At 39.6% G+C, this 144,179-nt stretch overlaps 2 protein-coding genes across 3 annotated transcripts in view; both read right to left on the bottom strand.

Moving 5' to 3' along the window:
* Positions 1-45,104: 45,104 nt before the first annotated feature.
* SLAIN1 (SLAIN motif family member 1) lies at positions 45,105-105,395 on the bottom strand. Of its 2 annotated transcripts, XM_060129043.1 has the most exons (8): positions 104,616-105,395; positions 90,722-90,861; positions 67,396-67,545; positions 66,011-66,160; positions 63,031-63,372; positions 58,466-58,621; positions 47,285-47,567; positions 45,105-45,996 (listed from the first exon to the last, which is right to left on the bottom strand). In XM_060129043.1, the coding sequence occupies exons 1-8, from the start codon at positions 105,221-105,223 to the stop codon at positions 45,921-45,923; spliced, it is 1,905 nt and encodes a 634-aa protein (XP_059985026.1). In that variant the 5' UTR covers positions 105,224-105,395; the 3' UTR covers positions 45,105-45,920. The 2 variants fall into 2 exon arrangements, with proteins under 2 accessions (XP_059985026.1, XP_059985027.1); XM_060129044.1 differs by lacking the exon at positions 67,396-67,545.
* A 21,973-nt stretch (positions 105,396-127,368) lies between these two features.
* Positions 127,369-144,179, bottom strand: part of SCEL (sciellin) — a 126,979-nt gene continuing 110,168 nt past the window's right edge. The window contains exons 22-27 of the mRNA XM_060129148.1: positions 142,297-142,389; positions 141,505-141,576; positions 139,626-139,700; positions 135,584-135,692; positions 133,229-133,331; positions 127,369-127,718 (exon numbers count right to left, since the gene is read on the bottom strand). Of these exons, the coding sequence (XP_059985131.1) occupies positions 127,699-127,718; positions 133,229-133,331; positions 135,584-135,692; positions 139,626-139,700; positions 141,505-141,576; positions 142,297-142,389 (472 nt within the window). The 3' untranslated portion in view covers positions 127,369-127,698. The remainder of the gene's footprint in view (positions 127,719-133,228; positions 133,332-135,583; positions 135,693-139,625; positions 139,701-141,504; positions 141,577-142,296; positions 142,390-144,179) is intronic.

Here is a 144,179-nt window from a genome sequence, read left to right as displayed (position 1 = left end):
TAGCAATCTGTGAGCATCCTTAATGACTAGGTAATGGCTGCTGGGTCAGCCCACCACCATGGAACATCACGTAGCAATCGGGCATCAGTGCTAAGTTTTGCTGAATTGGCTCAGCAAGGCAAGTGGACATTCCCCTATTGGGGGACCAGGGACCCTGACGAGAGCCTGTGAGGCCCGGAGTGGCGCTGCGAGCCACGATCTCCACAGAGCATAGGAGTCACAGCTGGAGGGAATTATTAATCTCCCATCACTGTCGGTTGGAGGGTTCAGACTTCTCACCGACGCTTCTGACCTGAAAGGGGTTGAAAACTCTATTAGGAGCTCAACAGGAAGAACTGGGCTTACAGGCAAGATGCTTAATCACTTGAGAAATAGCTCAGTTGTGAGTGATTTATCTCATAAATGACTTTGTTCTGTTACCCGTTGATTTCAAATATTTGAAGCTCGGATTTTACTGCTTGGGAAGACTGCAGACAAAATCCTTATGTTCTTACTTGCAAAGCACGCTCAGGCTTCAAAATGGGCTGTCAGAGAAAGGCAACAAGCACGGATCTGCATGGAATGTGCTAGAGAGGCCAGCCTAGCTCTGAGGCTAAGAATGGCCAGCAGCCCAAAGCACAGTGTCTGAGTTCAAGTGGAGATGTGGTTGTGATCCAGGCTCTTTAATTGCTGAGAGGTCTGAGCCTGTGAGTTAAGTAGGGCACTGGTTCAGATCCCCATGTGGCAGAATCAGGATCCTGGAGAGCTTTGAGTGAGGAAGTGGGAAAACCATTTTTTTTTTTTTAAATTTTGCAGTACGCGGGCCTCTCACTGTCGTGGCCTCTCCCGTTGCGGAGCACAGGCTCCGGACGCGCAGGCTCAGCGGCCATGGCTCACGGGCCCAGCCGCTCCGCGGCATGCAGGATCCCCCCAGACCGGGGCACGAACGCGCGTCCCCCCCACCGGTAGGCGGACCCTCAACCACTGCGCCACCAGGGAAGCCCAGGGGAAAACCATTTTTGCAGGTATAAGGACAGGTAGGGGTTAAAACGTAGTTGCAACCCTAACTCAGTAGATCATGGTTGGGGCTTTATCCCAATGGGACCGTAGAGAGCAAAGCTGAGCCCCAGGCAGAGCAAATCCTAGAACTGCTCCAGAAACAGCCTGCTCGTGGGGTTGAGGCCAAGTTGGTCAACATTGACCAAGTGCCAAGCAATACTGAGCTGACAGCTGAAAATTTGCAGCTTCTGCAGCTGAGGAAGGTGAGCGGATGTATGCCAGGGAGCCCACCGGCAGGTAGATTAATGCTGGCTTTTATAGAAATTATCCATTTTTTGTTCATTATTGTACATGTCCCTGTGTCAACACTTTTGCCTGTTCATCGTATCCTATTTTGCACAGAACAGGTTGATAAGATGCAGGGTTTTAGGTCAGGAGATATCGAGTACTAACTAAAAAGTTGACTTATGATCATTGAGATGAAACATTAGATTTTATCCACTTCTGTTAGGCTCTACTAAGCTTCTAGGCAGAACCGTGATGAAAAATCAATTTACGTTTGAGGGCAAAGCTTTTGCTTCAAACCTCCTATTGTCTACTTCTACTTCATGGTATAAGTCTGGGGACAGCAAATGTTTTCTGTAAAAGGCCACCTGGGAAACATTTTAGGCTTTGTGGGCCGTGTGGTCTCTGTCACAGCTACTTGACTCAGCTACAGACAATATGTAAACAAGTGAGCATGGCTGTGATCCACTAAAACTTTATTTACAAAATCAGGTGATGGGTTGGATTTGGTCCACGAGCTGTAATTTCCAACCACTGGTCTATATCATCACTCACCAAACATTTCTGATCACACATCTTATGTATATATACAAACACACACACACACACATATACATACATACATGTATTATATATGTAAAAACAATGTACATAATACAGTATTTATAACATGTACACAAAGTAGTAATTTTTAAAAGCTGAGATGAAAATGTAAATGAAAGTTCTAATATTTTCTTCCCATACTTGCAATTGATCAGCCTGGGTACCCGCTGCGGGGCACGCACCACACTGTCCTCTCTGTAAACACAACGAGAGCATGTGAGTGAGTGAACGTGTGCGTTGTTTTGTGCACGTGGATGCCCTCATTTGCGTTACGATCCATTTCATGGTCCAAACAGTGAATAGTAAGTAGAATAAACGTGGCTTTGAAGTCAAGTACAAACCTAGATTCAAATTCCACCTCTCCCATTTACTAGATGTGACCATGGGGAAATAAATCTCTCTAAGCTTAGTTTTCTCCTCTAAAAAGATTAACATAATAATATACAATTACGTGTTTGACAAGTGGATTTAAAATTCATTTTCAAGCGTTCAGTGAAGTTCCTAGAACACAGTAAGAGCTCAAAAACTGAATCTCTTTCTCTTCCCTTTCCTCCAAAATCGAAAGTCAAGTCTAGCTGACATGTCACGTCTGTAGCCATGAGCAGCAGTAGAGTTTTCCCATTTTCCTCCTCCAAATCATCTCTCTTCTTCCTTCCCATCGAGACCCAACCTGCTACCTGACTCCACCCCTTTGAGTAGACACCATGCAGCCATGCTTCCACTAGAAGGGCTCTGGGATTCCACTCTTTACTTCTGCCTCCTTAGCCCCACAGAGATCATTCCCTACATCATAATTTGCTACCTACCATCAACAAAGAGATTGGCTGATGTCTTTAATTTCTCTGCATTCTTTAGAATCATTTTTCTTGGTGAGGCAGCTGGACCTGGAGTGTAATCCACATCCATTTGACAACCACTCACCAGCCTAAAGAAGCTATCAAACTTTCATTATAATGTCCAGGGTTTTTTCTTAATCCTTTGGAAGCAATCAAACCATTTGCTGTGAATCAAAAGATAGTTAGCAGAAATTAAGATGTTAATGGCAGAAAGATCTCCCCAGAGTAACAAACACACACTGTGCTGGTCCTCTCTGGCTGTCTGCTTTAATAGCTAACCTGTGATATAAATAATCAACTCTGATGGGGCTTTGCTAAGCATGCCTCCTTGCCTTTTCTTGCCTAGAGAGAGTGACAAACTTGGACCCAATGAGCACATATGCCTCATTTTCCTGAATCACCTTGATGCAACTCTCACTACATCTTTCATGCAGAGAATTTTCAAAATGCTGGTTTATAGATAGAAACCATGAAAACCCTCAGAAACTGTAAGGCAGGCACTGAGAGAAAATATGCTATGGCTCTGTCACAGTCAGAAGTATTGAATGCAAGTTCCTTTCAATAAAATCCAACAGAGAAACACACAGTCATTGTTCTGGACGTTTATCAATCCAGTAATGAGATGAGCCAAATGCAATCCAGACCAACTTATCTCAGCAGGATTTCCCAGGTCATCTTTCTTAGAACAAAGCCCTTCTGGTTCCATATTGAACAGGACAAGCCCGCTGTGATTAGGCAGAGTGGCGCTGGTAATGTGATCTGAATCAGATTCCCAGGACCCCAGCGGGGCGACATAAGGGAATCCGTGTGAACCTGCTTTGAGCTGTTCAGGAAGACAACCGAAAGTTCTGTTATTGATATTTTGAGCTGCCTTTGTGTCCCTAGCACTTGGCTGGATATGCTGGATTGGTACAGGAAGATCAAAGATTATCCTTCCCTTCAAAGAGTCCCCATTTGGGAGAAAATAAAAACCTCCTGGCCGCTGAAGATGAGTTTTGGTTTGCATTTCCACTCCCTCTTGAAGCCTCCCCTTTCCCCCAGTGATTTCACAGAGGCACAGCATCACCTAGGCACAATTTAATGAAATGGAGTTTCTGTCTGAAAAGGCTGAGAATGGATAAACTGAGTCTTTTAACAATAATTCTTCTCTGAGGCTTACTTTTTACATGCTTACATTCATGGGTCTCCTTAATTTTATGTTTGTATTTCAAAATCACCAAAAGGAACAAAATATAATACGATAGACATCTGTGTATCTAGCCCCCCAATTTAATACTTTTTAACATTTTGCCATTTTGGCTTCAGAATTTTATTTTTAAAAAATATGACATTTATAGTTTTAGCTACAATCCCAATCCCCCATCTCCTTCCCCTCCTAGACCCTGGAACATCAATCAGTATCCTGAATTAGGGATTTATCCTTCCTCGTAAGTATTTTCAAGTTTTGTTATGAACATATACAAATGATACAGTTTATCACTTTGTTTCAAATTAATTTACATAAATGCTATTATTTTGCATAAATCCTTTGCCACTTCCTTTCTTTATTCAAAATCATGTTTTCATTCTATGTCAATCATATTTCAATATAGCTGAAAAGATACTACATTTTCAAGATTTTTCCATGCTGTTCTATATACTGTAGGCCATTCAGTTTAACCACCACAGAGCCCTCCACTGTCCCATGGTTTTTTGTAACCCACATTCCTATTGATGCTCATCTAGATTATTTCCTATCTTTCATTATTATAAAAAATACCTCAGTGAGTGTTCTTATACTTGGATCTTTTTAATACATAAGCCTTACTTTTTAGTTATTTTAATGCCTCCTTTTAGGTATAGTTATGAAAAGGAAAATAATAAAGGAACTAAACTTAAAGGAGACATGCTCAACTCACCCCTCTCCCTAATGTTTTCATATACGTAGGTAACAACCAACCTTCTGTGCCTTCCCAAACACTTAGTCTGAATCAAGAAATGCTAAGTTTGCTGACAGCAACTGAAGTATCATCTGTGATAGCAGCAAAGCAACCAAGCATTTATTTATTAACTTTCTGAGGGTTGTTATTTTCTAAGGGTTTGCTTTTCCATAACCAAAGAGATAAGATCTGCATTCAGAGAAACTCTTCAATTTCCAGAATATGGCTCGTTTCTGGGGTTTAATAATAAGAGAGTTTTTTCCAAGGTATCTTCAAACTGTGGTTTAAAACGTTTGATTCTGGAATTCCCTAGCTATGGAAACATCCACCATTCTATGTTCCTCACATGACTGTCCTGACTGCTCTCCTTCAAACAAATGCCTACTTCCGTTTCAAGCACTAAAAAGACGGTCTTACCACTGGGGTTGCTCGGACACTCTGGGCCACAGCAACCCTATTGGCCGAGCTCACTTCTGGGAAAGAGGAGAAAATGAGCTCAGAGTGGCTGGGCTGTTCCTGGAAACTGGTCCCTGAGCCTCTGAGGGGCTGAGTGTTGGTGTCACCTTTTTAGGTTCTAGGAGCTGGGAGAGTGTGTGTGACAAGAGGGATGCGATGCTAAAGAATTACAGTGAGGTGTTGTTGTTGTTGTTGTTGTTTTTGAGGGATTTGGAGTTTTATAATGAGGTTTTTAAAGAGTAAGAAAAGGAGCCTGCATTCTGGAGTAAAACCAGAATCAGAAATGCATAGCTCCAGCAGACTTGTGGTTTTGGGGATTTTCCACCAGGCAGTGTGTTACTCCCCCTCTGCTCCGGAACATCAGGTTCCTCCTCTCCATATGCCGCTCGGGGTCCAGGTCAAGCACCCACAATGCAGAGTGTGGTGCTCTTCCAGTGTTGCCCTTCTCGGGGGGCACTTCCTCCCATCCCCCAAGCAGCCAGCAGGCCTCCTGTGCTGCCTGGTGTTTGGGCAACTGGAAAAAAGGCCCCCAAGCTGAAGGCCTGATGCCTGTCCCTCCCAGAACCAAAGCAGCCAGCTGCATGTGCAACCAGTACCCCCAGACCTCTTCAGAATCTTGATGTGTCCACCATTAGCTCAACTTTCCCACCCCCACAGCTTCTTGACCTCACCTCATCGTACCTTGGACGTTGCTTCCCTCCAAACACATCTAATCCCCCAGACCCCTGCCATACTGGCCCTTTCTACCTACAGGATCTTTTCTACCAACAGCCTGTCAAGTACCTTGTCTATCAACTCAAAGTCAACAAGAGCATCAGCAGTTATTTTTGACTTTGTTCGTACAAAAAGTTTTCTTGTGCACCTACTAGGTGCCTGGCACCACCACAGGTCTAGGAAGAGGGCACAGCCTTGGTCTTGGGGGCTACTGTCTGTTGAGAGAGACCAAGAAGTCAACAGGCACCTATGATGCCAGCGGATCAGGGGCTGTGAGACACACCAGCCACAGGCCACCCTTCCCAGCAGTGCTTTCAGTTGACTCCTGAATCAGGACATGGAGACAAGGAGAGGGCTGTAGGAACATGAGTTTCAGCAGAGCAGCAACAGAGGCAGAGGCTCAAAGGCAAGAGAAAGCAGGGCAAGTGCAAAAACTCTCCACATGACACACTGGTAAGAAGAAGAGAGATGAAATCCACAAAGGTAGTTGCACTCGATGCCCTTCAGGCCCTTTAAAAATGTGGAAACACGATCTGGTTAACCCAACCTCTCCCAAAATAGAATCATCTGAAACAAATACACACTAAGGGTCAGTGTTATCACCTGTGACAATGTAAGCCTAAGTGAAACAAAAGGCAGGGATTTGTTCCATACTTAGCTACGATGTTGGGGGCCTCCTGCCTATTTCCTAGTGATTGAGTCACAGGGTAATGTCAAATCAGACCACAATATTAAGGTGAGATCGTAGTGGGTCCAAAGTAGAGGCAAGAGAAATAGTATGTTTCCTTCAATGTTCAACATTACATTTAAGTCTAAAAGGCCTAACCGTCTAAGAACGTTTATTAGATGTGCTGACTCATCTCCAGGCGGGACTCCTCTCTCACACTAGTTAAGAGTGTACTATTGGTCCACACAAGTGATGCAACAAGATCCACTGCTTAGCACAGGTAGCAAGCCAGGTGGTGGAGGTCAAGTTCAGCGTGGAAACTAAGAAAGGGACTTTACAAAGAATCTGAGTCGGCATCAAAAGTTTATTAGTCCATTTCCTCAGGGCCCCATGGTAATTGGGTTTTACATGGACCACCTGTGCAAGAACATGGGCCAGAGACAGGACAAAAAAGAAAAAGTATGGAAAAAGAAAATGGAGTAAGAGAAACGCAAGGGGAAAGAGAATTCAACGGATTCTTTTGGATCAGACCAAAATAAATAAATAAATTGTAGCTCTTTTGGTTTCGACAGGACTGATTCTCAATAGCCAAGCATAAACCACTTTTTGCTTACACTAGTACACTATAAATAATTCACTTAGAATTCCTATTCACTAGAAAACTGAGCACATTTAAGTTAAGCCTAAAATATGCCTAGAACAGATGCTGCCCTCCTGTGGACTGAGGTGGTATTGCTAATTGTCTTGTAATAATTTTTAGTAAACTTTTGAAGATTACGCATTTGTTGACCCATCTATAATTTAGTCTATAGTAACTTACAGTATTCAGAAATAATTATTTTTTGTAAATATATTTGAGTGTTTCTTTCTATAAATAAAAATGTTTCCAGATTACTAATTAAAATAAAATATGTCCCTTAACACTGTTTTTCCAATCATGCATCATGAAACCAATTTTTGCAATTCATTTTGTGAGTCATGATAAACGTTTTTAAAAGTTATGAAATGGAACAGAAAAGAATAAGTAGAAAATATTAGAAACGGTTGCATAGATCCTAAGCAAGACCAGTGCACACTAAGAAACGGTCATTGTGAGTGCAAGTGGTGCAAGACTCAACTGAATGAACAATGGGACATGCATATCTTAGCTAGGGGAGGTCTTTTGATCTTTTCTTCATTAGTGTCTCACTAGATTTTCTGACCTGCGATAGTTAATTTGGCCGTCAACGTCATGGACCAACGTGGAAGACAGAATTCTAAGGTGGCTCTCAAGATTACCGCCCCCTAGTGTACAAACTCTGTATATCTCCCGCTTGAGTGCATTTTCAGCAGGTGCCTAAAATGGAGAATCACTCCTCTGATTAGACTACTAACCTGTTGACATTTAAGCTGATCAAAAGAGAGGTTATCCAGGTGGACCAAGCCTAATCAAGTCAGCCCTTAACAGGACCCGGGCTTCCCCTTAAAAGGACGTGGGCCTCTCCTGAAAGGCTGCTTTGAGGCAGAAGAAGGGAGCCCGGCAGCAAGGTAGGACCTTTAGGAGCTGAGGCCGACGCCAGGCTGACGGCCACCCGAACAGGGCCTTCGGTGCCCCAACTACAAGGACCTGAATTCAGCACGAATGAGCGTGGAAGAAGACCCCGAGCTTCAGAAAGCAAGAGCAGCCCATGAGACGCCTTGATTTCAGCCTTGAGAAGCACTGAGCAGAGAACCCAGTTCAGCTGAACCTGGACTTCAGATCTACACAAACCGTAAGATAATAATCTTGTGCTGTTCCAAGTCACTAAGTTTATGAAAATTTATTATGCAGTAATAGAAAAATAATACAGTTAATGTTCCACAATTTAATTTTATACTTAACAATTAATCGTGAAGCAAAATACAGCATAGCTTCCTCCTCTGCAAAAATGTCGGGCCTTTCCACGGAGTCTGGGTTATGAACTTGCAATATTACTTCAGGGTGCTTATCGCGTCTTGTGAGTTCTTAACAGTCATGACTGTGTCATTACAATAGTCTAGCTGTCCTTCAAATTGATAAATTATTAGAAGGTAAAAAGGATTACATGCAAAATACAGAAAGATGATCAGTTTCAGGTTTAACTCCTGGATCTGAAAGTATGAATTGTGTATTGTAAGATAAATATTGACTCTAATCAGTAAACTTTGACGTTATCTGCATCTCATTCTAAAAAGAAAAAAGTGCAGGGTTTTATAATATTATCTCAAATTTGTTTGATTAATTGTGCAACGAAAATAATAAGCCAGGCGGTATAATCTTTCAAACAGTGTTAAAAACAAAAGCTGAGGGCTTCCCGGGTGGCGCAGTGGTTGAGAGTCCGCCTGCCGATGCAGGGGACACGGGATCATTTCCCTGTCCGGGAAGATCCCGCATGCCTCGGAGCGCCTGGGGCCGTGACCATGGCCGCTGAGCCTGCGCGTCCGGAGCCTCTGCTCCGCAGCGGGAGAGGCCACAACAGTGAGAGGCCCACGTACCGCAAAAATAAACAAACAAACAAAGAAAAAAAAGCTGACACACTTCAAAATTAATAAGACATCTGGAAACACAAAATGTGAATTTATTTATGTCCCTTGAATATAGTTTAAAAAAAATGAACTATGGGAACTGTTTCTTAGCCATTCTATGACTATTAATTAGCCTCATATTTGTTGTACTTAGAAGTATATCATGTAGCAAAGGAAGAGATAGCAGATAGCAAAATAAAATTCTTCCTTTTAACCTTTTGACCACTTTCTCTTATTTCTCTCACCGTACACCTCCCCCTTCCCATTTCTGGCAACCACCAATCTCTTCTTTATCTAAGAGCTTGATTGTTTTTATATTCCACGTATAAGAGACAGCATACATTATTTCTCTTTCTTTCTCTGACGTATTTCACTTAACATAATACCTTCGAGGTTTACCCATAATATACCATTATGTGTGTGTGTGTGTGTGTGAGTGTGTGTGTGTATCACATTTTTTTGTCTATTCATACATCCATGGGCACTTAAGTTGTTTCCATATCTTGGCTATTGTAAATAATGACGCAATAAACATGGGGATGCATATAACTTTTTGAATTATTGTTTTCATTTTCTTAGGATAAATATCGAGAAGTGGAATTGCTGGATCATATGGTAGTTCTATTTTTAATTTTGGGGGGAACCTCCATACTGTTTCCCATATTGTCTGCACCAATTTACGTTCCCAGCAAGAGTGCACGAGGATTCCCTTTTCTCCCCACTCTCACCAACGCTTGCTATTTCTTGTCTTTTTGCTAATAGCCATTCTAACACGTGTGAGATATCTCATTGTGGCTGTGATTTGCATTTCCCTGATGATTAGTGATGTTGAGCCTGTTTTCATGTAACTGTTGCCCATCGCTGTGTCTTCTACGGAAAATGTCTATTCAGATCTTCTGCACACTTTTAAATCGGTTTGGATTTTTGCTCTTGGGTTGTATGAGCTCTTCATATATTTTGAATATTAACCCATTTATCAGAGAGACGGTTTGTAAACATTTTCTCCCAATCAGTAGGTTGCCTTTCTACTGATGGTTTCCTTTGATATGCAGAAGTCTTTCAGTTTGATGTAGTCCCACTGATTTACTTTTGTTTATTTTGTTTATTTATTTATTTATTTTTGCGGTATGCGGGCCTCTCACTGTTATGGCCTCTCCCGTTGCGGAGCACAGGCTCCGGACGCGCAGGCTCAGCAGCCATGGCTCACGGGCCCAGCCACTCCACGGTATGTGGGATCCTCCCGGACCAGGGCACGAACCTGTGTCCCCTGCATAGGCAGGCGGACTCTCAACCACTGCGCCACCAGGGAAGCCCCTTCACCACCAGGGAAGCCCCTACTTCTGTTTTTGTTACTTTTACTTTTGTTTTCAGATTCAAAAAAATCATTACCAAGACTGATGTCAAGGAGCTTACTTCTGGGAGTTTTATGATTTCAGATCTTATGATCAGCTCTTTAATCCATTTTAAGTTAATTTTTGTGTTTGGGTAGGACAGTGATCCAGTTTCATTCTTTGGTATGTGGCTTTCTCTTATTGAAGAGACTGACCTTTTCCCATTGTATATTCTTAGCTCCTTGTGGTAATATATGTGGGTTTATTTTTGAGCTTTCTGTTCTGTACCATTGATCTCTGTACTGTTTTTATGCCACTATCATAGAGTTTTACTTACTATAGGTTTGTAATAGAGTTTGAAATCAGGGGATGTGATGCCTCTAGCTTTGCTCTTCTTTCTCAAGATTTCTTTGGCTCTTCAGGGTTTTTTGTGGTTCCATACAAATTTTGGGATTGTTTGTTCCATTTACGTAATAAAAGCCGTTGTAATTTTGATAGAGATTGCATTGAATCTATAGATTGCTTCGGGTTGTATGGACATTTTAACAACATTAATTCTTCCAATCCATGAGCACAGAATATATTTCCATTCCTTTGTGTCAGCTTCAGTTTTTTTCTTTAATGTCTTGTAGTTTCAGTGTGCAGATGATGTCACCTCCTTGGTTAATTTTATTCCTAGGTAATTTATTCTTTTTGATGCAATTATAAATGGAATTATTTAAATTTCTCTTTCTGACAGTTCATTATTAGTGTATAGAAATGCAACAGGTTTTTAAGTATTGATTTTGTATCCTACAACAAATTCATTTATTAGTTGTAACAGTTTTAGATGGTGTGTTAAGGGTTTTTTATGTGTAATATCATGTCATCTGGAAATAGTGACAGTTCTACTTCTTCCTTTCCCAATTTGAATGCCTTTATTTCTTTTTCTTGCCTAACTGCCATGGCTAGGACTTCCAATACTGTGTTGAATAAAAGTGTTGAGAGTGGGCATCCTTGTCTTGTTCTTGATCTTAGAGGAAAAGCTTTTCGCTTTTCACCATCAAGTGTGATGTTAGCTCTGGGCTTGTCATATTGATATATGGCCCTTATTATGTTGAGGTATGTTTCCTCTATTGCTGCTTTGTTGAAAGTTTTTGTCATAAATGGATGTTGAATTTTGTCCAATATTTTCTCTGCATCTATTGGGGTGATAATATGATTTTTACCCTTCATTTTGTTAATGTGGTGTATGACATTGATTTGCAGATGTTGAACCAGTCCTGCATCATTGGAATAAATTCCACTTCACCTTGATATATGATAAATTTAAATGTATTGTTGAATTCACCTAGCTAATTTTTTCCCAGTTTTAGTGAGAAATAGTTGACATACATTATTTAAGGCACACAGCATGATGGTTTGATTTACCTGTATTGTGACATGATTACCACATTAGGTTCAGCTACCATCCATCATCTCAAATAGATACAATAAAAAAGAAAAAAATTTCTCCTTGTGATAAAACTCTAAGATTTACTCTTTTAGTATATGTATCATATGTCAGTGTCACCTGTAGTCATCATGTTGTACATTACATCCCTAGTACATATTTACCTTAAAACTGGAAGTTTGTAACTTCTGACCAACTTCCTTCAATTTCCCCTCCCCGCCACCCTTCACCTCCAGTAACCACAAGTTTGATCTATTTTCCTATGAGTTTGGTGTTTTGGGTTTTTTTAATTCCACACAGTAAGATCATACAATATTTACCTTTCTCTATCTGACTTCTTTAGTTTGTATAATGTTTTCACTGAGATTCATCCATGTTGTCACAAATGTTGATGTGTTCTCAATTTTATGGCTGAATAATGTATATATATCTCACAACTTCTTTATCCATTCATCTATCTATGGACACTCAGGTTGTTTCCATGTATTGGGTGTTGTAAATAATGCTGCTATGAACATGGGGATGCAGATATCTTTTCAAATTACTGTTTTTGTTTCCTTTGGATATGTTCCCAGAAATGGAATTACTGGATCATATGGGAGTTCTATTTATAATTTTTTTAAGGATCCTCCATAGTGTTTTTGGTAGTAGCTGTACCGATTTACAATCCCACCAGCGCACAAGGGTTACTTTTTCTTCATATTCATGCCTGCATTTGTTGCCACTTATGGAGGCCATTCTAACAGGTATGAGATGGTATCTCATTATGGTTTTCATTTGCATTTCCCTAATGACTAGTGATGTTGAGATTCTTTTCATATACCTGTTTGCCTTTCATATATCTTCTTTGGAGAAATGTCTATTAGGTTCTTTACTCAGCTTTTAATTGGGTTATTTGATTTTTTTCTTTTTTTGCTATTAATTTGTATAGGTTCTTTATATTTTTGATATTAACTCATCAGATATGTGGTTTGCAAATATTTTCACTCATTCTGTAGGGTGTTTTTTCACTTTATTGATGGTTTCTTTGGCTACACAGAAGCTTCTTAGTTTGATGTAGTCCCAATTGTTTATTTTTGATATTGTTGCTTGTGCTTTAGGTGTCCTATCCAAAAAATCATTACCATGATCCATGTCAAGGTGCTTTATTTTTATATTTTCTTCTAGGAATTTCATGATTTCATGTGTGACATTTAAGTCTTTAATCCATTTTGAGTTTATTTTTGTGAATAGTGTGAGATATGCATCCAGTTTCATTCTTTTACATGTGAATATCCAATTATCCCAGCACCAGTTTTTGAAGAGACTGTTTTCTTTACTGAGTTTTCTTTGTTCCCTTGTCAAATATTAGTTGACCGTATATGCTTGGGTTTATTTCTGGGCTCTCCTTGCATTCCATTGGTCTATTTGTCTGTTTTAATGCCAGTACTATAATGTTTTGATGACTATATAACTAGGTATATGGATAGCTTGAAATCAAGATACGAGATGAATTTGCTTTGTTCTTCTTTCTTAAGGTAATTTTGGTCATCAGGATCTTTTGTGATTCCATATAAATTTTATGGGTTTTTATTCTCCTCCTGTAAAAAAAAAATGCCATTGGGGTCTTGATAAGAGTTGCATTGAGTCTATAGATTGTTTTCATAATACTGACATTTTAACAATATCAATTCTTCCAATCCATGAGCATAGGATATATTTCCATTATTTGTGTCTGCTTTGATTTCTTTCATCAATGTCCTGTAGTTTTCAGAGTAGAGATCTGTCACCTACTTAGGGAAGTTTATGTCTAAGTATTGTTTTTGGTGCTATGTAAGTGGGATCAATTTCCTTATTTTTTTCTAGAAAATTTGTTATTAGTGTATAGAAACATTACTGATTTTTGCGTATTAATTTTGTATCCTGAAACTTTATCTCTTGGTGAGACCTAAAAGTATTTTGGTTTAATCTTTAGAATTTTCTATGTATAAAAGTATATTATCTGCAAATAGAGACAACTTCACATCTTCCTTTTCAATTCTCATGACTTTTATTTCTTTTTTGCCTGATTGCCCTGGCTAGGACTTCCAGTAGTATGTTGAATAGGAGTGGAGAGGGTGGGTGCTCTTGTTCTTCATTTTTAGAGGAAAAGCTTTCAAACTTTCACCATTTTGAGTATGATGTTAGCTGTGAGTTTGTCATATATATTGTTTATTATGTTGAGATATGTTCCTTCTATTCCTAATTTGTTGAGTTTTTATAATGAATAAATATCAATTTTTCTCATGCTTTTTCTGTCTACTGAGATGATCATATGATTCTTTCATTCTATTATTATGCCATATCACATTCATTGATTTGTGTATATTGAACTATCCTTGCATTCCAGGGATAAATCCCACTTGGCTGTAGTGAGTGATCTTTTCAATGTGCTATTGAATTTGGTTTGCTAATATTTTATTGAAATTTTTATATCCATATTCATCAGGGACATTGTCCTGTAGTTTTCTTTCCTAGTAGTGTCCTTTTCTGGTTTTTCAAGGTAATGCTGCCCTTGTAAAATAAGTTTGAGAGTGTTTTCTCCTCTTCAGTATTTTGGAAGAGTTTGAAAAGGAGTGTTAATTCTTTTTTAAATGTTTGATGAAATTCACCAGTGAAGCCATCTGGTCCTAGGATTTTCTTTGAATCAGTAATCAAAAATCTCCCAATAATCTCCTTGCTAGCAATTGGCCTCTACAGATTTTCTACTCCTTCGTGATTCAGTCTTGGTAAGTTGTATGTGTCAGAATATTTCCATTTCTTCTAGGTTGTCCAGTTTGTTGGTATATAGTTCTTAATAGTAGTCTCTTATGATCCTTTGAATTTCTGTGGTATCCATTGTAATGTCTCCCTTTTCATTTGTAATTTTGTTGATTTTGGTCCTTTCTCTTTTTTTCCTTGGTTAGTCTATCTAAGGCTTTGTCAATTTTCTTTATCTTTTGAAAGAACCAACTCTTAGTTTGGTTAATCTCTTCTATTGTTTTTCTGTTCTCTAGTTCATTAATTTCTGTTCTGATCTTTATAATTTCATTCCTTCTGCTAACTTTGGACTCAGTTTGTTTGTTTTCTCCCTAGTTCCTTAAGGCCTAGAGGTAGGTCAATTTTTGGGAATCATTCTTGCTACTTAATGTAGGCATTTATTACTATGAACTTCCCTCTTAGAACCACTTTTCTTGCATCCCATAAGTTCTGGTAAGTTTTCATTTTCATTTGTATCAAGAAAATTTTACTTTAATTTCTTCTTTGATCCACTGGTGGTTCAGTAGAGTACTTAGTTTCCCTGTGTTTATGAATTTTCCAGTTTTCTGCTTATCGTTGATTTCTAGTTTCATTGTGATCAGAAAAGATTTTTGGTATGATTTCAATATTCTTGACTTAAGACTTGTTTTGTGACCTAACATTTGGTTGTGTGGCCTAACATATGGTCTATCCTAGAAAATGTTCCATGTGTGCTTGAGAAGAATGTGTATTCCACTATTGTTTGATACATTGTTCTGCATGTGTCTGTTCGATTCGTTTGGTCTATACTGTTGTTCCAATCCACTTTCCTTATTCTCCGTTTGGATGATCTGTCCATTGAGAGTGTGGTTAAAGTACCCAACTATTACTATATTACTGTTAATTTCTCCTCTTAGCTCTATTAGTGTTTCCTTTATATACTTAGATGTTCAATGCATAAATATTTACAATTATTATATCTTCTTGATGTATTGACCACTTTATCATTATATAAAAACCTTCTTTGTCTCTTTTTGCCATGTTTAGTTTAAAGTCTATTTTGTATCATGTAAGTATAGCTATCCATGCTTTTTTTTTTTTTGGTTACCATTTGCTTGAAATGATTTTTCCATCCCTTCACTCTCAGTCTATGTGTGTGTTTGAGGCTAAAGTGAGTCTCCTGTAGGCAGCCTATTGTTTTTTTTTAATTGAAGTATAATTGATTTACAGTATGTGTTAGTTTCAGGTGTAAGAAAAGTGAATCACTTGTATGTATGTATTATTTCAGATTATTCCATTATAGGTTATTACAAGATATTGAATATAGTTCCCTATGTTATCTGGTAAATCCTTTTGCTTATCTATTTTATATATAGTAGTTTGTATCTGTTAATCTCATACTCCTAATTTATCCCCCACTCTTTCTTTCCCCTTTGGTAACCATAGGTTTTTTTTCTATGTCTGTGAGTGTTTCTGTTTTGTATATAGATTCATTTGTATTATTTTTTGGATTCCACATATAAATGATATCATATAATATTTGTCTTTCTCTGCCTGACTTACTTCACTTAGGGTATGATATTATCTAGGTCTATCCATATTGATGCAAATGGAATATTTCATTCTTTTTTATGGCTGAGTAATAATCTGGTGTGTGTGTGTGTGTGTGTGTGTGTGTGTATACTGCATCTTCTTAAACTAATCATCTGTTAATGGGCACTTGGTTTGTTTCCATGTCTTGGTTATTATAAATGGTGCTGCTATGAACACTGGGGTCCATGTATCTTTTTGGATTAGAGTTTTCATCTTTTTCATCCAGAAAAAGGTGAAAACTCTGGGAGTGGGATTGCTGGATCATATAGTAACTCTATTTTTCGTTTTTTAAGGAACCTCCATACTGTTCTCCATAGTGACTGCACCGATTTACTTCCCCACCAATAGTGTAGGAGGGTTCCCTTTTCTCCACACCCTCTCTGGAATTTATTACTTATAGACTTTTTGATGATAGCCATTCTGACTAGTGTGAGGTGATATCTCATTGTGTTTTGCATTTCTCTAATGATTAGTGATGTGAAACATCTTTCCATGTGCCTGTTGGCCATCTGTATGTCTTCTTTGGAGAAATGTCCATTTAGGTCTTCTGCCCATTTTTTGATTGGGTTGTTGTTGTTGTTGTTTTTTGATATTGAGTGGTATGAGCTGTTTATATTTTGGGTATTAACCCCTTGTCAGTTGCATTGTTTGCAAATATTTTCTCCTATTCTGTAGGTTGTCTTTGTTTTATTTGTGGTTTCCTTTGCTGTGCAAAAGCTTTTAAGTTTGATTAGGTCCCACTTATTTTTGCTTTAATTCTTTTGCCTTGGGAGGCAGATCTAAGAAAATATTGATATGATTTATGTCTAAGAATGTTTTGCCTATGTTCTCTTCTAGTAGTTTTGTGGTGTCATGTCTTATATTTAGGTCTTTGAATCATTTTGAGTTTATTTTTGTATATGGTGTGAGGGAGTATTCTGATTTCATGGATTTACATGTAGCTGTCCAACTTTCCCAACACCACTTGGTAAAAATATATTTTTTCCATATATATTCTTGCCTCCTTTGTCAAATATTAATTTACCATAGGTATGTGGGTTTATTTCTGGGCTCTGTTCTGTTCCATTGATCTATATGTATGTTTTTGTGTCATAACACTGTTTTGATTACAGTAGCTTTGTGGCTCTGTTCTTTTTCCTCAAGATTGCTTCAGCAATTCTGGGTCTTTTGTGGTTCCTTATAACTTTTAGGATTATTTGTTCCAGTTCTGTGAAAAATGTCATGGGTATTTTGATAGGGATTACATTAAATCTGTAGATTGCCTTGTGTAATATAGCCATTTTAACAGTATTAGCTCTTCCAAAACAAGAACATGGGATATCTTTCCATTTCTTTGTATCATCTTCAAGTTCCTTTTTCTGTGTTTTATAGTTTTCAGTGTATAAGCCTTTCACCTTCTTGGTTAAGTTTATTCCTAGGTATACTATTTTCTGACACAATTCTAAATGGGATTTTTAAAATTTTCTCATTCTGATATTTTATTGTTAATGTAAAGAAATGCAACAGATTTCTGTATATTAATCTGGTATCCTGCTACCTTGCTGAATTCATTTATTCTAATAGTTTTTGTGTGGAGTCTTTAGGGTTCTCTATATAGAGTATCATGTCATGTGCAAATAATGACAATTTTAACTCTTCCTTCCAATTAAGATACTTTTTTTTTTCTTGTCTAACTTATATGGCTAGGATTTCCAGTACTACACTGAATAGAACTGGTGAGAGTAGGTATACTTGTCTTGTTCCTGAATTTAGCAGGAAGGCTTTCAGCTTTTCACTGTTGAGTATTATGTTGGCTATGGATTTGTCATAAATAGCTTCTATTATGTTGAGTTATGTTCCCTTCATAAGTGGGTAGTTATACCCACTTTATGAGAGTGGGTATAAAGTTATACCCACTTTAATGAAAGTTTTTGTCATGAGTGAATGTTGAATTTTGCATCTGAGATGATCATATGGTTTTGTCTTTTCTTTTGTTAATGTGCTGTATCACATTGATTTATTTGCCTATGTTGAAACATCCTTGCGACCCCTGTGAATCCAACTTGATCATGGTGTATGATCCCTTTTATGTATCGTTGGATTTGGTTGGCTAATATTTTGTTGAGGGTTTTTGCATCTATATTTATCAAAGATATTGGCCTGTAATTTTCTTTCTTTATAGTGTCTTTCACTGGTTTTGGTAACAAGATGGTGGTGACTCTATAGAATGAATTTGGGAGTGTTCCCTCGACTTCAATCTCTTTGTATGCTTGTTAGAATCCCCCAGTAAAGCCCTCTGGCTCTGGACTTCTGTTTTCAGAGAGTTTTTTTAAATTACACATTCTATTTCATTTCTAGGGATCAGTCTATTCAAACTATCTATTCCTTCTTGACTCAATTTTGGAAGGCTGTATGTTTCTAGAAACTTGTCCATTTCTTCTAGGTTGTCCAGTTTGGAATATATCCTTTTGTAGTATTTTCTTATGATTTTTTGTATTTCTGTGGTATCGGTTATTTCTCCTCTTTCATTTCTTACTTTATTTAGATCCTCTCACTTTTCTTCTTGGTGAGCCTGGCTGGAGGTTTGTCGATTTTGTTTATCCTTTCAAAAATCCAGCTCTTGGTTTTATTGATCTTTTCTATTGTTTTCTTAATCTCTATTTTATTTCTTTCCCCTCTGATCTTTATTAATTTCTTCCTTCTGCTCACATTAGATTTTGTTTGTTCTCCCTTTTCTAGTTCTTATAGGTGGTAGGTTAGGTTGTTTATTTGAACTTTTTCTTGTTCCTTGAGGAAGGCCTGTGTTGTTATGTACTTACCTCTTAGAACTGCTTTTGCTGCATCCCATAAATTTTTGTAAGGATGTGACTTCACTGTCGTTTGCCTCAAGGTATTTTCTGATTCCCTCTTTGATTTCATCATTGACCAACTGGTTTTTTAGTAGCATGTTGTTTAGTCTCCATGTATTTGGTGGGTTTTTTTTCTCATTTTCTTTCTGTTGTTGATTTACAGTTTCATACTACTATGGTCAGAAAAGATGTTTGAAATGATTTCTATCCTCTTAAATTTGTTACTTGTTTTGTGTCCTAGTGTGTGCAATCCTACAGAATGTTCTATGTGCACTTGAAAAGAATGTGTATTCTGTCTTTTTGAATGTAGCGTCCTGTAGATATCAACTATGTCCAACAGTTCTGTTGTGTCATTTAGGCTCTCTGGTGCCTTATTGATCTTCTTTGTGGAAGAGCTGTCCATTGATGTCAGAGGGGTATTAAAGTCTTCTACTATAATTGTATTCCTGTCAATTTCTCCCTTTATGTCTGTTAGAATGTTTTATATATTTAGATGCCCCTATATTGGGTTCATATATGTTAACGAGTGTAGTATTCTTATAATGATCACTTTATCATTATATAGTGTCCTTCTTTGTCTTTCTTTATGGACTTTGTTTTAAAGTCCATTTTGTCTGATATGAGTATTGCTACCCCTGTTTTCTTATAGTTTCCATTTGCATGAAATATCTTTTTCCATCCCTCACTTTCAATCTATGTGTCTTTCAGCCTAAAGTGAGTCTTTTGTAGGCAGCATATTGTAGGTTCTTGTTTTATTATCCAATCTGCCACTCTAAATGCCCCAAACAAAACATAAAGTCCATTGACATTTAAAGTTATTATAGATAAGTATGCATTTATTGCCATCTTAAACTTTGTTCTCCAGTTGATTTTGTAGTTCTTCCTTGTTCATTTCTTCTTTTTGGTTTTCCTTTTGTAGTTTGATGGTTTTCTTTTATATTTCGCTTGAGTTCCTTTTTTGTAGTTTTTGCAGATCTATTTTTTGTTTTGTTTTGTGGTTACACTGGTTTTCAAGTATGTTAACCCATGACTATATCTACTTGCTTTAGACAGTTCGTCAAACAAGTTCAAACACATTCTAAAATATCTACATTATTTTTTACTCCCCCTCCCATATTCTGTGATTTTGATGTCTTATTTTACATCTTCATGTTTATCTTTTTGCTACTACTTGTAGTCATAATCACTTTTACAAAATATTTTGATTTTTTATTCTATGTACTGGCTTATTTAAGTGATCTTCAGTCCTTTTATATATTTGCCTTTTCTACTGTGATTTTTCCCTTTACTATAGATTTTTATTTCTTTTCTACTGAAGAAATATTGAAAGGTCTTCTCTAGGTGAGGTTTAGTATTGCTGTATTCTTTTAGTTTTTGCTTGTCTGAGAAATTCTTTAACTTTCTTTCTATTCTAAATGACAACATTGCTGGGTAGAATATCTGAGGTTGCAGGTTTTTCCCTTTTAGGACTTTGAATATATTATGCCACTCCACTCCAGCCTACAGAGTTCCTGTAGAGAAAATCAGCTGACTTGCCTTATGGGTGTTCCCTTGTAACTGACTCTTTATTTTTCTTTTGCTGCCTTTGGAATCCTCTGTTTACCTTTAATTTTTGCCATTTTAATTATGATACATCTTAGTGAGGGTCTGTTTCAGTTCATCTTGTTTGGGACCCTCTGTGCTTCCTGTACCTGATATCTGTTTTCTTCTTTTGGTTTGGGAAGTATTCAGCCATAATTTCTTCAAATATATTTTCAATCCCCTTCTCTCTTTCTTTTTATGGAACCCTATTATGCACAGGTCAACACACTTTATTTTAGCCCACAGATCTTGTATGTTGTGTTCATTTTTTAAAATTTGTCTTTCTGTCTGCTATTCTCATTGGGTGATTTCCATATTCTATCTTCCAGATCACTTATTCACTTTTCTACATAGTCTGCTATTCATTGCTGTTAGATTGGTTTTTATCTTGGCAATTGAGTTGTCTAATTTTGATTAGTTCCTTTTTATAGTTTATCGTTCCTTGTTATAGTGATATGCATTTCTATCAATAATCTTTCTTAATTCCTTAAGCATTTTTATTAACCTCCTTTTGAACTCATGGTCTAGTACACTAGAGAGGTCTGTTTCATTCTTTCTTCTTTCAGGGGATTTCTCTTATTCTTTTAATTGGTAGTGGTTCCTCTGCTTTTTCATTTTACTTAGATTTCTCTGTCTCTATGAATTTAGGAAAAATGGTTGTCTACTGTGGTCTTGAAGGGCTGTTTTTATGTGAGAGGCTTCCTTGTATACTGTGTAAGTCCAATATTTTTGGTGTGAGGGCTGTTTTTGGTATGGATGCCTGCCATGTCTTCCCTCAGAGTGTGCTGGCCATTTTCCCCTGATGGTTGTGTGGTTGGTGCTGTAGTGTCCAGAAACTGCACTGGTTGTTAGGTGGGGCCTCCTCTTTGTTCTATGGCTGTCACAGCCTTGTCAGGGGTTGGGTCTGCTCCCCAGTTGCTGGAGTAGAAACCCTGAGGGTCAGGCTTAATAAGACTCAATTGCCCTTAGGTGTGTGCTCCGTCCCCAAGGAGGTGAGCACTGAAGCAAGTGAGGCCCATGTGGTCATGGTGAACATATGTGCCACCTGTGCAGGTGTCTGCAGTTTTGCCCAGAAGCAGCCCAAGGTTGTGTTCCTTCCCCTTGTGTTTGTCCCAGACCTAGTTCTAGGCTGGTGGTTGGGGTCCTGGTGTTGTGGCTGCAGGAATCGAGGTGGTTGTGCTGCTGCCACCTGGGACCTGGGCTGCCTCTATGGTAAGCCTCTCCCGGGACCTGTCTGCCCCATATCCAGCTCCAAGCTGTGGTGTAATGTGAGCAGTACTGGAGCGCTCCCACTGGGAAAGGAACCACTGTGTACTCCTCCCCAGGGGCTGTCCACCAGGGACGTGTGATTCTGTGATGGCACCTGCCACCAAGAGTGTGTGCTAACAAAGTATGCCACTGTCAGACCCTCCCACACTGTGGGAGGGCTGTTAATGGGCTCAGACATCAGCCCTGTGCCCTGCTGTGTGCATGCCGACAACGGGGCTCCATCAGTGGACCCGTGCCCTGCCCTGTGCTATGCTGGTAATAGGGCTTCAATGGTGAACCTGTGCCCCATACCATGCGAGCTAACAATGGCAGCCTGGACCACACTCCAGGCTCTCCAGGCTGTCTCTGCACACCTTGAGTGCGTCCTCTCCCAGAGTCCCTCTGCCTGAGTTAGCACCTAGCTGCTACACATACTAGCAGCCCCATCCAGCACATGTTTTGGGCTGGAAAGTATGGCAAGGGGGCAGCCATCAGCACTGGTTTCACTCTGTCCTGATTCTTTTTTTTCTTCTTGCTTCTCTGACTGGGTAATTTCTAATGCCCTATCCTCCATACTGCTAATTATTTCTTCTGCATATTGAATCTACTTTTGAAGCTCTCTATTGAGTCTTCAGTTATTGTATTCAACTCTAAGATTTCTGTTTGCTTTTTTTTTATGCTTGCTATTTTCTTGTCAAACTTTTCATTTTGTTCATGCATTGTGTTTTTTTTTATTGTTCACTAAACTTAGGAGGATTATTCTGAATTCTTTGTATAAAACTTTATAGATCTCCATTTTGTTAGGGTGAGTTATGAGAGCTTTATTAGTTTCTTTTAGTGTTGTCATATTTACCTGATTTTTTTGTGATCCTTGATTTCTTACACTGGTATCTGTACTTGAGTAATTGGTCTCCTCTTCTATACTTTACAGGTTTGCTTTGGTAGAGACAGATTTTCACCAGTCAGCTCAGTTTGGGTTTCTGGATATGTCTGTTGGTAATGTCTTTGGGCAAGTTGCACCTGATATTATGGTCTATTTTTGAGCAAGGCATATGTTCAAGCTCTGAGGATGGAGCTTGGGGGTGTACCTCTGGCTGACTACAGTGAGATAGGACTTCGACCTTGGTTTCCTACCCAAGGGAGGCTGTAGGATGGCCTCTGCAGTTGCCCAGATTCTCTGGGTAGGCTTACTAAGTGCTTGGGAATGGATACCATATTCAGTCATAGATGGGACTGTCTATAAATTAACTTCCCTGCCCTGGAAAGGCAGCACCGCCAACCCAGCACCCATACAGCTCATTGTCTGAGGACTTGAGTCAGGCCAGAGTGTACACAGAATTCCCTGATCACCAGATTTGCTCTGCAGATGGGAGAAATCATAGGCTATGCTCTCTATTCAAGTACCACTAAACAAAGCGCTATTAAATGGGCTAAACAGCTTCACATGTGCTTTGGTTAGGTTCCCTAGTTAGACAGGCTGAAGGCTGTATTCAGTGATATGAGTGTGGCTACAAAATCGATTTCCCTGCCTGGGTGCATGGGGAGAAGCAGTTCTAAAGCTGGTAAAGATCTTTGTTTGTTGTCTTAATTCAAGCCAACCTGCACCCAAAGTTCCCTGGCCAAACAGGGCCACGGGCTTTACTTTGCAGACTATTGGCTCTGCCTGTCCTTCTGTAGGCTCCAGTACCACTGGGTCCCACAGCTTCCAGAAGTTGTCACCAGCCCTTCTGGTCAGATGGGGCTGGAAGATACTCTCCATAGTGAGTGGAGCTTTGTCTCAGCTGTCTTGCCAGGACAGGAAGGGGAGGGGCAGCTCCAGGCTATGCTCAGTTTCCCAAACATACTCTCCTATTGGGAAGAGTCAGGAGCTGCCCTCAGTCTTGGCTGTAAATTAATCCCCCTGCCTGTGTGTAGCATGGAAACCCTCCACACTCCATACTGGCTTTGCTCTGGGCGCAGTCAGCTCTGCTCACCCACCTCTTGGTAGGAGCACCATTGTGCCACACAGCTTCCAGAAGTTGTTGTCAGCCCTTCTGGGGCCAGAAGACAGTCTCTACAGCAGATTGGGCTGTGAATCCATTCCTTGCACAGGAATGGGCAAACCTGACTCTAGGGCCAGCAAAAGTCTTCATTTGAGTATACAAATCAGGCAGATCTGCACCCCACCAAGCTCTGTGATCAGAGTGCATCCCTGACTTGGTTCTACTGGTAAGCAAAGCCACTGGTTGTGATTATGACTTCGGCACTGCCGGTATGAACTTGGTCTGCCAAGATTCATATGCTGGTTGTTGAAAGTCCCTCCCCCCTCTCTACTAAAGTCAGTTTCCCAGTGGTCCTACAGATTCCCCTGCAGTCCCTTTGGAGTGAGATGAGAGTAGTAGCTCCCACAAATAGACCCCAGTGCTGATGGGGCCCATTGTCAGGAATGACTTATTTCACCATCTTGGTGAGGTTTGTGAATATTTCATTGAGGATTTTGGCATCTATATTCACCAGGGATGTTGACCTGTAATTTTATTTTCCTGTGGCATCCTTGTTTGGTTTTGGTATTAGGGTAATGCTGGCCTCGTGAATTTGGAAGAGTACCCTCCTCTTCTATTTTTTGGAAGAGTTAAGAAGGATTAACCTTAATTCTTCTTTGAATGTTAGGTAGAATTCACCAGTGAAGCCATCTGGTCCTGGACTTTTGTTTGAGGGGTTTTTGATTCTGATTTGACCTCCCTACCCATAATTTGTCTGTTCAGATTTTCTATTTCTTCTATTTCAGGCTTGGTATATTGTGTATTTCTAGAAAATTTTCTGTTTCTTCTAAGTTGTCAAATTTGTTGGCATATAATCGTTCATAGTAGTCTCTTATGATCCTTTGTATTTCTGTGGTGTAAGTTGTAATACTACTCTTTCATTCCTTATTTGTTTGAATCTTTCCTTTTTTTTCATGGTAAATCTAGCTAAAGGTTCATCAATTTTGTTTATTTTTTCAAAGAGCCAGCTCTTAGTTTCATTGATCTTTACTATTGCCTTGTTAGTCTTTATTATTTGTTTATTTATTTATTTATGGCTGCACTGGGTCTTCGTTACTGTACGCAGGCTTTCTCTAGTTGCGGTGAGCAGGGGTTACTCTTGGTGGCTGTGCGCGGGCTTCTCATTGCAGTGGCGTCTCTTTTTGCAGAGCACAGGCTCTAGGCTCACGGGCTTCAGTAGTTGTGGCACACGGGATCAGTAGTTGTGGCTCGCAGGCTCTAGAGTGCAGACTCAGTAGTTGTGGCACACGGGCTTAGTTGCTTTGCGGCATGTGGGATCTTCCCAGACCAGGACTCAAACTTGTGTCCCCTGCATTGGCCAGCAGATTCTTAACCACTGTGCCGCCAGGAATGTCCTGTCTTGTTAGTCTTTATTTCACTTATTTCTGCTCTAATCTTTGTTACTTCCTTCCTTTTAATAACTTTGGGTTTCGTTTATTCTTTTAGTTCCTTAAGGTGTAAAGTTAGGATGTTTATTTGAGACTTTCTTGTTTCTTGAGGTAATCACTCATCACTATGAACTTCCCTGTTAGAAATGCTTTAGTTGCATTGCATACATCTTGATATTTCATATTTTTATTTTCATTTGTTTCAAAGTATTCTTTTTATAGCTTTTTTTTTTTTCTGGGGCCACACTGTGTGGCATGCAGGATCTTAGTTCCCCAACCAGAGATCAAACCCATTCCCCTGCAGTGGAAGCTCAGAGCCTTAACCACTGGACAACCAGGGAAGCCCCTTCAAAGTATTCTTTTATTTCTGTTCAGTTTCTAAAATGTGTCCATCTCAATGTACCTTCTTATCTTTTTATTTTTTATTGAGGTATAGTTGATTTACAATATTAAATTAGTTTCAGGTGTACAACATAGTGATTCAAAATTTGTATAGATTATACTACAAAGTTATTATAAAATACTGGCTATATTCCCTGTGCTCTACAATAGGTCCTTGTAGTTTATTTATTTTATACATAGTAGTTTGTACCTGGTATACCCTTACCGCTATACACCCCTTCCCTATCCCTAGTTTGTTTATATTTGAGTCTGTTTTGTTTTGTTATATTCATTTGTTTGTTTAATTTTTTAGATTCCACATACCAGTGACTGAGTTATTCCACTAAGCATAATACCCTCCAGGTCCATCAATGTTAATGGAAATAGCAAAATTTCATGCTTTCTGATGGCTGAGTCATATTCCATTGTGTACATATATTGGGTTGTCCAAAAAGTTCATTTGGGTTTTTCTGTAAGAGCATACAGAAAAACCCAAATGAACTTTGTGGACAGCCCAATATATATATGACTTTACTCATCTGTTGATGGCTGCTTAGGTTGCTTCCATATCTTAGCTATTGTAAATAATGCTACTATAAACATTGGAGTACATGTATCTTCTTCTTTTTTTTTTTTTTTTTGCGGTACACAGGCCTCCCACTGTTGTGGCCTCTCCCGTTGCAGAGCACAGGCTCTGGACGCGCAGGTTCAGTGGCCATGGCTCACGGGCCCAGCCGCCCTGCGGCATGTGGGATCTTCCCAGACCAGGGCACGAACCCGCATCCCCTGCATCGGCAGGCGGACTCTCAACCACTGCACCACCAGGGAAGCCCCCATGTATCTTTTTGAATTAGTTATTTCATTTTCTTCAGAGATATGCACAGGAATGGAATTGCTGAATCATAAAATAGTTTTATTTATACTTTTTGAGGAACCTCCACACTATTTTCCATAATGGCTGCACTAATTTACATTCCCACCAACAATGTACAAGGGTTCCCTTTTCTCCACATCCTTGCAAACATTTGTTATTTGTGGTATTTTTGACGACAGCCATTCTGACAGGTGTGAGGCAATATCTCATTTTGGTTTTGATTTGCGTTTCTCTGATTAATGTTGAGCATCTTTTCATGTGCCTGTTGGCCATCTGTATGTCTTTCTTGGGAAAATATCTATTCAGGTCTTCTGCCCATTTTTTTAATCGTTTTTTTATATTGACTTATTTGAGCTGTTTATATACTTTGGATATTAACCTCTTATTGGTCATATCACTTGCAAATATTTTCTCCCATTCCATAGGTTATCTTCTGGTTTGTTGAAGGTTTCCTTTGTTGTGAAAAAGCTTTTAACTTTAATTAGGTCAAATTTGTTTACTTTTAATTTCGTTTCTTTTGCCTTAGGAGACAGATCCAGAAAAATATTGCTACAATTTATGTCAAGGAGTGTTCTGCCTAGGTTTCCTTCTAGGAGTTTTGTGGTTTCAGCTCTTACATTTAGGTCTTTAATCCATCTAGAATGTGTTTTGTATTTGGTGTGAGAAAATGTTCTAACTTCATTCTTTTACATGTAGCTGTCTAGTTTTCCCAGAACCATTTATTGACAAGACTGGCTTTTCCCCATTGTATATCCTTGCCTCCTTTGTCATAGAGTAATTGGCCGTAAGTGTGTGAGTTTATTTCTGGGATCTCTATTCCATTCCATTGATTTCTGTGTCTGTTTTTGTGCCACTACCATACTCTTTTGATTGCTGTAGCTTTGTAGTATAGTCTGAAATCAGGCAGCATGATACTTCCAGTTCTGTTCTTTCTTAAGATTGTTTTGGCAATTTGGGGTCTTTTGTGTCTCCATACAAATTTTAACATTATTTGTTCTAGTTCTTTGAAAAATACCATTGCTATTTTGAGAGAGATTGCACTGAATCTGTAGATTGCCTTGGGTATTATGGTCATTTTAACTATGTTAATTCTTCTAATCCATGAACATTGTATATCTTTCCATCTGTATGTGTCATCATCAATTTCTTTCATCAGTGTCTTATAGTTTTCCAAGTACAGGTCTTTCACATCCTTAGATTTATTCCTAGGTATTTTATTCTTTATGATGTGATTGTAAATGAGATTGTTTCCTTAATTTCTCTTTCTGATAGTTCATTATTAGTGTATAGAAATGTAATAGATTTCTGTATATTAATTTTGTATCCTGCAGTCTTACCTAACTCACTGAGGAGCTCTAGTAGCTTTTTGGTGGTGTCTTTAAGATTTTCTATGTATAGCATTGTGTCATATGCAGGCAGTTTTACTTCTTCCTTTCCAATATAGATTCCTTTTATTTCCTTTTCTTGTCTGATTGCTGTGGCTAGGACTTCCAATAATATGTTGCATAAAAGTAGCAAGAGTAGGCATTCTTGTCTTTTTCCTGATCTTAGAGAAAATGCTTTTAGTTTTTTACCACTGAGAATAATGTTAGCTGTGGGCTTATCATATATGGTATTTATTATATTGAGGTATGTTTCCTCTATACCCACTTTGTGGAAAGTTTTTATCATAAATGGATATTGAATTTCATCACAAACTTCTTCTTCTATTGAGAAGATCATATGATTTTTATTCAGTTTGTTAATGTGGTGTATCATATTGATTGATTTATGAATATTGAACTATCCTTGCATCCCTAAGTAAATCTCACTTGATCATGGTGTATGATCCTTTTTAATATATTCATTGAATTCTGTTTGTTAATATTTTGTTGAGGAGTTTTGCGTCTATATTCATCAGATATATTAGCCTGTAACTAACTTTATTTATTTATTTATTTTGTAGTGTCTTTGTCTGATTTTGGTATCAGGGTAATGGTGGACTTGTAGAATAAACTTGGGAGTAGTCCCTCCTCTTCAGTTTTTATAATAGTTTGAGAAAGATAAGTATTAGCTATTCTTTGGTAGAAGTCCCCTGTGAAGCCATTAGGTCCTAGACTTTGTTTGCTGAGAGTTTATTACTAATTCAATTTCACTGCTAGTGATTGGTCTTTTCAGATGGTGAATTTCTTCCTGGTTCAGTCTCAGAAGATTGTTTCTAGAAATTTGTTCATTTTTTCCTATGTTGTCCAATTTGTTGGCATATAACTCTCCATATTATCCTCTTCTGATTTTTTTTGGGGGGGGTATCTCTGTGATATTGGTTGTTATTTCTTCTCTTTCATTTCTTATTTTGTTTATTTGGGTCCTCTCTTTTCCTTCATGAGCCTGGCTAAACGCACATCACTTTTGTTTATCTTTTCAAACGCACGTCAATTTTATTTATCTTTTCAAAAAACAGCTCTTGATTTCATTGATTTTTTTCTATTGTGCTTTTTTTCTCTATTTTATTTACTTCCTCTCTGATCATTATTATTTCCTTCCTTCTGCTGATTCTTCTTTTTCTAATTACTAGATGGTAAGTTAGGTTGTTTGAGATTTTTCTTGTTTCTTGAGGTAAGCCTGTCTCACTGTTTACCTCCCTCTTAGAACTGGTTTTCCTGCATCCCATAAATTTTGGAAAGGTTTTTTTTTTTTCTTCTTTTTCTTGAGGTATTTTCTGATTTTCATTCTGATTTCTTCATTGATGCAATGGTTTTTTAGTAACATGTTGTTTATTCTCCACTTGTGTCTTTGCAATTTTTCTTCCTGTAATTCTAGTTTCATATCATTGTGGTTGGGGAAAAATGCATGATATAATTTCTGTCCTCTTAAATTTGTTGAGACTTGTTGTGTCTAGCATTTGATCTACCCTGGAGTACATTCCATGTGGACTTGAAAATAATGTGTATTCTTCTGTCTTTGGATGGAATGTCCTGTAGATATTAAGTCCAAATGGTCTAATGTGTTATTTAAGACTACTGTTTCCTTATTGATTTTCTCTCTGGATGATCTGTCCATTGATTAAGTGGGGTGTTAAAGTCCCTTAGTAATATTGTATTATTGTAAATTTCTCTCTTTATGTCGGATAGTATTTGCTTTGGATATTTAGGTGCTCTTGTATTAGGTGCATATATGTCAATGAGTGTTATATCCTCTTCTTGTATTGAAACATTTATCATTGTATAATACCCTCCTTTGTCTTTTGTTGTAGATCTTGTCTGTTTTGTCTGGTGTAAGTATTCCTACCTCAGCTTTCTTGTCATTTCCATTTGAATGAAATATCTTTTTCCATCTTCTCACTGTCAGTCTGTGTATCTTTAGCTCTAAAGGGAGTTTCTTGTAACCAACACATAGATGGATCTTTTTTTAAATCCAGTCAGCCACCATATATCTTTTTTTTTTGCTTTTTTTTTAATATAGTTGATCTAGTTGATTTACAATGTTGTGTTAGTTTCAGGTACCCAGCAAAGTGAATCAGTTGACCCCATAACTTTTGATTAGAGAATTTAGTCTATTGACTTTTCAACTAGTTTTTGGTAGGTATGTACTTATTGCCATTGTGTTACTTTTCTGGTAGTTTTTGTAGTTCTTTTGGTTTTTTTCTTCTTTATTTAGCTTCTTCCCTTATGGTTTGATGATTTTCTTTAGTGGTATGCTTGTGTTCCTTTCTCTCTAGTTTTTGTGTATCTATTATAGGTTTTTGATTTGTGGTTACCATGGGTTCATATATGTTGACCTATGTCTATTTGTTTTAAACTGACAGTCACTTAAGTTCAAACACTTTCTCCGTTTTTTATGCCCCTCCCTCATGTGTTGTGTTTTTGATGTCATATTTTACATCTTCATGTTTATCCCTTCACTGTTTATTGTAGTTATAATTGATTTTACAATTTTTTTCTTTCAGTCTTCATACTAGTTTACTTAAGTGGTTTATCTACAGCCTTTACTATACATCTGCCTTTACTAGTGGTCTTTTTCCTTCCCTATACTTACTTCTGTTGTGGCCTTTTCTTTTCTACTTAAAGAAGCTCCTTTAACATTTATTTTAGGGTAGTTTAGTATTGAACTCTTTTAGTTTGGGGTTGCCTGAGAAGTTCTTTATCTCTCCTTGAATTCTAAATGATATTCTTTCTGGGTAGAGTATCCTAGGTTGCAGGCTCTTCCCTTTCAGAAGTTTAAATATATTGTGCCACTCTCTTCTGGCCTACAGAGTTTCTTCAGAGAAATCAGCTGATAGCTTTATGGAGATTCCCTTGTATGTGATTCTTTGTTTTTTTCTTAATGCCTGTTTCTTAATCTTTAACTTTTGCCATTTTAATTATGATATGTTTTGGTGTGGGTCTGTTTTGCTTCATCTTATTTGGGACTCTCTGTGCTGCCTGGAACTGGATATGTTTCCTTCTTCAGATTTAGGAAGTTTTCAGCCATAACTTCATCAAATACATTTTTGCTTCTTTTCTTTCTCTCTTCTCCTTCTGAGACCCCTATAATGAGAATGTTGGTACACTTTGATGTTGCCTTAGAGGTCCATAAACTGTTCTCATTTTTTAAATTTCTTTTTTCTCTTTGCTGTTCTGATTGGGTGATTTCCATTATTCTGTCTTCCAGATCACTTTGGCCTTCTTCTGTATCACCTAGTCTGCTGTTAATTCCTTCTAGTGTGTTTTTTTAATTTCAGTTATTGTATTCTTCATTCTGGTTACTTATATTTTCTAGATCCTTGTTAAAATTCTCACTGTGTTCATGTATTCTTTTCTGTAATTCAATTAGCATTCTTGGTAGTAATGCTTTGAACTCTTTTTCTGGTAAATTATCTATTTCTGTTTATTAGTTGTATTTTTCAGGTGTTTTCCCTTGTTCTTTCATTTGAAATAAATCCCTCTGTCTTCTCATTTTGCTTAACTTTTTGTCTCCTTTCTCTGACTCATGAAGGGGTGTCCTTGTGTGGGACCATTCCTATTTAGTCTGCATGTGCCCAGTGGCTTCGGTGTGAGCTGGACCTTCTCCTCTGCTCAGTGACCAACAATGCCCTACTGGGGGGCAGTGTTTGGTTTGAACTTGCTGGAACAGAAGCCCTGAGTGTTGGGGCCAATCTGGCTCTGTGCCCTTTATGTGTGTGGTCTGTCCCCTCCTAGCATTGGCACCTTTCCCTCAGAGGAGAGCAGTGCTGGAGCAGAGGGGCAGCAGTAGGTGCTTAGTATGGGTTGAGGTATGGGCTGTGGTGGTCCTGGCACCAGAGTCCCAGACTTCTCTTGCACCCTTGCCTTCTTGGGTGCTAGCAATGGCTGCCATTGCTCTGTTCAAATGCTGTTCTGGGTCCAAGCCAGTTCTGTCACAACCTCACATTCCTCTCAGTTGCATCAGCCCTCACCCTAGTGTGGAGCTGGGCCATGGAGCAAGAGGGGTGAGAGCAGGTGCTTGGAGTGGGTCGGGGCACAGGCTGTGTTAATCCCAGCACCAGTCAGTGTCCCTGACCCCTCTTGATCTGTTGTCTCCTTAGGTGCCAGCAATGGCCACCCTTGCCCCATTCAGATGTTCTGGGTCAAAGTTGGCTCTGTTCCTCATAACCATTCACTCCTCTCAGCCACAGCAGCCCTTATCCTAGTGCAGAGCTGCACCATGGAATGAGAAGGGTCGGGGGTGAACTCGGCTCGGGTTGGGGCACCTGCCGGGGTTGCAGGAAACTGGTCAGAGGCCTGGGCAGTTTCAATCTGCTTCCTCCACCTTGTTTTGGGAGTAAGCAAGTGTGTTTGTACTCTTCACAACTGGAGTCTAGGTTTCTATGGCCTCACCATCAGTCCCACTCTTTTTTAAACCAGCTAAGGGGACTTGTTTTCCCAGTGTCAGATCCAAGTGCTGGGGTGCCCAATAGGTGGTTCACACTACTCACTCCCCAAGAAATATCTCCACACCCATGGAATTCCCCTCTACTCTGTGTTCCATCCCAGGGGTGCAGATCCCAACCTGATCACGCCTCTTCCCTTCCTACCCAATTCCACGTGGATTTTTCTTACAGCCTTCTTTTTTCTTTTTTTTCTTTTTCGGTACGCGGGCCTCTCACTGTTGTGGCCTCTCCCGTTGTGGAGCACAGGCTCCGGACGCGCAGGGTCAGCGGCCATGGCTCACGGGCCCAGCCGCTCCGCGGCATGTGGGATCCTCTCAGACCGGGGCACAAACCCGTGTCCCCTGCATCGGCAGGTGGACTCGCAACCACTGCGCCACCAGGGAAGCCCCAGCCTTCTTTGTATAAGAGTCTTTCTGTCAGTCTCCAGTTTGTTTTCAGTGAGAATTGCTCTATATGTAGAAATATTTTTGATGTGTTCATGGGAAGAGGTTAGCTCTGTGTCCTCCTACTCCATCTTTATCCCCCTCCTGTGTCCTTCAATTCTGAATGTCAGCTTTGCTGGGTAGAGTATTCTCGGTTGGAAGGTTAAGGGAGTGTCATGATATATTCAATGTCTTCTAAAATGCTGCTGATAGTCTTATGGAGTTTCCCTTGTATATAACAAGTTATTTTTCTCTGGCTGGTTTTAAGATTCTTTCCTTGTCTTTAACTTTACACATTTTAATCATAATATGTCTTGACGTGGGCCTTTTGGGGTCATCTGATTTGGAACTCTATGGCTGTCCTGGATCTGAATGTCTATTTCCCTCAGTCATTATTTTTTCAAGTATGTTTTCTGCCCCTTTGTCTCTTCCTTCTCCCTGTGGGACCCCTTTAATGTGAATGGTGGTCTGCTTGATGTTGTCCCTTAAGCTATCTCCACCTTTCTTTCTTTTTTTTTTTTCTTTTTTAGCTTCTCTAATTGCTGAGTTCCACTGCCCTGTCTTCAGGTTCACTGATCCTTTCTTTGCGTCATCATCTAGTCTGCTTTTGAGCCCCTCTAGTGTATGTTTCAGTGCAGTTATTGTATTCTTCAGTTCTATGACTATTTGGTACCTGTGTTTTCTGTCTCTGAAGTTTTCACTGGGTCCCTCCATTCTTCAAAGTTCAGTGAGAATCTTTACGATTGTTTTTTTAACTCTTGATCAGGTAAATCACTTACCTCCATTTCCTTAAGGACTTTTTCCGAGGCTTTACCTTGTTCTGTGTTTAAAAACTATTCCTCTGTTTCTTCGTTTTGCTTGACTGTGTTTGTTTCTGTGCATTAGATAAAACAGCCATCTCTTCCAGTCTTGAAAGAATGGCCTTGTATAGGAGAGGAAACTTTTTGTTCACCCCTGCCCTAGCTCTAGGTTGTCACTCAAACCTTTGTGATTGTCCAAGCCACCTATTTTATTTTTAGCAGCTCCCAGTAGTTATGGGTCATCAATGTCCCAAAGAAGAGGATCTAAGTTAGGACCTCAATTCAAGCTGATTGAAAGCCAGACCCGCAGGCAGCAGCTTTTAAAGTATGGAAATACATACAGTTCTCTGGGATCACAAGCGTTAAGTCCTGCTGGCCACCAGAGCCAGGTGACCTAGAAGTGTCCCCTGGGGGCAGCCACAAGAACCAGGGTGCCAGAGGAATGTGCAAGCTCCTTACTGGAGATACTGGCAAGCTGAAGTAAGGCAGAGGAGGAGTGCAAAGACGCCTTCCACCAGCCTTTATTTCCTGAGAGAACCTCAGTAGGCTGCTTGATATGTGCCTGCACCTCATACCAAAGCTCCAGGACAAACAAATAAGCCTCTTTCACAGAGAGACGGGGTGTATTTCACTTGCCTGTGTAGTGCCCTGAGGGTGGTAACTGGCCAAGAACTATGTCTCTGATGGTTACAGTCCCATGGGATCCAGGAATGCAAGCCCTCCAGCCAGCAGAGCTAGGTGATCAAGGGCATCCCCTAGGTGGCATCCATAAAAGCTGTGGCACCAGACATAAAAACCAGGGCACCAGGCACGTGTAAAATCTTCCCTCTGGAAGATACTGGCTCTCTGGAGCACAGTAGAGGGAGGAGCGTGAAGGTGGTACCCAACAGCCTCCTTCCCCACAGAATACCCCAGCAGGCCCCCAAATGCGTGTTAAATTAGATGCCTGCCCCTCAAGCTGATGATTTAAGATAAGCAAATAAGCCTCTTTCACATAAGGTCTGTGCACCTCTCGGCCAGCTGCTCTCACACTGCTTGCTGGGGCAAGTCAGTCTGAGCACGTGAGCCCTTTAAGAGCCACTTCTCAGTGCACTGTAGCCTTTTGGGTCTCGTGGACATAAGCCCCATTGGTTTTCAAAACTGGTATTTCGGGGGGTTTTCTCTGAAGTCCAGGTCTTAAGAGTATGGGTGCCCAATGTAGAGTTCAAACCTTTTTTTCCTCAGAGAGAAGCTCCCCAGCCACTGCTGACCACCATCCTCCTTTCTGTCTCGATGTATGTGACTAATCTAGGCATCTCATATAAGTAGAATCATACAGTATTTGTCCTTTTATGTCTGGCTTATTTCACTTAGTATAATGACCTCAAAGTTTATCCATGTTGTAGAATGTGTCAGAATTACCTTTCTTTTTAAGGCTGAATTCCACTGTATGGAATTTTATTTATCTCCAGATGACCACTTGGGTTGCTTTCACTTTTTGGCTATTGTGAATAAAGGTGCTATGAACATGGGTATACAAATAACCTGATCGAGTCCCTGCTTTCACTTCTTTTGGGAATATACCTAGAGGTGGCATTGCTGGATGTATGATCATTTTATTTTTAATTTTTGGAGGAACCTCCATAATGTTTTCCATAGCAGCTGCACCATTTTACATTCCCATCAGCAGTGCGTAAGAGTTCCAATTTCCCCACATCCTTGCCAACACTTGTTTCATTTTGTGTTGTTTTTATTTAGTTTATAAAAGCCGTCCTAATGGGTGTGAAGTGCTATCTCATAGCTTTGATTTTCATTTCCCTAATGATTAGTGATGTTGAGCATCTTTTCGTGTGGAAGAGACTCCAGAAGAAAAATGTCTTCAGGGAAAATGAAGAAAAAATGGGATTAATAGATGCCTGATAGATTTGACTATGTGGGAGAAAAGTATTTTACAGAGCTCTGTGGACTATAAAACACTTAGCCACAGGTTCGAAGAACTCTAAGAAATTTTTGTTTTAAATGAAGCAGTTGTTAACTCCAGGAAAATATAATATATGAAGTCAATAAATATTGTTTAGATTAAAAACTTGTTTAATTATATTGGGAAAATGGAGGGAAGATGCGAAAGAGCGCTGGTAGCTGTGAGCAGTGTTCACCAATGTTCCCAAATCTCTTCCACTTCTTGGACTCAGAATAGCATGTTTCATGCTTCCTGTGCAGCTAGAGAGGCCGTGCGGGCAGCTCTGGTCATATTCTGAGGAGATGGCACGTGCCCCTCTCAGTGTGGAGCACTGAAGTCTTGGTCTCTGATTCTCAGTTCTCTCTCCCTGCTGTGATGAGCTCTGGCGCCCCCTGTTGACATGGCCGTGTTATAGGAAGGGGCAGAGTGACTACCTTTGTAGCAAAACCCTCCTCTGACTCCATTGGACCCTAGAGTGCACAGGAGTAGTCTGAGATGTGGGGATTCTTTGCTACTGCAAGATATTCTACGTCAGGGGCTAGGAAACTTTCTGTAAGGTGTCACAAAGTTAATATTTTAGGCGTTGCCACACATAATCTGTTACACACGCTCTTGTTTTTTTAAACAACTCTAAAAATGTAAAAATCATTATTAGCTCATAAGCTGTATGAAGATTGTACGAAGATGGGCTGTGGGCCAGGTTTGGTAGTTTTCAGACCCTGATCTAGATGACTGTAGTGGGTACCGACCGCAGATCGGCTGGGTCTTTGAAGCTGGGGAAGACAGCTATGTCGCCCAACACAGAAGGCCAGGAAGTCTGGGGACTTAACACCCACTGACTGATGGGAGCTGGTGAATAAATATCTCAGCTCTGTGTGGGAGACCCTAAGGAGTGTGTTCACACTATTTCCTAGAATATCCTTATGGGCTTAAGTTCCAGCAACGGGCCAAATAAATCCCCTTTAGTGCTTACTTTCCCGGTTCTTCCCTGATTCCACTCACCTACAGCATGTCCTGTACCTCCCAGTTAAACTGCTGACTTTTGTCTAGAATCCGCCTCTGGGGAAAGTCAAATGAGTATATCTATCCCTAGTAGCACAGCTATTAGTGCAGGAATGTAGTGCTTCTGTGCCACAGGCTTAAGAGTCAAGCAGTGAAAGATGAGGAAATGGCATCGGAGTGAGAAAAGTGGTGACCCGTGTCTTGCCCATGTTACGGCAACACATCTGTGATAGCTTCTTGGCTAGGAGGCTGTGGAGAGCGGACCACAGCCCTCACTTGCCTCTAATCATTGGATGCTATGTTCCCTAAAGTGAATCTGCCAAGTGCATGTGCTAAATTGGCTTAGCTCTGTTTAAAGTCTTTTTAGTAAGTGACCAAGCCCTGCCTATCAGCTTCTCCACGTCTCCCATGTCTTTCCCTTCCAGTCTGTCCGATGTCCACGGGGCAAATACAGTCGTCTCCCGGGTGGATGTGAATATGGTGCTCCGTTGCGGGAAGCTCCCTATACTGCAGAGGACAGAAAGCTAAAACCCTCAAACCTCAGGCTTTCTTGCTGCGAGAATTCCAGATGCAGTCAGGGGCCCACTGATCAGATGCTCTTGCAGGGAAGGGTGACAGTTCGGGAACGTCTGACATTTTGTGGGCAAGCTGTGGAGGCACTGGCTTTATTCTGTGGCAGCGTTAGCAGAAGTCCCTTATCTGGTCACTACTTTCGTGTGTGGGACACATGGGGACCCCTGTGGTCCATCTGCCTTTTGTTGGTACAGACCTGGAGGGCATGGTGACACAGCCTGGATGCAGCGTCCTGGTCTCTGCAAGGGCAGCGTGTTAGTGGAGCTAAGGGTTCCGGGGCAGCTTCTCATTCCCCTCTGCCCCATCTCTGGCAACGTTAGCCCATCTTCTGGTCTGCGATGCTGTGTGACGAGCTGTTCTCAGAGGCCTATCCTGGGCTGGCCCACCTGTCTTGCCAATTGTCTTATAGGCACTAATTTCTTCCATCAAATCCCTTCTGCTTCAACACAGCTAGGGTAGTTTGTGCCCCGCACTGAACCGGGGCTAACACGGTCTGAGATGGCATTCTTGCCTTCCAGTCTTCCCTTGGAGAGAGCCCGCATCCCCGCCCTGTTCTTACTTTGCATGGGCTAGAAGGCCCTCCCCACATTAGCTCCGGCCCACGCCTTCAGCTTAGTTCCCTCCGGCACTCCCTTGCACCCTGCAGGCAGCTGAATGAAACAGTTCACCAGATTGGCCACGCAAGTTAACACCTGTTCTTTGCACACTCCGTTTCCTCGCACATCTTGCCCCCTCTACCAGGAACGCCCACCCCAGCTTTGTGCTTGCTTCCACCCTTGGCTCTCTTTAGTCCTTTCTCCATAGACCATGAGTTTTAACTTCACATTTATTCAAGTTATCTTTTGGTTCAAAGCCAGGGTCCAAATCCCAGCTCTGGCCCCTAATAGCTCTGTGACCGTGGGCAAGTTGTTTAACCTCTCTGTTCCTGAGTTTCCTCATTTTCAAAATGGGGATAATAGAAAGACAGATACCATATGAGCTCACATATATGTGGAATCTAAAAACCAACAACAAAAATGAGCTCACAGATACAGAGAACAAACTGGTGGTTACCAGGGGCGTGGGGGGGGGAGTGGGTAAAATGGGGTCAAAGGGTACAAGTTTCCAGGTATAACATAAATCCTGGGGATGTAGAAGAAATAAATGGGGATGATAACAGTGCTTCCTTCCGTGGGCGTTTTAGCTGCGCTTAGATTTGTTATGTCTGTCTGGCATCTCTTCATCACAGGGCCACAAACTACCTACCGAAGTGCTGACCTCTTCCCTGTGAGTCGGCCTGCGTGTGCAGACCGGCTGATCCAAGGCCAAGTCCCCCACCCACTTCTTATCCAGTTCTCACACACCCAAGCAATATTCCCCCTGCCCTAAATCACCCTAGGACCAAGTACTAGGCAACTGGAGACCACCCCTATAGCTCGAAGCCCCCTGGAATTATTCAGATCAGCCAATCCTAGACTGTTTACTCTGCCTTGCATTGCCTTTCCTGCAGAAACCCCAGCAAAGGCTCTGGCCTAGACTTCCACCTCCTGACCAAAACCTGCCTCTGTGTGCTGTGACCTGCCCCTTCCTTTCAGGAAACATGAGTAATAAAAGTCTTCTTTCAGTGGCATCGACCTCTTGATGTCATCACTCAGTCACTTCCACAAATTAAAATCCCACAGGTGTAATTTTAGAACAATAAGATCGTGTGAGGATTAAATTAGTAAAAACTTCTAAAGAACTTAGTTGAGTGTCCGGCACATAGGAAGAGAAGCATGAGTGTTAGTGTTACTATTAATAAACAGCTTCCCATTGAACTTGGAATAAAATTCAAAGCCCTTCCTTACTTGAGGTTCCATGGGCTCATGCCCCTCCCTCTCCCGTGGTCCTGGGACCTGTGCAGTGGCACGTAGGCCTGTGCTCAGAAGGGCCCTGTGATTTGGTTTAATGCTGGACTGTTGCCATCCTGAAATTCTTAGTATGTTCTCAAAGTTCATTTCGTACTGGACCCCACAAAGTGTGGAGCCAGCTGAGCCACCAGCACACTAAGATCCAGCCCCACCAGCCTTCTTTTGGCCCTTTATACACTCCGAATTCTTCCCTCTCTCTACCTGAAATAATCTGTCCCTTTCTCTTCGTTTGATGAATTCCCATACATCCTCAGCTTAAATGTCCTCTTCTCAGACAGGCCTTTCTGGAGCATCCTTGCCCCCCTGCTCCCATCCCGTTATTCTGTATCTTAGCTCCTTGCTTCTTCCTTTATAGGAAGGACATGGCATTTGTTAGATGTGAACCTGTCTCTCTTACTAGAATCAAGAATGTCACTTCCATGAAGGTAGAACCACATCTGACTTGTTGGCTGTGATATCCTCTGTGTTTAGCACAAAGCCTGACTAATAGTAGGCTCTCAATATTTGTTGGATGAGTGAACGCGGGACCTGCTTTAAGATCAAATTGCTGACCTCACCAAAGCTGATCATTCCCTTGGTCCCATCACCACTCTTTCTCTAAACATCTTTTAGCACAGTGTTGCACTGTTTACATGGCTAATTCTGATTTCTCTAAATTTTAGACAGCCCAAAAATCTATATATGGTCATTTCTCCCTAATCCCTGGCTGGATCATGAATTTAAGGGTTAGATGTAGGGAGATTTGGGGCTCCTTCTGTTACCTACAAGGATGATAAAGGTAGATTATTCTTTGACAGGTTAAGGATGCAAATTGTCATTTCTCGGGTAACCACTAAAAGAATAGCAAAGGAGGATTAGGGTATAATTTTCAAACTAATAGGAGAGAAAAGCAGAATTAAAAAAAACAATCTAAAGGAAGACAAAAATGGGGGGAAAAGGAACAGATGTAACAAACGAAGCTCATAAGAAGGTGGTAGATTTATATCTAAATATGTCAGTAATTATTTTATATACAATGGCTTAAATGATCAAGTTCAAGGGCAAAGATTTTCATACTAGGTTTAAAAAACCCTGAACTGTATGTTGTTTAACACAAGAATAAAATTTGAAAGCAAAGGTTTAAAAATATGTATCATATAAACACTAAAAGAAATATGTAGCTATTTAATATCTGAAAAATAGATTTTTTAAGACATTAAAAAGAAAGATAAAGAAGACTAGTTCCATGATAACAGGTTCACTTTGCCAGGAAGATAAAAGATATTTAAATATGTATACACCAAATCATGTGGCCTAAAAAGACAACACAAAATTTGACAGAACTACGAAGAGTAGAGGAGTGTATAGATAAGCCACCAATAAAGCAGGAGGTTTAATCATGCTTTTGGAAGCAGAATAAACACAACATCAGATTTTAAAAACATGACTTGACTGGACTCCAGGCCCCAGTGGCTTTACCAGTGAGATTTATCACATATTTAAGGGAGAAATAACTCCAATATTACATAAATCCTCCCAGCTAGAAAAACACATAGCACTCCCCAATTCATTTTATGAGACTAATACTGTCTTCATTCCAAAACCTAATAGGGACAGTTTGAGAAAGAAAAATTATAAACCAATTTTATTCAAAAATTGGACAAAACTCCTAAATAAAATATTAGTAAATGAAATCAATCTATTTTAGAAAGGAGTAATGCAACATGACCAAATTGGATTTATCTCAATAATTCAAGGTTGAGTCAACATTAGAAAAATCCATTATAAAGTCAGCATATTAACAGATTAAATGAGATAGTCTTATTTTAATAGATGCAGAAAGTTGGTTTAAAATTCATTCTTTTATGATAAAATACTGTTAGCAAATTTGAAACCTAATGGTAAGAAAAGAGAAAGCTTTCCTTTTGAATTAGCAAAGAGATAGATATCTATTATCATTTATATTTACTACTGCATTGAAGACCATAGGCAAGAAAAAAGATATAGGAAAGAAAGAAATCTAACATTCATACATTTTGACTGTGTATATAAAGATTCTAAGTATAAATTAACATAACTAACATAAATTTAAGGTGGTTGAATAAAACATTTGAAATGAAATTTTAAAAATATCATAAGTATCACATAGCATAAAAAAGTATCACATACCTAGAAATTAATCTTGCAAAAGGCATTTCAGTCCTCTGGGAAGAACTTGCACAATTTTATTGAGAGAGATTAAAGAATACCTCAATCAATAAAAGAAGAGGTAGACCATGTTCATGGATTTTTAAGACTCAGTATGTAAACAGTCAATTTCCAACATATTGAATTATAAATTCAATGCAATCCAATCAAAATTCCAACAGGATGTTTTTCTGCCTAGTTTGTTTAAAAATACATGTGGAAATGCAAAGGGACAAGAATATCCATGACACACTTGAAGGAAAAGATAGTAAAACTACTCTATTTAGCAAAATGTAATTATAAGTCTATAGAGATTAAAACAGTATGGTTCTGGTACAGGAATAGACAGTTCTGAAATAGACACACACACACACAAAGACATCTGATTATGACAAAGAACAGTGAGGTAAGGACAAAGTTTTCAGTAAGTGTTACTAGGACAACTATAAATCCACATGAACAATATAAAATATAGGTGAAAAGCAAAATAATAAAACGTTGAGAATACAGGAGATTATATTCACGATTCCAGGGTCAGGAAATACTCTTTAAACAAGACACAAAACGGCTAATCTTTAAAAAAATGGTAAATATGTACTATGTTAAAATTAATAATTCTATCAGAATACCTCATTAAAAGAATTAAAAGGTAAGCTACACAATGTGAAGATATAGTTTTAACACATATAACTGACAAAAGGTTTGTAGCAGACTATATAAATAACTATTACAAATCAGTAAGGAAACCCCAATAGAAAAATGGACAAAAGACCTGAACAGGAACCCATAAAAGATGATACGCAAATGTTCAATAAACAAATGCAAAGGTATTCTATCTCACTACAACCAAGGAAATGAAAATTAAGACCATGAGACACAACTAGATACCCACAGACTTAAAAGTTAAAGATGTTTTAACAATACCAAATATGTGTAGTAACAGGAATTCTCATAGCCTCCTGGCAAACACGTACAGTAGTAATACAACTAATGGGAAATTAGATTGGCATTATCTGGTAAAGTGGTTGGCAGTGTTTTGCAGGCAGCTTCTAGGATGGCCCCAATGACCTTTGTCTCCTGGTATTAACATTTTTGTGTAATCCCCTCCCCTTAAATGAGGGCTGGACATAGTGACTTGCTTCCAATGAATAAAACATGGCAAAAACGATGGGCTGTCACTTCTAAAAATTAAGTTACAACAGAAAAATTTCCAGCTTTCTGGCTCACGCGCTCTCGCACGCGCTCTCTCTCTCTCTCTCTCTCTCTCTCTCTCTCTCTCTCTCTCTCGTGCTCATTCTGATGAAGCAAGCCACTATGTTGTAAGCTGCCCAAGGAGAGGTCCATGTGGCAAGAAAGCAATGGTACCTTCTAGTCAATAGCACAAAAGGAAATGAATCGTCCCAACAATCACGTGAATGATCTTGGAAGCAGATTCTTCCCTAGTTGAGTCTCAGGATGACTGCAGCCTTGTGAGAAACCCTGAGCCAGAGGACCCAGCTAGGCTGTGGCCAGGTTCCAGACCCACAGAAACTGAGATAATGTTTTAAGCCACTTAGTTTTGTAGTAACTTGTTATGCAGCAATAGCTAACTAATACAAATGTCAGCCAGGGAAGACTGTCTGTGTTAACTCAGCACCATAGCTCCCTTTTATGTTGCAGAACTAAGCATCTCAGGATCCCTTTTCCTGTATGAGTCCTGGTTTGTTACAGTCTGAGGAATGCACATGAGATACAGGGCGTAACTTTTTTTTTTTGGAATGTGTCACATGGCTTATGGGATCCTAGTTCCCTGACCAGGGATCGAACCCAGGCCCCGGCAGTGAAAGCACCGAGTCCTAGCCACTGGACTGCCAGGGAACTCCCTAGAGAGCATAACTGAGCTCAGCCAGAATCATGGTTTTCCAGCCTACTCCACCCACAGCTTCCCCGTCTCTGTTGGAGGAACTCTATCCTTTTAGTTGCCAGCCCAAAACACCTGGAGTTTTTCTTTTGGTCTCTAACACAGTATATCCAATCCATAAAGAAATCCTGATAGCTGTAGTTTTAGAAGACAGCCTGAATCTGACCATTTCTATCTCCTCCACTGCTATCCTGTCACCTTCACGGCATCTTCATTTCTTAAGAGTCTACTCTTACCAAATGCGAGTGATGCTTTTAAAAAGTCAAATCATAAACTCTGCTGCTCAAAACCATGAATAGCTCCCATTTCCAGAGTAAAATCAAAGCCTTATTGTGGCCCACATGCCCTACGTGATCTTTCCCTGTCTCCCTTCGGACCTCATCTCTACTGCTTCCCTCCTTGTTCCCTCTGCTTGCAGCCACAATGGCCTCCTTGCTCTTCCTCAAACACCCCAGGCACGCTCTGCCCTAAGCCGTTGCCTAGGCTGCTCCCTCCTTTCCAGCAGCTTTCCTCAAAGGGGGCTCTGTAAATCACCTAGATGGCTGATTCAATAGGTGTGGGGTGAGCCTGAGGAGCTGAATTTTCTAATAAGTTTCCAAGAGATGCTGCTGCTGCTGATGTGCGGACCATACCCTAGGGCATCTCTTGATGCAATATATTAAATTCTCTCCTATGCATCTAGAATAAATGTTACTACCATCCTGGGGAGAACTGTGAAAATAATCGCCAACACCATTTTGTCTTTGTTCAGGTGTCACCTTCTTAGTGAGATCTACCCAGATGATCCTACTTAATACTGTGATCTCTCCCCATCTCCATTTTCTCACCTCCTCCCTTACTTTCATCCCTTTTCTTTTTTCTGCCATAGCACTTAAGACCTGTACTGTGATTTACTTACTTGTATGTGGTTTACTGTTGCTCTACTAACTAGAATGTAAATTCCAAGATACAGGGATCTTTGGTTTTTATTCCAAGGGCTGAACAGACTTTTTTGAATATAAATGAAATACTTGATTTGCAAATGAGTTGAATCCTTTCACCTTCTCAGAATATAAACTCATTTTTAAAAAATGTACTAACTGAACTACATATGTTCACAGGAAGAGCACAGTAGTGGCAAAAACAGACTTTTGAGATCAGATACACCTGGATTCAAAAGTCAGCTTCACTATTTACTAGCTAGATGTTTACACTAGGTTAATGTCACATCCCTTGGGCTCAGGGTCTTTACTTTTTAAATGGTGGTAATAGGAGGTGATTGTTAAAAATTAGACAAATATATAAAAAATTTCTAGCACAGTCACTAGCAAAGTGACTAAGAAAGTGCTTGTCACTAACAAAGTGCTCAGTAAGTATCACTTCTCCTTTGATACCTCACCTCCTCTAGCCCACATTTCATTTAAAGGACAGGCTAATTAAAAGCCAGTCTGTCTTTTAGTTCCCCATGGAACTATGTAGAAAGGCACATTTCTTAAAAATAAAAATCCCTAATGACCTTCAGGAGAACTCTGTTTTAAAACTTAACATTGACACCTTTTACCTAACCTTTCCATAGCAACTTGAGGTGAAAAGTTTTCCAGTGTACATCAAATATAGTGTAGACTAAGGATGATACTTCTGACACTGGGAAAAGAAATACTTCAAGTTCAACCCCCATAAAATATTGGAGTCTCCACTGACAGTATTCATCCACAAATGGGTTTCTGGGCAAGAGGCTCCTTGGGTTCTAGTGACCATCCTAAGTGGTACCGAAACCCCACTGCAGAACTGAAACCTCACATCTCTTCTCCCAAGCATTTTAGAGAGAACTGTTTACAAATGTGAATATTCTGCCTACCCGCCTCAGGTATAAATGCTCTGTACGAGAGCATAACAATGACAATACTTTCACAGTCGTGGTGAAACGTAGGCGTGGTATTCGTACTGTTTATGCTGCACATTCATGCATGACCTGATACTGCTGAAATAGTCTTTATTTCTGAACATTCCAAAACAGCAGTGTACACAGTAACAAATATGAAGTCATATACCATAAGAAAGCATTCATTAGTGCAAATGGATTTTGTAAAAGGTCTATCAAAAAGATTTATTTGCTTTAAAATGCGTTCATTTCCAGAAGCATTATTAATAAAATGTTACAGTTTCATCTTCTGTAAAAGTATTGAAAATCAATTGTAGTACAGTAGCAAACATTGCAGGTATTAAGTGCAATGAGCTTGTGATGCCATTATAAATATGAAACCCACGTATGACAATAAATTAACAATGAAAACAACAAGACCATTTCACTCTGTTGTCTGGCTGTCTCAGTGTTCAATGCTTCAGATTACATTGTGCTCATTCAACATAATTTTATGTCTCTCAAATTGTTATGATGGATTTTTGCTGATATATCCCTAGAGCTAAAAAAATAGTACCTTACCACAAAAATATTTTTATGGCACAAAATTTAAGTTGTTCCACAGTGGTTCACGTAGGTGTAAAAAGAAATAGGCACAAAAAATAAAATTCCTGTAAACTATAAAAAAGTGAATTTCAAAGCATACGTTATAGAACCTGGTTGTAAAGATGCAGTGTATTAAAATACAGAACATGTAATGGGAAGATGTTTAGAACATGTAAGTAAATTGAACAAGTTACTTTAAGAAACTCAGATGGCAAAGAAAGCATTATGGATACATCTCAATTCTCTCAAAAAGGATTCAGGTACATATCAGTTCTACAAAAACTTCCTAGCTCTAAGTGTCACGATACTGCAACCATGGATTTGTGAACGCTGCAGTATCTCAGGCAAATATTTAAGTGCAATAATTAGTCTCTGGTGATTGGTCCCTTGAAAAACAATGCAGTAAATATGTTAAAACGCAGAAGGGAAAGAATATCCCGACACCCGCTGTTACCCAGCCAGCTAGGTAACACGACCCTCATTTCCACTTCTTTCCAGCTGTTCAAACGTACATAGAACTGCATCAGTAGCAACCATCTCTCCAGTTTCCATCCCTCAGAGTGCTGAGTGAAGACAGAGGCTTTGGAGGCTGAAGGAAACTATAAAGGAATGAAAAAAGGACACGGCTTGTAAGTAATCCCACGAGTCCCATCACTTACTTTGATCTACTCTCCGCCACTCCAGCAGTGACAACGTGCTGGCACCTTCCCAAGCGTGCCTTGTATTTCTGGGCCTTCAACATGCTCAGCTGATGGAAAGCCCAGTTCTCGGCACGTTGCCACGCATGTTGTATGTGCACAAGCAGATTTGCAACCTAAGTGGAAAATGATCAATACCCTTAGTGTATAAAGAATATTTTAAAATCAGAAACAGATAAACTCAGGAGAAAAATGGCCCCAAAACATAAGTGGTTACTTCATTGAATACAAATTGAAAATGTCTTCATGTTATTCTGTCTTACAAATAATCAAAGATTTGCCTATTATAAAAGAATGATAATACCCAGTGTTTGCCTAAGTTTGTGGAAACAGACCCTCTCATTGTCTGGCAGTGACAGCCCTTCCAAGAGGTTAGTTTGAAGACATATATACAAGGATAAATGGACTGTCCACAATGACCTACATACATCAAATTATGTGATTCTATTCAGTCACAACTGCAACACAGCCTGGCATTGAACAAACATGCACCAAAATGGTTTCTATCTGGAGAGTAGGATTACTCACTTTTCTGTGTTTGTTTTACAATAGTTTCTGAATTTGTTTTTGATCTGAGCACCTATTTATCGGAAAGTAAAAACTATTTATAGCTACCCGATGCATAAAGAAAAATTACTTGTTCTCACATCCTTTTCACACTTCTACCATGGTTCCCTCCCTCTCCTCCTCCAAATCCTAATTTCCTGTAAGAGCTGATTTACTGCCTCCATTTTCTCATCTTCTACTCTGTCCTCAACTCGCTTTTATGAATTGTTTTTAACCATAAGACACTCCAGGAGATCCAGTTCAAGAAGGGCACGTCACAACCATAAGATCATCGAACAGGTGCCCTGCAAGCAGGCTGGAATGTTGAAAGAAAAAAAAAATTCTACCTGGAACATACCAAACTTACACCAACATAAGCTAATAAAGCCCCAGTTAAATATCACTAAGATGCTTTTAAAATCACGACTGTTGGGGGAGGGTGTGTATGTGCATGTGCCTAACGACATTTTTGCCCATTTTGATTACAAATTGATTAAAAAGGTATTAAATGCAGAGGCAGGAGGTCACGAGTCAGGCCAGAAGGGGCAGAGTGACCTACCAGGGTTAGGCAAAGGCAAAGTCAGGATGGTTCCCGGAGCAGTTTCTAAGTGCAGACTGCAGAAGAACGAGCAAAGGTTCTTACCTTCTGACAGGCTGTGCAATTTTGCTTCGAGGCAGGTTACTCCCGTTTATTGCCAATGAAGGTCTTGGGAGTGCGCTGCGGCCCACTATCCCAGAAGCTGCAGCTTTGTTGGGGGCAGGGATCCCCGTGTTGGAGTATAACTGTAAGCCGTTGGATAAAGGCATGTTACTGCTGCCTTGAACGGTTGGACTCACGTAGGCTGTGGCTTTAAGAGGCTGCCGGACAGACACTGGGAAATGTCCCACACTGTGGATTCTGTGTTGAAGCTGCCCCGGTGACGGAACTAGAAGAACAAAGGACGCTCACATGAGAGAACGCCTACCACTATGTACACGTGTGTTATGTTCAAAGCAGCTGATACTGTTGAAAGGGTTTTACATGTATAGAAATTTATCTACATATATGCATGTAGATAAATGAAACACGAGTTCCAGACTGCATTTAGTATTGGAAAATTCTACTTCGTGACAAGCGTCTCCTACTCTGTCAATCAGCAGCAACATTTTTGAGTGCCTGACTATATTTAGAAGCCAGCTGGAACAACAACCTTCTTTCCTTTAACAAATTTGAGCATCTCTGAGTTCTCACAGGATTTCTTCCTTGCTTGCTTGGAAGACATTAGGATTTCTTGATGGTTGCACTGGGGATGGTTTCATGAGGATAAAACAAGGGGACAGGGCTTCCCTGGTGGCACAGTGGTTGAGAGTCCGCCTGCCGATGCAGGGGACACGGGTTCGTGCCCCGGTCCGGGAAGATCCCACATTCCGCGGAGCGGCTGGGCCCATGAGCCATGGCCGCTGAGCCTGCACGTCCGGAGCCTGTGCTCCGCAATGGGAGAGGCCACAACAGTGAGAGGCCCACGTACCACAAAAAGAAAAAAACAAGGGGACAATTTAATAGCAGTAATTATAGAAGGGTAGACAGGTGGCATTGGTAGGCACAAACAGCTTAGTACAGACTTTTTTTTTTTTTTTTTTTTTTTTTTTTGCAGTACGCGGGCCTCTCACTGTTGTTGCCTCTCCCATTGCGGAGCACAGGCTCTGGGCGCGTAGGCTCAGCGGCCATGGCTCACGGGCCCAGCCGCTCCACGGCATGTGGGATCTTCCCGGACCGGGGCACGAACCCGTGTCCCCTGATCGGCAGGCGGACTCTCAACCACTGCGCCACCAGGGAAGCCCATACAGACATATTTCTTAAATAATTTTCATCATGACATTTATCTCATAGGGTTGGTGGGAAGACTAAATGAGTTAATCCACATAAAGCCTTACAATGGCTGAGTAACCACTCAGCAAGTACTACCTTGATAACAGCAGCAGAATCTGTGAAATGAAGGGAGCTCTCTGGGTAAGAACCCTTAAGAACTTCATCAATATACTGGCCCATCATTGTGCACTATTTCACATTGAAAAACAATGAACTGTTTGGCAGAAATTTTAAAATTTTATAAATCCTTTTCTCCAAGGAAAAAACTGAATCACAAATTTAACATAAACTTATACATACATTACCTGTTGTTTACTAACCACTCTAGCCTCTGCTGCCTAGTACACTTGTGATGCGGTTAACACAAACAGACCCTGTTCTCTAAAACAGTTTAACTGATTTTGAACTTAAGCACAGAATATACAATAGATATCTGTGATAAAAAGTGAGGAGAAAGATAAAGTCTGTTTTTTTTAATATCTCTTGAAAGTATTGCCTTAAATTAGCTTTGTTCAACTATACATTAGTGAAATCTATATGTAGGAATGCTGATGTATGTGTATGGTAGCCAAAAAATTCGATGAAAAGTGAGGTCTCTAAGATTCTGCTATAGTTCTGTTTCCATCAAGCTTTAGGGACACAGTAAACTTGTGTTGGCTGGCAAATCATCTCCAAGATCCTTTCCAACCAATTCTGCAATTCCTTAATTTAGTAGCATCTAACTGTGAATGTTCCAACATATTGGCTTATCAACTGTAACAAACATACCCCACTACTGCAAGATGTTAATAACAGAGGAAACTGGAGGAGGGGAAGGGGGACATGCGGGGATATATGGGAACTCTGTACTTCTTGCTCAATTTTTTTGTAAACCTCAAACTGCTCAAAAACAAAGTCTTAATTTTTAAAAAAAACTCAACAGGTGAATTCGGCCCAATTTCTTCTGAAACACAACATACATAAAGCACCTAAACGTTAAGCCAAGAGCAGAATGAAATTCTGAAGTGAACACACGCGTGTAACCATATCCACAACAAGACGTGAAACACTGCCAGCACCACAGCAGGCTCTCACATACCCTCTCCCAGGCAGCACTCCCCCAAAGTCACTGTTATTTGCACTTTTATCACCACAGACTAGTTATTCCTATGTTGAACTTCATGGAAATGGAATTATATAGTATGTTCTCTTCTTTGGCTCAATATTATGTTTTTGAGATTCATCCATATTTGCACTGCTATGGGTATTCCACTGAATGAATGTCAAAATCCATTCTCCTGATGATGAAAAGCTTGGTTATTTCTAAGTTTGGGGTTTTGTGAACATTCTTGAATATGCGTTGGTGTTCAGATGCATTATGTTATGGGTATATTCCAAATTTATAACTATTAGGATAAATGAAGTTATTAGCAAAGCTGCTGAATACAACATCAAAATACAAAAATCAACTGTATTTCTAAACACCAGCCAACTAGTAGAAACTAAAATTTGAAAAAGATACTATTTATAAAAAACATTTTAAAGGCCTGTGTCCTTGCCACTGAGCCACAGCCACCCCTGCCGCCACAGAGGACCCTCCTAAACTAGTAGATACAATTCAAGACTGAGTGAAAGATCAAGTGGCAACAAAATCTGAACTTGCCGTGTGGATGAAAGGCTCTTGGTGCTGCAGCCAGGAATCAGTGCTGTGCCTCTGAGGTGGGAGAGCCAACTTCAGGACACTGGTCCACAAGAGACCTCCCAGCTCCACATAATATCAAACAGCGAAAATCTCCCAGAGATCTCCATCTCAACACCAGTACCCAGCTTCACTCAACGACCAGCAAGCTACAGTGCTGGACACCCTATGCCAAACAACTAGCAAGACAGGAACACAACCCCACCCATTAGCAGAGAGGCTGCCTAAAATCATAATAAGGCCACAGACACCCCAAAACACACCACCAGACGTGGACCTGCCCACCAGACAGACAAGATCCAGCCTAATCCACCAGAACACAGGCACTAGTCCCCTCCACCAGGAAGCCTACACAACCCACTGAACCAACCTTAGCCACTGGGGACAGACACCAAAAACAACGGGAACTACAAACCTGCAGCCTGCAAAAAGGAGACCCCAAACACAGTAAGATAAGCAAAATGAGAAGACAGAAAAACCCACAGCAGATGAAGGAGCAAGATAAAAACCCACCAGACCTAACAAATGAAGAGGAAGTAGGCAGTCTACCTGAAAAAGAATTCATAATAATGATAGTAAAGATGATCCAAAATCTTGGAAATAGAATAGACAAAATGCAAGAAACATTTAACAAAGACCTGGAAGAACTAAAGATGAAACAAACAACGATGAACAACACAATAAATGAAATGAAAAATTCTCTACATGGGATCAATAGCAGAATAACTGAGACAGAAGAACAGATAAGTGACCTGGAAGATAAAATAGTGGAAATAACTACTGCAGCTCAGAGACCTCTGGGACAACATTAAACGCACCAACATTCGAATTATAGGGGTTCCAGAAGAAGAAGAGGAAAAGAAAGGGACTGAGAAAATATTTGAAGAGATTATAGTTGAAAACTTCCCTAATACGGGAAAGGAAATAGTTAATCAAGACCAGGAAGCACAGAGAGTCCCATACAGGATAAATCCAAGGAGAAATACACCAAGACACATATTAATCAAACTGTCAAAAATTAAATACAAAGAAAGCATATTAAAAGTAGCAAGGGAGAAATGACAAATAACACACAAGGGAATCCCCATAAGGTTAACAGCTGATCTTTCAGCAGAAACTCTGCAAGCCAGAAGGGACTGGCAGGACATATATAAAGTGATGAAGGAGAAAAACCTGCAACCAAGATTACTCTACCCAGCAAGCATCTCATTCAGATTCGATGGAGAAATTAAAACCTTTACAGACAAGCAAAAGCTGAGAGAGTTCAGCACCACCAAACCAGCTTTACAACATATGCTAAAGGAACTTCTCTAGGCAAGAAATACAAGAGAAGGAAAAGACCTACAATAACAAACCCAAAACAATTTAGAAAAAGGGAATAGGAACATACATATCGATAATTACCTTAAATGTAAATGGACTAAATGCTCCCACCAAAAGACACAGATTGGCTGAACGGATACATAAACAAGACCCATATATATGCTGTCTACAAGAGACCCACTTCAGACCTAGAGACACATACAGACTGAAAGTAAGGGGATGGAAAAAGATATTCCATGCAAATGGAAACCAAAAGAAAGCTGGAGTAGCAATTCCCATATTAGACAAAATAGACTTTAAAATAAAGACTATTAGAAGAGACAAAGAAGGACATTACATAATGATCAAGGGATCGATCCAAGAAGAAGATATAACAATTGTAAATATTTATGCACCCAACATAGGAGAACCTCAATACATAAGGCAAATACTAACAGCCATAAGAGGGGAAATCGACAGTAACACATTCATAGTAGGGGACTTTAACACCCCACTTTCACCAATGGACAGATCATCCAAAATGAAAATAAATAAGGAAACACAAGCTTTAAATGATACATTAAACAAGATGGACTTAATTGATATTTATAGAACAGAATACACATTTTTCTGAAGTGCTCATGGATTATTCTCCAGGATAGATCATATCTTGGGTCACAAATCAAGCCTTGGTAAATTTAAGAAAATTGAAGTTATATCAAGTACCTTTTCCGACCACAACACCATGAGACTAGATATCAATTACAGGAAAAGATCTGTAAAAAATACAAACACATGGAGGCTAAACAATACACGACTTAATAACGAAGTGATCACTGAAGACATCAAAGAGGAAATTTAAAAATACCTAGAAACAAATGACAATGGAGACACGACGACCCAAAACCTATGGGATGCAGCAAAAGCAGTTCTATGAGGGAAGTTTATAGCAATACAAGCTCACCTTAAGAAACAGGAAACATCTCGAATAAACAACCTAACCTTGCACCTAAAGCAATTAGAGAAAGAAGAGCAAAAAATGCCCAAAATTAGCAGAAGGAAAGAAATCATAAAAATCAGATCAGAAATAAATGAGAAAGAAATGAAGGAAACGATAGCAAAGATCAATAAAACTAAAAGCTGGTTCTTTGAGAAGATAAACAAAATAGATAAACCATTAGCCGGACTCATCAAGAAAAAAAGTGAGAAGACTCAAATCAATAGAATTAGAAATGAAAAAGGAGAAGTAACAACGGACGCTGCAGAAATACAAAAGATCATGAGAGATTACTACAAGCAACTCTATGCCAATAAAATGGACAACCTGGAAGAAATGGACAAATTCTTAGAAATGCACAACCTGCCAAGACTGAATCAGGAAGAAATAGAAAATATGAAGAGACCAATCACAAGCACTGAAATTGAAACTGTGATTAAAAATCTTCCAACAAACAAAAGCCCAGGACCAGATGGCTTCACAGGCGAATTCTATCACACATTTAGAGAAGAGCTAACACCTATCCTTCTCAAACTCTTCCAAAATATAGCAGAGGGAGGAATACTCCCAAATACATTCTATGAGGCCACCATCACCTTGATACCAAAACCAGACAAGGATGTCACAAAGAAAGAAAACTACAGGCCAATATCACTGATGAACATAGATGCAAAAATCCTCAACAAAATATTAGCAAACAGAATCCAACAGCACATGAAAAGGATCATAGACCATGATCAAGTGGGGTGTACTCCAGGAATGCAAGGATTCTTCAATATATGCAAATATATCAATGTGATATACCATATTAACAAATTGAAGGAGAAAAACCATATGATCATCTCAATAGATGCAGAGAAAGCTTTTGACAAAATTCAACACCATTTATGATAAAAACCCTGCAGAAAGTAGGCACAGAGGGAAGTTTCCTCAACATAATAAAGGCCATATATGACAAAACCACAGCCAACATCATCCTCAATGGTGAAAAACTGAAAGCATTTCCACTAAGATCAGGAACAAGACAAGGTTGCCCACTCTCACCACTCTTATTCAACATAGTTTTGGAAGTTTTAGCCACAGTAATCAGAGAAGAAAAGGAAATAAAAGGAATCCAAATCAGAAAAGAAGAAGTCAAGCTGTCACTGTTTGCAGATCACATGATACTATACGTAGAGAATCCTAAAGATGCTACCAGAAAACTACTAGAGCTAATCAATGAATTTGGTAAAGCAGCCGGAAACAAAATTAATGCACAGAAATCTCTGTCATTCCTATACACTAATGATGAAAAATTTGAAAGTGAAGTCAAGAAAACACTCCCATTTACCACTGCAACAAAAAGAATAAAATATCTAGGAATAAACCTACCTAAGGAGACAAAAGACCTGTATGCAGAAAATTATAAGACACAGATTAAAGAAATTAAAGATGATACAAATAGATGGAGATACATACCATGTTCTTGGATTGGAAGAATCAACATTGTGAAAATGACTATACTATCCAAAGCAATCTACATATTCAATGCAATCCCTATCAAACTATCACTGGCATTTTTCACAGAACAAAAAATTTCACAATTTGTATGGAAACACAAAAGACCCCGAATAGCCAAAGCAATCTTGAGAATGAAAAATGGAGCTGGGGAGGAATCAGGCTCCCTGACTTCAGACTGTATTACAAAGCTACAGTAATCAAGACAGTATGGTACTGGCACAAAAACAGAAATATAGATCAATGGAACAGGATAGAAGGCCCAGAGATAAACCCACGCACATATGGTCACCTGATCTTTGATAAAGGAGGCAGGAATGTACAGTGGAGAAAGGACAGCCTCTTCAATAAGTGGTGCTGGGAAAACTGGACAGCTACATGTAAAAGTATGAGATTAAATCACTCCCTAACACCATACACAAAAATAAGCTCAAAATGGATTCAAGACCTAAATGTAAGGCCAGAAACTATCAAACTCTTAGAGGAAAACATAGGCAGAACACTCTATGACAAAATTCACAGCAAGTTCCTTTTTGACCCACCTCCTAGAGAAATGGAAATAAAAATAAACAAATGGGGCCTAATGAAACTTCAAAGCTTTTGCACAGCAAAGGAAACCATAAACAAGACCAAAAGACAACCCTCAGAATGGGAGAAAGTATCTGCAAATGAAACAACTGACAAAGGATTAATTTCCAAAATTTACAAGCAGCTCATGCAGCTCAATAACAAGAAAACAAACAACCCAATCCAAAAATGGGCAGAAGACCTCAATAGACATTTCTCCACAGAAGATATACAGACTGCCAACAAACACATGAAAGAATGCTCAACTTCATTAATCATTAGAGAAATGCAAATCAAAACTACAATGAGATATCATCTCACACCAGTCAGAATGGCCATCAACAAAAAATCTAGAAACAATAAATGCTGGAGAGGGTGTGGAGAAAAGGGAACACTCTTGCACTGTTGGTGGGAATGTGAATTGGTACAGCCACTACGGAGAACAGTATGGAGGTTCCATAAAAAACTACAAATAGAACTTCCATATGACCCAGCAATCCCACTACTGGGCATATACCCTGAGAAAACCATAATTCAAAAAGAGTCATGTACCAAAATGTTCACTGCAGCTCTATTTACAACAGCCCAGAGATGGAAACAACCTAAGTGCCCATCATTGGATGAATGGATAAAGAAGATGTGGCACATATATACAATGGAATATTACTCAGCCATAAAAAGAAACGAAATTGAGCTATTTGTCATGAGGTGGATAGACCTAGAGTCTGTCATACAGAGTGAAGTAAGTCAGAAAGAGAGAGACAAATACTGTATGCTAACACATATATATGGAATTTAAGAAAAAAAAAATGTCATGAAGAACCTAGGAGTAAGACAGGAATAAAGACACAGACCTACTAGAGAACAGACCTGAGGATATGGGGAGGGGGAAGGGTGAGCTGTGACAAAGCGAGAGAGAGGCATGGACATATATACACTACCAAACATAAGGTAGATAGCTAGTGGGAAGCAGCCGCATAACACAGGGAGATCAGCTCAGTGCTTTGTGACTGCCTGGAGGGGTGGGATAGGGAGGGTGGGAGGGAGGGAGACGCAAGAGGGAAGAGATATGGGAACATATGTATATGTATAATTGATTCACTTTGTTATAAAGCAGAAACTAACACACCATTGTAAAGCAATTATACCCCAATAAAGATGTTAAAAAAATTTTTTTTAAATAAAATACTTAGGAATAAATTACAGATGTATTAACCTCTATATAGAAAGCTATAGAACTTTGACAAGATGATCTAAATAAATGAAAGAATGTTCCATGTTAACGCATCAGAAAACTAATATTTTTAAGATACCAATTCTAAAATTTATCTACAGATTCAATAAAATTTCAAAATCATTTGAAATGAAATTATTCATGAAGATACTCCCATTAATTCTCCTACACACAAAGATAGATAACCACCCTTGAGTTTAAAAAAATAACAAAGAGAAACTAGTTAAGATCAATAGACAGAATCCTAATTTTACAAATGAGAAAACAAGAATCAGAAAGGATATGGAGCTTTCCCATGAACTTATGATTAAGAAAAGACCCAGGAACTTCCCTGGTTGCACAGTGGTTAAGAATCCGCCTGCCAATGCAGGGGACACGGGTTCGAGTCCTGGTCCAGGAAGATCCCACATGCCGCAGAGTGGCTAAGCCCGTGCGCCACAACTACTGAGCCTGCACTCTAGAGCCTGCAAGCCACAACTACTGAGCTCACATGCCACAACTACTGAGCTCACATGCCACAACTACTGAAGCCCGCGTGCCTAGAGCCCGTGCTCTGCAACGAGAGAAGCCACCGCAGTGAGAAGCCCGCGCACCGGAAGGAAGAGTAGCTCCCGCTCACTGCAGCTAGAGAAAGCCCGTGCATGGCAACAAAGACCCAAAGCAGCCAAAAATAAATAAAATAAAATAAATTAAAAACAAAAACACCCAAACTCAAGTATTTGACTGCTAACCCAGTGTCTTCCTTCTATATCAGGCTGCCTCTCCAACTTTCTGTATCCTACCTTTGTTCACTCCAGAAAGTAGAACGGCCCAGAACTAGGAATCTTCATGATACACACTTAGAATGTATAAAGAATATTCTCTTACAGTGCTTAGGAATAAAAGTCAATGAGAGCAGAGTCCTGAGATCTGAAACAAGTTCATGACTGACCTCCTCTTACACATGAACATTGGTCTCAGGTTTTTTTGTTTTCTCTCATTATTATGCTTGACTTACAATGGTTTTTCTATTTTCTTCACTTCTCTTGTGTATCAATTGCAATTCTTCTATAAAGAAGAATTTCCCCTCTTCTCCATTTATTTTATTCAATTAAGTATGGACCCACAGTTAAATAACCTATGGGTTATAATCCTTTAATATAAATATTTATTCTGCGGCTCAAACTGTCCCAGATTTGGTCTCTGGGAGTTTCTTCAAGTTGTTTCCTATAACCTTTTGACATGTTCCCGTCATTTCTTGAGCACTTCCGTCAAAACCTGCCATGGTTTGTGGTGTAGGTTCTGTTCTATTTTGGGTTACGTGCATTTTTCTGGCACTCGAATCGTGCTATTAACCCACACTGAATTAGAGTTCACGAAAACTCCTAATCATTACCCTATTTGCTACCATCACAACTGTATCTTCCCTTCTATGCTTATACTATTGACTTTTGTACTCAAGTGTAGAATTTTTATCTCAGTTAAATTTCATCATGGTATATTTGGCCAATTGTCCTAACCTCCTGACATAAAATTAGTAGTCTTCTCAGTTTCCCACCATTAGTTCACAGGTTGTCTTCTCTGTCTTTAAACAAGCCATTAATTCAAATATTAACAGATCAAGCCCTAAGATACAGCCCTATGGCATTCATTTATACATTCGTTCAAACATTTACTGAGAGCTCAATGTACCCGGCAGCGTGCCAGGTGCTGGGGACAGAAAATCAGATGCACTGTGGTCCAAGCCCAGAGGGAGCCAGTAGGCTAGTATGGAAGACGACATAATGACAGTAAAGTGTAACACTTTACTGAATGACAGAGGTAGGCACCAAAAATCTAACCCATTCTAGACATCTGTTGGAGGTACACAGGGTACACAGGGTAGTCTGTTAGGGCCACCAGGGAGTCTTCTGGGTGCAGACTTAAGACATCTGGTTGATGGCGCTTGGCCACACACTGAACACACTTCAGGCCTCCCGGGTTTGGGCATATCAATACTGGGACTGTGACCTTGGATCTGCCACCCAGGGGTCAGCCTCAGACTTAACCCCAACTACCCCTACAGACAGCACGAGTAGGAGGTGAGGGGGTGCCCTGGAGCCAGCACATCCCCACACAAAGCGAACACACACACACACACACACACACACACACACACACACACACACACACACACACACACACACACACACTAGATTTTACTTTCACCGTGCTGCTCATCACTGGGTAAACCGTACAGAGGATGAATGACACACTGTGGGGCAAACTGAAATGAAGTAGATGGATCCTACTTTAGACACACTAAAATAGAACTTCATTTGCCAGGGGAAAGCTCTGGACTGGTGAAAAATAAGACCAAAGTAAGAGCTAGACAGAATAAGTGTGCTTTCCTCAAAGTAAATATATCAAGTACACAGCTAAAAAGAGGCAGATCTGCAAAGAAAACATTTTTGTATGATGAGTAAACAAATCAATCACCATTTAGTGCTTCTACTGCTATCCCTGGGTATAAAGGATTGCATATAATTTACTAATTATTAATTGGTGACATAGGCACCAGTGAAAATACCACTCAATTATCATGGTGAAAGACAAAAAAGTGTCACAAGGAGAAAAGTTTCCTGTAGTGTTCTTAAGAGAAAGAAAGAAATGAAATAGTAAGATTTTCCTAATGGTGTTACAACTAATTAAAATTACATACAAAAATACTGTCATACTTACTACAAGACTGTATTCTTGAAATTCCATTTGCAGCTCCATGCAAGCTTGAGTCAAAACTCTGACTATTCCGCACGGTGACTGGAGAACTACCATTGCTACTAACAGCGGTTGTACTTGGCATCCGAGCTAGATTAGGCATACTTCTTCGGAGCTTATCTAGAAAAGAATTTTACTAAGTTAAAAATCACAACTTTTATGCCAATTAAAACACTAGCTTTCAAAATTAAATACAAATAGAAATTATATTTTGTTCAATGACAAACAGAAATTATCACGTGTGTTATGAACTCTAGCAAGCTAATTAACTACCCCCGGTAGAGACAAACGCACTCCATGTCTCCAGAAAGGTTCCACCAAACAGACTGCTAAAGTAAAGCACTTGTTCTATATAAAAAGAGGGAGGAATTAGGTAATCAATTAGCTGTTTGTTTCTATACAATAAGTGGATAAAACTGAATCGAAGTGAGGATAGAAAATAATCTTACAGTTTAAAAGGAAAAAAAAAGCTAGGAATTGTTACATGTTAATAATAAAAAAAAAACCTAGAAGTGTCAAACCAGCAATTCCTGAATCTTTTGCTAGCATATCAAAAGAGGAAGAAATTCTTAAAATTCTAACTTGAGATGTTTTGACATATCCACTCATCACATCAACATGACCACATTAACTTCTGGAAAGTTTTAAGGGGCATAAGTACACCACCAAACCTTTGGAGACTTGAACAAATGCTTCCCTTTCTTTTTCCTTGCTGAGAACATCTTCCGCCACTAAGGGGCAGCAGAGAGTCAGTCACGCACAGACCTCAGCGCTGCTGAGATTTGAATTCAGCCACAAGAGGGCAACTCTACAATGTAGACAGTTTTCTCTTTAATACACACCCCGCCAAAACTAAAGTACACATATCAGGTCACTCAAGCTCAGAAAACACAGGATACATCTGAATACTCAGTAAAACCCCATTCAATTACAAAACCAGATTCATTTTTCTTCCCTTCACACACAGCTCCTTCTGCATCACTTAGATCCCTTGATTATAGCCCTACTCATCAAGTCACCTAATCCAAAAAGCGGCGGAATCTTCCAAGTCTCACCTGCCTTCTTCACCCTCAACTCCCAAGTCCTCTCAATTCTGCCTCATAAATATTTAACAAATCTCCCACTACCACCTAGTTTAGACCTCATTATTTGTCATCCACATTTTCACAAAATTTTCCTCTTAACTGGTCTCTGTACACCCTGTCTTGTTCCTCCCCATCTTCCATACAGCCAGTGACTTCTAGCCAGCCACTTGCTAAAAACCCTCCAGTCACTGTCCCTCCCCTTCCTCTGAAAGCCCAAGCTCCTGGACTGAGACAAGATCCTTCTAAGATACAGGCTCTGCAGCCATCTCTAGACTCATCTCCTGCTGCCCTCGCCACACAGCCTACTTGCCAACCACAGTGGAGAACGGAATTTCCAAATACTTCACACTCTCTTGTACCCGTGAGCGTGCTGGTTCTTTCACTTGGACACCCTTCCCCACTTTGTGGAAGGAATGAATGAATGAACGAGTATTTCCTGTGTATATATACTATACAGTGTGTTAGACAAGGGAGTTCCCGACTCTCAGTGGGGTTATAGTCTAGACCATTGTTTCTCTATCTTTTCTTCTGCTATCAATCTTTAGGAATCCTTTAAGGAATAAAGGCAGCAGCCAGCTACCCACCAAACATCTAAATCTAGACTTGCAGTAAATACAGGGTTCAGGGGAGGTCCTCAGGCTAACACTGATTACACCATGCCACTGATAACCCCTGCCATACCCTAAAAATCACAGTTAGCAAATGTTCTGCAAGCTTTAAGCACTTATCATACCTGGCAAACTATTCAAATACAGTAGCCCTACCCTGCCCCACCTTATGGGCAGGGGATACGTTCCAAGACCCTCAGCGGGTGCCTGTAGCTGCCCATAGTACAGAACCTTATATATACGATGTTCTTCCTATACAGGTGCTGACAGGCAGGAAGCACACACAGCGTGGATACACAGGACAAAGGGATGATTCACGTCCCAGGTGGGACAGAGCAGGAAGGCACAAGATTTCCTCATACTACTCACAACAATGCACAGTTTAAAACTTACGAATTGTTTGTTTCTGTAATTTTCCATTTAACATTTTCAGACTGCAGTTGGCCATGGGTAACTGAAGTCACAGGTAAGAGTGGACTGCTAGGGGCTTCCCTGGTGGCGCAGTGGTTGAGAGTCCGCCTGCCGATGCAGGGGACACGGGTTAGTGCCCCGGTCCGGGAAGATCCCACAGGCCGCGGAGCGGCTGGGCCCGTGAGCCATGGCCACTGAGCCTGCGCGTCCGGAGCCTGTGCTCCGCAACGGGAGAGGCCGCAACAGTGGGAGGCCCGCGTACCACCAAAAAAAAAAAAAAAAAAGAGTGGACTGCTGTCTGCTCCTTTTAATCCTATGATCCCCAGAAATATACCAAGAACTTTCAAGAGCCATCCCTTTGGAAACCAGGCAATGTAAGAGCTACGGAAGTAGGAAATATTAACACGCACTTCTATTTATATTTTCTTTTATCCATATTATTTTAATAATTTACAAAAATATTTGAGAGATTGGTTTCAAAGTTACGACTCTCATTCCACAATTTTGTTCAAATAATCCTCTGGTAACAAATGAAGGCTCAGATATCTGAGCCACATTAATAAAAGTTTAAAAAAACAGTGGGGCTGGGGAGACCACCTTTACTTTTTCAGCACTTTGAACTTTTCCAGCGTTTTTATTCCAGACAATGGAATGGTCATTATTTCATTTATTCCTTATGACAAACTTAGGTTAAAGGATTACATGTTACATAAAGGAGAGTATACCAGATGATCTGATGTCCAATTATACCTAAGTTTTCTAAGAAAGGGATGTTATTTGTTTACATTTTGTAGCCAAATAAGTGAGAGCTCAGAGGCACGAGAAGCCTGGGAAAGGTATAAGTGGTAGGCCAGGAGGGGAACTCAGCTCGTACTGGCCTTCAGAGCCTGTGTACTCAGCCATTAAATTGATTAGTCAGAAGTCCAATCCAGAGAACTGCTGTTGTATTCCATTTTCCTTTACGTGTGGAGACCAGACCTTTTAGAGAAATAAAACTACCACAGTCAGACACCAGGCTGAGAAATATTTCCACTCTCCTAACAGGAACCATCATAACACAGATTTAGGGACACCTAACCCTTTTCATAATGGTGTTGAATATAAGTTAACACCACTTTTCTAAGGTAGGACAATGATCCCACTGACAGCTAATCAAGATGCAGAGGGAGCATCTGCTTGACAGGCAGGATGTGATGCTCTAAGACACTTGACAAAAAAAGCCTTTGCAGAAACAACTCTGTGCCCTCTCCCGCAGTTTTAATGATACTGTAATTTTCGTTAAGCACATAAAATATTGTCTTCGATATTATGGGCTTTAATAAATTACTCACTAGTGGCAGTCACTTTACCTGCCACTGTTTTCTGTTAAATTTGAAATCTGAAGGTATTAAAAAAGAGAGACTATAAAACCTTAAATATTTTCAAATGGTCTCCCAATTAGCATGAATAATACAAGTGCAGAGGAAGAAAAAGTAAACACTAAGTACATGATAGCAGGTGATGACTAGTATGATTTGTATTTGGCCTTGCAATATCTTTAAATAATTTGTTGGATCATTTCTGGGCCCAGGTTTGAGAAATGCTGCTGTATAATAATTAAAAGCTATAACTCTATAAATATCGTTGGTTTCTCCATACTCTACAGGATTTGTGTGTGAGGGTCAGACTGATCATCAGTGCAAAAACATACCAGGCTTAGAATATCACATGATTATTCTCCCTATAGTTCTTGTAAGTCAAGATCTATAACTCCTGGGAGTGGGGAAGGAAGATAAATGATGAAGAGGGAAATAGAAAAAATTACAAAAAAAGAACGACACATATTCCAACCCACCGTGCTGCCATCAGGACAAATCAACTTGCCGTTACCACGCCAAACATCAGCTTCCATAGCCCCATTGCTGCACAGATCTTAATTCTAGATGTCAGGACACCAGAGGGAAAGCCACATCCCAAACTTCCCCTAAATCTCGATGGGCACAGCAGCATCCTCTCCAAGCACCACAGTCCACACTTCCCATCCATCACTGTGGGCTAGGAGCAGGCCGTCAGAGATGGGGGGTTTTAAGAAAGATGAGAGAAGATGCGGCTCCGTGCCTCCGACTCCATGGAACTAGGAACTCCTCAACTTCCACAGCCCTGCTGTCCTACAGCTTTACCAGCCACAACACGAAGATGCTCCCCCGTTTCTGACTCAGTCTGGTACCTCACAACGGTTTTCCTGAAGCTATAAATCTGGGACACATCATCAGAAGCTGGTCAATTATAGATTTAAATGTACACCAACCAAACTGATAAGGTCTTAAGGATGTACTTAATAAGTCTTGGAAACCTTCACCAGTTATTTATATTGACCTTGAAACCATTTCTTGACCACGTATGAAAGATCCAAGCACATCGAACACCAACGGCGCGTACAACTTACCTCCGTTGGTCCTATTTGGTTGCTGATCTGGAGTTTGGGCTTGAGGTGAATAATACTGTTGCTGCTGGTAATTATTCGAAGGAAAATACTGGGACCCGGGGCTCCTCCTACACTCCCGAATGCTGGAGAAAGTCTGTGAATGGGGGATTCCTCTTTGGAAAGGTGAGCATCTTGGAAGACGAGGCTGAGGTGGTGGCAGGTGATCAAATTCCTCCTCGTCCTCCAGGCTGAATCGATCGTATTCTTGATCACTGCATGTCCCTTTTTTTCCTGAATTCAGTGACACACTGGAACTAGGTCTCGACACAGATGCTGAAGTAGAAGCATAATCTTGCCTGAGACCTACGGAACAACAGGGACTGGTATTTTATCTTACGAGGCATTTCAATCTGGCTTAATTATTAAGTTCCAATTCATCAAATATTTGAGGAAAATTTGTGTCAAGCAAGTGATTCAAGTGGAGACCCACTATCTTGTTCTTAGTTTATTAAATCCCAAGAAAACAGACAAGTTTACCTACCAAACAGACAGCTAATACTGGACTATTCTGTTCTGGAAAAAGATTGCCCCAATTCCAGTGAAGATGAAATATACCGCTACAGTTCATCTATCAGTATCTGTCGATTTCCCCGAGCCATTCCTTCTGGAATCTGGAGAGATACTTAGGAAGGCTACTTAGGAGACACTATTCATCATCATCTGGAAGTTTCTCGTTATCTTGTTGCCAACCCACACCTTTTTTTTTTTTTTTTTTTTTTTTTTTTTGCGGTACGCAGGCCTCTTCACCGTTGTGGCCTCTCCCATTGCGGAGCACAGGCTCCGGACGCGCAGGCTCAGAGGCCATGGCGCACGGGCCCAGCCGCTCCGCGGCATGTGGGATCTTCCCGGACCGGGGCACGGACCCGTGTCCCCTGCATCAGCAGGCAGACTCTCAACCACTGTGCCACCAGGGAAGCCCAACTCACAACTTTTTTTTAAAGTAGTCTATGCCTGACTGACTACTTAACTTCCGAGACTGACATCCAATCTTTCAGCCATACGTTTTTTTAGAAAGAGTTACTGTTACTGTACTGTTACTAAATAACAACATAAAATAATCGTTTTTCCTTTCAAAATGTATCTTATTAAATCTTGCATAAGCATTACAATCTTTCTCATAGTAGCCCTGCCCAATTCTGAAAGCAGGAAATTGTTATGCTTAAATGATACTTGGCTGTTTCTACTTATGTTGGCCTCAGAAGATAATTCCAAAATAAGCTTAGCCCAGGTCTGTGATCTACATCTTCTTTTGCCTTTTGATACCATTAATACCCTTGAAGTAGTTCACTCTCAGATTAACTGTTGTAACCTTATTGCAGAACCAATAACTCAATGTTATTGGAAATAACATTTCCAATTATCTCTCCTGCAATAATTATGTATCTTGAAAAGTACAATTTTTATGGAAGTATAGTTGACTTAAAATGTTTTGTTAATTTCTGCTGTACAGCAGTTATTCAGTTATACATATATATATATACACATAATTTTTTATATTCTTTTCCATTATGGTTTGTCTCAGGATACTAAATATAGTTCCCTGTGCTATACAGTAGAACCTTGTTGTTTAACCATTCTATATATAATAATTTGCATCTGAGAATGCATTAATGCATGTTTAATTGAATTTTTATTAAGATAAGTACACACTCACATGCAGTTCTGGGAATAATAGAGATCTTTTGTGTACTCTGTCCAGTTTCCCTTGATGGTATCATTTTGCAAAATCATAGAATAATAGGACAACTATGATATCGGCACTTATATAAACCCATCTGATTTAGATTCTCCAGTATTACTTTTATATGTGTACATGTGTTAGTATTAAATTCTATACAATTTTATCACCTGTAGGATCATATAGCTATCACCACAGTCAAAAACAGAGCAGCTCCCTAAATCCCTCATGTTGCACTTTTATAACCACATCTACCTCCCTCCTGAGAGCCCACGCCATATCCCCAAGCCCCGGCAACCACTAATCTGTCCTCCATTTCTAAAATGTTGTCATTCTAAAATGTTATATAAATGGAATTATACAGTATGAAATCTCCTGAGATCATCTTTTTCACTCAGCATAATTCCCTGGAGATTCATCCAAGGTGGTAATGTCTATCAAAATTTATTCTTTTTTCTTGCTGAGTAGTACTCCACAGTATGGAGGTACCCCCAGCTTAATTAACCACTCACCTACTGAAGGACATCTGAGCTCATTCTGGTTTTTGGCTATTATTATAAATAAAGTGCTATGAACATTCATATACAGGTTTCTGTGTTTCTGAACACAAGTTTCCATTGCCCTGGGATAAATGCCCAAGAATACAATGTGCTGGGTCTTATGGAAACCGCATGTTTAGTTTTCTGAGAAACTGGCAAACTGTTTCCACAGTGGCTACACTGGTGATGTTTTACATCAATGTATTTTGCCCAGAGTATGTGCTAATATTTTACAATGGTCATGAGACCGTGAGAAGCATTTAATTGCGCCACCTACAAAGTAGGATGGGAGGAGAGAACAAATAGAATTGTTTGCCCATTACCTGGGGAGAAATCCCTGAAACCTCCCCACCCCCTTAGATTTCAAGTAGAAGCCTCTAGTTTAAAACGTTTTCTAGTTTAAAAAGAGGAACCGGGGCTTTCCTGGTGGCGCAGTGGTTGAGAATCTGCCTGCCAATGCAGGGGACACGGGTTCGAGCCCTGGTCTGGAAAGATCCCACATGCCGCGGAGCAACTGGGCCCGTGAGCCACAACTACTGAGCCTGCGCGTCTGGAGCCTGTGCTCTGCAACAAGAGAGGCTGCGACAGTGAGAGGCCCACGCACCGCAATGAAGAGTGGCCCCTGCTCGCCGCAACTAGAGAAAGCCCTCGCACAGAAACGAAGACCCAACACAGCCAAAAATTAATTAATTAATTAATTAAAAAAAAAAAAAGAGGAACCTACTTTCTTCTTGCAGACGAGCCATGATCTGAACATCAGTGAGGTCCTGTAACTTATATCCCATGGAGATAGAATCATCCTCCAGCTCTGAAGTACTCAGCTCACTGTCTATGGATGACTGGGGACTGAGAGGGGAGCCCCTGGATGTGTAACCTAAAAACAAGGGAAACGTGTTTGTTACTTAGTCTAAAGAACTGCTATCTGCATGTGCTTTACAGTTCACATATCAACAGTCAGCACTTCAAGGCATTCTCCAATCAAAAGGCACAGAGTGGCTGAATGGATTAAAAAAAAAACAAGACCCATCTATATTTTTCCTGTTTTCATTAAGTCACCAAAAAACAACCAACACACCACTATGACAGGAGAATGGCAAGACAGTATGCACCTCTTCACATGTTCATAATTCATATATACAAAACCACTTGTTTTGTTTTCTCAAATTCAGTTTTCATAATTCAAAAATCCACTCTGTGCTGTACACTAAAAAAAATTGTTGAAAAGGTAGATTTCAGTAGATTTCATGTTATATATTTTTTTTTACCACCGTAAGACAAGAAAAATCAATAATGCTAAATCTGCATCCCATTAGCTTAAGTATATATCTAAAGGCATGGTATAAGAATACATATCCTGTACACTTTCAATGAAGAATCAGACATGCTTGTCTCTGGTAGTAATGGATTATATATTTGAAACTAAATTTTAATCTGGTCCACTTTTTAAACAGGTACAAACAGCAGTGCTATAAATGGATAAGAATATCACACATAAACGGCACACACCCATACAGGGAAGCACATACAAAACCTTCATAATTTAGAACTGTCACAGGAGACGTGTAGTCACTCATGAAAGTGAGAAAGTAATGGCTTGAGATAGGAGAACCAAGGAAGAAAGGGCTGAAGGGAGAAAATTATAGGGATGGAATCACCAATGCTGAGACAACTATGAGACCGTCATCTCATAAAAAGCTACTATGACTATTCTTTCTACACAGCCGATTTAATAAAAAGCACCAACAATTTTTTAAACAGCAAGATATAATAAAAGTCTGATAATCTTCAATCATAATGAAAATCATAAAGACCTTTATTTTGTTCAACATTTAATTTTAAAAGCACATTATGCATTTGGAAACACGTAATTATATATATATGCATTTGATAGAGTGAAGGCTGCCTACTGTACACAACTGAGAGCAGATTAATGACGTTAAAGTACAAATTAACCCTAGCCTTTGTCATTACCCAAAGTAAGTGTGCAGCAGACTCCCCATTGTGATAAGTAAGATCACCCTCAAGCTTTTCAGTGAAAGGTGGATATTTAAGCTGTGTTTAGTGACTGATTTACAAAGCAAGCCGCTAGACGAGAAGTTGAAATATTACCTGTTCTTTCAGGTGTTAGTATTGCTTTATTTGAGGTTTTAGAGAAGCTGGGAGTATTAATGCCATTGCTATAAGGGCTGAGTCTTGCCACAGGGCTATAAGGAAAAGCCAGTGAGACATTTGAAGGGAAGAGACTCCGCCATCGGCTAGCTGTCACAGAAGCAGAAAATAAACAGCAGCGGTTAGCTATACAGAAGCAGACGTTGACTTGTCAGAGGGAGAAAGGGAAGAGGTTAACAAAATGAAGAGACAAAGCAACTTTTCATTCTTAACTGGCTCTCACTTATCTAAGGGAAAACATATGTAAAAGCGGGCTATTTGTGAAGCAGGGCCCTATTTCTACCTTCATTAAGAACCATTCAATCAGTGCCACCTTGATTACAGTCAGTATGTCTATATAACAGTGAAAAGTTGTTTTTAATTTCCTCATTACGAATATTTTCTATTTCTGCACAAAAATTTAACTGTTTTAATAATATAAAATGTTAATCTCAAAAGAAAAACTCAAGGAAACTTATCTTTAGAATTACGGGAAATAGTTCTTAATATTAACTGTTCATAGTCCTATTTTTTTCCCTAAGTTTTATTTTCAACCCATTTCATATTAATAAATGTTGACCAAAGAATTATTATGGAAACTTGTTCTTGGATTATGGAAGAAACTTAAAATGACTACTGTATCTTACTGCATCTCTGCTTGAGTCCAAAACAAGCTTTATGGAAAAATGATCTACAAAAATCACAGAAGGGTATATATACACCAAAACTTAGTGACAGTTATTTCAGGTGGCAGGCATAGAGGTAACTGATAATCTGCTGGATTTTTTCTTTATAAAAAATGTTTTCCAAATTTTCTGCATTGAACCTGTGTTATTTAGGTAACTTTTAATGGTAGGATTATACCTATTATTAATTTAATACTATTAAATAAGGAACAGAAAGGAATTTTACCTGCATTGGCAGATGATCTAATTGCACATTATCTCTCCTGTCCTAATTAACATATTTCCCTCCTCCAAAATTACCAGCCCCTTGGATCTTGGGATCATAAAAAGACCCTAAATTGTAAAAACAAAACAAAACAAAACAAAACAAAACTTCAAGTCCCACCTAAAATCACTTCCTCTCTCTTCATGACATACAAATTACTGTGCTAGTCAAAATCCACTTTTCTAAAAAGCAATGTGCTAAAGCAGGACAGGAGGGAATAGATGAAAAGTATAAATTAGGTTAAGTTTCACTTTGAGCAATAACTTCGTTACATTTGCTGGAAATTCGACAAAACTTGAAGAAACAAGTATAAAAAGAACTGCTTTGAAATGCACTCCCAGGACACTTTTAATGAGAGATGCTAATGAGCAAATAGCTAAAAAGTGTTCAAAGATGGGCAGTGGGGTTGGAGAGGAAGAAACTGGGCTGTGGGCAGGCAAAAAAGTAACAAGCTCCAATCCTGAGACTGGTAAGGTCCTTGCGTATTAGCACCATGGTTATTTATAAGAGCAAATGCTTCCTGTTACTTCAGCAAGAATTCTTGAGAAACAGCACCATCCCATTCAAACAACTACTGCAGAAATAACCTTTTCCTTATGCAGATGGAAGAACTAGTTGAGGAAACTACATTCACAGTGATTCTGCTTTCAGAATCCACAAGTTTCACGAAGGGGTCACTGCCAGGAAGCCTCGTTCCTAGTTGACACCAGTCACGTCACTTACCCAACATGCAATTCCCAATCTGTGCCAGAGCAGAGACGTGCAGAGCTGGCACTGCCTTCCCTAAACCACCAGATATGTAAACCTGATCCCAACACACACTGCGAAGTAGGGGTTAATATGCAACACACGCCAGCAGCTCTTCTCACATCTTCAATCTCTATAACTCAAAGTTTCTCATTAAAAATTCTACATTAAAAAAAAAAACCAATAGTTCTTTGTGACAGCTGACTTGCTTAACAGTTGACGTTATGTTACACCAATATGATCACTCGCCAGGCAAATTACAGTGACTGCGTGTTCTCACCCACAGATGCAGGCGACAACGCATCACCACTAACCAGCATTCATTACTCTGCACAATAACTACTGTGACCCGGGCCTCCCAACACGATGGCACAGCGACTGTGGCTATGACAGCAAGATCCCAACGAAGAACACAATTAGCATCTGTTGCAAGAAAGAATGCTTTGCATTGTCCTTTGGCATGGAGGCTTTTAAGAAGAGGGAGGAGAATTATTGCAGAGGCAAGCTAACAAAATAACGATGTTATATTAGTGCCCGAGGTTGTGGTGGAGAAGGAGAGTGGAGGGGAGCGGAAGCCACCGCATCCTAGTTATTCTTCAGTGTGTAGCTAAAGAATTGTAAGAACTGCAACAGGAAGCATTTCCTTAGAGGATAAAAAACACAAAGAACTTTTCATAGGGCAATTTTGTTTTTTCCATTTAATTAATTTAATGGACTTTCTGTATACACGAGGATGTCAAATTTTTTGAGAGGCTTGATGATGATCAAAATGACCCTAAGAAAGGAGCAAGACAGCTTCTGATAAAGGAGAAAATGGGTGATGAACTCCTGAACAGCTCAGTTTTCCTATCCTCCTACTCTAAAGTTCTATCGGTAAGTACAGGGCTTCTCCAACTTGGATCAAACGTATCATACTTGGCACGGCTTTCATTCCCAAATACCTAAGTTAAACTCTCTCCCAGAACACTTCTGTCTGCACACTCTCTGTGGTCCTACTGCCACTTCCTTCATCAAGACCTCGCCATCTCTCACTAGATTATCGCAATCTATTCCTCAGCCAAGTTCCGGCCACCAACACTGCCCTCAGAAAGCTTGCTCTGAGCATCGCTACCAAGCTTGTGTTGGTCATTGATTATTTTAACTGTGTTGCTCTCTTCCTTTCTAAAGTAGCACAGTGGCTTTTCATCCAATACTAGATCTCAGGTACTCCAGATCACCTCGCTAGGACCCTTATCCAATGCCCTATACCTCACTTCCCACATCTAGAGTGTTTCTAAAGCTTCCTTGTTAAGAATACAATTGGTATTGGTTAAACTTTCGACTTTGCCACCTTCTGTCTGGTAAGCATTTTCTATTGAAATAAATGTGACAAAGTACTAAGTTGTGGACAGATACCTCATCTTTCGGCAAGAAACTAGTTTGAGTGTCCAATGGTCTACTAGGTTATTTTTTTTGTACACCTTCAAAGTTGTCTAACTTAAAAAATAAATTACACTATATCTGTGAAGCTATTTTTTGTACATTAGGCAAAGTATAACCCCCCTGCAAAAATCAATTTGATAAATGCTCCAGTGATGATAATATCAAGAAAAATCATAAAGGACAGGTAATGGGATAGGTTTAAGAAAGAATCTAATTTTTTAAAATTTTCCACACTAAAAATTATTCCTAACAAAAAAGTTCCCAGAAACCATGACCCTCCTCCCATGCCTTGATCATCTTTGCCTACACTCATAGTATATATAGTAAATATTCAAATTTTTGTTGAATATATATATCCATGCATATAATCAAAATCTAATTTAAGAATGCAGTATGGCTTAATTCACATAAAATGAAAAAGAGTAACTGATCTAATATGTAAACCTTAGTGATAATCCTCAAAAGGACAGTACTGCATCTACCTAAGAGTTCAAAATAAAGCAACACTCTATTCTGGAAATAATCATTTTCACACTTTCCCCTTGTTATAGACAGAGCCAGTTGAGTACCCAATACAATGTCTGGCACATAGTATATAATCGATAAATGTTGAATGTGGTCAAAATCTTGGCAGGTTCACTAATACTCCCCTATTTCAAACCATTCTACCATTCCTACCTTGACATCTAAATGATTTTGCCAAATTTCTTAAACTTAATATAACTATAATTTAGTATATCTTTGAAGACAAAGGTGAGTCTAGACATTTCAGCCTAGCTTGAGACCCAGTGAAGAAATATACCTGTAGCAGCACTTCGTTAATACCTCCCAGTAACCGCTAAATTGTTGAATTTTATGTGTGTGAATCTTCTGGTCTCGAGCTAAATGATTTTATATCACTAACGGCCAGGTCCTGTGCGGAGTAACTGATGCATCCGGAGTAAACAGGCTTCAGCCTAGATGAGCTAGTTCCTACAATGCACAGTTAAAGTGAAGGATTGTGCCAGGAACACTAGTTGGCAGTAAACCGTGCAAGAAGGCTACAAAGCTTCCTCAAATTCTTGAGATGCCAACATTTCTTAAAATCAAAGAAACCATATACAAAACAGCTGAAAGTGTGTTCAGTGGAATTTCTGTACACTCCACTATCAGCATAGCATCTGAGCTGGGTGAGTCCTGGACTCTTACTCTGTCTAGTGGCTTCTAACAGTACAGACACACTTCTAACCAGGTGCTGTGGTCTGATTTTTTTGTGTCCCCCTAACATTCATACGTTGAAACGCTAAACCCCAAAGATGATGGTATTAGTAGGTGCGGCCTTTGGGAGGTGCTTAAGTCCTGGGGGTGGAGCCCTGAATGGGAGTAGTGCCTTATAAAGAGGCTCCAGAGAGACCTGCCATGTGAAGATACAGGGAGGAATCTGCAACCTGGAGAGGGCCTTCACCAGACCACGCTAGCACCTGACCTCGGACGTCCAGCCACCAGAGTTGTGAGCAATAAATTTCTGCCATGTACAAGCCACCCAGTCTGTGGTATTCTGTTACAGAGCAGCCTGAACAGACTAAGGCATGGGAAGTTATCCTAAAAACAAGCCCTACTCTACTTCTCCCATCTTTTTTCTTTCTTTCTTTCTCATCCAAGAATAAGACTTTAAAAGTCAAAACTGCAGTTTGCAGAGACCATGGCTCACTAATTTCCCACATCCTGTTACTTGTCTCTCTCACAAAGCAGGTGATCTGGAACATCACTCCAGAAGGTTGGAATGATCCCAGCAGTGTGAGGAAATCAGTCTAAAGCAGCCCTAGAAATGTTTTCTTTCTGCAGTTTTTAATAAGCCTGATGAAAACTCATTGACAGCAAATCTGAGTTCTGTTTTACTAAAATTCACACAACTGCCTTCTACATTAAGTCATATTTTTGCATCTCCTTGCTCGTGGCTCTTCTCAGCTACCCAAATTTATATTCTCCATCATTCCCTAAACCAGGAGCTGCTTTGAGGCCAACTATCTGTGTACTCCTGAGCCAAAAAAAAAAAAGGGTCTAGTGCTCCAGAATAATTCAGACGCCAACATTTACAGACCACACCAGAGTCCGTCCTTTATTCAACATTTACCAACAGATACCAAAACAGTAAAGGTCCGTCTCCTGGAGCGATCTCTTCCATAGGTACACACAGCACAGAGTTCTTTTCCTGCTCAATTCCCAGTCATTCTGGGAAATCTGCCTGGCCCCTATGCTCCCACCTGATTTTCTAAAATTCATTTTTCTATTCATTTGAGTAGGCACCCACCATGGTGGCTCTCCAGTGCCAGATGCTACAGATACTGAGCTGTGTAAAATATGGTTACTGTTCTCCCGTCCTTCCCACTTCAATTTCTAAAGACCAGTAGTGCAAAAGACAGGCAAGTAACAAGAGTACAAGCACCATGACAGCACCATGAAGTGCACGCAAAGTGAGGAAAATGGTCACCTTTGAGGGAATCCAAAGACTTCACCAGAAGACATGATGTTTAACATGGCCCTTGAAGGTTGAGGAGCTTATCTCCCAGGGTACAATGCCATTCTACATATTCATTCTGGATAACACATGTGAAGTCATGGAGGCGTGAACAAGCAGGGCATATTCAGGGAATGGCCGACGTTAGGACTGAAGCATAGGGTATATGTGGAGAAGTGTTAGGGCTGGAGAGCTTGGGAGGATCCGTTTCTGCACTGTCATGTATAAGTAGAGGCTTTAATATTCAAGTACTGTCTTGACTTTGAGAAGGAGAAAGTCATGATCAGATATGTATTTTCTGACGACATATAGAATGATGGACTAATTGGGTAGAGATTGATGATTGGGGGACCAGTTAGGAGGCTTCACAGTGCAGCTGGTGAGACACCACAAGGTACCAAACTAAAGTACTGGCAGAACATTTGGTGAAAACACGTTAAGCCACATCTGAGCTGAAGTGGAAATATCTGGTGAGCCAATGAACACAGGGAGTGGACAAAAGGAGTAAGGCAAAGCTGACACCATGGATTCTAAGACACAGATGCCATCCGCTAAGACGGGAAACATGAGATAAGCATGCTTAAGAAAAAAATGAATTAAATTCGAGATACTTGTAGGACATGCCTATGTGCTCGTGTCCAGTAAGGAGTCAGAATTCAGGAAAGAGGGCAAGAGACAAAGAGATCAGGGTACATCAACAAGTAAGTGTTAGATGAAACCGCAGGCATGAGTGAAATCACCCAAGCAGAATATAAAGAAGGAAAAGAGAAGAGGCCTAAGGAAGGAACGTTTAAGAGTGGGTATGGGGAGGATCAGTGGAGGTGGCGGGAGATGAAGGTGGGTTTTGTGGCCTCTTACCTGTAGATCAGAAGGCAATAAACATGCTGAGAAGGCAGAGGCTGGAATAGAGAACCTGGCAAGTATTAACAGTAATGACCAGCCCACCACTAAGACAAGCACAGATTATTACCTAGGTGAGTCTGGAGAGCATATCTCCGTGATGATACTAATCTCAACAGGCAAGCCTAAACAAAACACCTGAAGATGTTAGCAAGTGTCCTTTTTATGATTCTCTAAAGGGCATTTATGTCCTACTGGTTTAGGTTTAGATAGCTGAAGTGTGGTGGCCATATTACTCATGGAAATGTCAAAGTGACACCACCTGTGTCATAAATAAGGGGGAAAAAAGCCCTAGTGATTGAAGGTTATTTGCCACTGGGGAATTTTAGAGATCTAGGGTAAGATCTTGGTAAGAAGAGTTAGATGTGGGTCTGGAAGGGCTAGGTGGCTGTATTCAATGCCTATGAAAGTCAGAGATGAAAGTCACAGCAACAGGCCAACACAAGAGTTGGCAAACATGTTCTGTAAAGGGCCAGGCAGTAAACATTTTAGGCTTTGCTGTCATATGGTCTCTGCTGCCACCACTCAACTCCGCCAACTCTGCCATCACAGCATTAAAGCAACCACAGACAATACCTGCATGAATGAATATGGCTATGCCCCAACAAAACTTTATTTATATATATACCAAGAGCTGAATATCATAGAAATTATGGGTCATGAAATATTACTGTTCTTTAATTTTTTTCAACCGTTTAAAAATGTGAAAGAGGCCATATAAGAACAGGCAGAAGGCCAGGTATGGCCATAACTTGCCAACCCTTGGACTACTATACATACAGGTTTTGTAATATTCCCTCTGATAAATGCACAGGATTCTATTGCAAGGGTATGTCAAGGGTTAAGACATAACAACGATAGCCAATAGCATTCTTCTCTACTGTCACTTTTCATAACATACTGTAATAAAGACCAACAAAAGACTAAAAAGACATTGGACACCAGAGTTCCAGTCTCCATCCTGCCACATGCTAGTTCTCAGATCTGGAGCAGATCAATGTAACACCCTTGTGTTGCAGCGTTCTCATTGGAAGAGAAGGTATGTTTATCAGAGGGTAATAAGCAGGGCTGTGGCGAGTGTAAGACAAAAGTTTACACCATGTATTCACAAACTACAAAGCATTTTTTAAGGAAAACTAGTGAAAAGTTACAGCAAGTTGGGGCAAAAACGTCTTCTAAATTCTGAGGGAAAATGTTCTGGAAGCTAGGTGGGAGAAAGGAGAGTGCAGAAATGATCCGCTCTTCCACTCTTCCTAATACTCAGGCCGTTTAACCTGCCTTCTCAAAATGATGGGCATGCTTTTTACGTTCTAGCTCATCTAGACAATTTCACAGGCTTAATCTTTCCTCATCTGTTAGCAACTCAGAAGCAAAGTACTGAACCTTGAACTTTCAACAGTTTGACCAGGATGGGTCAACAGTTCTCACTTATTTACCCAAAGGCTATCTCAGAGGAAACAAATGTCCCAAATGACACATCTTTAAGAAATATGGTTTCTTCAAAACCACAAGCTTCTAAGTCATATCTCTGAGTCTCAAACAATGATGTTCTTTACCACAGAGTCCCGGAAAGCAAAGGAAAAGGAAGCAAGGAGAGATTAACAATCATTCAATCCTTCTGCTTTTATTCTTTCTTTTATACAACAGGTAGGCAGGCCTCAGTTCCAAGGCAAACAATTAGAGGAATTCAACTACATGGCCCTTCACTAACACCAGGTACAGAGTGGTTTAGGATCAGCGAAGGACAGGCGACATCAGCTCTTTTAATACTTTCTGTTCTCCTTATATTGGCAGGAAGCTGTATCCAGACCACAGCATTTTGCTCTAAGCCCACAAACCACCGGGGCAGGAAGAACTCCATTTTCACAAACCATCCTCTCCAGAATAAATTTCCTAGGTGATTATATTACAGCTTTACATACCTACAGCCTACAGAAGTGCTTGGACTAAGCTTAAACAGGGGAATTAAGAACCCTAGGAAAGACAGTATTTTATTGGTTCACTCTTACAAACTCTGACTGCACAGACTGAGGTAAAGGTTTTCTGGAATAAGTTCACAGGAAGTAATAAGCACTGCTGACTTGGCTCCAACCCGCGCCAGCCCCCTGAAGTAGTAACATATGGTTTGCAGCTTATCTGATCCACTATTTTTACTGGGTGAACCTGAGCAGCATTAATTTCTCCACAGCTCTCCCCGGCCTGATAAATAAGCATATGGGATCTAGGAGGTCCTTCTACTGCTCTGAAACAGGTGGTCATACTGCTCTTTCCAGACATACAAAAAGTAAAGAGGATTCAACTATTATGCACACGCCAGTGCACTGATATAAGGAGAAAGGCTAAAGAACTAGCAGATGAGGGCCTTAATTGGTGTAACTGGTATTCTTAGGGGCTTCTTTTTTTTTTTTTTTTTTTTGCAGTACGCAGGCCTCTCACTGCTGCGGCCTCTCCCGTCGCGGAGCACAGGCTCCAGACGCGCAGGCTCAGCGGCCATGGCTCACGGGCCCAGCTGCTCCGCGGCATGTGGGATCTTCCCGGACCGGGACATGAACCTGCGTCCCCTGCATTGGCAGGCGGACTCTCAACCACTGCGCCACCAGGGAAGCCCTCTTAGGAGCTATTTAATCAGAGTAAGTTACTCATCACCCCCAAGTCTCTCAATCTTCAAATTACAGCTAGAAAAACCTACTAAGTTAATTTGAATCTTTTCCCACAGGTTCAGTCCATTCAACCTACAATGACAAATGTAATGATTTAAAATTATATGTTTTTTATATATATGATACATATACACCTATGATCCCGGAACATTGTAGATACTCAGTATTTAAACTTCCAGTTATATTCAAAATGTAATAATTTATAAAAACATGACTTACATACCACCTTCAAAAAACATCTAATAAAACAGTTCATTTACGCATATAAATAATACCTAGAGCTAATCAAGAAAGTCACTTTCAACATTAGGATTAAGTTTAATATATTAGGTTTGAAAGTAACTAAAAGATGGTGTATACCCTCAATGATTGGCATATAAATGTTTAATATTTGTTGAATGAGAGTTACAAAATTTCACCACGAAGGAGTGTTACTTGATAACATTTATTCCACAGGGATCAGAGTTTTATAATTATTCTTGATCTGAATTTCATCGTTAAAGTAATCTAGCTGGTTAAAGTATCTCATCATCATGAGTAAGGCACTAGACCTTTGCTACTTCTCAGACCCTAACCAGTCCCGAGACCACACGCCGAATGCTCTTCTCTCCCAGCCACTACTGGATCCTTCTCAGGTCTTCTCTAACCAGGACAATGGTCTAAAAGTAAAGCTGGAAAATGAGACTTGGGAAGGGAAATTCTGTGGACTGTCCACTTGTTTCCACTTAATCACTGGTCAAAACTGAAGATAAGCTGTCGGCTTTAGGCACACATGGACCAAATCCAGTGTTATCCGGGACTGGAGTGACCTCTATGACTTCACAAGTCACCATCGTCATCAGACTTCCCATCTGCAATTAACAGGGGAGGTTAAAAATAAATCTAACTTCAGTAGTAATTAGACTTCAAAGGCATGTTTAAAAATTCCCTTGTACAGAAGTCATTTCTCCCTTGGGCCTGACTGCTATGGCTTACAGCAAATTTAAGGACAGTGAAAATGGCCACAGAATGTGAGAAGAGGGCCCATGTGAAAGTAATAATGTAACCTGCAAAGAACAAGGGAAAAGAGTGACCTAACAATCTGTCAGCCATGCGATGTTGTCATGCGGATTGCAGACGGCTGCTCTCAAGTTAGACTACAGCCACAACGCAAGCCGTGACAGCCGGCTGGAACAACTTCCACGTTCGACACAGCAAAAATGAGAGAAGGAAGATGCTACAGAATCCAATTCTATGAAGAAACAGGCTAGACGATCTTGACCTTTGAATATAGTGGCTTCCCCCCAGCGAACTCTAAGGATAGACTAGATCACCAATAAGAGTCCCCCTGCCCTTGAACATGTACAGTGTGGTAAGAATCCAAGCCCAGCAGGCTAACAGAAAGCACTAGAAGCTCCTGAATAGAAGAGTGATGGAAATGGAATTTGAACCATCCTTCCTTTTAGCATCTCCTGGGCTAGGGTACTCTTCTGCCAGTAAGGGACACAATGTGTGTGGCCTACATTCCAGCGGCAGAAAAGGCCTCTGACCTACCAGTCTTGAGTGGTAGTAGAAAGTAAACATATCAATATAAATAGCTTTGACAAAGCAAAAACTTTTTTTGGCCCTAAAACTAACCACTTCCATGATTTTATTAAAATACCTGCACGTAGAAGAACATTCAAATATACGTAAAGGTTATAACAACCAGATCCATTTGGCAGGAGTTTTGCTTTGGAATTTGGGGACAATTATATAATTCGTATAAAAGCGCAACTTTAAGTAGACAAACCAGCATCAGCTTGTTGGTGCCTGACTCCCCGTGGTGAAAAGGTTAGACATTTCGTGGATGCTCCCCCTCTCGTACCTTCCACCTCGGTTTGACGGTTCTATCTGGACACTGTCAAGGTTTATTGTATTTTCGTTCTGTGCAATAGCTGTGCTTCGGACAAGCTTTAAGGTGATCACTGGATGTCAAGCCACATAAACGTGGCATTTCAGTGTTTTGGTGTAGTAAGTACAATTAACTGGAGAACTGAGCATTGTGAAAGGACAGCAGCCGAGAAAAGTAACTGGACTAGACCCCAACAACTAGGGGAAGGACATCGTAAGCCCTCAGAGTCAAATCACTTTCTTATTGTATCTTTCTTGGTTTCTCCTAGGTCATCTTGGTGACCTAGGGTTTGTAGATCTCATGGATCTCTCTCCTGGTACTTTTCCCGCCATTAAACTAGGGTGCATAAAGTAAAATTTTCTAAATCTTTGCAGATCCAAAACCCTCTCCCACTTGTCTCCACAATTTACTATTTGCCTGGGTACGAAATCACAGTTTGAAAATAACTTCCCCTCAAAACTTTAAAGACAATATTGCCCATCTAGCATCCAATATTACTTATGAAATATCTGAGGTCTGTTACTGTTGTAGATAACCTATTTCTTCCTTTGAACATTTTTAGGATATTATCCTAAGCCCTGGAAAATCTGAATTAAACCAGGATGTCTAGGTGTAGGTCACTTTTCATCTATCCCAGTTCATGCTGAGGGCGTGTCTTTCTTCAGCTCAAAGAGATCTTCTTCCGTAATTAACTGATTCTTTCTTCCTCTAAACTATCTGTTCCAGCTTCTAAAACTTAAAGATCAGAGGTTGCAGATCTGTCCTCCAAGTGCCCTAACTTCTCTCAATTTTCTCTCTTTTGGGGCAATTCCTTTGTCTAATTCAGATAAGCAGCTTGGTTCTTAGCCCTGTCCATTTTTATTTCAGTACTTCCAAGAAATTAAAAATGACTAAAAGTAGTAATCATTTGACTACTGCTCTTCCTAGCAATCTGTTCTTGTTTTAAAATTGTATTACTACTCTCTTGAATCTGAGCACACTGAGCTCTCTATTCCCCTAGTTACTTCTTTCCTACAAAGTCAGCTGACCTTTTTATTTTGTTCATGCTATTAGTTTTCTCAAAAAGCAAGTGAGACTTGGTTGCTGGTTCGTATTTATGAATAAAGGCTAAGTTCATCTGAATACAGGTAACTGGCGTTGAGTTTCTTTTGCACCAGTGTAGGTATTACACCAACAGGCCTCTAAGGAAACTAACAACAGACAGTATGTAAACAGGTGGATTATTTCATAAGCAAGTTCTCCATACGTGCCTGGACATGCAGCAGTAGAGTGGCTGAGATCCCAACAGCACAAAGGAAGGAGGTCTCTATCTTAGGGTGGAAGGTAGCAGGCTTCCAAAGTTCATCTAATACTCCTCCCAGTCTCTGCTCAGTCTAATGTGGATACCTGAAGTCACCTCGAGCTCTGCTTCTCAATCAGATCTCTCTGCCGTCTTTAAAAATAGGTATCTGGGGGCTTCCCTGGTGGCGCAGCGGTTGAGAGTCCGCCTGCCAATGCAGGGGACACGGGTTCGTGCCCTGGTCCGGGAAGATCCCATATGCCGCGGAGCGGCTGGGCCCGTGAGCCATGGCCGCTGAGCCTGCGCGTCCGGAGCCTGTGCTCTGCAACGGGAGCGGCCACAGCAGTGAGAGGCCCGCGTACCACAAAAAAATAAAAAAAATAAAAATAAAAATAAAAATAGGTATCTGGTTTGACCCTGAAGATTAGACATCCCCACCACTTGCAGTCATCATCTTTAGCACATGCCAGCAACTCCTACTGCTAGAGTATCCTTTTCCTGATCCCACTTTCCTTATTTAAAAATGCTATGAAAATGGAAAATCACACACGATTACACTGCATGTGCATATATACACATGTATATGAATACACAGGCACGCACACTAAAACCTGAATTTCAAAAATTGATACTTTTACACACACACCCCGTTCACTGAAATATATCTTACAAGTGGAAAAATATTAAACTCACAGGTACAAAATGACAAGAGCTCCAAAATTCAAACACATGAAACTTGTCATTATATAAAAGTATAAAGCTCCATGTATTATAAATAAATGAGACTATCAAAGCCTTATATTTTCCAAGTAAATTAAGCACCATGAAGTTTGGCCACATTTTAAACTACTGCTTCCCATAGGCGGTCACGCAAGAAATTCAGGATATTAATGAGAGAAGCAGGAGAAAACATTTCCAAGTCTAACTAAGTTAAAGAATCATCCTAAAAAATGCTAAAGCCCAACTGCAACATCCCAAAGAATTTCTAAAATCACTATTTCAACTCTCCAAATTTTGCCAGATTTCAAAAAAGGGTCAGTCTTGTAAGACAATTCAGGTAATACCCTGTAGCTTTCCTGTCCAAAGTCATGTCACTCCTTTGCTTAAAACTATTCAAAGGTTTCCCAACCATCTCAATAGAAAGTCCAGAGTCCTTAACTCTAGTTTCCTTTAGAATCACTCAGCTCAGGTTTTCTCCCTGCCAGTGGTCTGCCAGTTCATCTCACTTCACGAGTCTCCTCCCATCTCAGGGCCTTTCCACATGCTGCTCCTATGGTCTGAGCTGCTCCCCTGCCCTCCTCTGCTACAGAGTTACCTGCTGAACTTTTGCTGACTCTTCAATATGTCACATCCTCAGGAAAGCATTTCCTGGCCATACCCCTCAGACTCAGGTCCATGAACATCATCATGCTTGTTTTAAGGGAAAGGAAGAAAAAAGAACAAGAGCTGCCATCTGTGTCATCTGTTCCCTGTACTAGACTGCTTGCTCCAAAGGCCAGATGCTGAGTTCATCTTGCCACTGTACCCTTAGTCCTTAGCACTGAGCGCTAGCAAGTGCTCAATACACATTTACTTCATGGTTTAGCATCTGAATCATCTCTCTGGTCAAGGCCCAGTGTCTCAGGAAAAGTTGTCTACAAATTCTTGCAGAAATTGACTGTTTGGCAGAGGTCCCAAGAAACAGGTAAAATAAAATTTTACTGCCATAAAGGCAAGTGTAATCAATCATCAGAGTAGTGTGAAAACAGGAAACAACTGCTTTGGGAGAATCTCTATCATTTCTTCTCATTGGGGTGGGTAACAAAATAGCATGCCAATTATGTGTTCATTATAACAAACATTATGCACTGTCATAAGTTATTGCTTATTTTGATAAACACCTTTCTAATCATGGTGGAAATGCAAAAGAAAAAACAAATAGAAACACATGCATAATTGGCAAAAGAAAGGAAAGGACAATTGTTTAGGAATATCTGGCAAATACATATCTATGTTTGTTGGCTATAATGGTATAGAAACTGTGAATTTCATGGGAGCACAATCCCTAATTATGTGTTACTTTACTGTACTCAACACCATTCCTAATAATGAAGCAAATACACTGATGCTATTCGGAGCCTAAGAGCAAAGCAAGGATGTGATGGAAGCACACAGACGTGATGTATCTTCAACTTCCAGCGCACAGAGATAATAGCAAATGTCAAGAAACCCTGTTTCTGCACAAAAATTTCAGTGTGATTCCAGATTACTTTTCCAATGAGAAAGGGAATCCTTTACAGAGCTTACCTAAAATGAACCGCACAGACTAAGTTTTAATTTTGTGTTCCAAATGTGACAGAGCACCTCAAGACTGGAAACACGAGCTGGCGGAGATAGCATCTTGGGCCCCGCAAGGAGAGACTGGGCAGGCTCCAGGAGACAAGACACTCGATAAGCTTCTTAATGTCTCAGTTCAATCTGTGTGGCTTTTGCAAATGAAAAAGGCCACCTTCAGAGCCCTGGGTTAGTCGACAACTTTCTTCTTCATTGGCTAAATTTAGAGAGAAACACTCCATCATAACAACTGAGACAAGAATGGGAACTGGTGTCATATGAAGATAAGAGAAAAACTCAGCTAAGAGGTAATAGCTATTCACATTTGCTTAGTATATAATCCCAGAGGAAATGAGAGATGGTCCCAGGGAAACATGACCCAAGATAGCTAAGTGTGCAGAGCTACACTATTGGTGCAAACTATACCCACACTCCTCAAATGTGACCTGTCCTGATTCAATAGTTATGGACATTCAAGAATCTTAAGGCAAGATAAGCTTTTATTAACTGGCCCCAAATTAACTGAGCCACATATTGGGTGTTTCAAATTACTTAGATAAGCTTTTGGATCATTATTTGGTTATCTAACATCCCAGCCTCATGACATGGACTTAACAAAAGAGTCTAGATTAGCCTTATTCCAATTTAGAATATCATGTGAGTTAATGCTACCCATGAAAGTTCTATGGGTATTTGTTATTTACATTCTAAAGGGGTGGAGGAAGTGGGGAAGAAGAAAGAAAAGCATGTCAGAAATGAAATATTAATACATATAGATCCGAGAAGAAGCAGGAGAAAAAGAATAGACCACAGAGGTCCTCTTGAATTTTCTACTATTCTTGAATAAACTACACTCATAAAACTTCAATTTGAGATCCCTAACTCTACCAAGTATCTTTATTTATAGGGAGAGAAAACAGACCCACTCCCCCAAAGAAAAAAATACTCTTTGCTTTCTATAAATAGCCGAACTAAGAGGATTCCCTGTATTTTTTTGGGTTCAATCTCTGAATAAAGAACTGTGTATTAGGAACGTGTCCCTGTATTTACATGACACTTCACGTTTTTCAGACTAATTTCACATTCAGCATTTCCTGAAATCTTTGTAACAGCCCTGTGAAATCTGTTAAACGTCCCCACTCATAAGCAAGACATTGGAAACAAGTGATGTGCTCTTAACCACAGAGTCAAGTAGGGCTGAGGCACTAGATCTAACTACTAGATCAAAAACCCTTCCCCCATGGGGCTTCCCTGGTGGCGCAGTGGTTGAGAATCTGCCTGCCAATGCAGGGGACACGGGTTCGAGCCCTGGTCTGGGAAGATCCCACATGCCGTGGAGCAACTGGGCCCGTGAGCCACAACTACTGAGCCTGTGCGTCTGGAGCCTGTGCTCCGCAACAAGAGAGGCCGCGACAGTGAGAGGCCCACGCACCGCGATGAAGAGTGGCCCCCGCTTGCTACAACTAGAGAAAGCCCTCGCACAGAAACGAAGACCCAACACAGCCAAAAAGAATAAATTAATTAACTAAAAAAAAAAAACCCTTCCTCCAAATTCATTCATTCAACTATCAGCATTTAACGCCTACCAGGTGACATTCCAGGCACTGGGAGGGTGACAGCAGGGAACGAAACAGACTCAAATCTCTATCCTCAGAGCTAACACTGTAATGAATATGACTACATAATTATTTTGTGTGTGGCTTTGGCTAACCGGATGCCATTTACAACACCAAATGTTCAATTAGTTTCTTTGCTCTAAGGAATTTAAATGTACTCAAATTAATACATCACAGAAACCAACCATTCAGAGCTTAAAACTTAGTAATAAGCACTGGCAATTCAAAAGGAAACTGAGGTACAGGTCCCCCTAGCCTCACATGCTTAATCTATGTGAAAAAAGGGATACACATGTTAAAAATTCAATTAAAAGATGTGCACAAAACAGGGTGCTTCCAAATGTAACATAACAAACATTGTTAGGAGCATTTTCAAAAAGGAAAAACCAACCAAGAAAAAGAGGAAATATTAGTTTAGGCTTTCTGAATTTTATACGAATAGATTGTAGATTTAGAAGTACTGAAAGATTTAACTTTCAGCAATTAGTTATTTTATTTCTATCATTACTTTCTGTACATTATCCAAAAAAGTCATTTATGTTATTCCAATATATTAGGAAAGAGACTGAATATTTAAGCCTTTATTATGTCTCCTTCACAAACATCTTTATTTAACCCCTTATAGCAACTCTATAAAATAAACGTAAATGTAGAAGAGGCTGAGAAAGCTTAAGTAACTTGCCTTGCTGACTACTTGATACATAAGACTTTACAAATTATACAATTTGAATAGTAAGACCAGTTTGGAAAAGGGAAAAATAAGTTTCAGGGGCCACAATAAAGTTGCAATTAATTTAATTAATATTCAGTTAAAATATTAGTTAATATTTTAATTAAAGTCAATTTATATTCCCTATGAGAATTTAAGAGTATTGGATACATATTGATCATCTGTAATATATATACCCTACACCAAAAATAATTATCCTATTGTATTTTGAGTGCACTTAACCAATTAGCAAAATTATAGCTGTGACAACAAAGGTTTTCTTTTAGCAATATCTTACAAGCAGTCATAATGTGGGTGCTCACTCCCTATAAAATTAAATCATATAAAACATTTCTTTTCCATCATTTTCTTCAGAAAAACAAACCTTCTTCAAAGGGCAGGATCTTAATAAGCCTGTTCTCACAACCTCAAGGCAAGACTTGAACACCTCCCATATATTCTCCCAAAATCTACCAAGTTTTGTAATCTAGAACCAGGGTCACAAAGTTGTCAGATATGAATGAAGGTTATTAGAGGACCCTCCCAAATCGAGAAGGTAGGCAACAAGAAGAGAGTTAGGCCCTTCAAGAAGTTATAATCCAAACGAGCTCGTTAGCAACTACACAATTAGAGACAATTCTAAGAGAAATGCTACTCCGTGTACCTGCAGAAACAGAGGTTGACAAACCCTTACTCAGATGTGCTCGGGGATGTGTGGGCCTTAAGCAGAGAAGACAGCTAATTTGCAACTGAGAAAATAGCACAGGCTAAGTTCCTAGGGTACAAGAGGGAATGAGAAAGAAGAGATGTAAGACCAAGGGGCCCAAGGGGACATAAGGCCCACCCACTAGATAGACTCTGGCTCCTCATAACTATGGCCCTCTTCACATGTTCTCAGGGAATTCATCTTTAATTGCTGAGCAATTTTCTTCCCCAAAACATCAGGGTCAGGAAATAAAAACCAAATATCTAAAATACTTGTTCTCTAATAAGCAGCATCTTATCTGAAGTTGCAGGCTAACGTTAAAGAACATTTACCTATCCCTTGGTAAAAGAGAGAGAGAGAGAGAAAGAGACAGAGAGGATAACTTTACTTTTCTTCAAAGCTCATCTCTAACTGCTCCTTTTCATGGCAGTGGATGGTCTAACTGAACAGTCTTGGGTGGGGGAATGGCTGGGAGAAGCATGTACAACCACTAATCATTTTGCAACAAAATGCAGTAAGGTAAGTAAAAACCAATTATTTTAAAGTAAACATGATTGTGAATGGAAAAGCAATGCTGCAAGTTGATACTTCAAGTGACGCCAGTCTTTCTTCTGAAAGAAAGAGATGGCTGGTAAGGAAAATGGTGCAAAGACTTCACCCCATCTTGAAATATTCAAAAGCAAAACTGAAATTATAACAGTAGTAATTGTGACATTGGGTTCGTAAAGAATTAAACAAAAATTCATTTATTTTAGCAACAGTGTCTAATACATGTCAGGTTCCCTTCTGCAGCTGGTGTGATCAACAAAAAAAAGTCCCTGTCCTTGGGCAATTTATATTCAAATGAAGACACAACCCTGGTCTCAAAGAAAATGCTCAATGATGTCTATTACTTGAAGATGCTGATTGTTCCAGAGAAATGAAGTCTAAACAAAAAGAAAATGCTTTATTAGGGAGTTACTTGAAACTTCTAAAATACGTGACACACATTATTCCAATTAAACATTTATGCTATATAATGAATAAACTTTAAGTTAAAACTGTAATTAGGGGCTTCCCTGGTGGCGCAGTGGTTGGGGGTCCGCCTGCCGATGCAGGGGGCGCGGGTTCATGCCCCGGTCCGGGGGGATCCTGCGTGCCGTGGGGCGGCTGGGCCTGTGGGCCGTGGCCGCTGGGCCTGCACGTCCGGAGCTTGTGCTCCGCGGCAGGAGAGGCCACGGCAGTGGGAGGCCCGCGTACCGCAAAAAAAACCAAAAGAAACTGTAATTAACTGATACCAGTTAATTAGTTGTCACTGACGAAGAATCCCTTAACTGGAATCCAGTAAGAATTCTTTGCTATAGAGGACTAACTATGATTTCTTCTCTCATTTCTACAAAACCACACTAGAATGACAGCTAACTCAGGTCTTCTAAACCTACATGGAATATCAAACAGGAGAGGAGATACTATCAGACTAAGAAGAGTCATTTTATTTAGAAATGAAAAAACAGATAAACATTAGATGATGGACCCAGCTGGGTTTTGATATTCTCTGCTCTGAGGGTCCACAGTGGGAATAGGTGAACAAAGACCTGGAAAAGCTCTGAAACTGATGGTACAGGCACCACAGAGGGTAGGGAGTTCTATGGTGAAACGAACACAAGATGACTGCTGCAAAGTCTATGGGAAGAGTACCAAAACCCTTGGGCTCCCTCCCCAGCCCAAGCAGCTGCTCCTCTCGTGCTTTACCAAAGACAGATTTCATCACTTAAACTGAAGCAGAAAGCTGCTAGATTTAAGATATCTCACACATACAAGGGTATCTTACAAAAAACAGAAGGATTAAGTGAAAGTTTGCAAACTACATGGTAAACTCAATGAGGGCAGGGACTGTTTTGGTTACTGCTGGATCCCCGTTACCTACCATGGTTCCTGACACATAGCAGGTACTTAATAAATATGCAGCAAGAGTTTAGCAGACGAGTTTTTTAATCTCCAAGAAAGCAGAATGTTCAAAAAAAAATCAAGAATAAACAAAAGAAGAGAAAAATATAAAATGTGAACATCAATCCAGGAAATTCAGCATCTGACTAAAAGGAGTACCTAGAAAGAAAGAATAGAGAGAACTGGAGGGGAGGGGTGGTTACAAAGAAATAATGCATGAAATTTTGCAGAGCTAAAGTTTCCAGGCTGGAAGTACCCACTGTCTAACACACACACACACACACAAATGCAATTTCAAAATACCAGGAAGAAAAGATTCTAAAATATCCAGTGTATTTTACGCAGAAAGATCAAAAATGAGAATGGTACAGGATTTCAACAGCAATCCTCAAGCTAAAATATAATGCAACACTGCCTTCTAAACTCTGCTGGAAATGGTTTCTAAACTAGAATTCTACATGTAGCCCGAAGAACAATCAAGTGTAAGAGCAAAGGTACGATAAAGACATTTTCAGACATATGACGTTCTCACCACTGACCTCCCACATATCCTCTTTCCACTTCTACTCCCCACAAAAAGCAACAGGAGAACGTATTCTGCTAAACTAGGGAATAAGGAAAAGGAAGTCTCTGCATTTAGGACACGAGCGATACAATGCAGAAGACAGGATGCGGAATTCCTAGGATGAGAGCAAAAAGGAAGTCCCACCATGACAGTTGCGCACAGGCCTACAGAGAACAAGGTACGACTGCAGTAAGAATAGAAGGCACTACCAGGAGGAATGGTTAAACTAAATAAATAAAAACCCTTGGTGGGTGTCTATGTCTAACCATACTGAGGATGTTTCATTTGGAGAGTCTAAGGGTAAATTAATGACAAGGATCAAGAAAAATGTCTTTTTACAATTAACTCAAGGAAAAGCATAGTTAAATGAAAAAAGAAACATAATGATAAAATACTGCATGGCTTCGATGTGAGTCTTGCTATCATAATCCATACTGATGTATCCTAAAATTGGTAAAAAGCTACATGACGGAATATGCGGAGAAAAAGTATAGTGGGGGGAGGAAGTTAAAAATGAAACCTTCACCACCCAAAGTAGAAAGCCAACCGGTAATGATTAAAATTGATAACTCAGGCAATAGCCATACAAGCCTGGAATTTATAAAGGGAGGGTAGACAAACAAAACAAGAACAAATAGTTTTTGTTAAGTAACTGCATCTGGGTAATAAAATGGGCATGAGAGAATGGGGTAGGAATTTGCCCTTTTCCTTATAATGTCTGTAAGACTAATGCTTGCTAAACTATAGATGTACTGCTTTATAAAACATGTTAAGTTTCAAAAAAATTTTTTTCACCCATTGAACAACCTATTCTAATCCATTACTTCTTATCTCATAATGGGATTATGGATTATGGATCTTTGGAACAAAAGCATTTAGCCTCACAGCAAAAGAGGATTTAGATTTACATACAAATTTAGTAGAAGACTAATTTTGAATTTGAAAAGCTAGTTCTCTGCTCAAACTCTTTTATATTAAATTTAAATAAATTACACTATGAATAAAACTGCAATTCATGTCCTCATGACCTCACAATTTTGCTTTAGCCCCTTGCCAATGAAAGGAAAATTAGGCACTTAGTCTAGAATCTCAAAAGCAACCACCAACTATGATTATTTTTAAATTACATTTATGTTACATTGCGTTAAATTAACATAGCCTCTCCTCTATTTTTTAAACCAACCTTGTATGTAGATCTACCTTGTGTGCAAATGAACTATAAAGCAGGGGTCAGCAAACCTATGACCTGAGTGGCCCAAATCCAACCTGCCCCTGTTTTTATAATACCCACCAACTATGAATATTTTAACCATTTTCAAAAAAAGGTAAAAACCAAAATTAAAAATAGGAATATATTTCTTGACACATGAAAAAAAAAGTCACATGAAATTCAAACCTCTGTCCACAGATAAAGATTTACTGGCACACGGCCTTGTTCATTGATGTGTGCATCTATGGCTGCTTTCTAGTGATGGCAGAGACTGGATGGCCCACAAAGCCTAAAATATTTACTATCTGATCCCTTTCATATTGTTGACCCTTGAACTAAAGGACTCTAATTCCATTTGAATTTTATTTTTATTTTATTTCAAATGAAATTGAGCAAAATTCATATATAAAAATATACATATAAAAAGTCCTTGAATCAGAGGTATTTGAATAAGAAAACTTAGGGATGGCCTACACAACCTTTGAAAGAGAAAATAACGGTCTGCTTAGGGCCACTCAGGGAAATGGGCCCAGAAACAGGACCAGGGTCTTGGCTCTGAGATGGCTGTCCTCTTAGACATGCATCTGTCACCGAAGTTTTAACCCTAGTATGCCTCTGTTCCTACTCCACTCTTCAACTTGCTATTACTACATCACTTATTTCATTTTAGTTAAAATGCTAATAAAACACGCTAATTTTTAGTTTGGCCTTCCCCACATATTTAAAACAGATTTCTGTTCATATTTACTGTTGACTGTGTCAATAAAGCAGGATGGAATACTGGTTAAGGACAGTCTCTGGTGTCAGGGAGACCCAGGCCCTGGCTCTGCTCCCAAGGACCACTCTGCCCTCATAATCCTCTCAACTTCTCTAAACTCCACTTGTCTCACCTCTAAAAGTGAGTGTAGTACCTACCTCAGATGAGCAGTTAGAACACAATGAAAAATGTCAAGAACTTAATGTTCTGACTGTCAGAATTAAGAGCTCGAGAAACGGTTCCTATTACACTTTGTCTTATCATGTCCAAGTATTTGATAAGCATTCACTATCCTTGAAGAGTTTCATAGGCAGTGTTCTCAAACCTCAGTGTGCATAAGAATCACACTGGTGACCTTGCCAATGCAGATTCCCTTAGCCCTACTCTCAGCTACCCTGATTCTTTCATCTGGAGGGTTAAGGTTAACCCTTAACCCCATTTTCGAGCTCAAGTGTGATTTGGATGCGAGTGATCCATGGAGTAAAGTGTACCTAGATAATGAAACCGATACCAAGAGGTTAAGAGACAAGCAAAAGCCTAAATAATTACAGCCTTAAGTACTAGTCTACTTTATCAAAATAGCAAGGAGCTGAGTACTACTCATTCCTTTTGCTTTTTTTTTCCCCTGCTACAACTATCCTAATTATTATTATTTTTTTTTACTTAAACTTATGTTGGGCTCCATAATTAAATGTTACATACAATATGAAGATTATCTCCTAGTTTGTAAAGGTTAGGACTTCCAGTTATACATCCAAATAAACAGTTAGGGAAGGCAAAAGGTCAGTGCCCAGGTCCCAGTGGAATCCCAGTTCACTATCTTGGAATTCAGCGACACAACCTTGTAACCATCCCCAGAGAATGTAAGACTGGCCCATTTTATGTATTGGTACATTCATAAACAGAAAGAAAAAATAGAAAAATAATATGTATTCCTACAACACTAAAAGAAGCTGAAAATCTGGCTAAAAACAAGCACAAATCTAAATATATTCTATACCGAGAAACCCTGATGTGTAAACATATGAAGTGAATCACATGCAACAGCTGCACCTTAGGGTAAAGTTTTTCAATTAAGTGTCTATTCCAAAACCAGCAACAAAACAGTGGACAGTGGCAGGAGTTTGAGGATGCAGGTGTACGGGTTCGCGGTTACCTTGCTCCAGTCTAAAGCACAGGGAACGCCTTGCTGCTTCCATCTCCGGAGTCGGATTATCTAGGACATGTCTACACCACTGCAAAGGGCTCAGGGATTTCTCTGATGACGGGAATGTCTTTGAAGAGCCAACGTATAACCTTAAAAAAAGAAATCTACATTATAGGGATTATATAGCTACATAGAGATTACCTCGCTTGTACTTGAGAAAACAACATGTATTTAACAGTTTCTATCAAAACAGAACTCACATTTGATTACTTCAAACACCAAAATCATTTTTAACAGATAAATACCCCCTGGTAGAATATGACACATTCTGTAGCTTGGTGGCAAGGAGGACTTCAAAAAACTATGGAACAATGTCTCAGAGAGTCAAAGATCTGGGGCTTTGGCTACTGAACTGACCTGGGGCACCGTGATGATCTGATCAGCTCACTTATATTTCTAGAAGTGAACATTTTCATCTCTCTTTGACAACAGAATCTTATGTGAACTTGGGCTAATATACATAAACATGATGTGGCAAACAAGGCAAGTCTTATTTGCATTTAACAAAAGTAAGTCTAAAAACAAGTCAGCTGTTTGATTCTCTCAACCCTTAAATAATCAGATATTTCCTGTCTTAAATCTATACCAAATTTGATATGTGCTTCTTTCTCATTAAAGCCAAACAGCTTTCAAAGATATGTTTTAGGAAGAGTTCACTTTCAGCATCTTCACCATTGCACAATAGTTGGCAGGATTCAAAATAACCACCCTGGGGCACTACAAGTCATAACAAAGGTTTTCTCTCATTGATGTACTGTTTTAAGGTAGGTTTTAGAATATTTTCAGTGATAGGGTTATACAAAAAGGTTTACCTTGAGAATTAACCAACAGTTGACAGAAAAAAGAAAGAAAATTATAATCACAGGCTCTAGTAACTGACCTTGCTATATAAAGCTTTATTCTAATTACAAATCTCATTAAAGTAATACTACTTCAAGCAAAGTTACCATAATTCTAAGGGGCAGGTATTCTTGAACTAACATACTTCATTATTCACTTTTACTGTTATCGTCCAGCCCACCACCTATTCGAGTAATCTATCCCAGAGGGCTGGGGAATGTAGTATTTAGCAAATTATTCTTATAGTTCGGGGTTGGCAAGCTTTTTCTATAAGGGCCAGCTAGTAAACATACAGGCTCTGTGGCCACATAGTCTCTGTCATAACTACTCAACTCTGCCTCTGCAGCCCCAAAGTTATCACCGACGATAAATAATAAGTACGGCTGTGTTCCTATAAACTTTATTTATAGATACTGAAAGTCGAATTTCCCATAATTTTCACGTGTCAAAATAGCATTCTTTTGATTTTTTCAATCATTTAAAAATGTAAAAATCTAAGCTGATCAGCTACATAAACCAGGCAGTGGGCCCAATATGCCCACAAGACACAGTTTGCTGACTCCTGTCAGGAGATGAAGATTCTAAAATCTCTCTCCTAATCAACTTGACAGTAATCCTAATATGTCATTCTTCCCTTAGAGTGTGGACAACACTCTAAGAGAGTATGTTGGTTAGTTAAAAATTCTTATTCCTAGGTCCCACCCTGGCCTACTGTGTCAAGATTATCACCAATCTATGTAGATCCTTCCCTTTTGCCCTTCCTTGCTGTCAGACCTCTGCACTGTTACTGTGTAGCTCTCTCTAGACCCCTGTCCAGGACTGGGTAGCTCACTCTAGACCCCCAACTAAAGGTTAGTCTAAGCCAGTTGTTCTCAATCTTTGACGTATTAAAATCTCTCAGAGGATTTGTTAAAACACAAATTGCTAACACCTGATTGCAGGCAGCTCTAACCTACCTGATTCAGTAGGTTTCGGGTAAGACCAAACAATGTGAATGTCTAACAAGTTCCCAGGTGATGCTGATACTGCTACGTGGAGACCACGCCTTGAGAGGCATGCACTGTGCTGAGCCAACGGTGCCAGTTCCATTAATCCCATTTGCCCAATGACTGGTTTAGGCACAAGCCTTGGACACAGTCCTAGACAATAAAAACTGAGGGGAAATATTCTGATGGGCATGTGAGCAAGTTTCTCCTCATGTTTAAAGGGGTCACGAAAGACCCAATTATATGTTGCCTACAACATGGGTACTTTAAATATAAACACACGGGTTAAAAGTAAAAGGACAGACCATTGCAAAGACAAATGAGCAAAACCTACCCACAAAGAAAACCCCAGGCCTAGAAGGTTTCACTACCAAATTCTACCAGATATTTAAAGAAGAATACCAATCTTCACGAATTCTTCCAAAAAAATAGAAGAGGAGGGAGCACATCGCAACATGGTCTATGAGACCAATATAGCTATGAAACCTGATACCCAAACCAGACACAGACATTACAAGGTAAGAAACTAAATACCAACACCCCTCATGAACACAGAAGCAAAAGGTCTAAATGTTTTAGCAAATTTGGTGCGACCATATATAAAAGGGATACTTCGTCATTACCAAGTGAGGTTTATCCCAGGAATGAGAGGTTGCCTTAACATTCAAATACCAGTGTAACTTATCACATATACTAAAATAGAAACACCATATGATAATCTCAATATACAAAGAAAAAAAACATATGACATCCATTCCTGATAAAAACTCTCAGCAAATTAAAAAAGGGAGGAAACATCCTCAATCTTATTAAAGGCATCTACAAAAAAGGATCCTTAACAGTGAAAGACTGAACACTTTTCCCCTACTGTCAAGAGCAATACAAGGCCTGCAGGTTTTAGCTAGCACAATCAGGCAATAAAAACATTTGGATTGGAAAGAAACAACTCTGTCTTTATTCACAGACGACATGATCGTCTATGTAAAAAAATCGTCTATGTATAAAGGAATATACAAAAAAAGATACTAGAATGAGTTTAGCAGGAAGACTGTAGGATACCAAATCAAAGTACAAAAGTATTTCTATATTAGCAACAACCAGTATTTTTGAAATTTCACTTCCCATTTACAACAGTATAAGAAAAACCATAAGATGCCTAAGGATAAATCTGACAAAAGATGTCAAAAACCTGTACACTGAAAACTACAAAACATTCTGAGAGAAATTTAAAAAGAAACAGAGAAACGGACCATGTACATGGGTCAGAAAACTAAATATTGTTAAGATGTCAATTTCCCTAAATTGATCTATTTAACAAAATTCCAACCAAAATCTCAGCATGCTTTTTGTAGAACGTAAAAGCTAAAATTCATATGGAAATGCAAAGATCCTAGAATAGCCAAAACAATGAAGTTGGAGAGCTACCGCTAACTGATTAAGACTTATTCCAAAGCTACAATAATAAAGACAATTTAGGATGGCATGAAAATAAATAGATCAATGAAAAACAATAGATGGTCCAGATACAGAAATACTAACATGTGGAATACTGATTTTTTTGACAAAGTACAGAGACAATTCAATGAAGAAAAGATAGTCTTTTGAACAAACGGTGCTGGAACAAATGGATACACATATACAAAAAGTGAACCTTGATCCATACTTTACACACTATCCAAAGTGAACTCAAAACAGATCACAAAAATATGAAACCTAAACTGTAAAACTTTTAGAAGAAACTACAGATGAAAAACTTTGTGTCCTTGGGTTGGCAGTATTTCTTAGATACATATTTTTAGACTCAAAGCATGATCCATAAAAGAAAAAAAATGTACCAACTGGACTTCATCGAAACTAAAAGCCTTGCTCTTTGAAAGACTGTTAAGAGAATAAATGACAAACCATGGATTGGGAGAAAATATTTGCAAATCATTTATCTGATAAAGAAACTTATAAGTGGAATATATAAGAAATTCTGCAAACTTAATAAGCAACCCAGTTTTAAAAAACTGGTAAAAGATTTAAACAGATAGTTCACCAAAGATGAACTATGGATGGTAAACAGGTGTATGAAAAGAGGCTAATCATTAGCCATTCGGGAAATGCAAACTAGAACGCCAGCGAGATACTATCACACAGCTGTTAGAATGCCTGGATTAGCCATAGCAAGCCTTCCGGACGACATCGTGCAACTGAAACTCCTAAACTGCCAGCAGAAACGTAAAATGCACAACCACTTTGGAAACGATTTTGGCAGCTTCTTTAAAAATTAACGTACACCTACTTTCTGTTACAGCCACTCAAAAGTCATGACGTATTTACCTGAAAGACACAAATGCCATGTGTCTATGCAAAGACTTATCTGTAATAGTCCGAAACTGAAAACAACTGAAATGTTCATGAAAAGATGAATGGATAAAACAAACGATCGTTGTGTCCTTACAATCTGAAACCTTCACGATAAAAAGAAATGAACTACTGATTCATGTAACAACAGAGGTGGATTTCAAAATAATTATCTTGATTGAAAGAAGCCAGACCAAACCAAACCAATGAAAAAGAGTACCTACTATATGATTTCACTGATACAAAAGTATAGAAAACACAAACTAATCTAGATTGACAGAAAACAGATCAGTGGGTGCCTGAGCTGGACGTAGGCAGGATCAGGACAGGAGGAGATACAAGGGGCCACAAGGAAGCTTAAAGCATTGGGCCATCTCCACTATCTTGACTGTGATGATGGTTTTATGGGTTATACATGGGCCCAAATCTATCAAACAGTACATTTTAAATATTTGCAATTTATATTGCACTTATACCGTAATGAAGCTTTACGAAAAACTCACAAGACAGTAAGCAACTGACTTCCCGCCCTTCAGTGAGCCTGGAGCTGCCATCCACCAGGCAGCTGAATCACAGAAGCAGGTGCCACAGCCCTGACAGAAAGGAGCCACAACACTAGGCAACTGCGCAACCTCCTTATCTTCCAGCTTCTTTTAAATTAATACATTTTCCTCACTGTTTAATACACACACAGGTTCATGCACTCTCTGAGCATCTGCTTGTTTGCAAACCTCTCTCAGCTGCCATGTGAAGCACTGCTCTGCCCATCACCTCCAGCATCCCATGGGATGACCGCTGCTTTCTCCTGCCGCTAGGAACCTCCACCAAGCAGCTTGCCTGGGGACTTCACACACTCCCACCAGTTTGGGGGTTTTTCTGGTAGAGCGTTTTGCTTTCTGCTTGCGGGGAACCCCTCAGGAAGATGTCCTTAATCTATTAGGGCCTAAGTAATATGGTTCTCTCGTTTGACCACGCAGCCTCACAGCACATTCAAAAGCAGCTTCCCAGAGGAACATGTAATGGCTCTGGGACCCACTCTGCCATATTCACGTACAGGGACTTCTCTCTTTTCTCCTCCGCTGTCCACGTGCTATCTGCTACTGTGGCTCACCCCGACCCTGCAGTTCACAGAATATGGGGGTGATCATGCGACTGAAAGCAGGGAATTCGGCTGAAAGCCTGCGTGAGGAATAGGTGGGACCCCAGATCGCCTCCTCTACTCCACACCGCCCATCCCACCACCCCTCCTCTGCCACAATCTAGGACCAGAGGCTTACTACTGACACGTGCATAAGGCTGACCCAGAGAAGCTCTGACTTCAGGCACACAGAACTCAGCTGAAAGACAGATGAAGTACCCACACTGAACCAGAGAGGCCGACCAAAAGTCTACTTGCTGAATGGTTAGCACCCTAGCCCCATTTTCCCCTTTACATTCCGAGAATCGACTGCCTTAACTCCTATCTCCCAGAAGGTTTATGTCTGGAGACACAGATGAACCCAAGAGAAGACCTAAAGATACTGAAACCTGAGCTGGCCACCCACCCAATCTCTGGTAAAGTCTACCAGCCAGAGTTCCACCCATGCAGAGGCCTTAGATCAACTTCGATATCGCCTTTGGGTATGAACAGACAACCCACGACACCAGATATCTGGAATAATCCTTTTAAATAAAACCCTGAGACTAAAAGTATTGATAGAAGGGAAAAAAGAACTGAGGAGGAAAAACAATGCAGGGAACAGATGAAAAATCCAAGACAATTATAACTGATACCATCTGAGAGAAAATGTTGTATTCACAAGACAAAAACAGGATATTTAAATGGGACAGCTTCTTCTTTCTTGGCAAGTGAAACAATTAAACTGTTATAGAAGAAACAAAAAATTCAATAAGTGAGTTTGGAAGATCAAGCTGAAGAAGTCTCCCAGGAAGGAGCAAAACACAGACAAAGATTAACAACCAGAAGAGAGGGATAAGAAAATTAAATGACTGTACCAGCAGGCCTCCATCTCATTATCATAAGTTCTAAAACACACATGAAAGTGAAGAGAAAGTTATTTGTTTTAAAGGCAAAATATTTTCCAAAGTTGAAGGCAGGCCACCAGGTTCTAGAGTGAGGCACCCACAAATGCTCAGTGCAACAAACAGACAGGTCCATACAAGGTACAACATGACATTTAAGAACCCTAGGGATAAAGAAAGAAACCTAAAGAAAAAGTCACAAATGCCCTCTAACAGGAGGAAAAATAACTTAGACTTTTATACCCAGACCAACCATGAATCTTGTATGAGGATAGAATAAGGACATTTTCAAATACACAGGATTTCAAAGTGTACTTCTCATGCATGTCCCCTTTCTCAGAAAGCTAACTGAGGCTGCATCCCACCCACAAGAATAAATGAAATTCCAAGACAAAGGATTTATGAAATAGGAGATCCAATATTGGCAAGAAACCCGAAGGAATTCCCATGGTAACAGCATTGTGCATCCAGCCTAAGGAGCGACAGTAAAGACTGGAGCAATGGGATTAAGCATTCTAGAACGGATGGCAGGACAAAACAAATTTTTAAAAACAGATTTAAGAGATTATCAAATACGTTTGACCTTCTTGAGAGATGTTATGGCTCCAGTATTTACAGAGATAATTAGTAATAAGGGATTAAAGAAAGTGAAGGGGGAAGAGAGAGGCCATTATTGACTCTTGGAGGAACAAGGAGATTAGAGAAAACAAATGTAACATACAATTAACAGGACTCAGCTAATAACAGTGATAACCATGACACAGGTCATTACGATGATTTAAGAGAAAAGTTAGAAAAACCATTACGAGAAGGGAAAGAAGATATGGTAGCTGGAGGATGAAGGGAAGAGGCCTTAGTCCTCATTTTCCAAAACAAGTCTATATCTGTTTAAGATCATGTAGTATAAAGACTGTTTAGAAATAAAGAACAAAAGAAACTGCCAAAGGAGTATAAAGTAATATCTATGTGGAGGACTCAGAGGCAGGAAAGAGTTGGGAGAACTCCTGCTTTCTGTAGTAAGCCTTGGTATAGAAGAGTTTTTGAACCATTTACATCCTACTTATTGTATTACCTTGATAGAACTTTGGAAGTACTAAGCAAATATGTGGAATTAAGATAGAAGGGATCATTTTTAAAGTCAGTCTCCAAACAATGTTCCCAGGATAGTTTTGAGCCTACTACTTCTCTGGGTAGGCCTAGAACTGGATTTAAAGAGAGAAAAAGGGCAGTGAGTTATGAAGATCACGTAGCTACAAACTCCCTGAGTATAACATGTCTCCAAAATTAGATTAGCAAGGTAAAACCTGTATTTCTCCTAAATGGCTCTTATCTTCTAAAAAGTCATAAAAATCACCTCTTTCATTGTCATTACAATGCCAGCAACATTTACAATATCCTAGTTTGCCATTGTTAATACACATACCTCCTACTAACTGCTCTTTCAACTTCTACCTTTCGTTGACAATATATTAGAATATGGCAAGAATATGTGAAAAGCCTTAGTCTAAAACTTGAGAAGCCTTCAAATAGAAAAGCTATCATTTAAAATGTCACACTTTAATTTTCCTTCACTTCTCTTCAAAACTTCCAAAAGCACATGACTAGAAACTATTGTCCTTCTCACAGAATCTTTTCTTTTTCATACACTTCATTTTCTGGACCCCCTGACTGCATACACGCACTAACACTGGGAGGCTGGAAATAATACAAAGTCCATCATAATAACCCTGAATGCTTCAAATGAAGTATTTCAAAATGTCTAGAAAAATATCTTGGTTATTCTCAACGTTTGGTTCTAAAGCCATCCTTCTGCAGATAATTCAAAAATAATTACAGTAAGTCCCCTACATACGCACGAGTTCCATTCCAACAGCACGTTCATAGGTCCAATTTGTTCGTAAGTCCAACAAAGTTAGCCTCCGTTCCCAGCTAACACAATCGGCTATATAGTACTGTACTGTAATAGCTTTATAATACTTTTCACACGAATAATACATAAAAAACAAACAAAAAATAAAGAAAACATTTGAAAAGTACTGTACAGTACCAGCCACATCACTGCCGCTTTTACGCTTGCTTCTGGACGTCCTGGGATTGATTGAAATAAAGATGCTGTACTATTGGACTCTATATAGTATTGTACAGTAAAGTACACAAAAGCACAACCACTTGTAGAGGATGCATGCACATGACAAGGTACACCAGACAAGTGAACTAACTTACGCGACTGGACATGTGAACACACATTCGCATCTTTGAAAGTTCACAACTTTGTTTCGTTTGTAGGGTACTTACTGTACATGTATATCATAGACCTGTCACTGAAAAGTAATATGTGTCAATTTTCAAACAAGCCATTTTAAGAGTCTTAAATCACCATAAGTTTTATTTTAAGGAAAGGTAAAACACCAGCACTGATTAGCACAATCAATCAATCTTAGTCAGCTTAGATTCACTAGCATCTGCTAGGGTCAAGCTGGTTAGCCACTGCAAAAGAAACTTACCCCCAATAAGCTATTTAAAAGGATACATTAAGTCTAAATTTTAGTTACTGAAGGTCCCATAGCAGACTCTTCCCCCTCCCTCCACATTTATATCTAAACTCTATTTCAGTGTCTCACTGCAGTGTTTCAAATTTACTCATTTGAAAGACACATCAGCATAGGCTTCAGTCAACTCCACTTGCTCCTAGAAAACACTGTGCATTTTCGATCAGTACTGTCAGAAAGTGAAGCACCCTCTGGTCTTTCCACTGAAAATCAATTATGCAAAAAAACAGCCTAGGTGGTCTAATTTAGCTGTGCCATATGTATAGTACAAGGTGTTCAACAGCTCTGATGAAAAATTGGCAATGACTTTAGCCAGCTGTCCAGGATCTTGGTGTTACACATGGAAGATGAATATCTCATTCATTAAATTTTCCTTAATTTATAGATATCACCATTTTCCCCTTGTATCATTAAGAAATTTTCTCCTAGAATGGCATGGACTAATATATACACTACCAAGCGGAAAACAGATAGCTAGTGGGAAGCAGCCACATAGCACAGGAAGGTCAGCTCGGTGCTGGTGCTTTGTGACCACCTAGAGCGGTGGGATAGGGAGGGTGGGAGGGAGGCAATATGGGGATATATGTATACGTATAGCTGACTCACTTTGTTATAGAGCAGAAACTAACACACCATTGTAAAGCAATTATAGTCCAATAAAGATGTTTAAAAAAAAAAGAACATTTCTCCTGTCCTTTCCAGTTGGGCAAGTTAAAGTCCCTGCCACATCTCTTTTAAAAATAAATGCCTCCTTTTACAGCTGTATTTTATACCAGTTGGCATGTTTTAATCTTGGCATTGTCTGAATACAGACTCGTCTTCTGGTTGAGGTGAGCAGGTTCTGACCTACCCCGGCACTACACTATCTTCAGGGAGCCGTGTTCTTCTACCTGTTTTCTCCAAGTCCGTTTTGCTTTGAACAGTACAAACTGGAGTTATTCTAACTTTAGCCATAATGCACAAATGCATTAACTATTTCAACCCAGGACATATACACATAAAACTGAAATAAGTTTAATCAAGACACATTTGTATTATAAGATACAATGTACTCTGGTCCTGATTTTATATTCCACTGAACTTCATAAAAAAATAATACTGAGTCAGTCCACTAAACTGACTTTATAACCTATTAATGGGTCACAACCATGCTTGGAGGAAAAAACATCAATGGTTGCAAACACTTCTGAATCCATATAAATAAGTCTAAATTTTAGTCAATTCTTTCAGTAAATAACTGAAGAAGTTTACCTAAGTTATTTCTCCTTGGCGCTTAACACTGAAATTAGGGAGCTGAAATAGGTCACAGAAAGGTCTAGTATGCAGTTAATGATTTACTGCTCCCATTGCCACTTCATACCAATCTGGTTCCCTCTCCTTGTACCCTGGTTCTTCTTAGCCTAGTGCTTCTCAGCCTGGTAACACTGGGACAGAGACCTTCAAAACATCCTTCTGTACAGACTGGCAAATCATCCAGTCACACCATGTGCCACGTATGCATCAGGACTTTAGCGCTTCTGAACTTTTTAAATTTGCTCCTGGTACTCGGTTTCTCCCCTGTACTTTCTGGCCTATGGTCTCCTGGAGAGCTAAGGCTGTCAAATTAGTAGTAAGATAATGGAAGAACTGATACAGCAGGATGTGAAGTTTACTATGGGATTATAATAATTGGACTTAAGAATGAAGGTTCTGAAACCACAGTCAACTTTAATTTTCTGAGACACTGAATTTTAGCAGCACTGTGCTAATATAACCAGATTGTATTAAGGCAAAATTACATACTTTAAATTCAACTAAGATAAATATTTGAAGAAATAAGACAATTGTTTTGTTTCAAAGCTTTTCATCAAAACAAAAAGCAGAATACATCATTCTTCTTGCATCAAAGTTTTTTTTTCAATAAACAGAAGAAACTTACAGGTTAAATAATTGTTTGGAAAAAAGGCCTATGAGACCTGACTGATCATTCACTAACTAATGAACTATCATCAAGCAAACACTCTTCTATTATTCACTTTTTTCTTTCGCACATAACTCTTGAGCCAAGTGCTGTCCAGGCTATACATTCTAAGATTGTATTAGAAAAAACAGACTTACATGAAAGAACTTCTAAAATATTCAATGATTAACCTACATTTGTGAACTTCCTTTCCTAAGGATCTGACATTTTAGCAGGAAGTGCTATTCTAAATAAATTATTAATTTTGTTTAACCCATTAGGATGAAATCATGATAAAAATGTATGAAAAATTGTAGGTAATACAGTTAAAGTAACATTATTAAGGACCAAGTTACTGTTAACGGTGATGCAACTGTTATAGGGAAACAAAGATGTCCAAGATGTGTCCAATGAAAGGTAAGTGTAAAAAAACTGATGTGGATATATTTGCATATTGATTTGTATAACTATGTTTTTACCTTGAAGGATCTACAGAAGGTTAACAGGGTTCACTCTGAGTCACAGTAGTAAATTGAGGACAAGACGGAAGACTTTTGTGACTTTATAAATTTATAAATAATTTAAAATAATCAGGTACATATTATCCACTTTATAAAGTTTTAAAAAGTTATAAATAATTTATAAATTTATAAATAATTTAAAATAATCAGGTACATATTATCCACTTCAGTTGTTTCTTAATAAACAGGGAAGATAAAAATAAGTAGCCTTCCTGCAAACATTATCAGGGAAGCCAAATGAAAAGCACTCTATTGACGACAGCGTCAGGCAGGGACACGCGGTTTGCAGTGATGAAGGAACATCAGAAGGCTCTGCAAGCATTAACAAGTGGGTTTAGCTTTGAAAATTAAACCCTGTTGACTGGTGATGAACAAACAGGCCAAGTACTGCAATACAAATATATCTCAATGTATAAAAATGCTCTGATAGAAAGTTTTCTATAAATTAGGTGACCTTACAAAAATTTTAAGTCCATCCCACTAAGATTAATGATCCCTCCCTGTTTTTCCACCTGGGATTCTAACCCTGGCTTTGTTTTGAGGAAGATACTGTATAAACAGTGTGCCATTTGTTTACAGAAACATCTGTAAGGTGTCAAGGCATTGATTTAGTCATTCACAGATATACCTGATGAGTGAAATTAGTAGAACCTGCTGCAAATCAAACCTGGTTAGATTTGCTTCAAACCATCTGAAGCGCTACTAGGCTAATCTCACCAAGTAGGTGATTTTTTTTAGTTATTTTAATGATGTTTTAACAAAAAATAACTACAAAAGGAAAGCCTAAGATATCAAAATACTAGCAATAGTTGGAAGATAACTAAATATGGTAGAAGTCCATTTAATAAGAGAAAATATTACAATTATATTCACCGTGTATGTACTAGCACAAATCTAATATAAAATAGTGAATCATGATAAATTTTAAAGTGCTAATAGCTTTAAAGCACAGGATTGATCCTCAGCCAAAATACAGCAAGTTTCCTTCTGTTACTTAAGTCCATATCTCCAGAAAAGGCCAAGTGGGGACTAAATCAATCTAAAATAATTTGAAAGTGGCATAAGGGCTTACAGTTATTAGTAACAACCTAAGCACCATCATGAGAGCATTTTCTGGTACCATATTCAGGCTGAATCTGAGATTACAACACAGCCTGGACTTTACAAAAATAAAGGTGCAGCTTCTAAAGAATGGCTTAAAGTTCCAGAAAGTGGCGAGTTGTTTTGATTTTTACAACCTGAGTTACCTGCCCAGTTGCCAAAAAGTACTAAGCAGAAGGATGACTATGCCTTATTATAGCTCCCTGTATTTTGATTCTCAGAATCAAACCAATTAATGTACTTTACAGTTAGAGTTCTCAACATAAAAAAAGTGCAAGAGAAAAGGACCACCACAGTTCCTAATGGGAAACCAGCAAGGTTCCATCTCCCATTCCCTCCTGAGCAATCACTCAACATAAACACAAGGAAAGTGAGGAAGACCCAGCTTTGAAAACGGGAAGAGGACCTAAGATTAAAAGAACTACAATTACTCTTCATGCTACTGCTACGTACAGGTGAATGCTGTTCATTCTCCCTGAGTGAACCTAAGTCCCACCTGATCTGAAGCTTCTATTCATCTGACCACATCACACTACCTCTAACGACTGAGGAAAACATGCGAACCAACCAAAAGAAGTCATGAAGTGACTGCTACCCTATGAGCAAGCACTATTAAAAACAAATAAAGGAATCAGAACACCCCTCTTCCCTCCCCCCCGCAAGGTACTCACTGAAGGAAAGCAGACAGAGCTAACCAGATTTCAACTGAATAAATGCTGCCAGCCTCAAGTTTTCTGATAACCAACTTCAAGTTTCTAAAAAATAAAAAAAAAAGTTTCTCTAATCTCACTTTTCTTCAATCACCAGTTTAATTTTTTTAATTAAAGCAAGTTTCTTGGGTCCTACGTAACAGAGTGCCTTCAAGCTGCTCACTCCATTCCCCGAAAAGCCTTCATTTTTTTTTTACGCCGTTACTGATGGGAAAGCCAGTGAGGTCAGCACACTGGAAAAAGCGAGCCTGTTTCTGAAGTGAGAAGCTATCAAAGAAGATGCAGCGAATGAGGACAAACCACTGAACAACTCAAACAGTAAGAACGAATCTCTTAAGGAGAGATTCACCACTCCTCCATGCATCACTAGGCGCCCTGGGGTGCCGAGGAGGTAGGGACAGCACGCAAATCCAGTCCGGCCTTGGTTTGGGAGGACAAAACAGTAACAGTCGCAGATGGATGCCAACCCCTACCCATCCCCCGTCACTCCCAAAAAAGACTGAGGAAAAAGAACACGACTGAGTGACAAAAAGACAAGATAGCATGGATTTTGCAGTTAATGCTAACGAGGAGCGTGGCACCCAATCATCAGCAAAGACGACAACACAGGAGAGGAAAAGGACCAGTTCATCCCCAGATGGGTCGGCCTGAGCTGTAACAAAATAGGTTTCCACCCTGGTGAACAGCCTCCGCTCATCGCCCGGCTCGGCACCTGCCAGGTCACCCCGTCTGGGGGCAGTGGCTGAGGTCCCCCTCTTCCTTCCAGCCCTCGCCCTCCCCGGGCGTCGCAGGCGAGGGCCCCGAGGGAGGGAGCAGAGCTCGGCAATACCAGGTGCAGTCGTCCTCGTCCCGCCAGGCGGCCACGCTCTCCAGGTCCAGCGGCTCCACCTCGTCCAGCAGCGTGGGGGGCGGCGAGGGCGGCGCGGCGGCGGCCCCGGGAGGTGTCCCCGCGCCCCCCGGCTCCGGGCCGCAGCCGCCCCCGCCGAAGAAGCCCGCCGCCGGCTTGAAGTAGACGAAGGGCGCCTCGGGGGGCTGCGCCAGGCTGCAGAGCAGGGAAGGCGCCGGGCCGGGCAGGCAGTAGGTCCCCGGGAACGCGGGGCCAGAGCCACCGCTGCCGCCCCCGCCTCCGCCCCCAGCGCCCAACGCCAGCCCCAGCCCCCCCGAGGCGGCGGCAGCGGCGGCCGGCGGGCTCCGCGGAGCCAACGGGCTGCAGGCCCCAGCGGGGGGCGGCGCGGCAGGGGGCGGCGGCGGCAGCAGCAGCAGGTGCGGTGCGGCGGCCGCGCTGGCCGCCCGGCTCCGCAGCTGCTCGTTCTGCTTCTCTAGCTTGCGCACCAGCTCCTGCAGCTTCTTCACCTCCAGCTCCGCGTTCACCACCGGCCCGGAGCCCGCTCCGGAGCCGCCCCCCGCCGAGGCGCATTTCACCTGCTCCGCCATCATCGTGGTCCCCGAGGGCGCCGCGGCCGCCGGGGGTGGGGAGGGGCGGGGTACGCGCCGACGCGCCGGCTCCTCGGGCCGCGGGGAGGCTACGGTTCCTTCCCTGCCTCCCCGGTCCGGGGGCCGACTACTCTGGGGCAGAGACCGAGGCGGCTGTTCGCATCAGCACCGGGCCGCTGCCTCTCGCCGAGGTAGCCGCCGCCGCGCTGCTCTGCACATGCTCAGAGCCTCCCTCCAGTCCCTTGGGCGCTGCTGCGGCTCCGGGTTTTAGCCGCGGCCCCCGGGCGGGGCGGGGCGCGGGCGCCGGGTGGGCGGGGCGGGGGTATCGGACCAGCCGGGGGGGCGAGGCGTTCCCGAGGGGCGGGGCCGGGAGCGCGGGCTGGGGTCCGGGGGCCACCGCCCCCGGCCGCGCTACCCAATCCCAGGTGCCTGATTGGACCTGGCCCGAACTTTCCCGCCACCGGCACTTCCTCCCGCCGCGGGGGAGGGAGCGAACTGAGCTGACTTCGGAGCTAGGGGCGGGGTTCTAGAAAAAGCAGCCGCAGCAGGTGCCTGCGCTGCAGGAGGGCAGCGTTTGCCCGCCGGTTCGCTACCTTACAAGAGCACTTGGGCTTAACCGTATCGTCTACCAGCCGCTAGCTAGTTAAACCTATAGAAAACCAAAGGACCGGGAAACGGTATCTTAAGAACCAAAAAGTAAAAACGTGGAACGGAAAGGCTTTGAGGTGATGCTATTAATCCCTTGATTGGTAATACAAAAACAAAATGGTGGGAGAGAAGAGGCCGAGGAGAAAGAAAATCTCCCTCTCACTAAGAGGGGGGAGAGTGGCCTTCCCCCCACTAAAGAGCCAGGTGTTCAGTTTTTTCTAAAACTGTCCGGTTTGAACTATTGTATTGCCACCAATGTTTGCCGCAATAAAAGAAAAACATTTTTATACTATATACATTCATTAAACAAAAGATCGTTGAGCACCTAACTCTGTGCCAGATACCATTCGAAGAGCTGGCCATGCATTCAAGTGAACAAAACAGGCAAAAGTCATTACGGGAGAAACATGAGTAAAGTTGAATGGTGTTCCATCTGTTAAATAATTTACAAGCTATTAGGTCAGACTTGCTGGCGTGAGGTTGGGGAAGAAAAAGAGAAAACCTCAGAGCTCAACCCCAATACCCTGAATCGCACCTGCAAACTTGCCTTTTCTTACACCTTCTGGAAATTATTGGTAGATCTGCTTGTAAAAGCGGGGTGAGGGGTGGCTTAAGCAGAAGAATTGAGTCTTTTCATTCAATTGATATTGATGTAGCATTTTGGGGTGTTTAACACAGAGAAAAGTCTGAGATTTTATTATGAGAAACTTCCACACAACTGGTTCTCATCCTCAGATGATATACTATCTAGTGAAGGTCCCTGCTCTGGGACTTTACATACCAATCTTTGTGTCAATGTACCACATCCCTCTGGAACTGGTTATTGTATCCGTTGGTTTTAGATACAGCTCTGTGGCTTCCTGCTCAGAAACACTTGTGTCTTGTCAGTTGTCAATCTATATCTCCAACTTCTGTGTGTAGGGTGAGTGATCTGCATTTAACTAGCTTGGTGAGATCTTCCGTAAATTGGATAAATATGTGTGATAACTACCCTGAGCCTTCCTATCTGGTGTCCCAGCTTGCTAGACCACCACCTAACCACCTGTATCACCCATCACCTTTCCAAGTTTCAGTCTATCTTCTAGATATACTGGTTATTACTAAAACCTGGAGAAGTGGAGTAATACTACTGAAAGTCCTAAGTAAAGAATCTATTGAAGGATTTTCCGCATGCTCAGTGGCAGATGTGGGTAGCAGTATCCCTGCAACACAAAGAAAGGGAGACAACAGACACAATGAGAACAAAGAGCTGCTGGGTTCCACATTAGCAAAAGAAATCGGGAATAGGCACAGAAGAGCGAAGACAACAAGAATTAAGATGTAAAGAAAAGCAGTCATTTTACTGCGAAATTTATAATAAACATCCTTCTTCTCCTCCGTTTACTCAGTATGGTCTATAGAATACATCCAAGCAACCAGTAGTCAAGCCTTAGAACTGTGTTTTCTAAGTAACAATTAGTATTGTAAAAAATCTTTGTTGTTTCAAAAGAGAGCATTCACTGAAATTTAGACCTAGCAAAGAGGTGAAACATTTTGTCCTAAATTTCTATTCTGTGTTCTTCTTCTGAAAAGACAAATCTGCCCTCTTCCTAACTGTTTTTAACCTGTGAAAGGATTCACGTCTAGAGAAATTTTATATCATCTCTTTCTTTTCTATGTCAGCACCTCTTTTTTCCCCTTCCGTGAATTACATATGTACACACAACAGAAACCCTCAAAATGTACCCTGATTTTAAGTTGGTATCCCCAGGATGCCTGTCTCTTTAACACATAATTAAAGAGGTTGATGGTGTCAAGGTTTCAATTAAGCAGTCTTGATTTTTTATTTTGATGCAAATTTGTAAGCTTTGTGTTTTGAAAGAAATTGCATGCATAGCTTCTCAATTTTAAAATATTTTTGTTTTAAATGAAATACATGAGGTGATTTCAGAGGTTTACAAAGAAGATATGGAAAATAAAAATGTATGTCTCATTAAAAAATTTATGCTTTAAGGATACATTTGAAACACCATAAATTGATGAGAAATATCCACATATCACACATACAAAATCAGATAAAGAAATACATATTTCTCTGGTGCCCCTCATTCCTTACACTCCAGAACTATGGTCGCTGGGTCACTCTAGTGAATTTCAAGAGCGAAAGTAATTGATTTGTATTTTTCGCATATACCTCTAATAGTATCTATGGACGTCAAATTGATCCATCCACGAAATTGGAAAGACAGCATAGTTTCTTCCTGAGTTTGTAAATCTAATTCTCCAAGGAAATCTAGGAACAGTCTGTTATTATCCCAGTTTTACAGTTAAGCTAACAAGGTTAGGTTACTTGCCCAAGTTCAGTCTTGAAAATGACAATAATTCTTAGCACAGTTTCTCGTGGCCCAACCACTCTTCTCTTTATCCCTTTGTCTTAGAGTGAAATTCCTCTTAAGAGTAAGCCCCATATGTTTTAAATGCAGATTTTTCCATCACTGCAATAGACATACCCTAATATGACCACTACCTTCATTCAAGTTGATAGATCCAATTACCACAAAAAGAAAAAATCACTAGTGTGTTAAACTAGGATCAAAGATCCCCAGCTCTGTTTCCAAATTCATTCAGAGGAACCACAGCGTTTGTTTTTGTTTGTTTGGCTTTGTTTTTGTTTTGTTTGGGGTTTTGTTTTTTCCTTTGGCCTCTTAGTTTAGATTCCTGTTTATCCATACAAAATACTTGTCTTGAATACTGTGGATTCCCACTACCTTTGTCCAGTGCCTAGCAAGTGTCTAGCACATAGCAAAAACACATTGAAATGATTTTTAGAATACATGGATAAATAAATCCCAAGTTCTAGCTGAAATTTAGACAAGAACCTAATCAGTTACTTCTATAAGCCTCATTTGTCATATGGTAACAACATGGGAGGATTAGAAGGCTTTTTGCAGACTCCATAATAATTCACATCTGACCCAATTAAAAGCTATAAGAATACTTGCTGCATTAATGTGTGGATTTTAGTGTCAGGGAATAATGCAAAGAGAAAACAAAAATATATGAAGCCAGAATTTATGTAAATAATTCCCTGTGTGGGTTGCTCCGTTCAAACCCCACCCAGCTCTACTCGAATTCATGCCAACAACCCATGTAATTATGCCCTGTAAAGGCACATATTGGAGTAGTTATAATAATAATAATAATAATTCTGCTGACTTGGCAAGGTATCCTTGTCAGAACCCTTTTTAACAAACACTTATTACATGTCTATTATGTTCGTCACAATGCTAGATGGCTTTTTAAAAGTGAGTAAGACAATTTCTCCACCACCAAGACCTTATCTAGTCAGAGAAAAAAGCATATAAACAGTTGATTACCGTTCAAGACATTGTGCTAAGTGTCATGACGAAAATACAAGTCAACAGCTTAGGGAGTGCCCAAGAAGGAACAATTAATTCTGGCTAAAAATTTTCGGAGGGGCTCCCCTGGTGGCGCAGTGGTTGAGAGTCCGCCTGCCGATGCAAGAGATGCGGGTTCGTGCCCCGCTACGGGAGGATCCCACATACCGTGGAGCGGCTGGGCCCGTGAGCCATGGCCGCTGAGCCTACGCATCCGGAGCCTGTGCTCCGCAACGGGAGAGGCCACAGCAGTGAGAGGCCCGCGTACCGCAAAAAAAAAAAAAAAATTTCGGAGGACTTCGTATAGAAAGTGTATTAGGGGCTTCCCTGGTAGTGCAGTCATTAAGAATCCACCTGCCAATGCAGGGGACATGGGTTCGAGCCCTGGTCCAGGAAGATCCCACATGGCGCAGAGCAACTAAGCCCGTGCACCACAACTACTGAGCCTGCGCTCTAGAGCCCGTGAGCCACAACTGCTGAGACTGCACGCCACAACTACTGAAGCCCACGTGCCTAGAGCCTGTGATCCGCAACAAGAGAAGCCACCGCAATGAGAAGCCGGCACAGCACGACGAAGAGTAGCCCCCGCTCGCCACAACTAGAGAAAACCTGTGCACAGCAATGAAGACCCAATGCAGCCAAAAATAAATTAATTAATTTTAAAAAATGGTTCAAATAGTAAATTTTAAAAAAAAGTACATTATTTCATTTGGTTCTCCTTATCAAGCTATGAGGCATTGGGGCGAGTATTGTGATATTCATTTATCAGACAGAATATAGGATGTATTAAAGCAACAATAGAACTAGGATACCGCACCCAGCTCTAATTCCTAGTCAATACTGTTTACTCCTGTGGTCAATTTGTTTTGTTTTATGAATTGGTCACACATGTGCCACGCTCATTAAAATGAAACTTTAAAAATTTACCTTAATAATAGCTATTGGTGCTTATTAAATGCCAGCAACTGTTCTATGCCCTTTACTTGTATTAACACATTTAATCATCAAACAGCCCTTTGAGGTAGTTTCTATAATTACTCCTGTTTTATAAATGAGGAAACTGAGGCATAGGAAGTCACACAATCTGCCCAAAGTTACCTAACCAGGAAGTGGCAGAGGCAGGAATTGAAAGCTAGGCAGCCCCAGCTCATTCATTGCAGTATCTCTTTTCTGATCTTGGGCAGCACCTAGCAAAATACCCTGCTCTGGTCTTAACGGTTTATCAATAAAAACTATTGACTTACACAAACTCAATAGCCAAGAATGCCTTGAACAAAGTCTGATTCATTAACAAGCAAATATTACTGGAACTTAAAAAGTCACCAAGCACAGATCAGAAAACAGTAGGTTTCCAAGATCAACAAAGTTGCTGGTGCTGGTACAACATTTCTGACAGTACAAAGGCTATTCATTCAATGCTTATTTCTGCACAGATGACGAAACAGCATAAACTATCACTGCTTTGTTTTGTATTTCTAGCCATTTGGATTCTTCAAATGTCAGTACCACTCTTAAGAATACTCAGAAGGAACCAAGTCACAGCCTATGTTGGATCTAAACAGATCCCATGATGATCTTGGATGTATTTAAAACTTCAAAAGTATAAAAATAAATTTTTTTGAAGTTCAGAAACTTATTTCAAAATCTGAAACTTTTTAAACTAGAACAAATAGACATTTTTGAACAAGTTGCTCTTTTTGAAAGAAAGTATGTAAGATTACTTAAATGTTGAAAAAAATAACATCATACTTAAACCTTGAAAAATAAGCATCTTTACAATTTTCCCCCAATTTTTTAACTTTATAAGAGAAAAATGAATCTGGTATGACTTGAGTCTTGCTGGCAAAAATTGGTACTTTATATTACCATCACACTGGATGTCTACTCTAGAGCTTTTGAAAGCCTTTGGAGTTTGAACAATCTATTTTCTTGTTTTCCTCAAATGTTTCTCTCATCATAAAAGTCAGTGTGGTAGAGTTTTTCTTTCATTCAAAAGAGCTCTTTTTTCTTTGATAATTTCCAGAGCTCTTACAAAAATCTTCCTTGCAAAAAATTGCGATCACACTGAAGTGTTACAAACCAGTCAGAAATCATTTGAAAGTCTGACACAGCAGGGTTAGAAGTCCTCCTATCACAGTGGGTCATTTTAGTTCTCCGACTTACTCCCATAGCTGCAAGGACATGATGGGAATCTAAGTAAAAGGCAGTGGAAGGCAGCTCACAGAAAATAGTGCAGCATTCTCTCGGGCAAATCATCACATTCTAGAAATTATAAGCCAGCCTCAAAGAAGTTGCAGCAGGTTTACTCAAAACAAACGTCCAGTGAGTGCCTAACCATGGTCTGTGCACATAATGAGCTTTCAGAAAATAGTAATGATTATATCATAACGGGGTTATCTGTGTTTCAACTATACTATTTTGCTCATCCTAGATCCTGCATAGAGACAATGATTATAATCATGTGACTGAAGGATTGTGTCATTAAGATTACAGATATGTTCTTACTTCTTATCTTCAGGAATATTTTTTGTTTGTTCAGTTTCAGAAAGGAAGTGTAGATTAACAGAAAATACTTTATTAAAGGCATGGTTGCCTTCATCAAAACAAAATGTAAAAAATCTCAGAGGTGAATTTACTCTGAGAACTAAAGAATAGCAAATGGGTAGGATGGGGGAAATTAACTACTGGACAGTTTTCCAGCTTTATAACCAGTTTAAATCCTCTGTTTTCAGACTCCAGGCTTTATTTGACAGTAATTGTAAGCACTTTTTATTAGTCCATGGAAAACACTTGTCTGAAAGCTCCCACATGCTACTAAAAACCTGGGAACAGAGAAAACAACAAACAATAAAACATAGTTTTAAAAGATCAGGTTCAGTAGGTGATGAGACCAACAGATTACAAACGCAGCTTCAAAGAAGAAAGACCTAAACTAATTCAGCTTGTAGAAAACAGAAATCCAGAGAATAACTGTGGAAACCTAACTTGAGATGGTGGCAGTCTGTCCCTAGGATGCTGTTGCACTGCACATGTGGACACACAGGAAGAGAGCCAGGGTGGGGGTCAGAAGACTGTCATCCTTACTCAGGTACCTGGGCTAAGGTAGGCTCCATCTCCATGCTTCTATCATTGCCAAGGTAAGAACAAAGGACCTGGACAACTGCATACTAGCTCATAAAGCTCCTGCGTGACAGTGGCAAAAATTCCTTCTACTCACATTTCATTGACCAAAGCAAGTCTCGTGGTTACATATAACTTCAAAGCAATAGGAGTATGCAACGGAGAACTGGAAGTACAGCACTGCCTACTACAATATACTTTATGTAAATGTTTCCTGCTACTAAATAAACTGAAGGCTAAGATTTACCTTAAATATTTTGGCTGATTCCCTTAAATTTTGGAATCTCCTGCTTTTGTGGTTGTTTGGCTAGAAATTGATTGAGATTATGTCTTGAGTTCATTTGTCATTTAAAAATACAACAACTTTAGGGCTTCCCTGGTGGCGCAGTGGTTGAGAGTCCACCTGCCAATGCAGGAGACACGGGTTCGTGCCCCGGTCCGGTCCGGGAGGATCCCACATGCCGCGGAGCGGCTGGGCCCGTGAGCCATGGCCGCTGAGCCTGCGCGTCCGGAGCCTGTGCTCCGCAACGGGAGAGGCCACAACAGGGAGAGGCCCGCGTACCGCCAAAAAAGTAAAATAAATAAAATAAAAAAATAAAAATACAAGTTTAGTTTGAATATATATATACAATACTTTTCATCATCTTTTACTATTGATTCCTAATTTAATGACATTGTGATTAGAGATCATGGTCTATATAAATCTGATTCATTGACTTTTTAAATTGAAATATGATTGACATATAAGATTATATTAGTTTCAGGTGTTCAACAAAATGATTCAACGTTTGTATGTATTGTGAAATGATCACCACAATAAATCTAGCTAACATCCATCACCACACATATTTACAAATTTTTTTCCTGTGATGAGAACTTTTAAGATCTACTCTCTTAGCAACTTTCAAATATATGTCATGATATTTTAAACTACAGTCATCGTGCTGAATGTTATGTCCCCATGACTTATTTATTTTATAAATGGAAGTTTGTGCCTTTTGACCACCTGCACCCGTTTCGTGCACCCTCCCCACACCCTCCCCCCTCTTCTAGAAACCACCAATCTGCTCTCTGTATCTGTGAATTCATTTTTAAAATTTTTTTGTGTGTTTTGTGTTTAGATTCTACATATAAGTGAGATCATACAGTATTTGTCTTTTTCTGTCTGAGTTATTGATTCATTGAAATTTGATGAGACTTCTGTATCCTAGGACACTGCCAATATTTGGAAATATTCCATGTGTACTTGAATAATATGTGTAATTCTATTTGTTAGGTGCAAGATACACGTTACATAATTTATCTAAACTTCTAATATTTATAAAAATATAAAATGTATGTATATTTATTTGAAATCAAGTTGCTTACGTTATTCAAATCTTCTATAGTCTTACTAGCTTATCTATCAGTTACAGTTTGAAAAGTGTTTAAATGTCCTATCTTGATATTGTATAAACATATATATTTGTTGTGTTGTATATTTTATGCACACATGTTCAGTTCATGATTTATATCTTCTTTGTGGATAATTCAATTTATTATTGTGTAACGTTTCCTTCATCCTTTGTAATGCTTTTTTGCCCTAAGATATATTTCACTTAACATTAATAATATTAATAATGCTATACCAGCTTTCTTTCAAGTAGTATTTTCATTTTTCACTGCACGGCCTGTGGGATCTTAGTTCCCCAACCAGGGATGGAACCCGTACCCCCTGAGGAAGTGTGGAGTCTTAACCACTGGACTAACAGGGAAGCCCCTTAGGTAGGTTTTTTTTTTTTTTTTTTTTTTGTGATACGCGGGCGTCTCACTGCTGTGGCCTCTCCCGTTGCGGCGGAGCACAGGCTCCGGAAGCGCAGGCCCAGTGGCCATGGCTCACAGGCCTAGCCACTCCGCGGCATGTGGGATCTTCCCGGACCGGGGCACAAACCCGTGTCCCCTGCATCGGCAGGCGGACTCTCAACCACTGCGCCACCAGGGAAGCCCGTGTTTCCTTCTTCTTAAATATGGAATTTTGCCTGTTTTGTTTTATTTTTCAATAAGAGTCGGTGGGAAAATGTCTTCCTTCATCCTTGAATGAGCTTTAACTTGATATAAAATTCTGGATAGATAGATTTTCTCTAAGAGCTTTGAAGATAAAATTTTATTTCTTCTGGTACCTACTGGTAATAAGTCTAACTGTAGGCCATCTGGTCTTTTCTCTATAAGTAGATTTTAAGAATATCTTTGTGTTTTGCTCTTTTATTTTAATGTGTCTAGTTGTGCATTTACCTTTAATTATCTGGAGTATATTTTCAATCTGATAGCTTATGTCATCAACTCTAAAAATTCTCAGGTTTTATCTTTCCGACTGTTGCTTCTACCTTTTCTCCTCTTCTCTTCTGGGATTCTGTGTGTGTGTGTGTGTGTGTGTGTTCATTCATTTATTCACTCGTTCATTGATTTTTAATTATCTCCTTATCAATCTATTTCCATATCTCTTAACTGTTCTTTCAGAAAATTTTTTCTCTTTGCCTTTTTGCTATATTCTGGGTGAATGCCTTAGTATTACCTCCCATTTCATTCATATTACTTTGATCATTCCAGGTTAGGGTTTATCCAGTTTACTAAGTTTTAAAAAGCATCTTTTTGCATAATTTCTCACTTCTTTGAAATGATGCTATTCCTTTTTTGCATGTCTTTGATAACTCTAGATATACTTATCTTAAAGTTTTTTTTAAGGTGGCACATTTATTTTTGTTTTGTCTAGAATGATTTCATTTCCCAATATTTGATTTTACTTGGTGTCTTTATTTTGTTAATTTTCTTTTTTGGTTTTGAGGTCCACCTTGAGTTGGTGCTACTTTTCTTTTTCTCTCTCTTCCTCCTTTCTATTAAGAGGTTTTGTGATTGCCTCAGCTCAGCCCCTAGGACCTGTGTTTCAAAACCTGGTCTTCTCTTGATGCTTAGGGTTCTTATTCGACCATGATATTGGGAAGAGGTTAAAGTCAGATGATATGCTGGCTAGACTTGGTCACCAAGGTTGAGTCTGTCCTGGTGTCTGCCTTGGCACTCAGACTCTTACAAGCTATAGCTCTGGGCAGCAAACAGCAGCACTTTTTTTTTTTATTCTTCCCAGGATGGAAAGAGGGAGGAAAGTGTCTTGACACTGCACCCTACTTCTCTGTGGTCCTGGGGAGTTGTATCCCTGCTGTCCGCATGCTTGCTGGTGAGAATGGCAGTCCTGTGACTTCAGACTCGCATTTCTCTTCAGGTCCTGGTTTATACATTTTTTTTTTTTTAGATTTATTTATTTATTTGGTTGCACCGGGTCTTAGTTGCAGCAGGCAGGCTCTTTAGTTGCAGCACGCATGTGGGATCTAGTTCCCCGACCAGGGATCGAACTGGGCCCCCTGCATTGGGAACACTGAGTCTTAACCACTACACCACCAGGGAAGTCCCAAGACTTATTCTTTTATTTTAATTTATTTATTTTTGGCTGCGCAGGGTCTGTTGCTGCGCGCAGGCTTTCTCTAGTTGCGGTGAGCGGGCGCTACTCTTCATTGCTGTGGCTTCTCTTGTTGCGGAGCACGGGCTCTAGGTGCACAGGCTTCAGTAGTTGCGGCATGCAGGCTCAGTAGTTGTGGCACGCGGGCTTAGTTGCTCCGCAGCATGTGGGATCTTCCCGAACCAGGGCTCACACCCGCGTCCCCTGCATTGGCAGGCGGATTCTTAACCAGTGTGCCACCGGGGAGCCCTATACATTTTTTTATAATATTTTTTCCTCCCACGGTTGTTTGCTTGGATGTGGAGTTTGTCGGTGGCTTAAAGTGTGAACTTTGAATGTCATTTTGATAAGAGGGCTACACTCTTTTATCATCTGCTTAAAAAAAATCCCCCAACTCAACAGTGCATCCTAACCCCACTCTGGCTGCACGGGGTAGACGTGTGGCCGCGGACTTCCTCTCTCTGCGCGTTCCCGCTCCCATCAGCCGCGGGCGCGGCGCACGGCACCCCATTCAACCAGCGCAGCCCATCCCTGAGCAAAACATAAGCAGAAGCTGCAGTGATTTTAAACTTCTCTCTCTTATGTAAGGACTGAAAGGTAAATTACATAAACCATTTTCTCGTAAAAATAAAGATGAAAAATGTTCATATTCATTGAGGTACAGTGATAGGATTTCTTGTACCAACTGGGCAGTGGAGGCAGCTCACCTCTCTGCTACTGCCTCCTAGAAGTCTTTAGTCTCCTAACTCTATTTTCCACATCCTGGTCATCAGCCAGGGAAAGCTGATAAAATGAGGCATTGCCTTACTAAAAAAACAAAAACAAAACAAACAAACAGAAAAACCCACCACCAACAACAAAAACAAACCACTGTTTACTATGGGTTGTAATAGATTTTGAAAACTAGGATAAATGATACTTTAAAAATAAACATCTCAGAATCATACTTGTGATGTTTTTCACCCCCTTTTTGGGAAAGAGTGGAATGGAGATGATGAGGGAGGTTTCATTTAGATTTGTTTTAAATTTTAAAAAGCTGTTCTTTTAAATTTACCATCTGTTACTTCAGTGCTTGCAAGTGGCTATGGTAAGTGTTCGGGGCTACCAGACTGAACCATGGTATAATCCGGTATGGCTTGACCCCTACTGGGCCTTTCTCGTGGAGGGAGACCAACTTATTGTGAGTCTTGTCACATTACAAGAGAGTTTCTTTGCAAATATGTTAGCCTTCTGGTTAATGCACAGCAAAGATAAGAATTAGTTATAGCAACTACGGTGCTAATTCTGTGAAGAAAATTCTATCATTCTCCTGAGAGAAACTTCTATACATACCCCAGTACATCAACATTTTTACACAGATCTTAAATAACACCAAGTAAATATGCTTAAGGCGTGCAATTAGTCTTCGCTAAGAAAGAATGATTCATACTGTCAGTTTTCAGTTGCCATCCCTTTCCTAGAGATAATTTTTTTTGAGTTGACGAAATTACTAGAAATATATTGTTGATAGTGGTGTTGATATAGCTATCTGGAGACTGTGATGTGTGTGCTATGATATGGTATATGGGAGAAAGGAGATATTCACTAAGATGAACGAGTTTAACCTTATAACCCTGAATTCAATTAGAATATCAGTGAAGACTTATTTATATTTTTTAGTGAAAAAAATATTTTTCTTTAGCACTGTGCACTGAAATTGCCTAGAGATATTGACTGACCCAATAGCAATGAGTTACCTGAGTTCCTAGAATTTGGTCTTTAAATACCATTTTCCAGAAAAAGAGATCTGGGTCCTTGAAAAAGGAGGATGATCGTAGGTCTAAGGTAGGAAATGTACTAGATAAGTTTGAAACTTCTTATCCAAGGCTAGTAGGATTGTGTGAAAAAGACTCAGGAGCCAACTTGAATAAGCTCCCACTGTCTGAAGGTTAGATGACCTAAGTGTCAATAAGGACAATAATTGCCATGGATTGAAACACATCAAATATGTTTAAATCCACGAGTTCAAAATGATATTTAAATACATAGATCATCTTTGGAGAATACTAGGGCTTTGAGTTATTATTTTGGAAACTGGTATGTAAAGGATAAAATCTTTATCCTGCCTTTTCTCTAAATATTCAGAGTAACCAAATTATGGATGAGAGAAAGTGTTTTTTATACATGTATTCAGGTTAATAAATGAAAAAGGGAAAGTAGAATGAAAACATCACATTTTGAAATCCCCAATAAATTGTTAATACCACCAAATGAAAGACAGTATGTGCTTCTGATGAAAGTACCCAATATCACTTATTAAGTAGTCTTCATATATACACACATACACATACACATACCATCACCACCACCACCACCAAACCTGAATTTAACCACATGTGAAGACAGAGAAATACAAGGGCCAAAAACATGTCTAAAACAAGACAAAACAAAAATATGAACTGTATGAAACTTTACGAGACAAGTGACTCAGCTTCTCTTTCTCCCCATTCTCTTCCTCCTCCTTCTTCAACAACAACAAAACTGCAAGAGGAAAAAAGAGATGGAGAAAAAATTCTATAGATTAAGAGTCAAGAGCATATTAATCCAATGCAAGGGACAGAGCTTTTGTAATCGTGATTCAAACAAACTTAGAGAACATTTATAGTATAATTTGGGAAATGGGAGCACTGCCTGGATATTTGAGTAGATTCAAGAATTGCAGCTGATTAGGGAGATACATTGATAATATTGTGTCATGTTTTAAAATTGTAAACATAGTAAATTGCTGTATTGAACCAGTCTCCTGAGGCTGGAGGTAAGCGGGAGTCGGGTGGGGATGGAGGGGTTGGAGGGGTCATGGAGGTGGGAAAGGAAAGTCTGTTGCCTCCTTTTGCCAAAAGAATAAACTGTAACCTGTATTTCAAATTTGGTTTTAATTCACCCTGAAGCATGTGTGTGAGCAGTTTAACAAATGAATCGATGATACTCTTAAGGTACATAGATAGTGGGAAAAGTTTCTAGCTCATTTTTCTCTACTATATATAAAGAAAGTGTATTGAAACTTCATAACAGATTCAAGCATCTCCATATATATGACAATTGACAGAATAGAAGCCTCACTACCTAATAAAAGAGTTAAAAAATATATATGCCTGCATTTTAGTATTTTGTTTTTGTTAAAATTTGGTAGAATCCTAAGATTTTTTCCCTTTTCCTCCCTAAATTAATTATCCAATATTGAGCTAGAAGACAACCATAAGAGTAAAGAATAATAAAGAAAGAAAAAGGAAATTTTGAAGCTGAATATTTTGATACTTACATAAACAACTTTTTCCCCTATGGTACATATTTCCTTTACCACAACAAAGTATCATGGAATGATGCACTTCAGCAGTAATTCCTATAGTATTTCTTGAATGACTTTGCCTCCACTTAAAATTGTTGAAAGTTTTCCTAGGTTGTGAGATCTCTGAGAAGGTAACATATTTGATCCAGAAACACATATATGTGAAATGCCTGAAACACAGTTGATGCCTGGTGACTGGAAGTTATAATTATTATGTCAGAAAAAAATAATATTAGCATACGCGTTGATTGTCCCCATTTCCCTGCCTGTCAAAGAAAATCTGCATTGGTGAGCTCAGTTTTCTACCTCTTCCCACATCCTAAAAAAGGATGGATAATTTTGTGCTGAATTTAAGCCTAAATTAATCTGCTGAACAACGTGATAAGAAAGAAGAGAGAGAAAAGGAGGAGGGCAATATTAGGTAGGCTGGGAGTTTAAGAGGGGTTTTTTTGGGGGGAAGTAGGGTTGGGGATGAGGGAAGAGGAATTTAATAAAAGCGAATGTGGAGTATGTATTTGGATCCTCTTGAATGTCCTTTAAGAGTCACTAGGAAATGATGGAATTCTTCTTAATTACATTTCAAGAGTTGAACTACACTTCTTGAATAAATGCAGCACTGTTATGGGACTGAACCCTGAGTATCTCTGGATTTACAAGGTTTACAGTATTATTTACTTAAAAGATGAGTAGTAAAGGATTAATAGTGCCCAAAGAGAAGTTTGTCCTTTTCCTTCAACTCCTGGGAGATCCCTGGAATGTCCTGCCTGCTAAGTGTGTTTTTGTTTGCCTGGGGGCCTTGGGCCACTCCAGATATTCTATTTGAACTCTGTGATTTATGGTGAAGGCTTTGGGCCACACAGTATCATCTCTACCTGGGGAGAGGCAGGGTTGGGGGCTATAGACTAAGGTCAACTATGTGAGCAGTCAACCAAGTCTACCTGACTGAACCCCCATAAAAACTCCTGACGCCAAGGATGAGATGAGCTTCTCTGGTTGTCACAGCTTAGTGTGTCTTGTCACACCTAATTGCTGGGAGAAACAGGCATGGTCCACACAAATTCATTAGGAGAGGACAGTTGAAGACTGGTGCTTGGCGTTTCCTGGACACTGTCCTATGTGCTTCCTCCCTTGGCTGGTATTAATCTGTATCCTTTCACAATAATAAACCATAACCATGAGTAGGACAGCTCTGGGAGTCCTTCTAGTGAATTATCAAGCTGGACGGTTGTCTTAGAGACCTCTTGAACTTATGATTGGCATCAGGAGTCTTGGGGACTCACAAACTTGGCAGAAGTGCATGGCGAAATAATATTTCTACACACAAATGCAAAGTGAAAGAATTTATGGAAAATCCTAAAAGTGAAAAAGGGAACTACATTTAGAAGGGAACAAGTCTAAAACTGTAGACCAATAAGCTATACTTCCAGAAGAAATATTAAAATACATATTCAAAACAGCAAACTATGGAAAATAAAGCTTTTAAAGGAGTAAATCCTAATCTAACTTTTTTTTACAATAGTGATAAATCTAGTAAATTGGGGACATATAATGGGTATAATACATATCAACTTTAGTAAAATTGTTATTTGGTCTCAAGGTTTGACCCTTTAAAGCATCTCATGTTAAATGGGATCCAAAAGGGCTGTTAAACTCATCTAATTCAAGTGACAAGTGACATGTGCACAGTACAAAAAAATAACTCATGGGCTTCCCTGGTGATGCAGTGGTTGAGAGTCCGCCTGCCGATGCAGGGGACGCGGGTTCGTGCCCCGGTCCGGGAGGATCCCACATGCCGCGGAGCGGCTGCGCCCGTGAGCCATGGTCGCTGAGCCTGCACGTCCGGAGCCTGCGCTCTGCAACGGGAGAGGCCACAGCAGTGAGAGGCCCGCATACTGCAAAAAAATAATAATAATAAAATAAAAAAAACACAAACAAACAAACAACACTCATGAAAGAGGAAAGCTATACAAATGCAAGCTAGGACAGAATGTGTTTTGCAAATGTATGGCATAAATTGATCCAGAATCATAAAAACCACAAGTTAAGTAGGAGTTAGTAATGTGTCATTGTAATTCTAAAAGTTAATAAAATACTGAATTATCTAAATAAGAGAATGGCATATGAAGCTTAGTCTGTCACTGTGTTCTATTCTGGTGAGATCATTTTTAGATTATTGCATTCATTTTTAAACCTCATGGTTAGTGAAAGAGACTTCAGCATTTTGGGTTCCAATCCTAGCTTTGCCACTGACAGACTGGATCTATAATGGAAGTGTTCAGGAACTGAGGTCCTCAGTTCTCCTCAATTCCAGATCCTGTTAATTGAGGGTATTGGGTCAGAAACACACTTAAATGGCCACATAGATCTCAAATCCTTAGTTCATCAAGAAAAGACGTTATTAAAAGGGATGGGTGTTGGGAGGTCCAAATCACAATATCTTTGTAGATATATAGGAGACCCTGAGGTACCATCATCCACTGATAAGCTCTCACAGGGGACAAGTCAGGCGCCTGAGTTCACAGGGCTCTACAGATGCCAAGACTACAACCTGCTCCCACAATCCATTTCTCTATCTTCCTTTAGTAACAGAAACCTCGACATGGGTTAGCAGGTGTCTGGCTAGGAGATACATGTCACAACCTCCCTGCAGTTAAGTGTGGCCAGTTGAATATGAGCGACAGGAGTGGAGGCAGATTCTTCATCACATCCTTTCTTTTACTCTTCCTTCAGGCAGGGCCACAGTTATGAGAGCCAACTTTGATCATGAGATGCTAGAGGACGGCAGTACAATACGCTTTAGATAATTTCGTGGACAGAGCCTCCTTCTGTTGTGCTATGAGAAAGAGAAAAAGAATCTTTTCCTGTTCCAGCCACTGTATTTTATAGATGCTTTGTTACAGCCACCTCGTTGTGTCCTAACTTATCTAGAAACTGGTACTGGAAATAGGATGCTATCCAATAAAAGCCTAAAACAAGTATAAGGAATGAGGAAATGTTGCAGGCAGGAAATCTGATGACTCTTGTTATGCCATGGCCAAACATTTGGCAAAGTTCTTGCTTATTTTAGCTCCGGAACCCATGATTCTAGGAGGAGAGATTGAGAAAACTCAGGATGTTAGTACATGTTTGCTGCTCCTTACTGCATTGAACAAGATACGATGAGAGAGATGAAGCAAGGCGTCCATTAGCCAGTCTGCAAGCATAAATGCTTAGGCATTGCACTTCTGTCCTGACTGAGACCTGCAATCTAAGTTGCCTGGGAGTCCAGTGATTGAGGGCTTAATCAAGCTAGAAAAGCCAACTGCAGCTTTATGATGAAGAGCAGGAGATAGTAATGTTTCTCAGAAGCTGTACCGGGCCTGCCATTGAATGCTCTTCCTCAGACAATGGGAATCAACTCAACTGCAAAGATCATTTAGTTGAAGGAGAAAGGGACAGCCAAGCACAGAGGCCAGTAAATAAAAGAGGGGAAGCGGCAGATGAAAGAACTATGACCACCCGAGGCCTTTGCTAATGTTAATTTCATATGGAACTAACTAGAAGCTAATAGACTGAAGCATATTAAGTTTTTGAGCAAATTGTTCTGCTGAAAAACAAAACACAAACCAGACTTACAGAAGTCTATGACAGTTTTCCATGCCCCTTCCCCAGTTTGCCATGCCCCTTCCCACCCTGAAGCAACCCTGGGTCCCCAGATCCATACCTCCAATGTCCACTTCAGATGTGACCATGGTGGACAGTGAACAAGAGGGTGCCTCCCAGAGAACTGACCGGATGAAATCAAGGATCCTAATACCAGAGGGGACTTTCCATAACTGATGCCCAGCAAACGTTGTTCACTGCCATGGACCACTCACTGGTCCCATTCTTCCCTTTTCTGAATGAGAGTTTTACCTGTGATTACCTCGTTCCTACTCCACAATTGTGTATTGGCTGGTTGGGGGATAGAGCATGCCCTTTCTGTTTACGGGTCCCTGCACTGGAGGGGGTTGTATCAGGACCTGACAGAGGACACAGAGTCAACCAGAATTCCTGGCCTCTGAGCTGGATGAGTGATCAAATGGGATTTCAGGATGTACCCCTTTGAGGGGTGTGCTCTGTGTATGGGAACAAAGGTGAGCTTGGATAATTGAGCAGGAAGCCAGGAGAGATTTGTAATGGATACCAGTTTTATTCTGGCTTCTTCCTTTAGTAATAGAAACCCTTCAGATTTAATTGGCACTCATGGCTAGAGATTACAGTTCATCCTCCTGTGCAATCCACCTAGCCAGGAGTCCCAATTTATTTCAAAAGGGATGCAAGTAGGAGTGTTTTGTGAAAGTTTTGTGCCACATCTTTAAAAAAAAAAGGAAGGTGGTTGTCTCCACTCTCCCTTCCATGGAGCTGGAAGGCAGAAAAAATGCTGGTGAGCCTGCTTTGATCCTGGAGTAAAAGCAGCCCTTTAAGGCATGGCAGAGTAACAGGACAGAAGGAGTCAGCAACCCTGGATTAGAGCTGCTCTGCTCATCTTTTCTGGACCACAACTTAACCCAGGGCTGTCATGTGGAAGAGGAAGAAATTTCCATATGTTTGGAACCCTTGTCTTTCTGGATTTCATTGTTTTGAAGCTTAGTCTGTATTCTAACCCCATATCTATCATTTGACGATGTTTACATGCCCAGCATTAGTGAGCTATAGGAGGGTTTTAATAACTTAATTTATTAAAAAATAGTGTACTTTAGAGTTGTTTTAGACTTACTGTAAAACTGTGAAGATAATACAGAGTTCCCATACATCCCACACAGAGTTTCACCTATTATTAACATCCTACATTAGCATGGTAGCTTTGTCACAATTCACGAATCAATTATAAACTAAAGCCTTAGATATGAGGGTGATCTGGCTGCGACATCTGTCACCCTATTGATCGCCAGGATTGATGTGGCTGATCTTGCTGGCTAGGAAGGTGACCTCCCTCCCTCATTGCGCCATATGTGTCCCTCCCAAAACTGCCCACTTGGTCGGCCTTCCCCGATAGAGGAGGACCGTTCTTGGGTCAAGGGTCTACTAATTGCTGTGCTCCCCTGCTAGAACCTGCACACAAGATCTCAAGGTCCATTTGTAGGAGAATGTAGGGTAGCCAAACTTCCAGGACTCCAGACACATCCTAATGAGTCTGCATGTGGCAGTCTGCTTTTCTTTAAAAAAAAACAAAAAGGAAAGAAAGAAAGGAAAAGCAACACTAGAGCCTATATTTTATTCAGAATTCTTTAGTTTTGACTTAAGGTCCTTTTTTTGTTCCAGGATCTCATCCAGGAACCATTTAGTTGTCATGTCTCAGGCTCTTTTTTTGCTGTGATGGTGTCTCGGACTTTTAAATTTTTGATGCCTTTGTTAGTTTTGAGGAGTATTGTCTCCTCAATGAAGATGTGTGCTTTTCTCATGATTAGACTGGAGTTCTGGGTTTTGGGGAAGAAGGTTACAGAGATATTGTGCTATTTTTATCACATCCTATCAAGTACATGCTAGTAATACCATTAATTACTATTGACGTTAATCTTGATTACCTTTCTGAGGTAGTGTTTGTCAGGTCCCTCCTCCATAAAGTTACTCTTTTTTTCCTCATCCCATACTGTGGTCTGGAAGATATGCACTATGTAGCCCACACACAGGAAGTGAAGAGTTATGTTCTACCTCCTTGAGGATGGAGTAGCTATATAAATTATTTGGAATTCTGCATGGGACATTTGTGTCTCCTCCATTATTTATTTTTTCAAATGTTTATTGATGCCAGCACAGACTCACAAATCTTTATTTTATACTTTGGGTTATAATTCAATGCTAAATTATTTATTTAGTTGCTCAAATACCAGCTTTGGCCATTGGGAGCGCTTTCAATTGACACTTATGTCCCTTTGACTTATCCACATCATTTGTGTGTACATATGTGTGTGCATGTATATGTTTGAGCACTTCCTTATTTCCTGGCACTGTAAGATGCTCCGGGTTCATCTTCTCTACATCCTGCCCCAGCCCTAGAACCAGCCATTTCTCCAAGGAGTCTTGGTCACTTTTATTGGAGAATCGTATTAAAAAATCAAGATCTGGATTCATTGCTTCTAGGCTCTGTCAGCTGACAGAGCAAGAAAATATATGTGTGTATACTAACACATGTAAATGCACATACCTTTAGATATTTCTATGTGTAACCATCTGTATCTATATTAAACTAAACACGAAATCATACTGATGTCTCTAACTCAGTCATTACCACAGGGACCATACCTGTCTCTTCCCCTCCTTATCTGTAACCTCCCACTCCAACGGTGAGAAATGTGGCTCCCACCAACCACTGTCTATTTACTGAATTACTCAATTCCAGTATATATGTATGTATAGTGGTTTCAGAATTGTTAACCTGTACTCCATGAAAAACAACTTGGTCAACTAGAGTACAGTGACCTGTACAGTTGCTGTGTCTTTAGTCTTACACACTCCATTCATTTCCAAAGTTACCGTTCACTCATTTTCAGAGCTACTAAGGTCATCCCCTTTTCCCCTCACCCCCTTTACTGAGACTGTTTCATACATTTGCAATACCATTGGATCCTTTTGCAACACTCTGCATTCCATCCTGGGATCCCTTGCCTAAATGAGATTTAAAATTTGCATATATTAAGGTTCATTCTTTGTACTGCTAAGTTCTGTGGGTTTTGACAAGTGCATAGTGTCATGTATTCACCATTGCAATATACAGTATAGTTCGAGTGCACTAAAAAAATTCCCCATGTTGGGCTTCCCTGGTGGCGCAGTGGTTGAGAGTCTGCCTGCCGATGCAGGGGACACGGGTTCGTGCCTCGGTCTGGGAAGATCCCACATGCCGCGGAGCGGCTAGGCCCGTGAGCCATGGCCGCTGAGCCTGCGCGTCCGGAGCCTGTGCTCCGCAACGGGAGAGGCCGCAACGGTGAGAGGCCTGCGTACCGCAAAAAAAAAAAAAAAAAAAAAAAAAAAAAAAAAAAATTCCCCATGCTTCACCTATTCAGCTCTTCATCTCCCCAGGCCCACTCCTCCTGAAGCCCCAGCAATCACTAACCTACTTACTGTCTCCATGGTTTTGCCTTTTCCAGAATGTCACATAAGTGGAACACATAGTATGGAGCAGCCCTTTGCAGACTGGCTTTTTTCATTTAGCAATATGCATTTAAGAAGCATCCACGTTTCCGCAGATTTGATAGTTCATTCATTTTCATTGCTGAATATTACTCCATTGTATGGATGTACCACAGTTTTGTCAAGACATTTGTTTATTGAAGGGCATCTTGGTTTCTTCCAGTTTTTGATGATTATAAATAGAACTGCTATAAACATTTACATGCAGCTTTTTGTATGGACATAAGTTTTCAAATTAGTTGGGTAAAAACCTAGGAGCACAATTGCTGAATTATGTGAAAGAATATGTTAAGCATTGTAAGAAACTGCCAAACTGTCTTCCAAAGTGGCTGCACCATTTTGCATTCCCACCATCAATGAATGAGAGTTCCTGATGCTCTGCATCCTTGCCAGCAATCGGCATGCTCAGTTTTTAGTTTTTAGCCATTCTAATAGGCATAAAGTAGTACCTTATCCATGTTTGAATTTGCATTTCCTTAATGAAAAGTGATGTTGAGTATCTTTCATATGTTTATTTGCCATCTTCTTTGGTTAGGTGTCTGTTTAGATCTTTTGCCCATTTTTTAAAATAAGTTTTTTGTTTCCTTATTGTTTAGTTTTAAGAGTTCTTTGGTATGGAGGACAAATTCTTTATCAGATATCTACTTTGCAAATATTTTCTCCCAGTCTGTGGCTTGTCTTTTCATTCTCTTAACAGTGCCTTTCACAGAGCAGAAGTTTTTAATTTTAATAAAGCTGACTGAAATTTCTTTTATAGATTGTGCTTTTGATGTTACATCCAAAAACTCTTCACCATGTTTAAGGTCATGTTGTTTTTCTCCTACTTTTTCTTCTGGAAGTTTTATGGTTTTGCATTTTACATTTAAGTCTATGACCCATTTTGAGTTAATTTTTGTAAAAGATGTAAAGTCTGGGTCTAGGTACTTTTTTTTCTTTTTTGCATATGGGTGTCCAATTATCTCAGCACCATTTGTTGAAAAGACTATTCTTTCTCCATTGAATTGTCTTCACACTTTTGTCAAAAATCAGTAGACTGTATTTTCTCAAAATAATTTTAATCTGTTCATGAAACCAACAGTAGTCAATAATATTTTAATGACACAAATTTAAAAGGCATAAATGAATTTTATGAAATGCCACCATTCATTTGATAATCTATATTTTTAATAATCCATTATGAAACAACCATGGCCTGTATCTTGCCTGCTTCTTCAACCTCATCTCTTTGTGTTCACTAATTCCAGCCTCCTGGCAATCTTTCTGTGATCTCTTTAAATCACATCAAAGCTGCACTTGCCTTAGGGACTAAACACTTTCTTGTGGGAGACTTTCAATCCAGTTTGCCTTTATGGGCCTGAAGGGTCCTTGAAGTTCATGATCTTTCCTTTTCTCTTGGGAAAGGAGATAAAATTAACAAATTGTGCCTGTCAAGAAAGTTATATCAATATCTAAATGTTCCTTTCCACCAGATACATTATTCATATTGCAACAAAGGACAAGAACATGTAACATTCATAAAATTCCTGTGGGAAGTCTCTTCTAGATCTGAAATTATGCTGCCTAATTGTTTACTGTTTCTATTTGGAAAACAGAAAGGAATTTGATCCTGAGTGCTGCCTCAAATGAGGCGAGGAAACGTTATGCCTGGTCCATTGTTTCTACTTCAGGTGAACGCTGGTTCAGAACCACCTTTGACAAAGTCACTCCTTTATCCAAGTGAGCAACTTCAGCCTGAGGACCAGGACAAAGTAGCCATTTGCTGTAACCCACCCGTTGGCAGAGAGCTGAAAGCTATCTAGGTAATATCTGAATATTGTTTTGCGTGAGGAATAGAGGAAGCTTAAAAATGCTTTGACTATTCTCTGTCTCTTCGCATCTGTGAACTTCTATCTCGTGTTTAAGAGAATCACGGACACATTTAGCCCAGAAAGTGGTCTGATTTTGGCTGATCCTAAAACGTCTCCTCCTGGAGTGCTTTTCCCCAGTCTGGTTCCTTCTCATCATTCAGCTCTTATTTGAAATATCATCTGACAACATTATTTTTAAATACTACCCCTTGACCTAGTCGCTGCACTTTATTTCCTTCCTGGTCTTATTTACTTTCAGAAATTATTGTGTTTATTTATTTTTTGTCTTTCAAACTGTGCCTCCACCCTTCCTTTAGAATTTAAGTTCCATGAGGGCAGGAGCCTTGGTTATTTTTGTTATCACTCAGATCTGGAACACAGTTTCTCAATGAAGATTTTTAAATTATTGTATAACAGAACAAATGAATGAGTGAATGAATGAGTGACAGTAGATTATGAACAATGCATTTTTTCCTACAGAGTCTAGAATGATTGGGCATTTCAATGTATTAATGAGAAGAATGTTTCAAAGAGGCAATGAAGTTAAAATATCTTTCCCAGATGACATTTATAAGGCAATGATAATGATCAGTTTCCTCTCTTCTAGTGAAAAAACGGAAACTATTACCTAACTCAGGAGACATCTGAACATTTCAGTACTATGTCAGAAGCCATACGTCTCAAATGGCAGGACAAAGATCCAGTAAACACGATCCAGAATTCACTTTGTGTTGTGACAAAGTTAACATGCAATTCTGCAGCACATTCAAAACATTCACCAACTCTTAGGCATCTAACAAAAAAGATAATCTAAGAATGGGGTAAGCAGCAGGAATAGATTCATAGATTCTTGCAGTGTTTGCATTGGTGGGTACAATAGCAAGCCAATGTTCTCAATCCCACCTTTTAAGTAGCAGGAAATTGACCCATGAGGGAAATGGCCTATCCAAGTTAATACAGATATTTATGGGTGCCTCTGGGAACTGTTGAGTGCTATGGAATATGTGGAATGCTAAAAACAATTTATTTACATTGTACCAAATAACCAGTATATTCAGTAGTAACAACTACAACAACATAAAAATCAACATCATCATGGTAAGTTTGCCTCTACGTAGACCAAACGGTCACTTGTTTTGGTAGAGCTCTGAATCAAGCTGAATAGGAAAATGTTCCAAACACTCATGATTTTCTACCATAATAAACAAGTCAGAGAATGCCCCAGCAGTGAGAACTGGACTGTCTCATCACTCCTATCTAATTATAGGAGTGATTGCAATCAAACAATTAAGGATGCATAGATTACTTCTTGAATAAATTTTTATTTCTTGGCCTTAGTAAAAGAAAAAAGGTTTTTAACAAATTCTATTTCCAAGATTACTAGATATATCTTTGTTTTGCTTTTTGGAAGGATACTCTCATAGTGGAGCGATTAATTATTTTTTAGAGACATCTCTTCATTTGTAATAGAATTCAGGGCCTGGTATTCTGAGATTTAGGCAGTTGTGTCCAGGAAAAGTATGCTAATCATAGCATAATTAGTTAGCTGCAAAAAAAAAAGAATGAGATCTTACGAACTGTTTTAGGAATCTGTCATTCCTATGGTGCAAGTAATCCCAGACATGATGAGGCGGACTTGGTAAATCAGGAGCCCTTCTCTCTCCACTCTGTATTTATTCCATTTTTACAACAGCTTTTGGTTTAATTTAATACATTATTGTAGAAGAAAGGGTCCATTAAACAGCTACAGAAAAGTGAGAATTACGTTCCTTTTAGGTTTTTTTTTAAATTAAGCATTCAACAGTAGAATCCTTTAAAAATGATATTCAAATGATTTTTAATTACCACAAAGGCATTGAGATGTTAATATACTTTATATAAAAGAGAGGGATACTATTTCATTCGTCCTTTCCTGCCACAAATTCCAACTCTAAGAAAATTATTTCTTTTGATCCAGTCTGATAGCATGTAATAAGAGAACAATAAAACATATGGCTCAATTACCACCGCTTCTCATCAAGCATGAATTAATGAATATCAAATTATTATTAATTGTTTTTTCTGGCTCCCTCTCCATAGGACAATGATTACACATTTCTGTATTTTAATAAGCATTAGTGTTTAACACTTTGTGGACCAGTGTCTAAGAGGAACAGATGCTTGAAATCATTATACAGAAGAATAACTCTACATTTATCAACATTTAGAAAATACATGATTATCTTTTAATCTCCCTAGTTTGTCAGTTTTTTACAACTGCCTTAAACTCTCTTAGAATTCCACCCTCTCTCAATGTTCCATATGCTTTCCTTTGAGAAGCAATTGCTATGTGCATATAAAGTAGTTTATAAGTGCAATGTCTCAATTTTAATAATAATAATAGTTCCTCACAAGATTACTGAATTTTCAATTCCTTAAGAAAAAGCTCTTTAAAAATCAAAGTTATAGATTGAGCAGTTAAAAAATTACTTTAAGCAGCATGGCACAGAATATAATAAATTATGATCATATAACTGACATATCAATGTCAGTGAGTAATATTTATAGACACTGTACAAGAAGATTCTGTATAACTGACAGTTCATTTATTTTTATAAGCCATCTGTAAATATAAAGTGCTATGTAATAGGAATAGATATAGCATGCGAAAGAACATGTCTTTGTAGTCCATAACTTTCATTATTTCTCATAGATCATTTATGAATCCAGATTTTGAAATGCATGCAAAGAAAACCTGACAAATTACGTAAACACCATGTCATATGATTTTACCCATTACCCATAAATGCAGGTCTTTCTGTTTTTAAAACACATTCTATAAAACTTGTATCAGTGATAAACTGAAGGATGATACCAAGGTTAAATTGTTCAGATATCCTATCTAGTTCAATAGGCCTAACAAACACAGATTCAGGTATGTTTCTAAAGAGCAAACAAAAACTTGCTTTAGAATCTGATAATTTTGGAGCAGAAAGCGACCTTAGAAATCATTTTGTCCATTGGCCCTCATGTTACAGATAATAGCACAGAAATCTGAAAGGTTTAAGTGATTTTCTGAGGTCCATACAACTTTATACGTTAACATCTTTCTGCCAAACTTTATCTTTCTGCCAAAATTTCTATCAACATTACTTTTGCACATAAATGAAACATATCTTGCTCCCATGACAGTTTTATCAAGACTTCAATAACGTCTGTAAATCCAAATTCTTAGGGAAACAAAGGTGAGAAGATGGTAAATTTGTCTATAATGGACCCGTGACACACAGTCTAATACTGAGCAGAGATGGACCTGGTGAATGCTGGTAATGCTCACTGCCATCAGAAGCACGCTTCCTTTGACACTGGGTGCTAGAACCACTTGAATTTTTGATCTCTAAATCTAACTAGATACCAGATGGTTCCCTTTATGTATGTGACCTTAGTGGAGGCAATTAGATTATTTATGCAATAGCAGAGTTGTTAATTCTATACCAGAGTCAATCTTTGGTGTAAAAGCTTTTCTAGATTATATGTTCTTACAATAAAAATTTTAACTCCTTAGTGAATGCTTTCATCTTGATTTTCATGAGCCAGAATTACTGAATCCACTTTGCTGAAAAATTTAAAGAAAATAAGTTAGATATACAAATTCAGTACAAAAATAAGACTATAACTAAAGTTTTAAAAATAAATAATTACTCATCAAGGGGGTAGTAGTGGGTTAAGCATTTTACTTTCACCTCCTACTGCATTCATCACTGTGGCATGGCTTTTCGTCATACCGTGAATACAAAGTACCAATGCCCTGTGCTCATATTTATGACATGCCTGAGAGTCATGTCTTGACAACTTAAATATACTATAAAAATGCACACCGGGAAGAAAACACAAAGACTTCTGAGTGTTTTGGTAACCACATCTCCTAAACCGTATCATGGACTCCCGGGACTGAAAGTTTTAGAGCTGCACCATGCACATCAAGGCCCCTTGATGTAACAATGGATCCTGATAAGGCTGCTCGATTAGGAAAAAAAAAAGAAATATGAGAACTGGCTGGGGAAAGCAGAAAATAGAAGGCAAAGTATGAATATAATTAGCTTTGTTCTTGTCATTGATTCTGCAGCCTGATGGAACATGGCTTTCTGAATATTTTTCAGAGTATTTTCCAGATGTAGCCTCTCAGTACCTCATTAATATCACACATTTGTCTTTAAATTCCATATTTTGGATCCCGTGTAAAAATCGCAAATGCTCCTTTTTCATTCACCACCAGCAGGCAACTTGCCTTTCACACAGTGCTGTTGACCAGCTCCCCAATATCATCATGGTTATTCTACCTACTTACTATTGAAGCAAAAATTAAATGTTGATACTAGCTTTACAATGATGTTTCATAGGATTTTATATTGATAGCTTACTGTGCACTGTACACATCTTTTAAATCAACTTTTACAGCTTTCATGCTAAGCTTATTGAAAATATGAGTTAAAAATGCAGACCCTTAATGTTTCTTCTCACAACATTTATGCTAATTAGGTATCCAAATTATAGTAAAGTTGGTCTTAAAGGTAAAAAAAAATACTCAAATGTTATATGCAATATAGAATTCTACACCATTAACTGTAAATTTTCCGTTTAAAAATAACATTAATATAGAATTGTACACCACTAACTCTAAATTTTCTGTTTAAAAATAACATTAAAAGGCATTTAGTATAATAACCAAATTACGTTTAAAAAAAGTATATTCCAGTGCAAATGTAAAGGTCATTCACAGAAATGCACTTCAACTCCACCGATCAGTAGAGCAAAGAAAATCTGTTTTTGTTTGGAAAAAATGGAAAATTTTCCTAAAATAAATGACTTTTGCTTAGTTGTATCTATGTCTAGTCTGACATCAGTAGAAAATATAAATGTTGACTGATTTTTATACCATAAAGTGAAATGCCACCATGTTATCTGCAGCTGAATTTTTAATATAATTAAGAAAATACTTTTTAGTTTTGAGATCTTTCATCAATATTAAAAGTTCATTAATGTTAGTGATGGTTCCTTACAGAGCTTAACACTTACCTACAACTTGAGAGTAGCAAGATTCACAATGTATTGTCTGTTTATAAATCCAAACACTGTCACCGGCTTGTAGGTTTTCCAAAGGTTGTTTGCATATTTCACACTAAACAGAATGTATAAAGTTTACATTATATATGAAGTTTAGATTCTTGGCGTAACAGGATTAAAAAAAAAAAAAAACTTTTCGGGGCTTCCCTGGTGGCGCAGTGGTTGAGAGTCTGCCTGCCGATGCAGGGGACACGGGTTCGTGTCCCGGTCCGGGAGGATCCCACATGCCGCAGAGCGGCTGGGCCCGTAAGCCATGGCCGCTGAGCGTGCGCGTTCGGAGCTTGTGCTCCGCAAAGGGAGACGCCACAACAGTGAGAGGCCCGCGTACCGCAAAACAAAACAAAAAAAATAAACAAAACTTTTACTTTATTCAGTACCATCCTTCATAGCAACACTCAGATGAAGCCTCAAGAGAACCCAGAGGGAAAATAAGAGTATACTTACTTGTCTGTGATCCACACACCGAACTTTTCAAATAAATCCTCTCATAAATCTCTCTATTATGGAGGTGTGCATTTCAGGGCATATATACCACTGAAGTCTCTACGTAACTCACAACAGATTAGATATACATTTTCAGAAATTGGTTATGCCAAAGACAAGATCACCACTGGATATCGCAAACAAAAACACAAAGTGCATTTATTGTTTGCTTACTAAGGGAGAGCTATGCTGTCCGGGTATAGCATCATTGAGCAAAACGAACTTCTGATCCTATGCAGGGTTTAGGGGGAAGTTTGTTTCAAGTTGTGTTGGTTAAAGAGGAAGGAAAGGGTTGACATCTGCCTTAGACCTGTGCTCACTGGAGCAAGTTCACTGCCAACTGGCTGACTTTCAAGTTCACTGACGCAAATTGTCATAGATCAGTTTGACATGTTTAAGCCAGTTCAGATGGTTCTCTATTATTATGGCTATAGAATAATCTGTCTTTTCCTAGGAGTGTGGGGACATTTTTATTCTCAGTAGTATTTTATAATTAAATTGAAAATGGAAATAAATCATCCAAAATATAATAAATGGAAATTATTCCTATTTACCAAAAGCAATAATCAGGAGAATTTTCTTCTTTTAAAAAACTTTCTGCATAATAATTTTAAATGAGGAGCTATAGACTAACTTCTGTTTCGTTGAGTAAACTTAATAATTAAAAGGAAATTTTACTGTCATAATTAAATAATTATGAAATTTTCAGATTACATTTTATATAGAATTCTATATATGAGGGCCTTTTGGATTTTATTTGCTCAAAATGAGGCATCATATTTCTTCTTGCTTTGTGTCACTTTCTGAAGCTAATTTAAGGAGAAGCAATCAATTGTCAAAGTATTACATCTACTTAACTGAATTAGATAATTTGTATCAGTCATAGAATATCAGCACTAGAAGGGACCCATAGATTTAGGCTGTGGTTCTTAAACTGGCTGCCTGTTAGATCTATCTAAGGAGATTGTAAAAATACCAATGCCCAGCAGTCATCTCTAAGATTCTTGATGTAATTGGGGCTGGTCCCAAGCATTCTATTTTTCTCCTAATCTCCCCAGACAATTATAATATGCATCCAGGGTTGGAAACCACTGGTCTAATCAGCTACTTCATTTTACAGATGAGGAAACTGAGGCTAAGCTAATTTAGATGATGTCCAAAGTCACATGGCCTCAATTAGTGTCAGTCAGAACTCCAGCTCAAGTCTTCAGGTTCCTAGTTAAGTGCTCACCCAGTTACACCAAAATCTATATTGTTGACCTACGGAATGTTTTTGTGAAAAGTAAAAGAAATAGCATATAAAAACACAAACTGTGACGCATTCTACTATGTACGCTTTATTATTATACTAAGCCACATTTAATTAGAATTAATCATGCTCTCAAAAGCAGACTGAGTTTCAACTATTGTTAAGCCCATTGGTCCTAATTTCATAATGTAAGGAGATGCTAGCTTTCTTCTCAACAATTTCTTTGCCTTTTCAGATTTCATTATATATTTTATGTAATGCATGATTTATGAAAATGCTGCAAAAACTTTTCTAAAGAGAACAAGTGTTTATCTTTTTACAGATTTCAGTCTGTAGGGTAAGAGTTATAAATGTGTCAATAATCAACTTTTAAGCCTAAAGCCAAGAGAGTAATTATAAACCTTGGAGGTTTAGGCTGTAGAACTCTGAGAAATGTTTAAATAGTGCATTATTAATGTGCATGACAGTGTTTCTGAAAGCTTTAACTTCATCTCATATATTTCATTAAATAATTATTTTTATTCCAATCATTATGCAATTTTATATTGAGTTAAATGCAATAAACATAGCCTTACCTTGAAGCAAGTGGAATGGCAGCAAATTTGTAATTCATTTAAAATCATCTTAGCTTCTGTGCCCAAGGGTTTTCGACAGTAAGTGCACATATCCATTTCAATGACAGACCTATAGAGATGTAAGCAATTAAAAATAAATTTGTCATGATGCAAAAGACAGATGTATTCCCCATAAAGTCGTATGGAAATGATATGTTAATTGTGTTGATACTGTAGTAAATTGTGTAAAAATCAAGGAAAGCTGAGGATTTACTTATCCTAGGATAGCAGGATAAGTGATTGATTTTTCTAGTTATTTCAAAATGATATCAAAGAATTAACATGAAGGAAAGTCTCAGATTATTAATTCATTAGCAATGAAAAGTGCATCTGGGCAGGACAAAGATGTTCACAGTTTTCTAACTGAACTAGGTCATAAGTACCCCTTGAAGCTAGAAGAGGGTTTTGAATTATTAATGTACTTATATCATAGAAAATTTATGCTGCAGATTAATATAAAAATTTAACTCTCAAAACATTCAATAGGACAAAAATAGAAATCCATTCAAGAATGTGTTGGTGAATTCACAAATGATGGATAACCTAGATTCTAGGGTCTAGAGTCACTAAAACGCTCCCCTATGCCACTTCTCTTGGTGTCATTGTAAGACTCAGAATATTGGGGGCCCTTTCATGACAAAAATTCTCCAATATGATATAATCTCACCACAAATTTGATGGGGAAAAAAGAGCTTTGCTATTTACTTTGGAAAAATAATGTTCAATAATAAATAAATGATCAGCAAGTCCAAAAGACCTTGGGTCACGCCAGAGTCTTAAGAAAGACCAATAACTACTTGATTCTTTTCCATTTGGAAGGTCTTAGGACAGTCTTAATTAGTACCTTGCAGAGTTTACTAGTCTCAGGGTGTTAGCAAACAAGCCTGAAATTTCCAAAGTAGGATACATACCGGGGTGGTGAAATAAAAATAGCTAATATTTGGGCTTCCCTGGTGGCACAGTGGTTGAGAGTCCGCCTGCCGATGCAGGGGACACGGGTTCGCGCCCCGGAAGATCCCACATGCCATGGAGCGGCTGGGCCCGTGAGCCATGGCTGCTGAGCCTGCGCGTCCGGAGCCTGTGCTCCACAACGGGAGAGGCCACAACAGTGAGAGGCCCACGTACCACACACACACACACACACACAAATAGCTAATACTTAATAGTGCTAATATACTTAATATGTGCAGTGCATTTTCCACGCACTTTGCTTTCCACGCACTATCAACTCGTTTATTCTTCATAACATCTCTGAGAAGCAGGTACTCTTATTTTTATCATTATTTTACAGAAGAGAAAGCTGAGGCACAGAAGGGTAAGTCATGCAGCCAGTGAGTGGCAGAGGCGGGATCTGAATGAAGGCAGAGCGGCCACAGAGCCCTATGCTACCTCTGGGCCTGCTTGTGAGATTGACTGGGCTCGCTGGGTTAGAAAGAACTAGTCATGCCCAGAAACCACAATCGATCCTGTCATCGAGTGCAGGACTAGAAGCAGAGAGGAGGGAAAGTTGAGGGGAGGAGGGGGTAAGAGAGGAAAGGGATTGGAGTAGATAAAACTTGTTTCATTTTATACTCTCAGTCATTCTAGTAATCTCTTCTTCCCTTATGTACATAAATAAATATTTCCCTCTTTCAATGATCTCTCTAGGTACTTGCTTACATATTCCGGGCAAATAGTTCCCTATGCATTTTTCACATATATGCATACATAGGTACCCACACACTTAAATTTCCCATGTTAGACTGTAAGCACTTCCAGAGTAAAAACTGCCACTCTCTAGGATTCTTCCATTCCAGAGACACTGAGACAGGAGCTGGGAATATAAAGAAGAGTGAGAGAGTCTCCTCCAATGAGAAGCCTTCTTTCCACTAGGGTAGCCAGGTGTGTGATTGGATGGTCACCACATATTTATGGATGTGTGAAGAGTTAGGAGAACACAGCCAGTGGAGCAGCTTATCCCTGGGGTGAAGCAGGAAAGGCTTGTCAGCATAAGTGCCATCTGAGTTAAAGCTTGAGGGTGAAGGAGCTTTCAAGGGGAGCTCAGTGAGGTGGGGAGGGGCGTGATGGAGGGGTTCCAAGCAGAGTGAACAGGATGTACCAAGGTGCCACACAATGAGGGGGGCTGGAGTGATTGAACATCAGTCAATATTCAGCAGGATCAGATTCTGAAGGCCCATAAATCATGTACAGAGGAATTTGGTATTTACCTTGTAAAGGGGCACTGGTCATGTTATGGGATTGATGTGCTTAGGTAAGAACTGTGGGGATGCAGCTAATTTCACACAATGATCAACAGAAAAAGTTTGCTGGACTAACCAGTTTTAACGGAGAATTGACTTTTGCTCTGATAACTAAAAAAGTTTCAAGGATCACTTGAGGAACAGGAGTGAAATTCTTCACTTTGAGAGCAACACTTTAATGTAGAATGCTTTTCTTCCTTAACAATAAAAATATGAGCCCAGGGAAAGCTCTGGTGTTGGTGTTATCCTTATTAAGATCATACTTAGTCAGGAATTCTCTGGTGTTCCAGTGGCTAGGACTCCATGCTCTTACTGCCAGGGACCTGGGTTTGATCCCTGGTCATGGAACAAAGCTGTGCCTTGTGACCAAAAAAAAAAAAAAAAGATCATACTTAGTCAAAGATCTTTTCAGAGCGTTATGAAAAACCTAGCTCTGGTGTTTTGGTTATCTAAGCAGTACTTGTGGTGCTCCTATAGTCACATCAAAGAGGTGTGACTTAAAGGCAAGACACTAAGAAGACCCCTTGGTAATAGAAGATCTTAACAAAAGTGACAAAAAGAGGATGTAATTCTGATGCCTGGCCCACCTATGTTTCCCTTAGTAAATGGAACATAGGTTTGTTTATTCAGGAATAATTTATTGAGTATCTGTTAGGTGCCAAGGACTGCGTTACAAGCTGAGGCTGTGCATAAAAATAAGATATGGGGGCTTCCCTGGTGGCGCAGTGGTTGAGAGTCCGCCTGCCGATGCAGAGGACACGGATTCGTGCCCCGGTCCGGGAAGATTCCACATGCCGCGGAGCGGCTGGGCCCGTGAGCCATGGCCGCTGAGCCTGTGCGTCCGGAGCCTGTGCTCCGCAACGGGAGAGGCCACAGCGGTGAGAGGCCCGCGTACCACAAAAAAAAAAAAAAAAAAAAAAGATATGTTGTGACCCTCTGTCCCATATTTCCACCCCCTGCAATAGAGAAATACCTTCCATAGAATACCGGACATTTGCATTAAGCTGGTTTCCAGTGGTTGGACTGAAATGCTAATTATTTTTATTTCCTCCACTGGAAGTCTGCAGGCCACAGTCTCAGGAGTGTCACCTATTTACCCGACTGAGCATAAAATGGTAAAAGAGAGTAATCAAGAGCAAAAGCCTGAGGTCAGTTTACCGGCACTAAATTGATGCTCACCCTAACCTCCTTCCTGGGAACTGAGCATGGGCCCTAGTGGGTCACAGCGGCACATCCACGCAGCTATTTGTAAAGTGAGCTGGCTTTGGAAAACCGCAAGGAGGGAGGGCTGAGGGCACGGTCTAGGGATGCAATGAAGCCTAGATGCTAATAATGTGGCAGTACTGGGGACTCCTGGGATCACCAACAGCAGAGACACTTGCCTGGGAGGCAGCTGTAAGGCACAGAAAGCTCTACTGGAATAAAGTACATCAAAATCAAAGAACAACAGCCAGGAAGTCAAGGAGCAAATTCCTAGATGCAGAGGTTGCTGTTCTTTGTTCCACTCATACAATCACCAATATAACCGCTGTCAGGAATGTCATCTCCAAGTTCAGTGGACTACAAGAATGTGTACATATATATTTCAGTACTATATACATAATGAAGATATGTAAATATATATAAATACATATACACATACATAATAAAATGTATATTTATAAAGTATGTACACACATATATATTATCTATAATATATAAAAATACATATGTTTATATGTGTGTGTATATACTTTTATGTATGGAAATACAGACATACTCACCTATCTGAAGTAGAATAAATGGTTTGTATGTATTTTCCAGAGATACTCTCCTGATATCTATCCTTTGGTGATTTACTAGAAACAAACACATATGGACATGTGAGAATTGGGCTGTTCCCCTAATATTGAAGTATATACCTCTATGCAGGCAAGGAAGCACACACACACCCACTCACACAGCCTCATTATTATTATTCTTTGGGATGTTACAAGCCAGGACAATGTACTGACTCTTTTTTTTTTTTAAATCTGGAGAAGTATTGATATGCAAGAAACCTCCAAGTTGACATATTCACCAAGATAAATAAAGAATGGGGCAAGGAGAGTGCAAGAACAAGTGTAAGCAGGAAAAGCAGTTATTGTTTTTCATGAAGTTTATACTTGCACCTCCCTTATTTTTACTAAAAGAAAGCTATCTGTAGCCTCACATAAAGAATATACACAAAGCATGAGCCAGTGCTGGCAAATATAGACAGACACCATTCACGTAGAGAAACACTCCTGAACTTTTAGAGAAAGCTTTGGAAGTTTTTATATTTGCTTGAAAACGTCCAGGAATCATTTAGAATGAAAGCAAAAATATTATAACTTTTAAAAGTCCTCTTTGTTCCCTTTCTGCTCCAGTTTGTAAACGTCACTTTCTCCTGGAGACAAATGAAGTTTGCAGTGCACTAACCAGCTGACTGTCCATAACTGCTGTCCCAGTACCTACACTACCTGGGAGCATATTAGGACCAGAAGCAATATGTTCCTATTACTTCATACAGTGAAGGATAACTCCATAGCCCTCACTTGGGATTTTTTAATGAGAAATCCTTCTCTCCCTCCAAACTGCCCGTAGGCAGATTGCTGTTAGAAATAGAATCTACTTTACGGAACACATAGCCCACAATGCTAAATAAAATTTGCACATATTTATGCCTGATACATATAAAATTATTCCCATTTTATTGGTCAGAAAATTGAGACTTGAATTGAGACAGAAAACTGAAGTTAAGTAGTTTTGCTGAGGCCACAGTGTCAGTAAATGACAAACTAAGATTCAATCCCAACTCTGATTCTAGGGCCTCTGGTCTAATACATACTGCACTGTCGGCGTAGATTTTAGGGAGAATTGGATTAAGCAGCAAAATCAAAGTTGAGGTTGCATTTTACAAGGTAACTTACTTTGGGGTTTGAGGAATCCCTTTTGGGGGGAAGGTTGCTCAAATCGAACGCACCTCGAATTTCTGGGAGCCCCGCCCCCATACTCTGCTCTCTGGCCTCTTTGAAATGGGCAATGATTGACACACGCGTGCGTATATCCACATCTGAATGCCCCACCATTACCCTACACCACAATTAGGCCAATTCTTGTTTTTATACTCTGCAAAATCGAATGACTTGTGAATCCCTGACCTTGTTTGACATTTTCCTCAACATCCATCACATCAAGCAGCAGATTTTGTGGGCCAGAGCTTATTTACTAAGTTATACCCCTTATTTCAGATTAGAGGTAAACAGTCGATAGAACCATTTAATTAAAGTGTGACTCCAAATTAGCATAGCAATACTTGTGTAATTTTATAAAGCTTATTATGGGCATGTATGTTTATGTGACAACTTTCAAATAACTATCCTATTATGTATACACATGCTATATTAAAATATTTTTTAGTCCATTCAATGAAATTGTATGATTATTTGACAACTACTTAATAGTGGAAAGATTATAAAGAATTATATATTTATTTATATAAAGAACTTGATATACTCTTAAACGTTCTGCTATTTGAAAAAAGCAAGCATACCCTAAAATAATGGCATTCCTTCTTAAACACAGAGTATTTCAAAATTATAAAATATACATAGCAAAATACTTCAAATAAATTTCCAGTACCTATTCTCCGCATACGTCCTTGTGTACACAACAGTATCCTTTGGTCCTGCATGCCTGGTTTCAGCATTGGAGCTGCAATACAAACCATTTTACTTCATGTTTAAAGTTTGTTTACAGGATAATCAAATTCACAAGGCAATTATCCAATCCAATGAAAACAATAATGCTCATATAGTCCTTCTAAACTATTACCTTTAAAATACGAATGTTAAAGTGGTATCAATCCATTTCTGCAAAATTTATTTATGTCTCCCATTTTGTCTTAACTTCCAGAAGTACCTTGGCCTACTTCCAGAATACTATTATGAAAATCGGTCACTCAATAAGTCTGTTGTAGAGCACGATGATTATTTTGAATATTCCTGTAACATGTTTTAGTGTCTATTTCTTTGATGTCCCATTCATATTTCCAAACCATTGCTTTCCCCACAAATCTCAAGCAAAAAGTGGACCTTAATTAACGATCATGATAACATCTGATTTAATGAAACCTTTAAATCTACTTAAAGAATGTCAATGCCAATGTCTCAATCATGCTTTTTTAAAAAAATATAGACTTTTTAAGGAAAAATCACAGTTTACACTCATTATTCATAACTGACAACTTACCAGTGACCAAGTTGTTTACTCAACACCTTTGTATAAGTCTGCTTAGCCACTGGTAAAATTAAAAATTTCTGCATTTCAAAGGAAGGATCAGGTTGTATGTGGATGTTTTCTTTAAAACACAGAAGGAGAAAAAAAACCAAAACAGAATAGTCCTGTCAGTTGTTTTATAATTGACCACAGTACCTGAGCGTCTTCTGTGCTTCATAAGAGTAGGCAGTGGTTCTAGAAGATGGGCTGATTAAAGCCTCAGTAGACCCACTAACTTGGTCATCTTGCCTGAGAAAGCAAATGCAAATATTTGGCACTTAAAATCAAGGCCACATAGAAGGTTTCTGTTTTACTAAAATTCTGTTCAATGAACTTTTAAAAATATACAGTGAACCTCTTTCTTGTTTGCCTGTTTTCTGCACAGATACACAAATAGAATACATGTACGACTTTACTCCTCCACAGAGACCACTATCTTACCTTTAGGAATCATCTACAGGCATGTGTCACATTATCTAACACTAAGACAGAATACTTTTTTACCAAGGGCAGGAACCATCTGAAATTGGTTCCAGTAATATTTTCACAGCAGCAGTGCCATCTTAGAAAGTTTTTCATGTACAACATATCTGACAGTTTATCAGTTTAATGAAAATTATCCAGGGGTTCCTCTGAGAAATTCCAGTTTCCATTTTGTTTTTAATGGAAAACAGTACTTTGAAGATTGCAAAAGAACTTTGACCTAGATTTCTGCTAATCTAAAAATGTCACTATGCTTAACAAAGTGCAGGCATATTTGCTTTTTCCTATGAGACAGAGGAAAATTTTAATGCAGGAGTAGTGAAAGCTTTAGCTCTTTTTCCTCCCCTGTGTTAGTAAACTCTGATATAGGAGAGACATAAAGACCAAGAGGAGGATTTAGATCTTGATCATGATTTATCATTCTTGACTGGCCTGTTCCTTCCATTTCCAGGTAGCTCTTAAAGAAGAAGAAAACATCTGTTCACATAGTATCAACTCTGGCATACGGAAAACCATCTTCTAGTTTTAAGACAGATATTTCACAAAACAGATGTTTTACAGCTGAGTTAAAATGACACTAAGTAATGAGAAAGTAGAAGATTTTCTAATACAATCATTAGAATATGTCATTCCAGAAAAATGAAACTAGCTGTGAATTGTTTGGAAATATTCAAATCATATAGTATATAATACAAAACCCAATTTTAGCAAATAGTTTCAAAGGACAAAGGTTGTCAATGAGTGTGAAATGTGTCTGTATTGTCCTCAGAAAGATAAAATCAAATATCACCAATTTGCAAAATCTGCAGATAGGAAAGTGAAATAATTTGTAAACAGTTCTGATAAGGATTGAACTGTGTCCTGCCAAAATTCTTATGTTGAATTTGGTTTAATTGGTTTGGCGTATGGCTTGGGCATTTGCAGTCTTTTAAACCTCTCCAGTAAGTCTCACATACAAGTCAAGATTGAGAACCACTACCTTAGAGGCAGCCTGACATCTTACCCAAAAGAGCACTGGTTCTCAAAGTGTGGGCCCTGGATTAGCAGGTGAGTCTGATGTAAATAAAATGTGGGAACTAGTGCAATAGAGAACTCTCCACCGAACTATTCCTTAGATGCCTTGAATAATATTCCTAAAGAAGAACTTATGACTGACAATGTTTTTTGCTTGATGGCTTTATTGTTAAGACGTTACCCTTCATTGAAACAAATTGCTGAATTGTAACTTGCAATCAACGGTCACAATTTTGTTTCTTAATTAAATAACTCCATAAACTATAAAACCAAATATTGTGTTGGAACTTACAAAATTCCAAATGGAATTACACTTGAGAAAATATTTTCTGCAGTGGAAGTTCACCTTGAAAATTTAACTATCTAGAACCTTCATACACCGCTAGTGAGAACATCAAATGGTACAGCTGATTTAAAAAACAGTCTGGAAGTTCCTCAAATGGAGTTACTGTAGGATTCAACAATTTCACTCCCTAGGTATTTACCCAAGAGAAATAAACACACTCTACACAAAAACTTATATATGAATGTTTATAGCGGCA

The sequence above is a fragment of the Lagenorhynchus albirostris genome, chromosome 18 (assembly GCF_949774975.1).
Source record: "Lagenorhynchus albirostris chromosome 18, mLagAlb1.1, whole genome shotgun sequence".
In the NCBI taxonomy this organism is placed as follows: Eukaryota; Metazoa; Chordata; class Mammalia; order Artiodactyla; family Delphinidae; genus Lagenorhynchus; species Lagenorhynchus albirostris.
The sequence above is the reverse complement of the archived record's forward strand: the minus strand, read 5'-3'. Positions and strand labels throughout refer to the sequence as shown.

Excerpts from the sequence above, each read along its gene's own strand:
- SLAIN1 (XM_060129043.1), bottom strand. The coding sequence starts at position 105,223 with ATGATGGCGGAGCAGGTGAAATGCGCCTCGGCGGGGGGCGGCTCCGGA. Across the intron at positions 90,862-104,615 it reads GACGAGGACGACTGCACCTG|GTTATACGTTGGCTCTTCAA; the intron begins GTATTGCCGAGC and ends TCTTTTTTTAAG. Across the intron at positions 47,568-58,465 it reads TTCAAGAATACAGTCTTGTA|TTCCGTCACCGGGGCAGCTT; the intron begins GTAAGTATGACA and ends TTGTTCTTCTAG.